The 144179-nt window shown below is 35.5% G+C and overlaps 6 protein-coding genes, 2 non-coding genes and 2 pseudogenes across 9 annotated transcripts; 4 read left to right on the top strand and 6 right to left on the bottom strand.

The window, feature by feature from the left end:
- Nucleotides 1–46480: 46480 nt before the first annotated feature.
- SPC98 (spindle pole body component 98) lies at nt 46481–49782 on the top strand. Its single transcript, XM_078996526.1, has 3 exons — nt 46481–48925; nt 49015–49417; nt 49501–49782. Exons 1-2 carry the CDS (start codon nt 46581–46583, stop codon nt 49286–49288), a joined length of 2619 nt encoding a protein of 872 aa, XP_078852652.1. The 5' UTR covers nt 46481–46580; the 3' UTR covers nt 49289–49417; nt 49501–49782.
- Nucleotides 49783–50928: 1146 nt separating this feature from the next.
- On the bottom strand, nt 50929–52579 carry LOC145048108 (DNA-3-methyladenine glycosylase (MAG)). Its single transcript, XM_078996525.1, has 6 exons — nt 52199–52579; nt 51904–51975; nt 51696–51819; nt 51537–51607; nt 51342–51399; nt 50929–51255 (listed from the first exon to the last, which is right to left on the bottom strand). The coding sequence occupies exons 1-6, from the start codon at nt 52511–52513 to the stop codon at nt 51053–51055; spliced, it is 843 nt and encodes a 280-aa protein (XP_078852651.1). The 5' UTR covers nt 52514–52579; the 3' UTR covers nt 50929–51052.
- Nucleotides 52580–60508: 7929 nt separating this feature from the next.
- LOC144998961 (U6 spliceosomal RNA) lies at nt 60509–60610 on the top strand. The gene has a single exon (XR_013660493.1). It is a non-coding gene; the product is annotated as a U6 spliceosomal RNA (small nuclear RNA).
- Nucleotides 60611–61520: 910 nt separating this feature from the next.
- On the top strand, nt 61521–62774 carry LOC145046830 (cyclin-dependent kinase F-4 pseudogene; annotated as a pseudogene).
- Nucleotides 62775–74265: 11491 nt separating this feature from the next.
- Nucleotides 74266–75492, top strand: LOC145046829 (cyclin-dependent kinase F-4 pseudogene; annotated as a pseudogene).
- A 1849-nt stretch (nt 75493–77341) lies between these two features.
- Nucleotides 77342–89775, bottom strand: LOC145046828 (protein FAR1-RELATED SEQUENCE 5-like). The gene is made up of 4 exons (XM_078995096.1): nt 89606–89775; nt 79769–79778; nt 77451–79664; nt 77342–77374 (listed from the first exon to the last, which is right to left on the bottom strand). Exons 1-4 carry the CDS (start codon nt 89773–89775, stop codon nt 77342–77344), a joined length of 2427 nt encoding a protein of 808 aa, XP_078851222.1.
- A 9924-nt stretch (nt 89776–99699) lies between these two features.
- Nucleotides 99700–100545, bottom strand: LOC145046826 (uncharacterized). The gene has a single exon (XM_078995094.1). The coding sequence runs from the start codon at nt 100543–100545 to the stop codon at nt 99700–99702; it is 846 nt and encodes a 281-aa protein (XP_078851220.1).
- Nucleotides 100546–104391: 3846 nt separating this feature from the next.
- On the bottom strand, nt 104392–106585 carry LOC145048107 (Aha1 domain-containing protein). Its single transcript, XM_078996524.1, has 3 exons — nt 105461–106585; nt 104820–104899; nt 104392–104712 (listed from the first exon to the last, which is right to left on the bottom strand). The coding sequence occupies exons 1-3, from the start codon at nt 106328–106330 to the stop codon at nt 104619–104621; spliced, it is 1044 nt and encodes a 347-aa protein (XP_078852650.1). The 5' UTR covers nt 106331–106585; the 3' UTR covers nt 104392–104618.
- Nucleotides 106586–126333: 19748 nt separating this feature from the next.
- Nucleotides 126334–126415, bottom strand: TRNAS-GCU (transfer RNA serine (anticodon GCU)). The gene has a single exon. It is a non-coding gene; the product is annotated as a tRNA-Ser (tRNA).
- Nucleotides 126416–126627: 212 nt separating this feature from the next.
- On the bottom strand, nt 126628–127805 carry WCRKC1 (WCRKC thioredoxin 1). Of its 2 annotated transcripts, none has more exons than XM_078996522.1 (5): nt 127414–127805; nt 127231–127317; nt 127081–127147; nt 126969–126986; nt 126628–126859 (listed from the first exon to the last, which is right to left on the bottom strand). In XM_078996522.1, the coding sequence occupies exons 1-5, from the start codon at nt 127719–127721 to the stop codon at nt 126761–126763; spliced, it is 579 nt and encodes a 192-aa protein (XP_078852648.1). In that variant the 5' UTR covers nt 127722–127805; the 3' UTR covers nt 126628–126760. The 2 variants fall into 2 exon arrangements, with proteins under 2 accessions (XP_078852648.1, XP_078852649.1); XM_078996523.1 differs by having other exon boundaries at nt 127231–127305; nt 127414–127800.
- Nucleotides 127806–144179: the final 16374 nt, after the last annotated feature.

Below are 144179 nucleotides of genomic sequence, written 5' to 3'. Positions count from 1 at the left end.
TTAGTATAAACTATTGCAAAATGGTCCTTATGATTAAGTTTATTTTCTTACAAAGGTCTTTATGGTTTTTTTTATATTAGTGGTCTCTTTTGATAAAAGTTAAAACCATACAAATCCTTATGACTAATACCATTAAATACCATTAATTACCAACATAAATATATGAAATGTCTAAGATACCATTCTCTCCCCATACCACTACCCTTCTCAATCTCTTAACATTCAATAACACGACCATCTAATGCCAACAATCAACCACCACCCCATCCCCCTCCACCAACACCAACTCTAACCACCGTCTGTCGCCACCAACACTAATCACAAGCTCCACCACCAACTGCTACAATTACAGGCTTAGTAAATTAGATTGACTTTTGGTGACTGATAATTATCTGGCCGGTTTGGGCACTACGTATGGTTTAGCTCTGTTGGGCTACATTCAGATCACACTCTAGTAATTTTTGTTACCATACCTCCTAATTTTGGGCCGGGCAATTTGATGGGTTTTGAGCATAACTACAAATCGTATGTGTTCATGCAACCCTATTGCTGTGGATCTAGGTTTTTCACTAGTTGGACATGGAAACTTGAATACCAAAGCAAAACCCTAGAAACTAGTATATAATTCGAAATTTACACAAAAATAGGGTTTAGATGTTTACCTTACTTGTTATGTAGTAATAACAATAACGCCTTGAAGATCTTTGACTCTTGAAAGCAAGTGCCTGAAGTGTGACACCTCTAGTGGCTTACAAACACCTCTAGTGGCTTACACCATAAATTCATCTCTTCTAAGGCTCTTAGAAGGTAGTGGCCGAAAATCACAAGGGTTAAGCTCCTTATATACTTAATGTTGCTTAGTCCCAAAGCTAGGGTTTGCAAGTAGAAACCCTAATTCCCTACTTAAAGCCAAAGCAGCCCATGGACCCTCATTAAGGAGCCTTGGACGAAAAATTATATGGCGACCCTATAATTTTCGTCCACTCCTATCTAAGGAGTTCTGGAGCCCAGTTTCACCACTATCAATGATTTGCAAAACGGTCCTTGCATTATTAATCAGTTCCTTTAATCCCAAAATTAATTCCAAATTAAGTTTTGATTAAATACCAATTAATAATATGATTTCTAATTAACATATTATTCTTATAATATATTAATAAATCATTTTAAGTGACAATTTTTTATTCCAAATAATAAATTCACCTCTCTCTCCAATAGACATCTTGTCAAGTTGCATGAGTGAAGGCAACCCAAAAGGACTTGTGATACTATCAATTCAAGTATATACCAATTATAGTTATGAGCTTAGACACCTGATCCAACAGTCTCTCACTTGGATAAGTCTAATAACTATGACTGCAAGTATAACTTCAAAAATTGATCAGTACATTGTAACTTTCAAAAGTTGTTGACGAACTCTGACCTAGTCAGTTGTGTATCCTAAGATAAGGGGTCATATAATCCTCTGTTCTGCAAGATATCATGTGGACAATGACATGGAATAGAATCATTCTCATTGTCCAATAGTTTGTTTTCCCGATTTTTTATTTGTATGACAAGGATCTTAATTGAACACATAAATTCAGTCCTGACCGGGCCCAACACATAAGTCAACACCAAACCATCGAGGGGCCCAAGATATCACTTTTCCCCTTAAGGGCAAAAGGAACAAATAAATTTTCGCTTATATGCTTGTACAATTTACTCATCAAATCGTACATAACAATACATTTTATAACATCAAGTTAGTGATGCGTTTACGCATTATCAATGCACAACCAACTCGTAAAAAACTATCGTATATCTCGCTTTAAAGATTATATGATATTATCATCTGATAATTACTCGTGCTAAATTCCATGAAGTAATTCAATGAGCATGGGTTTAATCCAATACTCAAATCCCCATTTCAGGAGTACTCATGAACGTTACAGCAAACCATTGCTATGTCTAAACACTTAGACAATCTACAAGTTAATTCATGATAGTCTTAATTCACTACTTACTTCCAAAGTATGATCGACTATGGATATTTGAATAATCCAATTATTCCGAAAGTAAGACATGCAAAGGTGAAACACAATGATAAAAAATTGATATTGTTACAAGTTTCTAAATATCTATCTAATCACTAAAACTAATATAATCTTTTAGACCAATGCTCCTCGCATGATGAACGTGCTTGATCCTATTCAGACCCGTTGTGAGGGGATCTGTAGGATTATCTTCTGATGATACCCTCTTAACGACGAGGAGTCCTTCTTCTACCCGATGTCTGATGAAATGGTATTTTTTGTCGATATGTCTAGATCTGCCATGATCACTTGGTTCCTTGGTTAAGGCAACCGCTCCTTCATTATCCCAAAAAAATCTCCATAGGTTCCTTTAAGGATGGCACTACTCCAAGATCTCTGATGAAGTTTTTCAACCATAAATCCTCCTTTGACGCTTTGCTTACGACTATATACTCTGATTCACAGGTTGAATCATCCACCATTTCCTGGTTGGAACTTTTCCAAGTCACAGCTCCTCCATTAAGGGTAAATACCCATCCTGACTGCGAATGGAAGTTATCTCTGTCACTTTGAAAGTTGGCGTCACTGTACCCTGTAATTCTTAAGTTATCACTGCCTCCGAGTACAAGAACCCAATCCTTTGTCCTTCGTAGATATGTAAGAATGTTCTTAACCGCTATCCAGTGAGTCTTACCCAAGTTTCCCTGGTATCGACTAACCATGCTAAAAGAAAAATCCACATTAGTGCGAGTACATGGCATAACATACATGATTGATCCAATGATGGAAGCATATGGAACTCGACTCATTTCTGCTATCTCGGCATCGGTACTCATATTTTGAGTATTACTTAGTTTGGTGTTGCTCTGGATAGGTAACTCTCATTTCATGGAATTCTCCATGCTAAAACGCTTTGGCACTTTATCCAAGTAAGTACTTTGACTTAGTCCAATTAGTCTTCTACTCATATTTCTCAAAATCCTTATTCCTAGAATATAAGCAACCTCTCCTAGATTCTTCATAGTGAAACACTTTCCAAGCCAGGACTTAACTTCTTGCAAGGTTGGAACGTCGTTTCCTATGAGTAGTATATCATCAACATAAAATACTAGATAGCTAACTATACTCCCACTAGCTTTGATATATACACATGACTCATTCTCACTCCTAGAGAAGCCAAACTCTTTGACATTCTCATCAAAGCAAAGATTCCATTTGCAAGAAACTTGCTTTAATCCATAGATTGATTTCTCAAGCTTATACACTCTATTGGGGGTACTTAGCATCTACAAAACCTTCTAGCTGATTCCTGTAAATATCCTTAGCCAACTTTCCATTAAGGAAATCGGTTTTAACATCCATCTGCCATATTTCATAATCATGAAATGCAACTATGGCTAGCATAGCCATAATAGATTTGATCTTAGCCACCGGTGAGAAGGTCTCATCATAGTCAACCCCTGGGGTTTGAGTAAAGCCCTTCGCAACCAGTCGTGCCTTGAATGTGTGTACCTTTCCATCCATGTCTGTCTTTTTTTTGAAGATCCATTTTCACCCAACTGTCTTACGACCTGGTACATTATCAACCAAGTTCCAAACATGATTTTTATACATGGACTGGATGTTGTTGTCCATTGCCTCTTTCTATTTAGCAGACTCAGGGCCTGCCATAGTTTCCTCGTAGTTAGAAGGCTCATCCGAATTTATCAGTGTACTCTTATTGATAAACGTATCACCATCTGAAGTAATATGGAAACCATAAAAATCTGGTGTCATTCTAACTCAATTTGAACTCCTAAGAGGTAACGATTCGTCAATTGGTTCAACGGGAATTTCTTCATCGGGTTGAGCGCTAGTGTTAGAGGTTCATTCATCGCTTGACTCTTAAATTTCTTCAAGATCAATTATACTCCCACTGTCCTATTTTCATATGTTCTCCCTCTCTCACGAAAGACTCCCCTTTATGCTACGAAGACCATGTTCTCACTAGGTCTGTAGAACAAGTATCCAAAGAACTTTGGTGGGTAACTAATGAAAATACAACGCTCACTTATAATGCATGGCACTTTGGTGGCATCTTTGCATCGGGCCCTATACTTAGTTATTTCATCAAGAGTAGCTTGTGATTCATCTATCGTGTTCACCTATTTATCGAGGACCTATTCCTTGTCCTTAAATCGCAAGGCCATTCTTATGTTACGATCCATTCATTGAAATTGGAACCATCGAATGTCACCTTGGCACAAATGCTCAAGAGTGAGAAGGTGTTCGAGGAGGAACCGGAAGCATTGTTGGAAGTTGACATCTACAAAAGAAGAAACGCAAGTTTTGATTAGATAAGGAATCCTTAATATAACACCCAAAATGAAATATTAAGGCTAGGACCCAACACAATAATTCACAATTCAGAAAATGGATGTCGTAATCCAATTGTAAGTTATTTGAAGGTAGGTAAATGATGATTTACCAATTCCACCATGAAAACAAAATTTAAAATGAATTAGGTTTTAAATGAAATTCCTAGATCTTTTGAGATTCATTGAACTATTTGATGGAATGTTTAATCTCGATTATGCCATTTCCATTTGTGACTGGGATACCGAGGATTACAAACAAGATATGAATAACCATGCAAATTAACTTGGTACTCTCGATGTCATTTACCACCTAATCAATGTTTCGTTTAACCACACATAATCCATTGATCTATGATAATTTATGAGCTACCCATTGCCACCCTTTATAAGTCCATATTAGCGTGCCAGTTAACCACACACTCTCCACTAACGACTTTTATAAAATGCAATGTGCAATTTCATAGATTAACATCAAATTCACATTTTCCTAAAGTAACTAATATTGTGATTTTTTTATAAAAACATTTAGTTACTTTATATTTTCATTATAATTATTAATGAAAATTTAATGTCATATCCTACCTGTTCGGCTAACAACCCTCCACTAGTTAAGAGTGCGGTAGGTAAGAATGGATGCCCAATGACAGTCATTTTATAGACCGCTTCCCTAAACACCCTTTATAAACCAACTTCGTGAATGAGACCTACTATATATATATATATATATATATATATATATATATATATATATATATATATATATATATATATATATATATAAGACTTTTAATTTTATATATAATATAAGGGTGTATTTTAAACTTTTAAAATACTAGAGTTCTAAAATTTAAAATTTCAAAATTAAACTATTTAACTAAATTTTAAATTATAAAACCAAATGGCGTATTTTTAAAACTTTTCAAAAATACTAGGTTAAATCCTGTTTAATAATTAAATTAATAAATTAATTTTGTCTTTATCAAAAAATTTAACCTAATCATGGATTCATGATAATGATATAAGATTACTGATTTAATTTACCAATTTTAAACCATTAAAATGAAATCAAGGTAATTATCCTAATCAAATCCATAAAAGATATGTCAAAGCCGAAAATTTGGGATATGATTGGCCAACTCGTCGAGTATGGGCAATGCACTCGTCGAGTTCCAAACATGAACTCGTCGAGTTCTATGAATAGAATGAAGATTATGTTCCCTTCTCATTGGGACAATTCACAATTTCATCAAGTTCAACTGAAAAACATCCTAGGCTCTGATACCACTGATGGGTTTTGAGCATAACTATAAATCGTATGTGTTGATGCAACCCTATTGCTTTGGATATAGGGTTTTCACTAGTTGAATATGCAAACTTGAATACCAAAGAAAAACCCTAGAAACTAGTATATAATTTGAAGTTTACATAAAAATAGGGATTAGATGTTTACCTTACTTGTTATGTAGTAATAACAAGAACGCCTTGAAGATCTTTGACTCATGAAAGCAAGTGCCTCAAGTGTTACACCTCTAATGGCTTACATACACCTTGTGTAAGCAGATGAGTGGAGAGAGGAGGAGTTGCACCAAAAATTCGGCTCTTTAAATCTCTTAGAAGGTGGTGGCCGAAAAGCACAAGGATTAGACTCCTTATATACTTAAGGTTGCTTAGTCCCAAAGCTAGGGTTTGCAGGTGGAAACCCTAATTCCTTACTTAAGGCCAAAGTAGCCCATGGACCCTCATTAAGGAGCCTTTAACGAAAACTTATCTGGCCACCCTATAATTTTTGTCCACTCCTATCTAAAGAGTCATGAAGCCAAGTTTCACAACTATCAATGATTTGCAAAACAACCCCTACATTATTAATCAGCTCCTTTAATCCCAAAATTAGTTCCAAATTAATTTCTGATTAAATACCAATTAATAATATGATTTCTAATTAACATATTATTCTTTTAATATATTCATAAATCATTTTAAGCATCAATTTATTATTCCAAATAATCAATTCAACTCTCTCTCTCCGATAGACATTCTATCAAGTTGTATGAGTGAAGGTAACCCAAAGGGACTTGTGTTACTATCAATTCAAGTATATACCAATTATAGTTATGAGCTTAGACACCTAATCCAACACAATTCCATTTAAAATTTTTAATTACCAGGTGTTATGTCATGTTTTAGCTATACAACTCACATTTTATAGGCTTTCTTACTCGGGTCACGCCAGTTAAATTCTAGCATAGAAATTGAGGGAGGTTAACCGTGCCCTATGGTTTTTGGAGGAACAATTCTCAGAATGTGGAGCGGCTTGAATTTACTAATCTCCCCAACAAAATAAATGATTTCAAAGTTAAATGTTGCGTCTAGACTGTTATCGTCATCAAAACGTCTTCAAAGAAGAAATTGCAAAAACAATTATTTTGAGATAGATTGGATAAAGAGACTACACCTAAAACAAAATGCAAGAAAAAAGTGGGATGTCGAAGGTGATGAAAACATGAAGTTCTTTCGTTAAATTATATATAGTAATAAAAAAAATAGAAAGACAAATCAAGTGCATGTGTAGGAATGGGTCGAAACCCTAAATTTGTTTTGATTTGTTGACTTACTTCATGGCGTTCATTCCTTGGCTTTTGAAAAATAGATAAAATTAGAACTTGGGTGGTTTAGACTCTTTTATCGTAGAGGAAGTTAGAAGACTTATTAATGAGACAAATCTTTGGGAGGGTAATATTTCCACTAGATGGATTAAGTATCTCCATCGTAAATTTAATGTTTTTTATTGGCATGATCGATTAAATGAGATTTCTACTTGAGTTAATTTGGCCGTGAAAGACTTTGATATTCCTTCCATTATTTGTGGTATTTGCGACTCTGACATGCAAGACTTAGAGAATATTTTCATCTCTTGTCGAGCAGGCTTGACCTATGGAGTTTCATGGGAAGATAGTGTGATTCGATCAATTTGACTTTTATCACTATTGCAGATGTGGTGCATCGGATTGAGGCGTCTTGACTTTCTAATGTCAAACGAATGGTGTTAGAGGCTAATAATTATCATTATGTAGTGGCTACTTTGGAATTTCCGCAATGATATTCTTTTCGTTGGTCACAATTTTAGAATAAATTTGTTGATCGGTAGAATGATTGATTATTCATATAGTTGGATCGTGCATAGGAATATGAAAATTAATATTTGCGACGACCTCTTTATAAAATCTTCCAATAGTTCAAAAAGAAAAAAAAAACAAAGTCTATGATTTCAATAATTATTTTGATGATTAGACTGTTTTTTATTATTTTATTAAAAACAATAAATACGATTAGCATGATTTAATCTATTATTTGTATATTAAGTAAAAACATAATTATTATATATAACTAGAAAGGTTACCCCGCTACGCGGGGGCCAGAAGCTTTCAATGTTGTTTCCGAATTGATAAATATGACAGACGTAGAAAATACAAGAATGAAAAGCTCGGGCTTTGCCCCCCGACCGTTTTTTTTATGTTTTTATGAAAAAATGTAAAAGTTTTGACTGCAAGGACCAGAAGGGTCAAAATAGCTAAGGAATTAAAGGGGTATGAATTAACAACTTTTTCGAAAAGGGATCAAAGTTGTTAAACCATTAAAGTTTTGTGATCAAACTTTAAATATTAAAAGGTTCTTAAAAAGTATAAAATTATTGATTGTAATGACCAAAAGTATCAAAATGACCAAAGAATGAGAAACAAAATTGCAAAAAATAATAAGTTTACTTTTCCTAACATTTTATTTCTTTAATATATATATATATATATATATATATATATATATATATATATATATATATATATATATATATATATATATATATATATATATATATATATATATATATTAATAAAAACAAAGTGTCTTGAATAGTATGTTTTGTGGGTTTAAAATTTGGCCACAATAATTTAACATGTTGACATGTTTGGTCCTTATGTATATAAAATGTCCAATTATAATTTTCTTTTGAGTAAATTACTGAAATCGTCCCTATGGTTTGGTTAAAATTGCACGTTTGGTCCCTAATTTTTTTTTTTTGCACTCGGATCGTCCCTGTGGTTTGATTTTGTTGCATTTTTCGTCCCTATGATTTGATTTTGTTGAGTTTTTCGTCCCTTACATACATAAAGTTAGGAACCAAACATGCAATTTTGACCAAACCATAGGGATGAAAAATACAACAAAATCAAACCACAGGGACGATCTGAGTGCAAAATAAAAATTAGGGATCAAATATGCAATTTTAATCAAACCACATGGATGATTTCAGTAATTTACTGTTTTCTCTTAAAAAAAAATGGTCCATATTATTTAAATAGTGTATTATTTTGGTTTGACTTTCTGGTCTATTTATAGAAAATAAATTTAAAAAATATCCTTATAATTTACAGAAAATGTTCATGTACCGAATATTTTTCGCAACAACTAGTCCATACATTTAAAAAAATTAAAAAATTACCATTATCTAATAGATAATTTACAAATTACGCCTCCCATAAGTAGACATTTGAGTTTATGAATTTGACAAAGACAATTGAAAATTATCATACGCCCCCCTCCTTGTGAGATGGGGAAAAGACAATTTCTGATTTAGATAAAAACAAATACTTTTAGGCCCTGGTTTTTTACCTTAATTTCTTATGAATATTTGTAAGGTAAAAATATGTAGTTATATAAACCTTTTTCCCGTTTATTTTTGAAATCGGTTATATCGGTGGTCCCTTCCTCTGAATCGGATGTCCCCCTTTACAACAATGGGACCATGAGTACCTGATTCTATTCGTATTTAATTCAAAGAGTGCTGTAATTGTCAACTTCAAAATAATGTATCATTATTAGGGCATGATGAATAACTATTATCCTGTGATCATCATAAATATGATCATCTCACCCTTGTAGAGAATTTACCTAGATTTTGACTTTGTCGTTATTTAGTATGATAAGGTTATCATAAATAGACATAATTTATTTGGTAGGGTAATAAATTATTTTTTTTTATATATATTTGGTAGTTTATTATACTCTTTTAGATAATTTACTAACAGGTTATGTTTTTACATGAGTTACTAATAAACTATGTTTGTTCATCTTCTTCGACCAACATCGTCCACGTTGGCAAATACTGTCCACCTCTAAGAACAAGCACTGTTGGTGATTTTAGTATCTCCATTTCATTTTGAGTAACTGAAATTAATATGAGGCTTCATAATTTGCACTCTAACATATGTACGGGGTTTGTGCGGAATAAACTATGTTTGTTCATCTTCTTCGACCAACATCATCCACGTCAGCAAATATTGTCCACATCTAAGAACAAGCATTGTTGGTGCTTTTAGTATCACCATGTCATTTTAAGTAACTGAAACTAACATGTGGCTTCATAATTTGCACTCTAATATATGTACGGGGTTTGTACGAAGTGCATACATGTATAAGATCGAATTAGAAGTCGGTTCGACGGCTAGTCGGGGGTCCGGAGTTTCTAAAGGGGTAGCGCTCCTTTGGCGGGGTCTAGGGGCAACACCCCTAGCGGGGTCCAAGGGGCAAAACCCTTGGCTGGGGTCCCTAAATCCTCATTAAATCCTCATCGGATTTTACATATGGGAACATAGTAGAAAATTCAATTTCTTGAGGGTGATTATGGTAAAACTAATGAAACTCGTTAGTTTTGGTAACCCTAAACCATCATTAAATCAGGATTATCATGACTTGCTTCCAAAGCAACTAATGATGGTCCAAACCTAATGAAACCCTAATCTCGTTTAATATATAAACAAGTTCTTCATCTTCAGAAGAGGGTTACGATCTTAAGCTCTCGTTTTTCATCATACTTTCACAGAATCCTCTAGCATATTGGCTTACGATTTATGTGCCTAGAATCGTAAGTGTCCACTTGGATTATCTTAGGCTGAATTTCTTGTAACCCAGACATAAGGTAGAAATATCAGTTCGGAAAGTGATATCATGATCCAAGTTGGTATCTAGATCTCCACCATAAACCCTAATCTTCCCTACAAACACTACCTTCTATCATTGTCATTCACCACAATAACCACCTCTTTCCACCACCACCACCACCAAGAAACTATTCTAAAATCATCTTCAAACTACAACAATATCAATACAAATCTCATGAAGAAAATGGAGGGAGATGGATGTGGGGAGGTAGGGTGGTTTAAACAAATAGCAGGAGAGGTAGATGAGTAGGGAAATATGTGAGTGAAGACATGAGGAATGTTTATAGTAGTAAAAGGAGGGATGGGCCATTTTCACCGAAGATGAAGAATAAGGAGACTATATGTTTTGCAATATTTTTAAAAATCGAACATCTAAAATGGTATTTTCCTTCTTCTTTGGAATTGTGTTAACCGGAGAAGAGGGTCGAAAAATTAACGATGATCATAAAACATGAAAGTGACTAAACATGTGCAAAAGTGAATTTAATTGTAAATCATGTATAAAATATGAATTTAATGATAGTAAACAACAAATGTGAGTGTAATGAAGTTTCTTGGACACACATTTGCAATACCAATCAATGTGGTATTTATTGAACAAAAAGTATAACTTTAATGGTAAATCATATACAACATATATAAAAGTGACTTGATATGTACAAACATGAGTTCATTCCATATAAAGTTATTGTCCCTTTCATGAATGGTATTACTCGTTTATTCATTTTTAAAATATATCAATTTCAAGGTAACGTTATGAAACATCAAACAATTGGTTTTTATTGTTTCAAAATTTTGTATGGTTGATCCTTTTAGATAAACCCATTAAAAATAAGAGTTAATGTGACATCCCCATTTTCACGGTTAGAAAAGACCGATTTTGTTTATGCTTTATAAAAATCAGAGTACTTTTTTCAATAAAAATGTTGCGGAATTTGCTCTCAGTAAAATATGATAAATACGTTATCAAAGCATTTCTAAAGAAATGTATTTTTATTCACTTTTAAAACATTTGAGATGTCATCATCAATACAGAAACATAAGCATAAACAGAACTTACATTCATTTACACTAGTGGTCTACATCTCTTTTAAATCTCTCAATGTAATGTACCTTCATATCGACACATGTGATACAAATAAACTGAGTGGGTCAGGTTGGGAAACCTGGTGAGTACATATGGTTTTCAACCCACAATAATATAATTATTATGTTTAACCATCAAACAGTTAACCCAATTACCCATCCCCATTATCTTATTTACTCTTAAGGATCTACCCTAAGAATCAGTTGTTTTTTGTTCATTCATTCCTGAGGATCATCCTAAGGAATAGGCACGAAATCCATCGTTGCCAGGGTTTACTCAACGGGCACTAAATCCATAGTTTCCAGGGTTCGCTCAACGGGCACTAGATCCATAGTTGCCAGGGCTATTTCGTTTATCAACAGTATCATCTCCGAGAATCTAGTCACAATACATGTTAGTGGGTTTTTAGACTACACCGGTGAACATATCGTTCACAACACCTACAGGTTGCGAGCCTGCTAATGTTCCATTGGACTGTCTAGAATGGTCCGTGGTTGCCATCTATACTCTGCTAGATGACGAGGCCAACATTTGGGTACAAGGCTTCTCACATCGTCCACCTCTCACCCTCACCTCATGGTCTATTTCACCTTTCACCTCATCATCCGACTCATATTTCATCTACCCATGTTTTACCCAACATATTTTGTAGATATAAAATATATATACAGTTTAAATCATTTAAAACATGTATAAAAATCTTTTACCCAACATAGAAAGCAAGTATACAGATAATATGCACACATAGCACGAAGTTTATAAAATACTTCATATCTATGTGTAAGATGAAAGTAACTATGCACTCACCTGAGAAGGTGGTGACTCGGTACTTGGACAACACTTCGTTACTCTTGACACAATTTTCCTTGGACAAAACCTAGTATCATTACCACTAGAGTTTAGTCTAATATTCACCGAGACTAATTAAATTAATAGTCTAGCTATTATTACTATTATATAAGCGTTAAAAAATACTTATACAACCCATAATAATAACCCAAATACTCCTTATAAGGTCCTAATAATATTATTATATTGAAACATAAGCTATACTAAAGATATGGTAGGTGTAGCTCACTTACATCGGGTTTTCTCGAAAACTGGGCTTCGCTGGAGCAGCGTTCCCGAACTAAAAGGTTCTTTTCTTGGGGCTTCGGGAGCCTTGGGGCTTCCTTCGGGTGCTTGGGGGTTTACCTAGACTTTAGGGGGCTTAAGGGAGGCTAGAGAGAGAAAGTGAAGTTGGGAGGTGTGAGAAATGAGGGTGCCATGACACTCTATTTATAGGCTGGAAACCACCAAAACTCGTCGAGTTCCAAGCCATGTGTCACCATCTGGTGGCTAGCCTTGGGGAGGAAGCAACGGCTACGATCGCGCCACGTCACTCAAATTCGCACAGCACCCTCCCGACTTAGAAAAATCATAACCCTCGCATACGAGCTCCATTTTTGACGTTCTTTATATCCACGCGTAGGTAAAAACAAGATCTCCAACTTTCATTTAGACTCCATCGGCTAATTCTCGACCGGCCTTAAATTTAACATTAAAAGGAGATTATACTGTTAAATGTCCGCGTAAAATTCATAACTTCTACATACGAACTTCGTTTTCGTCTATCTTTTTATCGTTGAGTTCCTAGTAATGAGGTCTTCAACTCTCATTTAGGTCGCGTAGGCCAAAAACCGCTCAAACTAAAATTCGAGTTTTCGGGTCGTGCACTGCTAAGCTGAATCTTAGAAAAATCATAACTTCCTCATACGAAGTCAGATTTAGGCGTTTTTTTATTGATGTTCTCGGTTTAACATATTATACGACTTTCGTTCAGATCATTAATTCTAAAAATCACTCTATCGTGAATTCATTATTTACGTCTCCCGGTGCTGTGCCAGTTTTGCTGTAAAACTTCGACGGGTCATAACTTCTTCGTTATAACTCGGATTTCGACGTTAATTATATGTACGGAACCCTTGATACATATTATACAACTTGGTTAAGATTATTTATTCTAAATAATATTTTGTTGAAAAGTCGTTTTCGACCCATATTATCTCTAAATTGACTAACCCGGATATGTGGGCGTTACAGTTAACTACTATGAAATGGCCAATTTACCCCTTTTATTTCATTCATCAATTTTTCTTATTTCCTTTATTATTTATGTTGATGATTTTAGTATCACCAGACATTATGTGTAATTAGAACTAATATGTGAGCTAATGGGTTTGTAAATTTTACTTTATATTATATGTTTGATGTGTGTGGAGTGTACATGTATAACATCAAATTATAAGTTTGTACGATAAAATGGAAGGGTCAAGGGGGTCCCTCCCTTTTGTTGGGTCCTAGGGGTAGCACCCCTAGCGGGGTCCAAGGGGCGGAGACCTCAGTTTTAAGTTAGGATCATAGTGGAAAATCTGAATACAAGTGGTGATTATGGTAAAAGTGGCAAATGTCGCCGGTTTTGGAAACCATCGATCATGGCAGTAATTTTGAGATTACTTGACTAATTCAGAAGATAAGAACCCAAGTTTCAACTCTAATTGTCATGTATAAATACAACTCTTTTCTTTGAGTCAGGGACATCCTTTTCTCATCTCTTATTCTTCTTTGATGAACTCAAAATTCTTCTAGCAATTTGACTTATGTTTATATTCTTAGATTTGTAAGTGCCCCTTTAGATTATCCTAGATTTGATTTCTTGTAACTTGGGCATATTGTAGAAATATCAGTTCAGAAAGCAAACCTATGCGATCTATATGGAATCTAAAATTCCACCCTAACCCTTTTATACACATACAATTTATTCATTATATTATATAAAGTAAATTATAAAATATTTTCCCTTCGTATCTTCTTCAAAAATTATATTGATAAGAAGATCAAGAAGGTTATTTATTCGAAGGGTTTGTTGTGATGATGGCGTCGGGGACCAACATACCCACCTCCTATCTTCCACATACTACCAGAGTCAACAATTGAGACGATGATATATGCATCATAATGTTATATTCCACAACTTCACCATTTTCATCTCACCCAAAATAAAAACACTACAAACATAACTCTTTCGGCAATCATAATGGTCCCGAATATAGTAATAATGGTACTAACAACGACTCTGTCACTTGTTATCTAACTTCTTTGGTTTCTCATGTTGTGATGACTGAGTTGGTCCGATTTTTGAGCAACCTCCCATCATGTTCTATGCAAACCCCAATTCATCTTTAGTACAATATGTCATATCCACATCCCTTAATCCCATTTATATTGAAGCTCTAGATAGGTCATTATGCAAATTGATCAAGCCTTAGACCTAGTTTTAATGGTTCATTTCAAATCAAATATCAAAAGTATATATACTAGATCTTGTTTATAGAGCGGTGAAATACCCCTCGTTAGGGAAGTTTTAAAAGAGTTATAAATCATTTGATTTTACTTTAAAACTACTTTAAATTCAACATGTGTGGAACGTACCTAATATGTTTTAAAAATACATTTTTTTGCATAATTAGGTCCATAAATACCAAAATATTGATTTTGGTTTAAAAAAGCAAGGTAGTAGTCAATTTAATAACATCGCAAAGTACCCAACTCATAAGTATTCAATCTAAGCACATATCAAAATAAGTTAGGTAATCGAATTATATGGTGAGAATATATGAGGTTGGCTCATTTAGTGTAATGATAATGGCAATCATCATACTTGATACCAATCCATAAAAATCAATATAAAACCAACAATTAGTATAATCATTATTAATCCAAAGAATGTAGTAGTAGATACTTGAATCATAAGAGAAAAAGGTATATTAACCCATAGTAATTAACAAGGATATATAATTCATGAGCCAAAACCCAAAGGGTTTAATCATTTATAAAGTATATCCAAGGATTGTGATAACCAAATGTAATATTGATGGCTTAATAACCTATAATCTATAACAAGGGCATTAATATTCCATAATCCAAAGAAAAAAATTAATTAACCAATAATCGCAAATAAAAGGTTTAATAAAAGACCAAAATACCCATGTATAGGCCAATTATACTTCCTAACCCTACAATGCTCATTAATTAACTTTATAGGGACTATGGAAGCCATTGATGGCCAATGGTATAAGCCAAAACCCATGTTCCAGATTGGTTAAGCCTTTTGTCTTCAAGGACTAAAGATGGAATTTTGAAGAAAAATATGTGCCACGACGTGGTGTATGATGCCCACAATGTGGCCATGTTGAAAAATATCACACATTTTATGCAGCCACCACGACGTGACATAAGGTCGCCATGACATGACAACTGTTCAAGTCCAAGCCCACATATTTTAGGGTTTCTCCCATATTTAAGCATCTTAAACCCTATTTTGGGTCATCTTCTTCAGCCTCCATCCCTTCATTTCAAAACCCTAGCCTCTCTTCCATGGAAGTGAGCTTGGTGGCTTGCTTTTGAGGTTAATGTGTTCTTTTGGTGAAACTTGAAGAAGAAAAAAGTTCATCTTGGTGTAAGGAAGCAAGGAACAAGCTTGGATCCAACATCTTCTCCATATTTCTGAGTTATTGGAGGTATAAAGTTCATATCTTGACCTTTGTGTTTCTTACTTGATGTTTTAGCCTACTGTTGGATGTTTTAGTCACATTCTTGGATGCTCTTGGCGCTTGAGGAACTCCAAAGCTTGATATGGTCTTCTTATGGTCATGAACTTCTGATTTAGTAAGAAAAATGTCTTAGTGTAACGTCTGGTTCCTGGTATGTATTTAACTTATAATTTATTCTATTTTATAGAGCAACTCGACAAGTTGGGAGCCCAAACTCGTCGAGTAAAGATCATAACGTGTATTTTAAGTGACCTACTTGACGAGTTGGGAGGCCTCAACTCGACGAGTAGGCTGGCAGATATGAAACCCTAATTTCTGGGGTTTGCAACCTATTTAAACACCTTAACCCCAATGTGTTGGCCTCATTTCCAACCTCTAAGTCCCAAACCCTAAATCTCTAAACCCTAAAGTTATTGTGAGTGATTGTAAGCCATTCTAAGTGTTTTTAGTGTGTACTTGAAGCCATTGGAAGAAGGAAAAGCTTGAGGACACAAGAATGAGCTTATAGATCCAGAATCCTTGCTTGTTTTTGGTCCAAATGATATGATTCTTTGGATTCAGACGTCCCAAGTGGAGAACACTTCAGATCTAGGGTCTTGAGGGGTTTTCATGGCAGAAAGATGCCAACTTTATGGCCATGGAAGTCCCATGCAACCTTTAGACCATCATTTTGGTATTTTGAAGCATCTAATGGCTATGCATGAGGATAAATTTTAAGACTTTACGTGATTATTTAGTCTTTAGAGTCCAGATCTATGACCACGTGGTCAATCTTGTATTTTTGGTTGTTTTTGGATCAAAACCTTAGCCTTTTTGGGTTAGGGTTAGAGCTTATTTATTCTAGAGTGGGTTTTAATGGGACTTGAATATGAAGAATAATGGTTTAATACATTAAGAAGGGTTAACAGACTGAAGAACTCGACGAGTTCATAGAGGAACTCGACGAGTTGAGTTGGAGTGTCCCGATAATGTTAAAAAGGAAGAACTCGACGAGTTAAGGGAGGACTCGACGAGTTGATTCGAAAAGGCACGATTATGAGATTTATGGGAACTCGTCGAGTTAAAGGATAACTCGACGAGTTAAGTCAACTTGGAGCGTTGAATTTGACTTTGACCATAGTTGACCCTAAAGGGTTATGAGTATGAAATGGTATCTAAGGGGTTGTTTTGGTTCAGGGAGTGAGTAGAGCCGATTCTGGGGCAGAGACATTTCAGCTATCATCCGACATTGGAGGTCGGTTTTCCTCCTGTTTTAACGGGTCGAAGGCACCAATGTCGACTCGTATTTATGACTATATGTATTCTGGACTAAATTCCGATGTCAGGAAGTGCCCAATGTATGTTTATATGTTTTCCAGATTACGATCCGATGTCGGGCAGTGCCCAAGGAATGTTTTTATGCTTGATGTCTTCGTGATTCTTGCATGTGTCTGTATTTGTATGTTTTCGGATTACGGTCCGATGTTGGGAAATGCCCGATGAATGTTTATATGATTTTTGGATTACGATCTGATGTCGGGCGGGCCCAAGGAGTGTTTATATGCTTATGTTAGGTGATTATTCTCTGTGTATTTTTTGATATGTTTATATGTATACCGAGCTTTGCTCGATGCCGGGCGGGGCCCAATGCCAGACGGGGCCCACGATATGTTTATATGTGATTATGTGATTATGTGTATGATATGTGATAGTTTGAGGGAACTCACTAAGCTTCGTGCTTATAGTTTTCAGTTTTGGTTTCAGGTACTTCTGGCAGCAAAGGGAAGAGCTCGGGACAACTGCATTGCACACACCATGATGTTTTAGCCTAGGATGTTTACTATGATGTTTTGTTATGGATATTCTATTTTATAAACATGATTGTGATGTTTTGGATACTTGACTTATGTTATGACGAGAGGTTTAGATAACCATGGTTTTATTTAATAATTAAAAATGAAATTTTTGGGACCATATTTTATGTATGTTACAAGTTGTTATCAGAGCCTTGGTTTGAGGGATTCGGGCACACTCTTAGGTGTGTCTGAACTCAAACTGAGGACTTGGTATGAAAGTTTTCAAAAGAAAATCATTTTTATAAAAAGGAATATTAAAAGAGAAAAGGGTGTGGTGCATGCAATCAGCCGAGCACAAGTAATTTCTTCCAAATTACCCATACACGTTTATGTTATGATATGAATTGTGAATATGTGAATGGCATGCTAGATTAGGGCTAAATATTTAGGAAGGATGCCTTGTATGCCTAATGTATGAGCTTATTGAACTGCATGCTAGTATTGATTAGTCGGTGATATGATGACCTGATTAGCATATGCTTGATTTTTCTTACTTGATGCCCGAATGTTGCTTTCTTTGTGCTTTTATGAGTCCTAGTTACCTTTAACTAACTAGTAAACGAATACGCTAAGTTACATATTACGAGGACTAACTAATTTAAGAAGGTTAGGTTTAGCCCTATTTTCGTTTGAGTCTAATCGTTGTAAGGAGAGACCTCTCATTTGAAGAATTATCTAGTCTTAATAGTATGTAATGATATATGCGAGCTAGTTAGGGAAAGGTAACAGAGTCTTCTTATGCAGCTGATGGCGAAGATTGGGCTAGAGATTACCATAGGGTAAGCCTAGGATGAGATTAGTGAGGAAAGCAGTAGTAGTGAAAGGGTCTTGGTGGAGTCAAGGCAATTCTTGAGGAAAGTACGGATAGATGTGGAAGGTAGTACGGGACCATACTACTAAAAGCTGAGGATCCGTACCCGAGTCAAAGAGGGCTGAGATGAAGCCATAGAACTTGTAGTGTGTGAGATCCCTCAAGCTATGAAGAGTATTCTGATGATTTTTATGCTGTACTTTTAGTATGGTGATGCTACGCACTAGACCAGTTGACAGTTCTGGCACCAGCGAGGGATCAGGCTCGGACTCTGGATCCAGGCAACTCGATGATCAAATAAGGGAGTTTATTTCGTCTGAGATCACGCGCAGTATCATTGACTAGACTCCTGTGATCTTCGATACGTAAAGAGGGAATTTTGGAGATTCTTGATGAGAGGCAGAGTACATTCCACACCGAGATGGTAGCCATGATAAGGACGTGTACGTTGACGTTTAGGGAGTTTCGAGCTTGTAGAGCTCAAGACTACCACGGGGCTAGGGACCTCATTGCTAGCAACAGGTGGTTGGCAGATGTCGCAAACGCCTTTCGCACCGGTAGATGTCCTGAGGGGGACAAGGTCCGAATTGCTTCCAGCCTCCTGAAAGACAGGGTGCGGGATTGGTAGGAGGAGGTTGGACGAGTTATTGGAGATGATGTCACTATCGATGCGATGACCTGGAGTGATTTCTCGACCAGGTTTAAAGCAGAGTTTCCACTAGTGATTGAGGTGCAGTAGCTGGTGCGGGAGTTCCAATCCATTGATAAAGCGACGAAAGAAGAGTGAGAGTCTTTGGCATGTGGACTTCTTTTTATTAGAGCAACTTATTTATTTATTAATATTTTGAGAGTGTCGATTAAGAGTGATTGGCTTTTGTTATCAATCACATAATTTAAAATAAAAAATTCTCCTTAATAACTTATATTTTTCTCTTTTTAAAATAGTTTTTTAAGAAACTTTTTTAAAATACAAACCCAAAATAGGTCTTCTATTTTTTATAAGGTAATTCATAGTTTTTCTACTATATACATTATAAATGAAATTGAGAACTTAAGTATGAACCACCTAAGCCCTTAGTGAGTCCTATTTTATGTATCCCCATCTTTTAATTTTTTTTTCTCATGTATCCCCCTTTTTTGTCCTCTAGTTGTTTTAATTTTTTGTTTTCTATGTTTTCTTTAATCTTTTTTCGATTTTTTGTATTCTTGTTTTTGTTTTTTTTTATTTTTTGTATTTAATAATTAAAAAAAATTCAGCATGAGTAATGCAAATATATAAATACATTTACACCTCAATAGCTTCTTTTATGACTTTACCGTAAAGACAAAATTGATTGTTCTATCCATAGTTTTTTCTAATATTTAGGAAAAAACGTGAAATGAAGACATCACTTATATGTTTATTATTTGTATTTATATTTATCTAAACTAACTAATTATAAATAATTAATACACTACAAAACACTATCAAGAGGGTCATCCAATAGTATTCTATGGAACACTCGCGATTGCAAAATATTGGATGATTATGTCTGACAGTTGTATTTTAATTGCTAAAAAGTATGGTGTTATTGTTTGTTTTTTAAGCAGGCTCGAATCTTCAACATTTGGAGTGGTCTACAAGATTTTCCAAATCATCCAATTGTAAATATTTCCCTCCGTGTTCATTATGTTAAGGTTGATTTACAAGATCTAATGGTTAATGTTTATTGGATATGGAAAATCAATATTTTTATTTGTTTAAATTCACAAAAAAAAAAATCAAATATTTTCACTTTCGATTTGTTTCAGTCATTTAGTTTAGATTTCCAATCAGTCTGAACGGAAAAATAACATAAATATAATCTTAATAAAAATAGTTAAAAAAAGCAATATATATATATATATATATATATATATATATATATATATATATAGTTCAAAAAAGAAAACATAATAAGACGAAAAAAGGGTACATGGGGAATTAGTGGAGTGCATAGAAAAGTCCCCTTTCATAATATATAGAGATCTAAATCACATAGAAGTCTAAATCACCTTCTAATTCAGTTGCTATTTTTTTTTCTTTTTTATTTTTGCTAAAATTAGTTATGTAATTAAGGTTTTGGGTAATGATCTAGTAAATATATTTCAAAACTGCAACACCTTTGCACAAAACTCGTCTAACAACTGAAGTATCATTCTACTCTAGAGCAGTTTCGGCCATTAAATATTTGAATAACACTTGACAATATTTATCTCCACCGGTAACAACAATTTTATGCAACCCTCTTGTACAAAAACAATGCCCTAAAATTGGTTTTAAAGCATCGTTAAAATCTCATATCTAAAAATAATCTCATCGACTTTCAGCTATTATGTTGTGTTTCCTAAGTCTTTTTCGAAAAGAGAAGTAAAAGGAAGTGGGAAAAATGAAAAATAATTAACGTTTCTGTGTTATTTAATTGAAGAAATGAAAAATAATCTCATCGAATTTCAGCTATTATGTTGTGTTGTACGTCTTTTTCAACAAGAGAAGTGAAAGGAAGTGGAAAAAATGGGGGAAAAGTAGTGTTTCCGAATTTTTTAATGGAAGAAAGTGGGAAAAAAAACAAATAAAGATTATTTGACAATCTTACTTCTTGATTTTCCTCTCAAAATGGACGGATTTAAAGAAAAAGATAATCAAATACAGATATAAGGTTATTCACTTTACTGATTTTACTCTTCACATACTATTAAAAAAAGTTAGTCTCACATGCGTTGTGTTCTCCATCATCAAACTCCGTTCTCCCTGTTTCTTTTATCTCCTAACTAGGTGATAACCTATGTACTACATGATTGGTTGATATTAATTAAACAACATATACACCATAAGAATAAAAATCATTAATCATTTAAAGCATCTAACTTAATTAAGTTTTCGATAGTTGTTTAGTTATAGCATTTTGAAAATGGAATGCCGATTTTATGAGATTATATCATGATTTCTTGAGCCACATTTATTGCTGATTTATTGGACAATTTTAAAATTAAGTAAAAGTATTCTTTTATTAGTATAGAGAGATAGGGAGATTTTCTTTTCCTTTATTAAAATCGAAAACATCCTCCTTAATAAATGAAGGTTTTTTTTGCCACATGTCAATCTCTCATGAGTTTTGACACTTGTCATTTTGTGGTATTTTTGAAATAAATATTGTCCACTTATCATTTTTTGATTATTTTCAATTTTTAAAATTAAAGTCATATACTTATATATGTAAAGTATTAAATATTATATATATGATATTAAATTGCAATAAATATATTTCTTCCTTTTTTATTTTAAAAGTTGTACATTAAAAAATATTTTATATTTATACTTTAGTTTAATGATTAATCTTTTTTTAAATCAACCTGTGTAATACACGGGTCTCACACCTAGTAATGTTATAATCGAATTAACCATGAGATCAAATCCTAATAACCAATATAAATAATGCAGACACGATACAACTGATAATCAAGCAAAGGGATAGAGTCGTTATCTCAACACAGGTAGAACTCGCATATTTTATATTTGACGACGTGTTGATCTAAGCAAAAGGACTTGCTTCATTTCTTACTATATAGCCATGATATATTGATGTCTTCGTTTCATGTTGAAATTAATATTTAATGTGTTTTGAGGGGTATTAGTGGGAATGGTTGATATGGGTTCTTGATAACATGGCATGAGAAGATGATAACTAGAAGGCAAGATCAACATGTTTTGGCTTGTGGATTTTGTATCTGAACTTGAAGAGAGAGAGAGACTATTAAATTCTAAAAAGTTCAATACATATTACTCTCACAGAAACATTTCACTTTTTATTCGATCTTGGAGAGAGAGAGAGAGAGAGAGACTATTAAATTCTAAAAAGTTCAATACATATTACTCTCACAGAAACATTTCACTTTTTATTCGATCTTGGAGAGAGAGAGAGAGAGAGAGAGAGAGAGACTATTAAACTTTAAAAAGTTCAATACATATTACTCTCACACAAATATTTCATATTTTAAGATCCAAACTCCATTAAACCCTACAAAGTTTAATGAATTTTCACATCATCATCATTATATTTTTAAACATAATTACAAATTTAAAAATAAAATATATAATAGTTAAAGAAATCTACTACTTAAAAATACATTAACTACACCGATTTTATTGCATAAAATGGAAACAAACATTTGTTTTGTTTTTGTATACAAGATACAGTTAGTTTTAAACTTTATTATGATTTTTGTAAAAAGTTATCAATTTTTTTTAAAAAAAATATCCAATGGGTTTTCTTTCACAAATTAAACTTTTTATTTCTTTTAAACTTTTTCTAAAAAAATCATAACTTTTGAATAACTTTTTAAAAAAAATTTACAAAATTTTTACACTTTTTACAACTTTTTTTTTGCAACATTTTGAACTTTTCTTACAATGTTTTGACAAACATTTTTACAACTTTTAAGTACAATTCATCACAAAATTGGTTTTCTCTTTCTATATTCAATCTGAAACGAATCGAATAACAAAGTTCTGGAGTGACGGAGCAATTTTATTTTCCTATTAAGGCCGAACCTGTGCTCGAGAGATAGCTATCCACTGATAAGGGATGTATGGATTCTCGAGAAGAGAGGAGCAAAGTTCTAAACAATGTTTTAAAAAAAGTTAAATATATTGCAAAAAAAAAAAGTTAAAAGAAGTGTTAAAAAAATCCCAAAGGTTTTACGAAAAGTTGTAAATTTTCTTTTGTAAAATGTTTAAAAAAAAGTTGTGAAAAAGTCTTAAAATTTTGATTTGTAAATAATAATAATAATAATAATAATAATAATAATAATAATAATAATAACTATTTTTGGAGAGATTTCTAAAGAAAAAACAATTATAAAATCTTTTACCTTGTCTAAAAGGTAAAAACCATCAAAAATAAAGTTTTATTAAAATTGTTTCCTGGCAACTAAAAGAAACTAAAAATAATTTGTTCCAAACACTATGTTAACCCAAAAAAAAATGGTATTTTAGAAATTTATTTGTGTTTTTTTGAACAAAATGAAACTTAGTTACCATCATAAGTCATCATCCATGTTGTTGTGTGATATCCATAATTTTCACGGCCAAATAACATTTTTTCTCCATGTATATTTAAAATAGAGTATACTTTTGTAAAATATAATAATGCAGAATTTGTGAAAACATTTTTAAGAAACATTTTAATATTAAAACACTATATATATATATATATATATATATATATATATATATATATATATATATATATATATATATATATATATATATATATATATATATATATAGAGAGAGAGAGAGAGAGAGAAAGAGTTAGGTTCAAATGTTTCTAACAATTATTGTGTGGATGTATGCACCAATGAGAACTGAGGAAATAATAAATCATTAAATAAATTAAAAAGGGGTATAATGGTAATTAGTATATATAATTATGGTAAAAAAATCATTCAATTAATCTCTCATTAATTTGTTAAACCCTACAAAACCAACATCCCTAACCCTAAAGAATACGAACGACTTCCTCCTATGATGCCTCTGTTACTCTTTTCCACCAAAAGGCTTCCAATTTCTTCAATCGCTAACCAAAAAAATCAAAGACTCTCTGTTTTTACTTTGGGGATTATGAAAAGGACAACCCGTCTTCATTCGTCTTATCCCCATGATTATCAAGACTTCATCAGTTTATATTCAGTTTGCGACGATCTCAATTCGTATAGGTATATTTGAATCTTGAATCTGTTTTCTTTAAGCGTGATTGGGTTCATTCATCATTTTGGAGATTGAGATGACTTGGAATTGTGTTTTAGGTCTTCAACAACAGCCCAGATGAGACCGCATACTTCAGAATGGTTATGAATCGAGAAGATGTTGCGAATTCGGTTGTGATGATTCAACCTTTGTTAATCACTTATGCTTTCAATTGTGGAGCAGAACCAACTCTCTTAGACATCGCTTCTATCGCTCCAGACACAATCCTTCTTTTAGATTCCTATTTTACAGTCGTTGTATTTCATGGATCTACGATTGCTCAATGGCGCAAAGTTGGGTATCACAACGAGCCAGAACACAAGGTACATGCAGTTTCTTTTCCTTGGATTTCCCCAAATTTGGACCCTATTTTGAGAGATCAATCATAGAACATGTTAACTGGTTTGCAAGCATTTGCCCAGTTGTTAAGAGCTCCTATTAGTGATGTTGAGGTTTTTGTAAAGGAGCGTTTTCGGTACCTCGTTTAGTCATTTGTGATCAGCATGGATCCCAGGTTAAATTCAGTTCTCTAACTACTTTGGCAATTTAGTTCCTAATTCCCATGGACAACCGGAGTAGCTGTTTTATTTGTTTTTATCAGTTTCACCCTTTCCATTTTCCTCTTACTCCAGCACCTATCTACTTACAAGAATCCCGAGGTCTCTCTCTTTCTCTCTGTAATAATCTTTCTTTATCACACATAAACACACACATTAAAATGTAGAGAGTAAAAGTATGGCACCGAAAGACAAATGATTTATTCCTTGAGAATATTATGCAACAAGTATATTATTCTGTTAGAATATTCAATTTGTTATATTGAATTCCAATTTCTATTGTCTCTCGTTATTGTGTATTTGGATTCTAAAATTATATCAGCGGTAAATACGATACTTTTGAATGTATTCTGTCGGAATATATTCAATGTATTCTCTCATATTCTATGTATTCTAACAGAATATATAAAGTGATTGTTAATTGCAAGTAACATGTTTTTAACCATTATTAGTTTTTTGTGTATTTATTATAGGAATGGTTGGAAGAATGAGTTGAAGACCTAATAGGAATAACTTAAATAATGAATAAAGTTTTATCATACTCACATTTTAATAACGTGGTTATTTTTAAACAATTTTATTCATTTTTGTTGATAATCTTTTAGAATATGTATAATTATATTGAAATGTATAACACTTTTAGTCTGTAAGAATATGTATGAATTTGTATTTAAGTTCATTTGTATTATGATATATTAGAATATTGTTATTTCAACTTCGGATTCAAGAATTTTGTTATTCTTCAATAATATTATAATAGAATAAAATATGAAAAAACATAATTCTAACAAAAAAAAGTTCTGACAGAATAAAATTGAATTAATTAAAAAAATTCAAAATTTTAAAATAGGAGATTTAATTATCCCTAAAAATCCAAAATTTTCCTTTTATAATTGTAGTTAATTGTCCAAAATACCCTTTTACTAAAATTTATGTGATTATATGGTATATGTTATCTCATTGTAATATCATGCACTCTCAAATCATATCCATTGATAAATTTCATCCGTTGGTCTAGATCTATTCAATCTAGCACACAATAGTTAGTGAAAACAAAATAACACATGTACAATATTTTTTGAAAACATAAATATTTTGCGAAAACGCGAAAACATGTACAATAAAAATCAAATTTATTAACATTAAATTAAAGATAATAAGCTTACATCGGATGATGTTATGGTAATATAGATTTAAAGGTGGTTTTAACAACTGTTTTTTTTTACGTCCTTAGCCATTTTTAAATTCAAGTTTTCATAATAAAAATGTCAAAAATCATGTTTTGCTAATATGAAACAATTTTTCATGTATCATCGATTATCATAATGTAATTCAAAGTTTGGGTGAATTTTTGTCCAAAATATAAGGTTGAGGTGACACAATCTCCTAGTTTGTTTTTTTGGTCTTCACAGTATCCGTAGGTCAAAGACACTAATGTCGGTCCACTAGTTTATGATGTAGTTTGATGATTGTCTTTATGACAATTGTCAATTATGTCTGTATTTGCTTGATGACTCTGTGATTTTTGTTATGATATTATGTGGTAGTAGTATGGATAAAATAAACTTGTTATCCGGTTGAAATAGACAGAAGGGATAGACAAGCACCTATATATGTTGATAGTATCCGATTGAAATAGACCGAAAAGGAAGACAAACACCCATAAATGCTTGGCAGTACGTTTGTTTAGTATGTGGTATTTTAGGGAACCCGCTAAGCTTTGTGCTTACAATTGTCAGTTTATGTTTCAGGTATTTCCAGTTCGAAGGGGAAAGATCCGGCCTGATCGCATTGCATCGCCCTATGTTTTCCAGTTTTAGTGATTTTGGAAATTTGTACTTTGATAACATATTACTATGATACTCTTTAGCCCATTTTGATATCAGTATCGTGTGATTTGAATGGAACTAAAAACAAGATTTTATCCGTATTTTTAGGATGTTACATCTAACTCCAAGAATAACATCCTTTTCAGCCTTCAACCTTCCAAAATGAAACCCTAGCCCCTTTTGATGATTCTTGTTGTATTCTTGGTGTTCTTGAGGTTTGAACCTTGGTTTGCACTTTGGGAAGAATAAGAAGGTGTGTTTTCTATTTGGAAAAATGTATCTACTTGGAGGATTTGGGGAGCTTAGGAAGGTATAAAGCTTCCACATTTATCATCCTCTTCCTTCATGACATGAAGTCCCTTGAATAAGTGTTCTTGGAGTTTTGGACAACTCCAAAACCTTAGGCTCGGTTAGTGAGCATCTTTTGGCACTAAATGATGGAAAAAGTGTTAAGTTTTTGTTCCCTTTGCTCCATACACAAGTTGAGGTCATATTAGCCAAATTACAACATCTTAAAAGTTAAAACCCTAGAGAAAAAAATGGAAAACAATAAGAATGAAAACTTACAGCGATCTTCACAGTTTTCTTTGATAAGTGAGAGCATTTTGGGAATCCGAGGGGTTTGAGTCTGTTGAGAGCAGAATGACTGAATAAGTATGCATAATGCAAAACAACGGACCAGACCTTTCGAGTTCCAACAAGTATTTTTATCTCCGGTGAAGATGGTGGCGTTTGCGTGTCGGAAGCTGGTATTAGATGGATCGATATATACAGGTGGGTACCTGTATAAATGCGTTTGTTGAAAGCGGAATAAACGATTGAACAAGGTATGTATAAATGTACGAATACAGACGGGCTCTTTTTGATTTCCAACGGTTATCTATAAAAACTTACCAAAATTAAGACTTTCTAAATTACTAATTATTAAAAAAGATGTTGGTGGTAAAAGTTCTGATTTTTTTTGTTAACTTTTTTAATTTTTATGCTTCAAAGAGGTAAAGAATCTAAAGTTTGTAATTAGAATTTTATATGAATTTCTTAAATGGAAGGGTAAAATAGTAATGTTCTCATTCATCAACGTTACAAACAACATGTTGGTGAATTGTGTCACCAATATTATTTAAGTGTAATGAGATGAACTTGTTGATAAATGTAATCTTGATAGATATTAAACAAGTAATGGTGGTGTAGAGTGCACACTTGTTTGAGTTTATATCGATTTAAAGTACATTGTTATTTAGGGGCTAAGCCCCTCCACACGGGTCCGAGGGCAGCACCCAGGGTCAGTCCAAAGGTTTTTCATGCTTGGGACAAAACGGTTACAATAATACCCCATTTTTATGTCCGTTGAAATACAACAAACGAATACAAAATCAACACTGTAACAACTAATTTACTTAAAAAACTCATACAAACTAAACGTTTTAAAATCCCTATGTAAACATATCTTCATTCATTTCGTAAAGCCAAAAATATTAGCTATGCTCTCATAGTGGAGACTAGCTAGCTTAAAATTAAAAATCAATATTTCAAATGTGTGAGCCATTAAATATTCACGACTCTTGTTAAATGGTAAATATGACTTTATTTGAAATGGAACTAAAGGGACTAAAAAAAACCCCAAATTTTCAACTAGGCCTAAGAAAAGAAACACAACATGCAACGATAGAAGAACCACAACAAAATCGTCACAAATCGAAACACTAAAAAAAATATGAAATAGAACGCAAGCCAACATCTTGAGAGACTACCAAAAATCTAATCCTAGATAATTAAACCTGAAGCAAATTTCTAAAATATCATCAAACTTTGGGAAGGAGTACCCACACCAAATGCAATCCAAACCCAATAAAAACTTAAAATCAAGAGAATCCGGTCTAACCAACCCAAAATTGTAATAAACTTTTTATCACAATCCAAAACAACAATTAACAAATGATTAAATAGTAAATATGGTCATGTACACAGTAAAGTTATGTACATAAGCCCAAGGATTTCACAAAACTAGGACCATATATATATATATATATATATATATATATATATATATATATATATATATATATATATATATATATATATATATATATATATATATATATATATATATATATATATATATATATATATATATATATATATATATATATATATATATATATATAAGACCAAAAACCCCACTTAGTATCTAATTTTCATTGATTACTAAACAATAATTACTCAGAAAAAAGCTAAAACAAGATATAAACTAACAAGACAAATATTACATACCCTTTCTTCTTTAAACTCCCTTCAATTATTAATCCTAAAACGTGATAAAAACAGTTAAAAAAAACGATTGTGGCCGAATACCACTAAACATACTACCAAAAAAACACACATTTATAAGACTAGAAAACATTAAACAATAATTTTATAAACTAAAACCAAACAAAAGTTAAAACGGTAACAAATAAACAATGAAAGTTGAAATCTTTAAACAATAAAAACAGCACACAATATGTATTTGAAAACAACGAAGGATAATTATCACAAATTTCGACGTTTTATGTAATTGAAAAGCTAGATTTATTATCCTTTATAGGTTTTCTTCTAATTTTAACCAAAAAGTCAAAAAGCTTTTCGGTTCATTTGTTGGTTGTTTTGATGAATATGCACTACTGAGAAGTGAGAAGTAAATAAAACCAATGAACGATAAAAAAATAAACATGAAGGAAGTTACGTTGGGGTGACTAAGAACAAGTGAAAACCATCTAGGTGCCGATTTCGAAGAAGAAAATGAGCTAGAGTGAGCGAGATCTGAAGATATATCGACTTTGAGAATATACAAACCATAGTTTTTTTTAAGAATTGAGATCACCAACAACACGTTTGAATCAATGTTACTGTTACCCCGTCTCCTTGTCTTCCCATATACCCCATCTTCTTCAACGCCTCGACTTCTTTAGTGGCGTGCTAACTTTGGGAGAAACGTGCCAAATTGTGATTTGAGCCTTCAGGCGTCGAACTCAATGCCCTCCCTTTTAGTTGGACTCATGGATGGAACCAGTTTATGGATAAAAGGTTTGGCCTAAATGACAAACTACCCATAACAACCTTCATACAATCTTATGCCCCTATTAGATTGTTGCCTTGGGCCATGTTGGGCTTGGGCCGACCCTGGCAGCGCCCTTGGTGGTAGCGAGGTCCAAAGGATGGCAACCTCTAACAGGGTTCAAGGGGAAAAGCCCTTAGTTATGATCGATATTGCTTTGTGGAAATGCATTAAAATTCAAAATTGTGTCTCAAACCCAGTTTTTTGACTTTTATCTTTATCCTGATTTAGTGATAATTTTATGACAGTTAATTGATGGTTATGAAACTATTTTATGATAGTTTTCATATATTGGTGTTTATACATATTTTTGGTACTTTTTTTTTGGTACATAATCATAACATTCACATTCTACAAGTTGATGATCACTGAGTTTTATCCGGTCAAGATTTCGATTGTACCATCAAGGTACTTCAATTTGAAAGTGTATCACGACTCTTAGTGAATCTAAGCAATCAGAACATCCTGATTTTCTAATGCAACATAGTCTCATTTAGAGTGATTCATTCGGAGCCTCTAAATTCTTCAAACCTCTTAATCATTCATAGTTTACCAAATAACCATTGAATACTTTTAAAGATAATTAGATAATCCATTGTTAAAACCAATAAAAGTATTTTTTTTAGAAATAAAATAATATGTGGGTAATCCTTGGTAATTATCGACTAATTGGCAATTGATTTCCTTTTGTAAAAACATCATAAATGATCCATGTGGTTACCCAAAATTTGAAGTTTAGTCCCCGTGGTTTAAAAACTTCATAGATGGTCCTTATATTTTCAAAACTTTTGATGATTAATTGAGGGCCATTTCGTCATTTCACACCACAGGGACCATTTATAATCTTTTCAGTTATTTAAAAAAAAGCTAAATATAATTATTTAATATATAAAATATCTCTCTCTCTCTCTTTCTTTCTCTCTCTCTCTCTCTCTCTCAAGTGGCGACTTGGTCTCTTCTCCAATCATCGCCTTTTTTCCCCTCCCGTTAATATCTAAATGTTACAACCATCAATGATAGCCCTTGATTCCTCTAAATCAAAGCTAAAATCTCATATTCAGGCGCCATCTACACCCAATTTCGATTTTCAACCTTCGTTGCTTCACAGATACTTCAAAGAAAATTTAGGTTCAAATGCACATAAGACGAAAAAGGTATTCATGTTTCGTTATTTCAGTTGATGGGTTTTAGTTATTGAGGCTCTGAGTGTATTTGCATCATGTGGGTGTCTTGAAATCAACTTTCCATTTCCAATAAGAAATCGCCTATGCTTTCAGATTTTCTTCATACCCTTTTACTTAATCTTATTTGTGTGTTTCTGGTATATGTCAAAACGACCTGCAATCGATTTTGATTCGGTTGAAGAATAATTTAGACTTTAGTTCTTCATTATCTTCAAAACTTGTGTCATGGGAACCAAATGTAGTAGATTGCTGCCCCTGGATAGGTGTTAATTACAGCATCAGGGAAATGTTATCGACACTTGACCAGAGTTATCCATAGATGAGTTGATTTGTTATTGAACTGCAGCAGGCCAATGAACCAACAATATTTATTGTTTTGATTAAGACCACGACTATATCATTATATGCACTTGACCTAGGCATAAATATCAATAAAGTTTAAGCAGTTTCCCAGTAAAAAAAATCAGCTTAAATTGAGAAAAAATAGCTTAAAGTTAGCTTTTGAAAAATGCAGGTGTGTTATGGAGACTTGCACAATTATGTGATAATGCGGATTTGGCTTTGCTAACGGAACAAAATATAGAAAAGTTGATGTTGATTTCAGATACGTTTAAATATCAGAAGGAAATGGTATCTGACTGAAAGTCTCACGAAGATCTTTTAACTTCTCTGAAGAGCTATTAAGCTCAATTATATTACTTCAGAACATAAAACTACTAGCTCTTAGTGTTTATTTCTAAACAAAATATATGCTTCTCCACATAACCAAAGAGATTCAAGTTTTCCTGAAAATTATATATATATATATATATATATATATATATATATATATATATATAGAGAGAGAGAGAGAGAGAGAGAGAAAAAGAGAAAGAGAACGAGAGAGAGGGGGAAAGAGGTTTTATATATTAAATAACTTTATTTAGTTTTTACTTTTTTTTTTAAAATAACTGAAAAGATCATAAATTGTCCCTGTGGTGTGAAACGTCGAAAATGTTCATCAATTAACGGACAAAAGTTAACGGAGTTAACAATAAGGACCAATCGTCAAAAGTTTCCTTTTTTATACTAATTTATTTCAATATATTAAAAATCACTAAATCGTCATTGAAACTCTTGTCCTTAATTTGTCGGAGAAACTTCTGTCCATAATTTGTCAGAAATTCTTGAGTGTTCTATTTATAAGTATTCTTATTATTAACCTTTATAATTAATATTTAATCATTGTTATTATAATTATAATTACAACTATCATTATAAATATAATAATTATTATAACTATTATATTGTTATTACCATCATTATTAGATTATTGATAGAGCATCATTAATGATTACTTTTTACAATACTTATCTACCTGGTACATGTCTTTTTCTCATTATATTTGACAAATGTCATTTTTCTAATAAAAAAAATTTTCACTTGTCATTTTCTTATGTTTTTCATTTTTTTAAAATTTAAAATCCACTTCTAAGAAAGAGCTTGTATATGGTAGATATATGCATTCTATTAATCTTGAGAATAAATGTTCTAGTTGTTTCTTTCATTAGCAAAGGTTTATATATGGTAAGTACTAAATATACATTTCAAGGGATTAGCATTAAGCATTTTTGAAGTCATGTATTTAAGTAAATATATATTTTTTTATTTCATATATGTAACATCCATAAATATCATGAACATTTTGAATTTTTTAAACCGACCCAAAGTTATAAATTGTTTACATCATAGCTTTCAAAACATGTTCAATATAAGGGTTTTCCCAAAATCATAAGTCCAAAACATGAGGATATGTACGGTGACAATTTTGTCTTCCTACGATCCTCCTGAAGTACCTGAAACATAAATCAAAATTGTAAGCCAGCACTTAGTGAGTTTCCCCCAAAGTACCAACACAACACACAATCATACTAACAACAACAAACAACATGCACACAGAGCCTCCAATCTGAATGGAACTCCCCAGCGGTCTACAGTATATTTGGTATGCTCACATAACCTTCAGCATGACTGGTACACCTCACCGGGCCTTCAGCCTATATGGAACGTTCTTCGGGCCTTCGGTCTGACTAATACGCCCCTCTGGCCTACAGTCTATCTGGGACGCCCTGGGTTTCTTGGCCTTCAGCACACAACAAGACCGCCTCAACCTAACACACCACCACGTATCAACATACACCATATCAAACCCTAACTAGCATGTACAAACAGTCACATAGATCTAACAAACCACTAACACATAACAACATACTCAATACAAGAACACATATCTAACAGATCACCATAGCATAAAAATCTAACAAATCACTACATCACAGCAGCATACTCGATACCAGAACACAAATCTAACATATCACTATCGCATAACAGCCCTCTTAATACTAGAAAATAGATCTAACAGATCACTGTGTCATACAATCATGCGATAAACCAGGATAATCATCCAAAAGGTCGGCTGTGGTGCCTTTGACCCAAAAGTATAGTGAGGAAAACTCACCTTGAGCTGCTGAATCTCACAGAAAGAATCTCTGGTTGTTGCCCCGCTAAAATCCCACCGCTACAAATCACCAAAATAATCATCCATCAATAACTGGATCTGGTCCACACTAAGTGCCCAAATAAGATCATTTTACCCTTTACTCAACATGACCCAAACCTAGGCCTACACCAACAATCCAAAGGCCCAAAATCCAATTAAACACTCAAGGCCCACACATGGCCCAATTTTGCAAATTGGGCCCAAACCCTTACATGGACCTTGCCCCAAGTCCCAACAACATTCCTAGTCCACAATAATTGCATTCAGATGGCCTACAAAGCCCTAAGCATCGAATCCCAAAAGAGTGGCCCAAACTGAAGCCCACCGATTGAGTGCGAAGGGTGTACTCAGTTGTACGCTAATCATACATGTTTTAGGGCTTGTACGTTGCACATATTGGCTTCTACGCATAGCGTACCCCCCCCCCCCCCCATTCAGCCATCTTCCACATTTAGCCCTTAATCCCTTAAGACATTTCTTTAAAATGTAGATTTGACATCCTTGAGCTGGATTATCGCATAAAGTTGCTAACTTTACATTCATTCATGGCTAAATGAAGCTCTTAAGCTCAAAAGGACTTAGTAGGTGACTTAATGCATGTATATGACAAAAAAATCCCATAAAGCTTGCACCTGTATGCTTAAGGAATCCATAATAAGCTCAAATATAAAAGAATAAGTCCTTAAAACTGATGGGTTTTATACATAGCAAACAATCCTATGTGTGCATGCAACCCTAATTTGAGGATCTATGTTTTTCACTATTAGACATATAAGCATTGAACACAAAAACTAGAAAATCCTAGGAGGCACATGTAATTTTCAAAATTAACATATAATTAGGGTTAGGATAGATACCTTGATTGTTATATTGTAATAACAATCAAATCCTTGAAGATCTTGAACTTTGGTAGCAAGCGCCACAAGTGTCGTGCCTCTAATGGCTCACAAACAAACCTAGCAACCAATGATTACTATGGAGAGAGAAGGGAAGTGGAAAATTCGGCTCCAAGCCTCTCTTGGAGTGCCTTAGACGAAATCCAACCATATAGGGGTTTATATAGGTGATAAGGAAGGTTTAGGATAAGGAAGGTGTATCTTAGATAACCATAATCCCTTAACTTCCTCCCTAAGGCTTCCAAAGCACCCTTAGGGCCCAAGGAAACCCTAGGAAACTCTAGATTTTGTTCCCCACCTCTAAGGGAGGTTCTAGAATGCTTCAATGCTCAACTTTTGAACATTATCACCTTTAGTCCCTGCAATTTCAACTAATTCCTTTAATCTTAAAATTAATTCCAAATTAATTTCTGATTAAATATTAATTAAACAATATGATTTCTAATCAATATATTATATTCATAATACATTAATAAATCATTTATCTTGATTTCAAATTAATTTATTAACCAAGTAATAAATTAAAAAAATCATTCTTCTCTCCAACAATTATCCTATTCCATTGCTAGGTTTGAAGGCAACCCAAAAGGACATTGCTACTGTCAATTCAAGTACATACCAATTATAGATATGGGCTTAGACACCTAATCCAAGAAAAACGTCCCAACTCCTCAAACTAACTCAAAAGGGAACAAAATCATAAAAATCAAGATATGAAGAGATCTAAGCATGGAGAAGACAAGGTTTAAACTTGATGCCTCAATAAGCTTGCAACAAGGGTGATGATTATGGATCTATAACCTTCTCACCAAGAAAAGCACCTTCAATCTTCTTTACTTCCTTCAAAAGGGCAAAATAACCACCAAAGTCTTCTCAAGAGCTCAAGAATACCACAAAAAATGATTAAGGGTCGATTTAGGGTTTTAAGAGGTTTGGAGGATGGTAAAGAGGCCAACCCTAAAGACTTAAGGTGCTTAAATAGGGTGCAACACATTTAAATTAGGGTTCCTTGCACTCCTCGTATGCCCAACGTACGAGGTCGAGGCTTCGCGATCAATCTACTGACTACGCTCAACGTACACCAGTGTCTGCCTCGCGTAATGGTCCTTATACGAGTACGCTCTACGTACTCCTCATGTACGCCCCACATACTAGGGTTTCCCTAAACCGTAAATTCTTCCGAAAGACATTGCTTCTTCATTATAAATATGATTTTGATGATCCTTATATCCATGAAAATGTAACGAGAAGCTCTACGCTTTTGTCAACTCATAATCGCCTTAAGATCTCCCGAACAAAAATCTAATTTCCATAAAAGTCTGAGATGAAACTTTACCAAAATACCCATTGGCTCCAAAACACAAATTGAAACCCCAGATCATCTAAATTTACATCACCTACATCCAAATAGGTCCATATCTCATTTCCTCAAATGTCCTAAGCCTGATAATACCCGATCTTTGGTCACCACCCCGAAATAAGAAACGATTCGGAATAGGGTGTTACAACTCCCCCCACATAAATTAGATTTTGTCCTCGAAATCATTCCTTATCATCCCCGACACGCTAGACAACCTGAGCAACACGACCACAACCCCGAGCATACCACAACCTTCATAAGGAAACCGAAACCAACCCTAATAAGGCCTCCAACCCGAAGATGGATGAATCCATCTCAGCCTCAAAAAATCCCATGCAAAATACGCTTAGCATACACAACGTACTAACTTCCTTGTCAAAATTACCAAAATGTCACTATGGGCCATTCTTGAAACCTTCCTCAAACCCAAGGGTCAAAATGCAATATTATTTCATACTTAGGGCTGAAAATGAAAATACCTCATCATCGGGATGTTACACCACTTCTCCGCTGACCACCTTCACAGTCTTTCCTACATCCTAACCCTCAGAAATGAAAACCCTATCCGCCAATAAACCTTAACTTCATCCGTAACAAAAGCTCCACCACGCATCGTTTGTAAGTACCGCCTCCAACCACTAGTCTTTCGTTATTCTGAGCTATTACGATTCTTTGTAAGTTGTTCTTACAGATAGATGGTTCAAGGGGCTTCACATATTAGGGTTTCGCCGACACCTTTATAGTTTCTTGGGTTTTAGACGAAAATCTCACAACGAACAATTCTGGGCAACACCTTGCATCAATGCCAAAACTCGATTTATATCACTGCTTCTTTTTTCTCTTTTCCCTAATATGTTAATACCCTATGTTTTTCTCTTCTTCGATCTTCATCTCCATTCTCAATGCTCAATTTTTATGGCGACACTGTGTAGATTACCATCGATGGTGGTCGACGTACTGGCGAGGGAGTGATGTAGTGCAAAGAGTCACCGATATTTGTGATTGATGGATGAGGAACGATGATAGGCCACATATCAGAGATGACGACGTGTATGCATGTGTGTGTGAGAGAGAGAGAGAGAGAGTGAGTGAGTGAGTGAGAGAGAGAGAAAGAGTTTTTTTTTCTATAATAAAAAAAATTGAAAAAAGAAAATACAAATGGTAAAATCGTTATTTTATATAAAATCAAACAAAAATGGACCAAACTCGAAATAAAATGAAATTTTTTAGACCATGAGTGCTAGTCCAAACCTTTTTGGCTTAAAACGACAATTTCCATCTAACCACATGACCATTCTTACAATTTTGTCACACACACACACACACATAATAATAATAATAAGAGTAAATTACACGAATGGTCCCTATGGTTTGGGGTAATTTGCGTGTTTGATCCCTAACTTATTTTTTTAACTCGGAAGGTCCTTATGGTTTGTTTTTGTTACTCGTTTGGTCCATACTGTTTATTTTTGTTACGTGTTTGGTCCCTATCTTATCTAAAAAAACTATTATTTAGAGAGGAAAAAATGATGGGGTAGGTGACGTATGGTGAGGGGGTGGGATTAGAGGTGTGTTTATTTAGATAAATTAAAAAAATCAATGGCATAATAGTCTTTTTAGGTACGATAGGGACCAACCGCATAACAAAAACAAACAGTAGGGACCTTCCGAGTTAAAAAAATAAGTTAGGGACCAAACGCACAAGTTACCCTAAACCATAGGGACCATTCGTGTAATTTACTCTAATAATAATAATAATAATAATAATTAGAAAGGTTACTCCCGTTACACGGGGCCAGAAGTTTTCAATATTGTTTCCGAATCGATAAATATGACAGACGTAGAAAGTGCAAGGATGAAAAGCCCAAAGTTTGCCCCGGACCGTTTTTTCATGTTTTTATGAAAAAATGTAAAAGTTTTGACTGCAAGGATCAGAAGTTTCAAAACGGTTAAATAATTAAAGGGCTAGGAATTAACAATTTTTTAGAAAATGGATCAAAGTTGTCAAACCGTTAAAGTTGTGTGACCAAACTTTAAATATTAAAAGGTTCCTAAAAAGTGTAAAAATATTGATTGCAAGGACCAAAAATATCAAAATAGGTAAAGAATGAGGAGCAAAGTGCAGGAACCATTTACGCTAAAAAATACACAGTTTACTATTCCTAAGCTTAATAATAATAATAATAATAATAACAATAATATTAATAATAATAAGTTACTGGGATAATATCATATGTCCTACAAAAAAATATAACGAAATACAATAAACTAAGAATTAAAATACTAAAATATAATTATAAAATTATCATTTTCGAAAAATATAATAATATAATAAATTAAGAATTAAAATACTAAAATATAATTATAAAATTATCATTTTTGAAAATCTTAGAATTTTGATTATATTTTTCAAAGACCATTATATAAATAAAACTGCAACCTTTTTTTATCATTTTTTTTATTCAAATTATAATTTTGTTTTAAAACGAGCTCAATATAAGGACACTTATAATGAGGATTTTGTTATGAATTATTATTTAGTGAATGACTATTGGATTCTCCATATTCCTCCATTACTCTCCATAATTAGTGAACATTATAGCAAACATTATTATGAGTTTTATGAGTGTAGTTATGCACCACTATAATGAGCATTCATATCATACATCACCTTTCATCTTCTTTGTCTAGTATAAATAGTGAATATTATGTATTGTAAAGTTTGATGATTTCATCACAAATATTGGAATAAAAGTTCTCTCTACTCTCATATCTTTACTTACTCTATAATTTATCTTGTTATTTGATCATATTTTATAACACGTTATCAGCATGACTCTACCATATAGCTCTAACTCCTTATTGGTCTTGTCATTTTCAGGTATGTATTTTTTTATAATTTTACATGTACAATGCTTACAACTTATTTTATGGAATTTCTTAACTAACAATTCCTTACATTACAAGTCTTTATTTTGATTTCTATTTTCATTATGAAAAACAACGCTAGAAAAAATTTTCTCTAGTTTTCATACTACTAACATGCTCCTGCAGTAGCAATATCATGAGAAATGTTTAAAATAAATATGAATTAATCTCATGTCTTCTTGTGGCTAAACAAAACAATGAGTTATTTGTGAAAAATTATCAATCAATCCCGACCGATTCTAGTACATTCCCTGAAGTGAATGCAACATCATATAATCATAATAGTCATGGGTCTAACCGAGGTCGTGGAGGTTATCATAATTATTATAAAAATAACAATATTACAAGTAACCACCAGAAGGTTGAAAACATCCTAATGATAAAAGTGGTCAAGGCAAAAACAAAAGGTTGAAAATGTTTATCACTAATGTGGAATGACCAATCATTGGTCTTGTACGTGTTACTTACCAGAGCATTTGGTTGATCTTTATCAAGATTTTCTAAAATATAAAGAAAAATATCGAAACAAAATTTATTCAAAGTGATATTCATGAAGATCAACCAGAAATGACACATTTAGATGTTGTTGATTTTCTTGTCTACCCGAAAGGGACAAGTGGTGATATGGATGGTGATTGATCAGAATAAATGTGTAGTTTTGTTTTTATTATGTTTTCATGTCATATTCATTTAATGAGAAATGATGTCGTCACAATTTTTATGTCATATTCGTTTCATGAGAAATGATGTCGTCACAATCTTCCCAAATTAATAAAATATGAATTTATTTCTCTAAGTCGACTGTTTCTTATGTTTTATTTATTTATTGAAAAGAAACATGGACATTCGCAAAAGAAATAATAAAGATATATTTCTTGCAGACAATACAATAACACATAACATTTTTAATAATGAAAAGTATTTTGCTTACTTATCAATTAGAGAAGCAAATGTTAATATAATAACAGGTAATGCAAAAATGATTGAAGGTTCCGGAAGAGCGAATATTATATTACAACAAGGGACACTAATTACAAATTAGTGATGCATTATTTTCGTCTAAATCACCAAGATTGAAGGCTCCGGAAGAGCGAATATAGTATTACCACAAGTGGCAATAATTACAATTGGTGATGCATTATTTTTATTAAAATCACCAAGAAATTTATTAAGTTTTAAGGATATTCGGTCTAACGCATATCCTATTGAAACAACTAATGATGGTAATAAAAATTATCTCAACATTACAAAAATGTTATCGGATAAGAAAAGTTTTTTGGAAAAATTACCCGTATTGTCCTCCGGATTGTATTATACAAATATTAGAATGATTGAATCTCATGCTATTGAAAATAAAATGTATGATAACATTTACAAAGTTTGGCATGACCGGTTGGGACATCCCGGATCAGTTATGATGCGCAAAATAATTGAAAGTTCAAGTGGACATTCCTTAAAAAACTAGAAGATTTTTTAAGCTAATGAATTGTCTTGTGTTGCATGTTCTCAAGGAAAATTAATTTCCCATCCATCATTGAATAAAGTTGGGTATGAAAATCCTAGTTTTTTAGAAAGAATTCAAGGGGATATATGTGGATCAATTCATCCACCATGTGGACCATTTAGATATTTTATGATCTTAAGTGACGCGTCAACTAGATGGTCACGCGTGTGCTTGTTATCTAGCCGTAATCTTGCTTTCGCAAGATTACTAGCACAAATAATCCGCCTAAGGGCACATTTTCCCGATTACCCAATTAAGAAAATTCGACTTGACAATGCTGGAGAATTTACATCACAAGCTTTTAATGACTATTGCATGTCGATTGGGATAACTATTGAACATCCTGTTGCATATGTTCATACACAAAATGGTTTAGCTGAGTCGTTAATCAAACGCCTTCAATTAATTGCAAGACCATTACTAATGCATTCTAAACTTCCTACATCGATATGGGGACATGCAATTTTACATGCAATATCACTTATATGCATAATGACAACTAGTTATCATGAGTTCTCCCCTATTCAACTGGTTTGCAGTGAGTAACCAATTATATACCATCCAAGGATGTTTGGATGTATAATTTATGTACCCATTTCTCCACCTCACATCATAAAAATGGGTCCTCAAGAAGAATGAGAATTTATGTTGGATATGAATCTCCATCTATAGTAAAATATTTAAAATCAGCAATTGGAGATTTATTTACAGCTATATTTGATGATTACTATTTTGATGAATCATATTTTCCAACATTAAGGGGAGAAATAAAGAAGCTGGAAAATAAAATCTCTTGAAAGGAATTTTCACTTTCAGTTTTAGATCCTCGTTAAAGTCAATGTGAACTTGAAATAAAAAATATAATTCATTTACAAAATGTAGCAAATCACTTGTCAGAAGCATTTACTGATCCTAAGTGGGTAACAAAGTCTCATGTACCAGCTATACTTACTCAAGTTAGAATTGATATCCCAGAAGGAAGAAAAAAAATAATACAAGTGCAAATGAATCTTAGGCACGCCTGAAGCGTGGAAGATCAGCCGGTTCCAAAGATAAAAATCCTCGAAAATGAAATGAAGCAAATACAATTGATGGTCCAAAAGAGAAAACAAAATCTCTTGAAAAGATTAATGAAGCTCTAGAAGAGCCTAATGACATGACAAAAGAAAATAAGGTAACTGAAAAAAATGAAAATGATGAGATCTCAATAAATTATGTCATGACAAGAATAAGATGGAACCGAAATAAGATAAATGTCGACGATAATTTTTCATATCATGTTCCGTGCGCGATTATAAAGAAAATGAGGATCTTGAACATAAATATATTGAGTAATGTATGAAGAGAAATATTGGCCAAAATGGAAAGATGAAATAAATAAAGAGCTTAATTCTATTACTCAACGAAAAGTTTTTGGACCAGTAGTCCGTACACCAAACTTAGTAAGAACAGTGGGACACGAATGGGTATTTGTGCGCAAACGAAACGAGAAGAATGAAGTTGTGAGATATAAAGCAATATTTGTTGCACAAGGTTTTACCCAAAAGCCCAAAATTGATTATGAAGAAACAGATTCTCCGATAGTTGATGCAATTACATTCAACTATTTTATAAGTTTAACAACATATGCAAAACTGGAGATGTGTCTAATGGATGTATTTACCGCTTATTTATATGGTTCACTTGAAAATGATATTTATATGAAAATCCCAGAAGGGTTTAAGGTGCCAGAAGCACAAACTCCTAATTCTCGTGAAATATATTTGATAAGATTAAATAAATCTTTGTATGGATTAAAACAATCTGGCCGAATGTGGTTCAATTGTTTAAGTACATTTCTTTTAATAGAGGGCTATAAAAATGATCCATTAAGCCCATGTGTATTCATAAAAAGATCCGGATCAGAATTTTTGATAATTGCTGTTTACGTAGATGATTTGAACATAATTGGAACTCCTGGAGAATTGGAAAATGCCACTTCTTGTTTGAAAGAAAATTTTGAAATGAAAGATCTTGGTAAAACGAAATTTTGTTTTGGTCTTCAAATTGAGCACACCAAAAATGGAGTTTTTATACATCAATATAGTTATCTAGAAAAGGTGCTTAAAATGTTTTATATGGATAACTCTCATCCATTGAGTACCCCGATGGTAGTAACGCACTTAGATGCCGAAAAGGACCAATTTCAACATCATAAAAAACATGAAAATCTTCTTGTTCCTGAAGAACTATATCTTAGTGTTATTGGTGCACTAATATATATTACTATTAATACAAAACCTGATAAATCTTTTGTCGTAAACTATTAGAAAGATATAGTTCCTATCCAACAAGAAGATACTGGAATACAGTCAAACACATTCTTTGATATCTTCGAGGTACATTGGATATGAATTTATACTAATCAAATTTGTAAAATGCGAAGTTAATTAGTTATGCAGATGATGGATTTTTATCTGATCCACACAAAGCTCGATCCCAAACAGGTTATTTATTCACTTGTGGAGGTAACATAATTTCTTGTCATTTTGTTAGACAAACTTTAGTTACTACGTATTCTAACCATGCAGAATTTATAGCAATTTATAAGGCAAGTCATGAATGTATTTGGTTAAGAAATTTAACTCAATACATTTACAAGATTTGTGGTCTAACTTCTAACAGAGATGTTCCAACCATACAATATGAAGATAATACAACTTGTATAGCTTCATTCAAGGAAGGATTTATCGAAGGAGACAGAACCAAACATATATCACCAAAGTTTTTTTTTTTTTTTTTTTTTTTTTTCACTTATTATCTTCAAAAAGAGTGTGGCATCAACATCTAGAAAATTTAATCCAATAACAACTTTCCTGATTAGTTTACTAAAGCACTTCCTACATCGAAATTTGAAAAGATGGTATGAAACATTGTTATGTGGTGCTTCAAGAAAATCAAGTGATGTGCTAATCAGGGGAAGTTGGAAACATATTGTACTCTTTTCCTTAGCTATGTTTTTCCCACTGGGTTTTCTTAGCAAAGTTTTTAACGAGACAATTGTTTCCAATATCTATTATTAATCATATACTCTTTTTCCTTAATAAAGGGTTTTTCCCATGAGGTTTTACCGATTAAGGTTTTAACGAGGCATGATACAATCGTCATTCAAGGGGGAGTGTTATGAATTATTATTTAGTGAATGACTATTGGATTCTCCATATTCCCCCATTATTCTCCATAATTAGTGAACATTATAGCAAACATTATTATGAGTTTTATGAGTGTAGTTATGCACCACTATAATGAGCATTCATATCATACATCACCTTTCATCTTCTTTGTCTAGTATAAATAGTGAATATTATATATTGTAAAGTTTGATGATTTCATCACAAATATTGGAATAAAAGTTCTCTCTACTCTCATATCTTTACTTACTCTATAATTTATCTTGTTATTTGATCATATTTTATAACAGATTTCCTAATTTTGTTTAACTTTTTTCTCATTTTTTATTCAAATTATAATTTTGTTTTAGAACAAACCCAAATATTAGGATAGTTGATCATATAATGAAGATTTCCTAAATGCTTTTTAATTAATTTATTTATATAACGTATTGAAACCACGGTCGGTATATTTAAAATTTTTATATAGATAAAAAAAATAATAAATGTAAAAAAACTAAGATATTGTCGATTATAAGTAATTATGAATTAATTTGTTAAGTAAAATAAACATAATAATCTTATTAGAACATGATTTTATATTTTCAAAATTTGAATTATATTTGATTTGTTACAATAAAAAAAAATAATAAAAATCATAGAAAAATACAACGTCAAATAGATATTCTAAAAAACTGATCATTTATTAAAACAGGTATATATATATATATATATATATATATATATATATATATATATATATATATATATATATATATATATATATATATATATCCGGTAAGAATTTTTTTTTGGTAGGAAGGTAAGCAGTTTTTTTTCAACTTATTTTTTTGGCGAAAAAAAAACAAATGAATCATTAAATGAATCAATAATAACATGATTCAGCAAAAAAAATCGCGAAAAAACATTTGGATGATTCATTTTTATGATGATTTTGTTGATATTCACTAAAATTGTCATAAAATTGAATTTTTTTTCTTGATTTACCTAAAAATAAATCATGAAGATGTTTTTTTTAGAATTTTTTATTGTGAATTATCTTAGTTTTGAATCATCTAATGATCCATTTCATTTTTTGCTAAGAAAATATGCATATAAAAAAATTTCTTACCTTCCTACTAAAAATTTCCTTCTTATTTGATTTTGACTCTCTCTTTCTCTCTCTCTCTCTCTCTCTCTCTATATATATATATATATATATATATATATATATATATATATATATATATATATATATATATTATTTATTTATTTCGTGAGAAATGAGTTTTTGAAAAAAAAGTGATTGGTAGAATTAGAGTTATATTGTGGCATATTTTGGGCGGAGTCTAGACTGACAGTTCGGGTGCGAGATTTATTGCTTTGCTACGTGAGACGAGTCTTCTCACTATACTTACCATTTGGTAATTTGTGTGACCGGAGGGTCTTATTTGTGATGTTGACCTGATGGTCTTAATTCTATATATATGTGCATTCTGTCTTTGTGACTTATGCTGTTATATCATTATGTGTATGTATATTGAGTTATGACCGGAGGGTCCATACCGAGATGTGAGACCGTTGAGACACACAACGGGAGGGTCCTTATTGAGATATAACCATGAAATGCTAATTTATTTGTGTATGTGATACTTCGGGAAACTCACTAAACTTTATGCTTACAATATTGATGTAAATGTGTTTCAGGTATATCTCAGGACTGTAGGAAGGCGCCGACATGATTGTACACACTCGACTGCTAATGGGGATATTTGTGGATTCTGAGATATTCTGACTTTGTTTTATGATGTCATGTATTTGACAATTATATTTGACATGAGAGGGTGTTAAAAGCTATGTTTTTAAGAATCTTAAAAATGAAAGATTTGTTTAAAAATTTGAGCGTTACACAACATAATGAAAAACTTTAGATCATGAGTGCTAGTCCAAACATTTTTGGCTTAAAACGATAATTTCCATTAAAATAGCAATTTCGACTAACCACATGACCATTCTTGCAATTTTCACACAAACACACACATATAATAATAATAATAATAATAATAATAATTTACGGGGATAATATCATATGTCATACAAAAAAATAGAATGAAATTATACTTTCTGTCACATTAAAAAAAATACAATAATATAATAAACTAAGAATTAAAATATTAAAATATAATTATAAAGTAATCATTTTCGAAAATCTTTAAATTTTGATCGTATTTTTCAAAGACCATTATATTTGATTTTATGTGTCGATCATTAACTTACTAAAATCCAAATTATATAAATAAAACTACAACCTTTTTTATCATTATTTATTCAAATTATAATTTTGTTTTAAAACGACCCCAAATGTAAAGACATTTAGGGGTGTTTGGAAGTGCTTTTTGAACTCAAAAAATTCTTTTAGACAGAAATGTTTATTTGTTTATAGTGGTGGTAAAAAAAACTTTTTTAAAAAGTGTTTGGATAAGCTTTTATAGTGAGAAGCCAATAAGTTAAAAATTTCTTTCGGTTGAAAAGTCATAAACAGTTTCAAAAAACCACGTTTTATATTTTAATTAAAAAGTGTTTTTTTGAAACTTATGGAAAAGTTATTGTGAAAGTGCTTTTTGTATTTGCAAAATATTTTTTTGACTTATTAGCTTTTCAAAAAGCTAATAATTCAATAAAGACTCTTCAATCGCAATCCTAAACACCCCGTTAATGAAGATTTCCTAAATGCTATTTAATCTATCTTTTTTTTTGTTTACCTTTTTTCTCATTTCTTATTCAAATTATAATTTTGTTTTAAAACAAACCCAAATATAGGGATAGTTAATGAAGATTTTCTAAATGCTTTTTAATTTATTTATTGATTTATATTTTATTTATTTATTTATTTATTTTTGTGAGAAAGGAGTTTTTGAAAAAGAAAAGTGATGGTAGAATTATGATTAAAAAAACTCTGGTGACTGAAAACGAAATTATTTCCGCGCCCACATTGAAAAAAACTAAAAAACAAAAGCCCCTCGATTTCTCTCAAACCTTACAAACACCTCCCTCCCCCTCTCGCTCGCCGTTAATCGCTTTCCATGGAAGACGACCGCCGTGTCGGAGATCTTGTCCGGGAATTAGTCCACCGTCTGCATAACAATTCTTCTTCTTCACTTTCAAACTCAAAACCTAACCCTAGCAATGTCAAGTACGCCACTCGCATTTTATCCAGCCGAATGACGCCATCGATCGCCGCCGACGAAGCCGCTATGGCGTATTCTATCAAAAGCCAACTCGTTAAACAAGGTAAACTGTCTGATGCCTTATCGTTTGCAGATCTCTATTCTAAATTCGCTTCTAAAAATGGCCCTGGTAGTGTTAACAATAAGTGGGCCGTCCTTTATTTGCTCAAAGTCATTTCCGAAGATCGTAAAAGTAACCTTAAACTTCAAAGCGATTCGAGCTTTTCTGGTGGACTCCCAACGTTATTTGAGCCTGAAACTAATGGACATCTTGCTAGGGTTACAAAGGATAGTTCTGGTTTTTCACGTTTAGGGAAAAATCTAGATGATGATGGGAACGATGATGCGGTTTCTAATGATAATGTAAACGGTTTGCGTCATAGTAATTCAACAAAGTTCAACAATGGTGGCGTTCTATTGGTTTCAAAAGATCCCGAGAATCTGCGAGATATAGCGTATAGGGAGTTTGCTGTGATAGTGAAGGAAGAGAATGATGTTTCAGAGGAGGTTTTGGTGAGAGATGTGTTGTATGCTTGTCAAGGAATCGATGGGAAGTATGTGAAATTCAATGAAACCATTGATGGATATGCATTACTGGATTCAATTAGGGTTCCAAAGCCTACCAAAATCATGATCCGTAAGCTCTGTGAGCTTGGCTGGTTGTTCAAAAAGGTAAAAGGCTACATCTCAGAGAGTATGTACAAGTTCCAAGATGAAGATGTTGGAACAGTAGCTCAAGCATTCTGTGCAGCATTACAAGATGAGCTTTCTGAGTACTATAAACTACTAGCTGTACTCCAATCACAATCAATGAATCCAATCCCTTTAGTTTCAGACAACGCAACCTCAGGCAACTATCTTTCTCTCAGAAGACTTTCAGTCTGGTTTGCAGAGCCAATGGTGAAGATGCGCCTAATGGCTGTTCTTGTAGACAGCTGTAAAGCTCTCAAGGGTGGAGCCATGGCTGGAGCAATCCACATGCACGCCCAACATGGTGACCCTCTTCTCCATGGTTTCATGAAACGATTACTTCGCAGAGTATGTTCTCCTCTTTTCGAAATGGTAAGAAGTTGGGTCTTAGAAGGTGAGCTTGAAGACATCTTTTCTGAGTTCTTTGTTCTTGGACAATCTGTAAAAGCAGAATCTTTATGGAGAGAAGGTTATAAACTCCATCCTGCAATGCTTCCTTCTTTCATCTCTCAATCTCTCGCACGCCGCATACTAAGAACAGGTAAATCCATCAACTTTCTTAGGGTTTGCTGTGAGGATAGAACCTGGGCAGATGCAGCAACACAAGCTGCAGCTGCTACAGGGACTACAACAAGAAGAGGAGGTCTAGGATATGGCGAAACAGATGCACTAGAATCTTTAGTCACAGAAGCAGCAAAAAGAATCGATAAACACTTAATGGATGTTGTTTACAACCGTTATAGATTCAAAGAACATTGTCTTGCTATCAAACGATATCTCTTATTAGGTCAAGGTGATTTTGTTCAGTACTTAATGGACATAGTGGGGCCCGAGCTTTCCGAGCCTGCTAACACTATAAGCTCTTTCAAACTCTCCGGGCTTTTAGAAAGTGCAATTAGGTCATCAAACGCGCAATATGATGACCCTGATGTTTTAGATAGATTACGTGTGAAAATGATGCCACATAGTAGTGGAGATAGAGGGTGGGATGTGTTTTCTTTGGATTATGATGCGAGAATTCCTTTAAATACAGTATTTACAGGCTCTATAATGGCAAAATACCTTAGAATTTTTAATTTTTTATGGAAGCTTAGAAGGGTGGAACACGCGCTTATTGGTGCATGGAAGACAATGAAACCGAATTTGATTACTTCTCATTTCTTCACGAAGCTACCGAAGGCTGTTAAGTTTCGGTTGATTTTGACTTCAAGAAGGTGTCAAGTTTTGTGGAATGAAATGAATCATTTTCTTACTAATTTGCAGTATTATATAATGTTTGAGGTGTTGGAGGTTTCATGGGCTAATTTTTCTGATGAAATGGAAGCAGCTAAAGATCTTGATGACCTTCTTGCAGCTCATGATAAGTATCTTCATTCGATTGTTGAGAAGTCTCTTCTTGGTGAACGCTCTAAAGATTTATACAAAACACTCTTCATGTTGTTTGATCTTATAATACGCTTCCGTAGTCATGCAGATCGACTTTATGAAGGAATTTATGAATTTCAAGCAAGGTAATGAAATAACTAACAAGTGCTTAACTCATTAAGCCCTTTAAGTGAAAAAGTTATATATTGTGTGTGTGATTTGTTAATGTTTGTAGGACAATGGAGGATAAGAAGATGGAGGGTGTGAAACATTCTAGAAGCAAGAAGAACATGGATTCTGATTCATGGGAAAGTGAAGGGAGGAAAGCGATAACACAACGTGCGGGTGATTTTCTGAAAAACACAGGACAAGATATTGATGGGGTTTCAAAGGAATATTCTTTGCTTTTCAAAGGGTTTCTTTCTCAATTGCCTGTGCAACAACATATTGATTTGAAGTTTCTCATGTTTCGCCTTGACTTTACTGAGTTTTATGGGTCTGCATCTTAAATCAACAATTAAAACACATTTGGTTTGAAGTTTGAAGTTTGAAGTTCCTCATAAAACAAGGTTCCACGTGGCATATGATATTATGGGGGGCAGACATGATGTAACCTTTTTGTATATCATTTCTTTTAGGTATATTATTAAATTATTTTCATTTCAAGATAAGATGATGATGCTAATAAGTGAATCTTGTTTTGACATTTTTGTGTTTTTAGATTGGATTAGTTTGTGGGGACCACAGAAGGAGAATGTGGGTGGATTCAAGGTATGTTGCTGATGATCTTTTAACTGTTGTGTAATATGGTTTTTTGTCATTTGTGTTGGGTTGACTAAGAGTGATGGGTGTTTTTTTTTTTTGGCCAATTTTTGTCTTCAAATGTTCTGTCAATAGTTTGGTAATTGAAATGTAGTTGTCTCATTGTCATAATTTCACTTGGTTGTTTGGTTTGGCATTTTAGGGTTCAAGTGATAATCCAGAATTTCATTTAATTTTATTATGTTTTATGGTTTTGTTTTGGTTCCATTTGATTCAAGTTTGTAAATAGTGATTCGTTTTGAATGTAATTTATATATGGTAAGGTTTCTAGTGCAATTTGTTTCTTCTTTTTCCATAGTTCAATTTCGTATTGCTTTTAAATTCTAAAAGGCAATATGGTATATATATGGTTTGATTTGATTTCTGTTTCTTTGTGTTTAGAACACGTTAATTGGTTTGATGTTGTTGTGTGCCTTTGTCATGTTTTGATTTGGTGTGGATTTCTTAAATTCTTGATGGTTTGTTGGTTTCAGATTCAAGGGCATTTGTATCGACTTTTATAATAAACATCAATTTATAAGTTTCTTTCCCAAAAAAATTCGTGTAATTTAAAATGATTAATATTTCAGAACCAAAAATAAGGGTAAAATAGCAATTTACCTGGAGGGTGTTTAGAAGTGTTTATTTAAAATGGTTTGACATTTTTTTACTTATTAGCTTATAAACTTATAATGGCATCACAACGGAGCTTTTAAAAAAAAATGTTTGAGAGCTTTTGATAAGTAAATGAAGAGTAACTTATAAAAAATGATTTATTTTCGGTGTGGAATTGCTTTAAGCTATTTTTTAAAAGTCTTATCTAAACACTAGTTTTAACTTATAGGGTTTGGAATCGGTAATAAGTTAAAAAACTCCTTGAATAAGCTTTAACCAAACACTTACTCAATTGGTTTAGACTTTAAATAGTTATTTTGGTTGTATTTGGCAAAACTAACCGATAATCGGAAACTATTTTTTATTTGTATATTAGTGTTTGGTTTAAGTAGTCAAAAGCTTTTAAAACATTGTATAAAAAGACTTATCTAATTCACAATGTTGATGTTGATTAAAAAAAATAAGGTAATTAATCAATTTGAAAAATTATAAAAAGACTTAAAGTAGTTTTTGAACTTGAAGACAAAAAAGAGTTCGAAAGTTGTTGGTTTTGGGAAAAGAAACATCTGCCATAAACAAAAACCAAGACAAATGTTACATTATTCGATTCTAAATTTTTATTTAAACTTCAAAGTCTCTTTAATATTAATTATATTATGCGAACTCTCAGTTTGATTATGACCATAAATCTTGTTTTTTATCTATTTTAATTTCAACTTTGGAGACTCTTAAGTTGGAACAAATATAAAACTTAAGTGATAAATCTTTTCAAAACAATTTGTTTACTATACATAATAACATCAACATTTAACCCAAGAAAAAACACTTTCTTTTCCCCCCAAAAAAAAGAGATAACTTTAAATTGTGATATCCAAGAGTTTTGTAGAAGATGAAGGTGGTCTAAGGGTGTTCTTAGGAGCACTTATCCAAGGGCTACCTGCAACTGCAAACCTCCATAATGCCTCAACATCTTCAGGCAAAGCATAATCTATCCCCACACGTGGGCCCACTACCATCTCCTCCACTTTCACTTCCGGCCCATCCAACAGCTCCAGATCACCTAAAACACCAACCAACCAACTTCTTTCACATTCCATTCCATTCAATCCACAAAAAAAAAATAAAAAAATTGGGTTCATTTGTTACCAGAAGCAAAGAGAGCATGCCCACTCCATTCTTTTGAAATCCCAAGCGCTTGTCCCACCTTAATCAAGTCATTGTGTTCAAACAAAGTAAAACAAAACAGCAAAATGTATAGCTGTACTGATTAAGTGCTTAACACATTAAGCTCATTTATCTGCACTTAATGAGAACAGAAAAAGGCCATAATTTGAGTCTGACCTTGCCGGGACCCGTAAGAAGAATTGGCTTCTCAGTATCCAAACCCCGACGTTGTTTGATAGTCTCCAATCCTGTTAATTCATATCATCAATTTATTAGTTTTTTTAAAAAAAAATCAAAAATTGATACAAGTTATTATATTATACATGAATAGATTACCAGTGACAGGAGCACAAGAACGAATCAAGACAGCTGATCCGATTCCTTCTTGGTCAGCCACAACATTGAGCATGGTATGCAGACCATAGCAGAGATAAACATACGCATGCCCTCCTGCTCCAAACTATGCAATTTTATAAAAGAAAAGATAAGCATAGAGTGAAAGAGATCAAGAGTGGAGAGCAAAAGAATGGTTTTATGATCTTACAATAGGAGCAGTTCTTGGTGTAATGCCAACGCGACCATGACAAGCTGAATCGTTAGATCTATATGCCTCTACCTGTCAGTGCCAAGTTCATAATTATTTGATTTTACCAATTATTACTTTCATAAACACATGCAAATACATCGAGTATTGATTAATCATCAATCAATATGGATGCATCAAACGCTGATTAATCTAAACCCTAATTGATGTTACCAATCAGGGGACTTTGATTAATCTAAGCTCTTCTGTATATTCACAATTGATTACGAAGAATATGTAAATTTCAAGTTTCTACCTCTGTAATCTGGAGAACAACGTCATCTCTCCTCAGATACTTGCCAAGCAATCGAGGTGCAAGATCAAGGGCGTCGATTTGGTAAAATTCAGGACCCAGTATTGGGGGTTTTTCCAACAAAACTGTGGGTTTTGACTCTTTTGAATGAAGACCGGGTTGGGTTAGGGCTTTTTGCTTGATCGTTCTAGGTTTTGTCTTTGATTTTGGCTTCAAATTTGGTTTGATCTTAAGAATTGAAGGTTTGGGATCTTTCGTGGAGCAATCTACATGTTTTAAGGGTTTAACAACTCGATCGAACCGTTGGGTGATTTTCATTTTGGAATCAATTTAGGGCTTTTGATTGATTTTGCAGCGGGGTAGAGGACCACACCCGGAGTATTTATTTGATATGGTACACGTGGAGAGAATAAATGTATAAAAAGCTCCAAAATATCAATTTATTTTAAACTTTTTTCTTTATTATGATTAGTAATTAGTAATTAGTAATTTTAATTTTATCTAAAATACAAAAGTTAGATTTTCGACAACGTCAAGCCACCCATGCCAATCGAAAATATTTAAGGGTGCGTTTGGTTGGCAGAAAAGGAATAAAATTCGAGGGAAAATGATTATAATTCCATCGAATTCATGCGTTTGGTTGGACTTAGAGGAGAAAAAATGATTCCTAAATGAAATAAACTTTCCACCATATGAGGGAAAGTGAATTCCTTCCAAAGTTGGATGAAAAACATTCATTTTTATCAATGAAATGACAGATTACAAAAATACCCCTTGTACTTATCAGAAAACCCACCATCACTACCACCACTGCCACCATCACCACCACCGTTGCCGCCCCACCGACCATCACTACCACCTCTGCCGCCACAACCACTACCACCGCCACTGCGGCCACCCACCGCCACTGCCTGCGACACCACCACCAACTACCATCATCGTAATTAGCACCGTTTCCGCCGCCACCGACCACCATCACCACCATTACCATCACCACCACCATGACCATTACCCACCACCACTACCAATGCCATCACCCACTACCACCACTGCCGCCACTACCACCACCACTAATAACACTACCACTACCAACACTACCATCATCGCCACTACCACCACCAGCACCACCAACCGTCGCTGCTACTACCAACACCATCACCGTCGTCACTATCACCACCAATTGACACCGCCACTACTTCCGCCACCACAATCAATGCCACCGCCACCATCACTACCAACGTCGCAACCACCATCACCGTCACCCACCACGGTCGTCGCCACCACCGCCACTACCCCCACCACCGCTGCCACCACCGCCGAAATTCTACTATTTTTATAATTTTTATAATGTATTTTTACATATAAGTTAGAAAATAATGTAAAATTAAGCAAAATTGACAAAAAGGGTAATTATGTCATTTTACATAAATTCCAATTATATTTCCTGTGAATCAAACAGATTCTGGAATTAATTCCAATTCCATTTCCTATCAACCAAACAACATATGAAATTGGATTCAATCTAATTCCAATTCAAATTCCTTTAGCAATATTTTGCAAACCAAACATCACCTACGACTTAAAACGTTGTGGAGAAGGCTTAAAACGTTGTGGAGAAGGCTGAACTAATCTCCTTTCATGTCATTGAGGCAAGCTACACACATCGTGGTTGTATGTTGAGCCTTCAACATTGCTCCACACATGAAAAAAGGAAGTTATTGAGGCAAGCTACACACATCGTGGTTGTATGTTGAGCCTTCAACATTGCTCCACACATGAAAAAAAGAAATGGTCAAACGGTTTGATTTAAAAAAATAATTAGTTTTTTCTAACCTATAAAAACATATCATTTCTTGTTTTTTTTTTTAATACTATTTTTTTGTATCTCTATTTTATCTAGTTTCACAACTTCAAAATTCATAAAATTTAGCAACACCAAAGCACCTTCCACCAAAACCAAACCTATACCCGCGCACTAACCCTATCGAACATACCCGTTACCCGAATTACATGTCCGATTTTTTTGGGTATCGGGTTAATTTTTTCGGGTATTCGGGTAGTCAGATTTTTTTTTCGGGTCGGGCATATGACACGTTTGTTGGGTTTCAGTTATACCTAATTTATCTTTAAAAATTAAAGGCCCAATAGGTAAAAACCATTTATCCCTTTATGGTATGTCCGTCCCAATTCCTTCGTTCTATTTTCTCTACGCCTTGATTATTTGCGTAAAAAAAACCCTCGTCGCTCGTCAGATCGTCGTCATCACCGACCATCAATTGCGTCGCCGATAATCAGCTCTGACTCATCGTCGCCGATCATTATCTCATCGTCGCAGGTTAGTTCTCGTTCTCGTACCGGTCATCAATTCTCTCCATTTTCTTGTTTCTTCTTCACTATGTAGTTTTATTGATACCCTTTTTGAATTTTGATATAGAAATAACCACAAAACATATAAATAAGCTAAAACAAAGGCGAAGTTCGACATTGGGTTTCAAGAAGTCTAGCTCTATGCCTTTTCTTAAAAGCAAAAGAAAATAAATAGTAACTTACGCAAATGATTTAACAGCATCAATAATTTCACCAATATAGACATCATTTGGGAAAATATGAAGAAAAGATGAAATAAAACATAAGTTAAAATCATCAAATGGTATATATATATATATATATATATATATATATATATATATATATATATATATATATATATATATATATATATATATATATAAATTACTAGTGTTAAAATAATACCTCAACATTCTTGAGATCCAATGTGGCATCCAAAAATTCTACAGATAACTAATGATTATGTTCAACCATTTCTATTTCTATTTCAAGTATATATGTTCTTAAAGACAAATTAATGTGATTCCCTTCATATTCAATGACTTTAAGTCCAGTCAATAAGTCTTCAATCTTTAAAACACCTTCACACCTTTTAGAATTCATAAGTTTACCGAGTTTGCTAAGGTTGCTAATCCCGATATAACAAAACACTTGAAGAGAGATGTGCCAACAAGATGAAATTCTACTTACCATATGTTGGAAATTACCCAAGCTTACGAATTTTTTTTGAGAGATTTGATCTTGAGGAATTTGATTTTTGGTATGAAATTGAAAAGGCGGGTTTGTCGATACCTTCATCAAGAGATTGGGGAAGGGTTAGGAATGTATGTCATTTTTTAAAACCTTTTCATGATGTTACTTTGAGCATTTACGGGACACTTTATATGACATCAAACACATGCATTGAAGATATATATTCCATTTGTACGCTCTTGGATGATGCTATTTCCGATTCTAGTCTTTGTGATATTGCATTAGACATGAAAATAAAGCTTGATAAGCATTTTGGCGACATAGAAAAAATAATTTTATTGCTCTACTTTGCTTTGATTCTTGATCCGAGGAACAAAGTAAAGTATATGGTTATACTACTTGATGATCGTTATGGAGAAAAGGGGGTGGACGCCAAAAAGAAATATATCATGAATTCTATGTATGAATTATATAATGATTATATTAGAATTCATTCTCCAAGTTCTACTTCAAGTATTGCCGAGTCTACCACTTCATCATCAATATTAGGGAAACACCAAAACCCGGATTTTATGGCACCTAACCCCCCATTGAGAAATAAACTAAGAGAAAAGATGGAGACGAAGATACTTGAATCAATTGGGGAGTTAGAAAAGTATTTGCAAGAAAGTGTTGAAGACGACTAAAAAATGTTTAATATTCTAGATTGATTGCAAGAAATGTGTTCGCCATTCCCGTCTCAACGGTGGCTTCAGAATCCGTTTTTAGCATTAGTCGGAGGGGTTTGGATCCGTTTAGGAGTTTTTGACTCATAAGATTGTTGAAAGTTTAATTTGTACACAAGATTGGATTCGGGGTAGCATAAGTGACACAATCGCTTATGAAAAAGATTGAGAAGAAAATCAACAAATTGACAAAGGTATATCATTTATTATTCAATGATTGTAAATTTAATATATTTTCCTTTTAATACTAACATTATATGAAATTGAGCAAGATGAAGTAGTGAAAATGCAAGAAGAATGAATATATTTATGAATGTCTTTTGGAACTTGACATGTTATTATTTTCATATATAATATGTAACCAAGTGTAAATTACAATCTAAACAACAAATACATATGGAATCTAGAATTAGAAATGATAAATAAAGTTAGGCAACTTAGAACACAAATTCAACAAGTTTTAATATTAAAAAAAAACTTACAAAATCAAAATTTAAGTGTTTTCAAAGTGCTAAGTGATGATATAATCTCCGAAAAATCGCCCTTCAAAGAGTGTATAACCAAAAGCCCTCTTTTAATCGAACGTTACAAATTCAAATTGAACTGTCAGGCCATGTTACACGACCTGTGTATTGCAAAGGTTTGCAAAGGTATCATTACACGGCTATTTAACAACTATATATCCACTGAAATACTCCAAAGCACGATCGCGTAATGCAAAGGCATCGTTACACGACCCACGAAATGACCTGAGAAAATTTGATTTTTCCAATTTTGCAACTTCTTCAATCCGGATCCAAAAATTCCAAAATTTACCAAGAGCTTCCCTCGACCATCCTAAGCATGCTCGAATCTTCATATCACCCTGAAACATCCACAAAAACCATGAAAAGTAGATAAATACTCGATTTGTCCCGAAAATGGAAAATGCATGTAAAATTACACTAAAATGCAATGCAATTCTATAATTAAATAGGAGATCAACATGTGAAAAGATGCAATTTATACAGCTAACACGTGGTAAGCATGTGACCACGAATTGGTGGTTGTGTAGCCTAAGCCTATGAAATTTAGGGTTTTCACCATATTTAAAGGAATGGTTTCGTGTTTTAGGGCATTTTCTTAGACTCCATCACACGTAGAGCTCATCGGGAGAAACCATAGCCTCACTATTCATATTTTGAGCATCTCCTCTCTCCTCTTATAATTCTTTGTTGGTTTTTGTTTGTGCTTTCTTGCAAGTTTGGTCTTTGGAGCTTTGTATTTGAAGATCTCAAACCTCATTTACCTATTGGACATTTGTAAGTCACACAGTTCAATGCCTTTTGGTATCTTGTATTTGGATCTTGAAGTATTATGAGTTTTAGTCCATTTTAATGAGTTTTATGTGAGAAATGGGAATAAAGTTTACAATTTAGTAGTCTCGGAGGTCCCAAAAACTGTAACGTCTGTGTTTCTGGGCTTGCCATTTTTAGCAATGTGATAGTCTAGGTTAACCTTTGTAGCCCGTTTTGAAATAATATAAGTGTATTATTTGAGTATTATGTGTTTTGTGCTTAATTGCTTAATTATATGGTTTGATTAATTAAGAATAAAAATAAGCGTCAAAATTTAAGTGTAAAATAAACTTGATATCTTTAGATAATGTTGTAGTAGTCGAAACAAGGTTTCCGAAGATATAAAGAATGCCGAAATCCGAGTTATAACGAGGAAGTTATGACCTGTCGAAATTTCGCGACAAAACCGACACCGCTGAATGACGTAAAAAGTGAAATTTACGTTAGAGCGATATTTATCCTTAGTGATCTAAACGAGAATCGAAGATCTCGTTGTTAGTATCAAAGCGATAAAAAGTTAGGCGAGAACAGACGTCAAACGAAGAAGTTATGAATTTATAACGAAATTTTCTGTCCCGGCCTATTAAAAATAAATAATAAAAATAAAGTCAAAATTAGCCGACGGAGTCTAAACGAAAGTTGTAGAGCGTAGTCTCACCTTCACGTGGATATAAAAAACGTTGAAAACGGAGTTCGTATGAAGGAGATATGAATTTTCGAAGTTTATTAAATAATTAATAATTAAATTTAATTATTAAATCCGGCCTTATCCGAAGACGAGTCACCGGACTCATCCGGAGTACGCCCCGCGTACTCGAGTACGCCTTGCGTACAGCCAGAAATGTCGAAACTTCGGATGACGCATGCAGTGACGACTTCGGAGCCCTGTACGCCCCGCGTACGAGGAGGTTCCAGCCTCCTATAAATAGGATGCGAGGGGTTCGGGCATAGTTGCTCATTTCTCTTCCGTTTCGTGCCGAAGCTCTGCGTTTTTACCCCCGAAGCCACCCCGAAGCCCCGAAAAATTTTTTCCAAGTCCCGAAGCAAGTCCCGAGATCCCGAAGATCCCGAGAAGTGCGGTTTTCGAGCCGAAGCTCTGCCCGCGAGAAGTTCGATTTTTGTAGAGATCTTCCAGATCCGCTGAGGATTACTACTTTTGCAAGTCGTAGTGCTGTCCGATCATCTTCTGATCAAGTGAGTGTATACTACCTTTCATAAACACGATAATAATACAAGTATGATTTAAATGTATTAAGTATATTGTTGTTTATACGTGTGAGTGCGTTGTTACTTTCTCCTAACGTATAATTATGAAGTATTCTATACGAGACACATGTTATGTGTATATTTTGTTGTTATGTGTGTGAATGTATATTCACTTTCTTCTATCTTACAAATCTGATTATTTCTATATGAAATACGTGTTATGTGTGTGTGCCTCATCTGTTATATGGAAAATGTATTGATCAAGCATGCTATACAGGTTTTGAAAATATGTATAAAAATGTATGTTTTTATCTACTAATATGTTGGGTAGAACATGGGTAGATAGTTGGTGTGTAATAAACAGATGAGAGGCCTCGTTGTTGTTTTGATCCAGTCATCTAGCGGAATTTAGATGACGACCACAGACTTTTCTAGACAGTCCAGTGGAACGCTAGCAGGCTCATAACCTGTAGGTGTTAATGAACTTGGGTGTTCATTCGCTGTATTCCATCCCCCTCATGGTTGCCTTATTTGACTTATATTGCTAAGGAACCCCCGCAGCATGTGTTGTCACCCCGATGAAAATATTCTTAGATTAGGTCCCTTGTGTTAGTTATTTTAGGGACATAAAGTGAGAATAACGGGAATGGGTAACTGAGTTATTGTTGGTTGATAATAATTAATTTAATTATTTATTGTGGGTTGAAAACCCTATATGCTCACCAGGCTCCCAAGCCTGACCCACTCAGTTTTATTTGTATTACAAGAAGTGGCGCAAGGGCGTAAGATGGATGAACCATCAAGTTGTTTTGTTTATAAGTCTGTATATGTAAATATTTGTTGAATGACTTGTAATGTTATCGTTTATGCTTATTGGTCTATATCGGAACATGACATCCCGAGTTTTGATTATATAATGAAAAATACATTTCTTTTATGAAATGCTTTGATAAACATTGTTTTATCACATTTTATTTTTGGGAACAAATTCCGCAACTCTTTCAAATCAAAAGGATTTACTCTGAATTTATTTTAAAAACATAAATGAAAATCGGTCTTTTCTGGCCGAGATTTTGGGGATGTCACAAAAACATTGTATTCAGATCTAGACTCATAGTTGTTTTGATGCCACACATGAGGATTTGACCCAATTTCTCAACACTTTGACCTAGTTTTGGGAAGGAAATATATTGGACATGCATGTCCCTAAAGTTAAAATTTTTTAGGGACCATCAGGTGCTATGAAGCTTTCTGGAAAGTATTAGCAGATGACTTAACAGATTAAGAGCTGAATAAGGATTTGAATCTATTAGCATACTATGTTGTGGTCAAGGACTAAGCATGACTTGGTGGACAGATTTGCGTGATCTTTTGATTTTAGCCGAACCAAGGCGTGGCTAAACATTGGTAGAATTGATTGTTTAGCTAAGGATTAGTTATGGGTTAGCTTTAGGTAGCTTGTGTTAGTTGTTTTTGTTGCTGAGGTTGCGGTTAAGCTCTTGCTCTTTAATTAAGGTGAGTTTTCTCATTGTGTTATGCATGTCATAGTTATTTTGCTATAATGGTATGATAGACTAGCCGAGTCTTAGCTGATACTTGTATGTATGCATGTTATGCTAAGTCAATACAGACCCAAAGTCGAGTGTTGTTATGTATGTTTATCTCTGATGTATGTGATGTTGTGGGGAACTCATTAAACTTTTGTGTTTACAGTTGTGAATTAAATGTTTTTCATATACTATATTAGTTAATGAGGATGTGAAGACGTGACTATACACACACATGAACAGTTTTATGATTGAAGATTCCACGATACTTTCGTTATAACTCTGATTTATGGATTTCCATTTATGAACAAATGGTTTGATTTATGGATTTCCATTTATGAACAAATGGTTTTCCTTTGATCGTACCTTTATTAAAATGAGTGTTTATGTCAGCTTAAAAATGAACATTTTATTTTGAAAATTGGGACGTTACATAATATATAAGCTTGTTTTTATGTCCTTTCGGGGACATCTGATAAAACTGGAACATTACAATGACGATTAACATGATCTTTCGCAAAAATGAAATGCACAAATCGAAAAATGATCGAAAAATATATGCTATATAGGTGATGTTGTACCTTTAGACAATAACACAGGTTCCTAATGTGGTCTACTTAATACTATAGAGATGGAGGTGAATATATAAATCAATGAGAACTACTTCAAATTTATTTAGATTGATATTTTACATATTTTATTTGTGGTTTGGATTTTAATTAATATAGTGTGGTACTACTATAAAATATATATAGATGTTTCTAAAATAATTAATATGTAAAAAAGATCATATATAAAAAAATAAAGATGATCATTATGTTTAAATTAATTTTGGAGATATAAGAGAAATGTAGATGTTATAAGAAAAAGTTGGATATAAATTTAACTGTTAATTAAACTTTAATCGATTGGAGACAGGACAAGGTTAGTAATACTTTAATTATAGTTTAGTAAATAAAATATATAATTATAATTATACAAAGCTCTTAATTTTAAGTTGGTTGGAGCCATTTTTTAAGTTGTTTGGAGCCAAAGCAACCGTGCATGCATTTCATTGTATGAAGTCGGGTATAACCGTAAGATAATTTAGGAAACTTAAAACCCTAAATCTTGCATATCTGAAAATCTCCGGATTTAGTAGCATAAATAGTAACCTTCTTTCATTCACATTCACAATGCACTGCCGGCCCAATTACCCCCTTCACAATCTTCGTTCCCTATTTCTTTTAATTCTTTAACCCCTTCGATCCATCGTTTGTGTTTTATAATAAAATTTGTGAAGCATGCATGCCTGTTCATCAGAAACATGATGTTCTTTCGTGTCATTCATCAAGAAAGTTGAAAACATAATTAAGGTGATGTGTTCTTTATAGTTGTGTACGTAGCGTAAGTTTCTTTTCTGTGAGTTTCTCTGCGTACCTCGTTTGTGTGTTTTCTTGAGAAAGCTAGAAAGTCTTACATATATATAATGGAGCAGTATCAAATAATGAAAGAAATTGGGAGTGGATCATATGGGGTTGTCTGGGGAGCATTGAATGAACATACTGAAGAAGTGGTTGCGATCAAACAACTGAAGATGAAGTATAACTCGGTGGAAGAATGCATGAACCTGACAGAAGTCAAGGCACTGCGCCAGATGGATCATCCCAATATCGTAAAGCTCAAGGATATCATCAAAGAACACGACAGTTTGTACTTGGTGTTTGAATACATGGAATGCAGTCTCTACGAGCGTATGAAATACAGGAAGAAGCCTTTTTCAGAGGATGAGATTAGAAACTTGTGCTTCCAAATCTTTCAAGGTTTGGGGTACATGCACAACAACGGCTACTTTCATCGTGACCTCAAACCAGAGAACCTTCTTGTTTCCAAGGAAGTGATAAAGATTGCCGATCTTGGTCTAGCTGGCGAGACGAACCAACAGCCATACACTGTTAATGTTGGGTCACGCTGGTATAAAGCCCCTGAAGTTCTTCTTGGGCAACGATATGATTCTTCAGTTGATATGTGGGCAATGGGTGTAATCATGGCTGAACTATTTACAGGTGGCCGACTGTTTCCTGGTAAAAATGATGGAGATCAAATGTATAAAATCTGCAGTGTGATCGGCAGTCCAACAGAAACCACATTGAGCATGGTAAATAGCAACTATCAGTTCCCACAGCTTCCTGGTGTCCAACTTTCTTCACTGTTACCATGTGCAAGCCTGGAAGCACTCGATCTGATTGCCACCCTTCTTTCATGGAGTCCATCCGCAAGGCCGACAGCGATGAAGGCACTTGATCATCCTTTCTTCAATACATGGTACCATGTTCTACCATCCTTTCAAGGAAATCCATTTTATGGTTTTGAAACTGAAGATTCCTTGGAAAATTTGACTGGTCTGCTCCCAGAAAATATATTTTGTGGTTCTGAAACAGAAGATTCCTCGGAGGACCTAGAAAACCCATTTTGTGTTTCCAAAACAGAAGATCGCTCAGAAAACTTGATATGTTTGCTCCCAGAAAATTTATTTTATGGTTCCAAATCAGAAGATTCCTTGGAAAACTTGACTCGTCTACTCCCAGAAAATCCATTTTGTGGTTATGAAACAGAAGATTCCTTGAAAAACTTGATTCGTCAGCTCCCAGAAAATCCTTTTTATGGTTCGGAAACAGGAGGTTCCTCAGAAAACTTGTCCCCTATGTTTCTAGAAATCCATTTTATGGTTCCCAAACTATAGATTCTTCAGAAAACTTGATCCGCCTACTCCCACAAAATCTATTTTATGGTTCCGAAACAGAAGATCCCTCAAAAAACTTTGTATGTATGCTACCAGAAAATCCATTACTTGGTTCAAAGAATTGCGGATTTTTATTCAAAATAGAGAGGAAGCAGGATCCGATGAAGCAAAAGAACAAAAAGTTTCACAATTGGTTTGGAAAGCGATGCGGAGCACATTGACGAGCTAGCGATGGCATATATGGATAAGTTGGAGAAGAACAAGGGGTACCGGAAAGAGACAACTTCAAAGGATCAAAGGAATTAAAATTGTTATCCTATGTTGAAAGGGGTATTTGACTTGTATCAAAGGAAATTTTTAGTTGGTATGAATAGTAGCATGTCATCAGTTTGTATGTATTGGATTTGGTTTTTGATTGTTATTCAATATTAAAAGATGCATCATTGATATCGAATGTTTTGAATGAATTGACAAGCCATTTCTCTGATTTAGAAATTGATAAATCATTTTTCATTGTTTGATTAATTATTTCTTCCATTTTGTATTTGTCGAATTAATTTTTTTACATGTGAATATGTAATATATTAGTTTATAATCCGTGGAACCATAATTATAAAATTAATTAAATTTCATATAAAACTCAAAATTATTAATCAATTATTTTAAATAAATTATAAATTAATAAATATTTTTATTAGTTATGTAAAATTATAATCTTTGATTCAAATATGTGAAATTAATTTTCAATATATATTAGACATTTTATATTTGTGGATTAATGAAAACAATAATATAAAATTTAAATTTTAAAATGAAGAATAAATATATTGACAAGTAGCATCACATTAATTAGGAGGTCTAATAAATTTAAAATAGACAATTAATAGATTGAAAAGTGACATCATATTAATTAAGATGTCTAATTAATATGATGATATATAACAAAAGAACTACTCTTTTATTAATATAGAAAGATGTGTGTATACATATATTATTTAGAATTTTATGGAGGAAATATATATTCATAGATTCCATCATCGATGTGTAACCGGGGAGCATAGGCCACTATCCGGTCATATTTATAGAACCAAACCGATTAAATCAATTCTTAAGATTTTGGAACAACTCCTGTAACCATCGGCACAATACCTCAAGATTCCCACTCATGTATGTTCAATACCTCAAGATACCTGGGGTCTAATTTTAAAAATAATATTAATAACAAAAAAAAATACATTTACAATACAAGTAAATCACATACTTCAAATTAGCTATATTATCACTTATATTGAAATGGACGTTGGACTACTCATGTATGTGCAATAGAATAATTATTGGCAGCGCTCCATTATCATAGATTTGAAAAGTTTGATCTCCCATATGAATATGCACAAATTGATAATAGTTATTCCATACAAAAGTAGAAGGCACACCTTCTCTTTTGTATGAAACCAAGGCAAATATGATAAAAGGAATATGTACAAGCACCGTCAATATCGTCATATTATGCTATGTATAAATCGATCTAGATAGAATTCCAAAACTCTAATTAGAAGTCTACAAATACGTACAAGTCACTTATTAATGATGGTGGAATATAATAACCCTTGAAACTCCATAATTACAAGTTTGTTTTATAGTTTCTCACTTCTTCCTTCTTCACACATTAATTTGTGCAACAGCCACGACTCGACTTTCTATAATCAGTTTCTTCAAGAACTGCAAATCGATTTTACTCAAGAACTACACTACACAATTCCATGATTGCAACTAGAAATCAAGCCGTTTTCATTAATTGTCCGGCCTATATAAGAGTTGGATTTTCAATCATAGTTGTTGTTCGATAGTTGGTGGTAGCGAAAAGGGGTGTCGATTAAAATTGGTGGAACTCTTTCTAGGAAAACATTCCCCCTGTCCGTGGTATAGGTTAGGGCTCTTACATTGCTTCCTCTCCTACCCTCCGTTCCCTAAGATATACAATTTAATTGCAAAACCCTTTCATCACTTTGATGATTTTTGTTGATTATAGTTGTTTCTCAATTTGAAGGCAAGGAAGGATATGGATAAATGGCTCTCCTAATGAAATGCTAATGGGGAAGAGTATTGTATCACTACTAGAAAAATGAGAATTACCAACGACATTATCCGTCGCTATTCCGTCGTATAAGAGGATACCGACCGACTGCCGATGAAAAATTGGTTGTAATGTAATAGTTCGTGGGCAAATACTGCCGACAGAATAGCTACGAATTACTTACGACATACCGACAACATTTTTCCATCGGTAAATTACCGACGTAACACCTACGGAGAGAAATAGCAATGGATTTCCTATGGATTATTGAGGGGACCCAATTTGATTGACATTGAGTTTTTTTACCGATGAAACCGACAACCTATATCTTTTCAGTATTCCATCGAAAATATTGTTTTATTCATAAAAGAATATAAAATATAATATATTTTCATTTTTTTTTCAAATATGCAAAGCAAAACCAAATTCAATAGTTGCCCATAATCATATTCAAACACAAACCTAAGGAGAACAATACAATTAGAGTTTCAAATACACAAAAAGTCTACCAAATACCAAGTTTGACAAATTCCATCCCTCCATTGTCCCAAAATTCACACCAACTAAAAATTAACAAAAAAGTAAAAATAAACAATACCAAATGTTCACAAATTCCATTGTTCCATAATACTTACTCTTTATCCTCGGGTGGACTGCCGGGGGGATCACGAGCTTGATTTGCGAGCATATTCATCATCATCGCCATCATTGTGATTTGTTCTAGTATTTATTCTTATATTTTTCGCATTGTAGAAAATTCCTCACGGATCATATCAATCTCAAAACGCATAACACAATTTAATACTTAAACCATAATAACAATGTACTTGAGCTTATTATAACAATCTATTATAGTTTATAAGTATAACAATATACTTAACTTTTAAACTATAATAGCAATGTACTTTTGTTTATTATCAGTTTAATTCATATTAACAACAAGCTACCAAACTTTAATACCTTAGTAGTAATGTACGTTTGTATATTATCAATTTAATCCATAATAACAACATACTACTTAACTTTTAAACCATAATAACATTGCACTTTTGTTTATTATCAATTTAATCCATAATCACAACAAATTGCCTAACTTTTAAACCATAATAGCAATGTGATTTTGTTTATTATCAATTTAATCAATATTAATAACAAACTAACTAACATTTAGATCATAATAGCAATGTACTTTTGTATAATATTTATTTAATCCATAATAACATACTAATTAACTTCTAAACCATAATAACAATGTACTTCTGTTTATTATCAATTGAATCAATATTAACAACAAGCTATCTAACTTTCAAACCATAATAGCAATGTACTTTTGTTTTTAATCAATTTTAACCATAATAACAACATACTACTTAACTCTACACTATAAAAACATACCTCTGGTGGTGTGTTTTATGGTTGGGTGGACTGGGTAGATTGGGAAGATGGTATCCCAGAAACCAAAAAATTAATATATGATTCTCTTATACCTTATGTATGACCGTTCTTCTTTCCTCCTTTTCTCAGAAGTTGGCTTTCAGCCCATACCCCAACATCGTCCTCATGGTTTGTTAGATCTTCTCCATATTTGTTCACCAAACCTTGTAGATAGTCTTTTAGCAATATTCCATATTTTCACAGGCTCCGTCGAAATATATTTTCTTGGACTCACTAGTGCCATGGGTCTTCATAAAAAGATATTAAAATATTAGTTCTTTACCTAACTGTGCTTTCTAAATAAAAGACAAAGTACAATTGATGTAACTAGTGTTAAAAAAACAAGAATAACAAATTTTATAATTATGATACTTACCAACTTAAGATGATGCTCGTCATATCCTATGCTACCAGTCGTATGCCTTGATGTCTTTCCATTAGAATCAGGGGTGTTAGGTTCTTCTTAGCAGCTTGTGAATGCTTTTTCTATTTCTGTACCCTTGTTCCGAATTGATTTAGCTTACTATTTATCAGGGACCAAAGATGGAGTTTTGGGTAAAAATCTATGCCACGACGTGGTGTAAGGATGCCCACAACGTGGCATGGAGCAAATGGAACACATGTTTTTAATGGGCCATGATGTGGCAGTGGGTTGGCCATGACATGGCCGCTGTAGTATTTCACCTTTGTAGTATTTCAAACTTATGCATGCATGTATGTATATACATACATACATACATACATACATATATATATATATATATATAGGGTTAAGTTCAAATGAGAACACTATTTAATGTGAGAACGTGAGAACATTACTTTATGTTATTATTCTACTATGAATTTTGTGTATACAACGATATGACATTAAATAAAAGGATACATCTGGGATAGTTATATCAAATATCATCTGGATAGAAAAAATTTTTTACAAAAAAATTATAATAATGGCATTGTTAACGGTTTTAGAGTGTGATTTGGTGTGATGATGTGGTAGGTGGATGGTGTGCTTGTTCGGGGGGGGGGGGGGGGGTTGGTGATAGAGGTGTAGAAGGGAAAATCATTGCAGTGAAATATGCACGTGAGAACAATATCCCATACCTTAGCATTTGTTTAGGAATGCAAATTGCTGCATAGAGTATGCCAGATCTGTTCTTGGTCTTGAAAATGCAAATAGCACCGAATTCGATCCAAATACTAAAAATCCTTGTGTCATATTTATCCCCAAGGTTTGTCACCTAATTCTTTTTGAATATAATATAACAACGTATTCAGTCATCATTTAAAATAACAATATGAATGATAATAGGGTTCAAAAACTCATATGGGTGGTACCATGCGCCTTGGATCGAGGAGGACATATTTTCAAGTAATGGACTCTAAAGCTTCACAGCTGTAAGTAATACTATTATCAAATATCCATCCTTCCATGCTCTTCCTTTAATAACAAAAAAGTCCCTGTGCTTTTCTGATTTTTACTTAATTTAGTCCAAAGTTGAATGTTTTGTATGAGTGTTTTTTAGGTCTTGGTTATAAAATTGATGAAATAGTTCAAGCATGGAATGAGATGTATGAGGTTAAAAGATGGCAGACTGGTGTTCCCTCTTTTCGCCTTGAACCACTCTTTAGGCGTCGCGTCTCAAAATTGCATTATCTCATGGAAGTGGAACATCGTTAGGATTTCCATTTTTACCTTTGGTGTGATTTAGTCATGTATGGTTAGCTTTATTTTTCATGTGCCAAAAATACCCTTGTCTTATGTGCAATGTTTATACTTGTTGAGCAGGTGATTAGAATGGTTGGGGAGAGTGCATAAGTTGTGGGTAGGAGCTTTGGAAACAAGATGCCAACTCTAGAGGAATATGCAAGTGATTTAACTATTCATTAAGGTTTTCTTTTATTAATTATTTCTTCCATTTTGTAGGGTAATTTTGACCCCAGAATTAGATGATGATTATTAGTATTTGAAAAAAAAAAAATGATAACTAGTTAAAACTTGATGAACATTACAAGTAGGAAAAATAACTAGATTGAATTCTTGTTTTAATTGGCTTACTTAAATCTAGTTGATAGTTATCAATTTTCCTAATTTGTGATCACCATCCAATTTATTGTATTACAGGGAATCACTACTGTTGGAAGCTCTTTCTTCTTTTAAGGGAGTCAAACTCCGATTTTGCTGCTCAACTTGTTGGATTCATGGCAACTTTGTTAGTTGGTGCTCCTAATCAAGCCCATTAGATATTGGAATTAGCTAAGTTTGATTTCAGCATTGTTGCCGGACATTTGGTTGCATCTGTACCTGGGATTTATTCCGCCAAGCATCCATACATATCTGATCCCCTTCATTATTTAACTGTAAGTAGTTTGTATATATTTATTTCAGGGTGATTATTGAAGCTTCTGTTGTTGGTATTAGCCACCTTTATCAGATCATTTTTGAGTAGGGCTGTTGGAGTGCTAGCCAAAAGTTGAACTCTAATGGTTGCATTATTCAAATTTGTAGGTCTTGTTGATGTGCATAGTGTCAAGCAAAGTAGCTTGGGGTGTTGTGCAGGTGGGCAACAAGTTCTTGTAGCTCAACTATTATTTGTTGATGATTTTCATCTCTTTCACATTTGATGTATTACATTTGTCTATTATTGGAATGATTATTTGTATGAAATTAACTTTTGAGCAATGGATTGTATTTTTTTTGTATATGGTATTTTATTTTTTATTATGACGCATGAAATGCAAATTTAATTTGAAAATTAGTAAATCTGTAAATAATTTCTTTTTTTAAAAAAAAAAAAAACTAAAATTACGATACGCAAAAATGTGTGTCATCTTCATTTATGACTTGGCCTTTCTTGACAGCAGTGTTAATAATACGCATTGCGTGTCATAAAAGCGCGTCGTCTCTCTTTATGACAGGGTCATCCTTGACGTGCATTTGCGCATCGTCTGAGCCTTTTACGACGCGCAATGAGCGTCGTAAAAGGCTGTTTTTCTAGTAGTGGTTCCTCCACATATTCTTGCAACATAGGACACATAGCAGTGGGGTATCCTACTTGGGTAAAAAAAACCATGAGGTCTAACTACCGGTTGCACACCCTTGTTCTTAGCAAGCATCATCACAACTTTCGTCAACTCGAAAATCACGCATTGTTACTCCCTGGCCTATATAAGGAGTGATTTGAATGATAAGAAAATCACGCATTGTTACTCCAAAGATAGAAAAAAATCTCTTTGATCTACTTTCACTTTGCTCTCAAGTTAATATCTTTCATAATTATTCTTCTTGTTCATTTATTGTGTTCACATTGATTATGCTCCTAGTCTCTTCATTTAATATTGTGTACTTTGTTGAATATTTCATTCAAGTCCTAACTGGTATTACCAGATTCGACTGGAACATCTAATTAAGAACAAAATTTGATCTAAAAGATTAACTCAAGGTCTGAGTTTTCAAACCTTGTCCTTGCGTAATAGTTTCTTGTACACACAATTGATATCGGAGCTTGAGTGGTTGTCATTTAAATCCATAAGAACATATTATAGTTGATTCGAAATTACCTTGGTATTTCGATAATTTATGTGTTCAGGATAAAATTTATTCTATATATTACTTCTGTTCTAATATCTTAACTTCAATGGTTGCTCCTAATTCTTAACAAATGTTTTTAATGAAAATAGAAAATAACGTGGGTTGCCCTTCTCGTGCCTTATTGCTAGTTGTTGACGAGTATGATCATTGGAAAGTCAGAATGAAAACGTTTTTACTTGGTAAAGAAAAAGGTGAAGCTATCTGGAAATCTGTAAAAGAAGGTCCACATGTTCTTGTTAGACAAGCTGTAACACTCGGTTTCAGATTTGCCTTATTAATTGGGGCTGCGGCTCAATCATTAGTTTTCATGGGATTAGAGCTTTGGGAAAGGAAGGATTTATCCCATCTCGAATGTAGTTGCTATGATTCAGGTTACCATGTTTTCAATTGTGGCTTCAGGAGCCAAGGGTACGATTGTGAATTGATTTCTCGACCTGTTATGCATTTTAAGCTTTATTCGAAAGGTTTTAAGGCCCGGGTGTGATGCTAGGAGCGTAGGGCTTCTCGCTACCTTTCCATGGATATCAAGTTCGTCGGAAACGGACTTAAAACGAAGAAGTTATAATACTTTGAAGTTGTTGGCAGAACTGGTCCTTAATGGAGTTTTGTGACAAAGGAAACCCATGCATGCATGGAATGCATGCGTGTGTTTAGCTGGGTACACCCAGCGTAAGCTGGGTTAAGCCCAATGTATTTAGTCACATAGTCGTGGGTGTGGAGAGGCGTACACCCAACGTACAAGAAGTACGCCCAACGTATGTTCAGAGTGCCCAAAACCCTAATTCCTTTACTTGTGCCCTATATAAGCCTCATGATATCCTTCCCTAGGTTATTTTAGATCAGCCTCCACCCCTTTTCACGAAGATGAAACCCTAAATGACCTTGGATAAATCTTGGAGCTTGAAAGAAGACTTTTAGTGCGTGTGTGTGAAAGAAGAGAAGGTGGTGTTCAAGTGTTGATCTTGGAAGGGAGCTTGTAGATCCAGAAAGTTCTCCTACTTGTCAACCCATTGGTGGTAAAAATCTCTGATCTTGACCTTCCATTTCATAAATCCTCTTTTGAGTGGTTTTTGCAATTCTTAGCCTTCTTCTTGGTCTTTGTAAGCTAGGATCATTTTGGGGACTCAACCTTGTAGATATGGACATTCTAAGGTCCTCTCTCTCATAAAGGTGCAAGCTTTGTGAAGTGTTTGAGTCCAAGCATGAGTTAAGACCATCCATTAAGCTCTTTTAAGCTCTAGAGTCCCATTAAGCTATGCATGTTAGTAAAGTTGCCAGCTTTACTTGAAAAGTCACCCCTAGAAGTCAGACTGGGGAGTTGGGGCAAGGGAAAGGGGCTTAACAGGGAGTACGTTGAGCGTACAAGCTGGTACACGCAACTTACAAGTCACAAGCTGAGTACGCCCCACGTACTCAGACAGAGTGGGTTCCGCACTAATGGGCCTCGGTTTGGGCCATTCTTTGGACTTGACTACTTTGGGCCTTAGTGGGACATCTGGAATTGAACATTTGTGCTAAAGAACCATTATTGGGCCTTTTGGCTAAAGCCCATGAGAAAGGATTGGGTCTAATTGGAAGTTAGAGCCATTAGTGGGCTATTGGTGGACCTTTATGGATTTTGGAAGTTTGGGCTTGATTGGTTTTAGACATGGGTCATTAGTGGGCCTTCAAAGATATTATAGTATGGACCTCGATGGGTCAAGGGTGAAATGGTCGTTTCACCCCAAGTATGGATTATGGATCATGGTTTGGACCTAATTGCTAATCAGGTGACACTGTGATATTAGGCCATTAGAATGTTGAATGTTGGACTGGACTAAATAGTTGGGCCTTATGGTAAGACCTTATAAAGGATTGGGCCTAATTTGGAAAATTGGGCCATGTGTTGGGCTTTGACCCATAGTTGACTTTTGGGGTAAAATAGTCTTTTACCCCAAGCATGGACTTATGGTTATGTATTGGAATCCAATTATTAATTGGGTGTTATTTTGAAGTTGACAGTTTAGGAACCCGTCATCCAACAGTTGGGGTTGGGTCCGCGGGACTTCAGTAGTGTGAGGTGAGTTACCTTCCAGTAGAAGTGAGTCTAAGGCACCAAGGCCGACCCACTAGTAGTTGACTATAGTTGAGATGATTGTCTTTGTGATAATTGTCTGGTTTGTTACTACCTGATATGTTTATGTGTTAGCATGATATGTTATATATGATAATGGTAGTAGGAGGAGAATAGTCCCCAAGTTTGGTTTTTAGAACCGAAGGGTATGTTGGGCACCCCAAATATATCTGACAATATTATTACATTATGATATGTGTGGTAGTAGTAGTAGTAGGGGTTAAATAGTCCTTGGAGTTCAGTTGTTAGGACCAAAGGGTAGGTCAGCACCCCAGAATGGCTTGACACGGGTAGGTCGGCACCCCAGAATGGCCGGACCGGGTAGGTCGGGCACCCTGGAATTGCCTAGCAGTATGTATGCTATGCGATTGTATAGTATGTGGTATGATGGGGGAACTCACTAAGCTTCGTGCTTACGGTTTTCAGTTTTGGTTTCAGGTACTTCGTTTTCAAAGGAAAGGAGTCGGCTCGATCGCATCACATCACATCACATTATTGTTTTCGGCACATGAGATCTTTGGGATTACACTCTGATGTTGTTTTATGATAACATGTTTGATTATTTCTACTTTGATTTTGACATGACATGATATTATGGAATAACGTATTCAAAAACAAAATTTTTGGCATGTATATTTGGGATGTTACACAAATTGTAAGTGATGTTGCTGCAACTCTCAGGGGACAAGAAGAACAGCATTAGGCATCTGTCACTGCTGATGATAACGAGAAATTGCATGCAGATATAGTTGCTTTTTCCGAAATATTGTATGGTGTTCCTCCTTCTCTCTTTGAGAACATTACGTTGTGTAAATCTGCTAAAGAGATTTTGGACACACTCCAAGATCTGTTCGAAGGATCAGAACGCATGATGGATAAGCGTCTGACTTCCGTTGTAAACGAGTTTGATGGAGACCTTGACCCTCAAACGATGGACTCCGAACTACGCTTTCACCAAAAAATTTCTTTTCTTTCCATGAGATATAAGCATGCGTTCAATCCCACTCACCAAACCATATCACAACCGTTTCCAGGCTCCTCATCTAAGTATTCCCCAACCATTTCCTAAACCATCAGAAAATCCACCTGCTAATAAACCCAAACTCTCTACACCAAATCATACCTCGGAATCTCACGAGACTCCGAATTCAGAAAAAACAAAGATTGTTTGTCACAAATGTGGTCATGCAAATCACTATGCCAAAGGTTGTTTGGCTGAAGTATCACAAAAACCCAATATATCCTTTTTAACACAAATCCCTAAAAATAAAAACCAAGTATTACGTGTCTTTTCTTATTGTTGTATATATATAATGTAATGTCCGTGTGTGAGGCTATATCTTTTAGTCATTTGATGATGATGATGGAATACTATCAAATCATATTTGGAGTGTTCTGTTCGATAAAATGAGAAAACAAAAGAATATCTAAGGGTTTTCATTTGGAAAATATTAAGGGATATATAAATCTAAAGTATGTTGTTATTTTGATGTTGGATGTGAAAAATGGAATATGGTGAGTGCACCTCTGGGGTGATAACGACAATTTAAAGAAATTAAACAAGTTCGTGAACCACCGAAACAAAGTTATACTAATAAACACAATGCTTTGATTTATATATTATAATATACAAACTAATTCAAGAATATATTATTTTATGTATTATTTTTATGGTACATTTTAAATCAACAACTACTAAAAGTTTATTAAAATTGATCTTTTAGTTATTTTAGTTCATTTGTATTTTAATTAGAATAATATGTTACTTTTATAAGATATTTAGATGTTTATAAAACATTTATGTGTAAAACAGATGATATATTTAAAAGATTATGACTATGGTTATGATTAAATTTGGAAAGTTGGAAATGTAGATATTATAAGTTAGACAAAAGTTGATTGTTAATAAAACTTGAAATAAAATTTATAATTATAATTATACAAAGCTCTAAGTTGATTGGAGCCATTTTTTAAGTTGTGTGGAGCCTAAGCAACCGTGCCTGCATGTCATATAATATGAAGTCTGGTATAACCGTAAGATAATTATATATGGAAACTTAAAACCCTATATCTTGCATATCTGATCATCTCAGTACTTAGTACTATAAATAATAACCTACTTACATTCATATTCACAATAGACTGCCGACCCAATTACCCCAATTACCCCATTCACCTATCTTCGTTCCAATTAAGGTGATGTGTTCTTGATATACGTAGCGATTGTTTATGTGAGTTCCTCTTCCTCGTTTGTGTGTTTACTTGAGAAAGCTAGAAAACAATGGAGCAGTATCAAATACTGAAGGAAATTGGGAGTGGATCTTATGGGGTTGTCTGGGGAGCATGGGATGAACACACTGATGAAGTGTTTGCCATCAAGAAACTGAAAATGAGGTGCAACTCGGCCAAAGAATACATCAACCTGACAGAAGTCAAGGCTCTGCGCAAGATGAATCATCCAAACATCATAAAGCTCAAGGAAATCATCAAAGAAGACGACAGTTTGTACTTGGTGTTGGAATACATGGAATGCAATCTCTGCGAGCGTATGACATGCAGGAAGAAGCCTTTTTCAGAGGACGAGATTAGAGACTTGTGCTTCCAAATCTTTCAAGGTCTGGCATACATGCACGACAACGGCTACTTTCATCGTGACCTCAAACCGGAGAACCTTCTTGTTTCCAAGGATGTAATAAAGATTGCTGATCTTGGTCTAGCTCGTGAGATGAATGGCAAACCGGCCACTGATAATATTGGGTCCCGCTGGTATAGTGCCCCTGAAGTTCTTCTTGGGAAAGAATATGATTCTTCAGTTGATATGTGGGCAATGGGTGCAATCATGGCAGAACTATTTACACGCCACCCACTGTTTCCTGGTAAACATGACCGAGATCAAATGTATAAAATATGCAGGGTGATCGGCAGTCCAACAGAAACCACATTGAGCATGGTAAATAGCAACTATCAGTTCCCACAGCTTCCTGGTGTCCAACTTTCTTCACTGTTACCATGTGCAAGCCTGGAAGCACTCGATCTGATTGCGATGCTTATTTCATGGAATCCATCCGCGAGGCCGACAGCTATGGAGGCACTTGAGCATCCTTTCTTCTATACCTGTTACCATGTTCCACCACCCCGACCCATACCTCTTGTATTCAAAAGTTCCAAAAGTTGTGCATTTTCTTATGAAAGGGAGGATCAATCGAAAGAACTGATTCGTCTGCTCCCAGAAAACCCATTTTATGAAACAGTAGTTCCTTCAGAAAACATGACTCGTTTGCTCCCAGAAAATCCACTTTATGATTCCGAAGTGGTAGATCACTCTGAAAACTTTAGGCGTCTGCTCCCAGAAAATATGTTTGATGGTTCCGAAAAAGAGGACCCCTCAGAAAAACATGGTCTCGAGATGAAGCGGGATTCGTTGAAGCTAAAAACAAGAACAAAGAATTGCACAATTGGTTTGGAAAGTGATGCAAGGCACATCGACAGCGATAGCATATATGGATAAGTTGGAGAAGAAGAAGCGGGGTACCGGGAAGAGACTCAACTTCAAGCGGATCAAAGGAAAGAGGCTCAACAAACTGCGACAGACTGATATACCTTAAAACCGCCTCCACTGCCTAAATTCTGTTGTTTTGGACTCCATTATTGCCTTTTCCTCAAAATTTAGTTTGTTTCGGGTTTTAGAGCTATTCTGTTTTTATTGTAAATCAACTGGTTTACATCAATCATGTTAATGGTTAGCAAATTCATAATTAGTGTGTCAATTTTAGTTTTTAGATAATTGGCAGTATATAGCTTTAGAATTGAGCATAAGTTTAGTAATGGTTTTTCGATATTAAAGATGCATGGTTGAATGCTTTATTGCATTTATATAAAAATTCTATATCGAACAACAAAATACCGTATTTGCCCAACTTAAAATTTTAAAAATACTTATTGACCTTTAAAATATCGTATTTGCCCATATTTTTGTTATAAACTATTTTTTACAATTTGTAATCAATTTATATAATTTGTAATTATTATAACTAAAAGAAAAGTAATAAACTATATTGCCCTTGACTAACAAATCGATTTTCACATAATAAGATCGTCCAAATTAACCTAGCTCTGGAATGTGATCACACCTGAGTATAAACGAGCTCTAAAACCTCCATTGTTGATTGCAAGAACCATAAAGATCACCACAGATAAAGAAATCCAGAGGAGAGACTTGTTTACAAATTCTCGCCGGATCATCCTTAATGTCGCGCTACTACTTTTGATTCAAGGCTTTATCTTCAAAAATTGCGATTTAATGGGGATTCCAAACCCAAATCAAAGCCTTTCTCCTGTTGTATATACACCAAAAACAAAGAAGGAATTTAAGGGACAACATTTTATGTTGTGATCAGATTTCAACGGGATTTCAATTTTTAACTCTAAAAGTGTTCCATTCATACATTTCAATAACACTAGTCAGTTTTCTAGGTTCAACGATCACTTTCCACATGTTGATTCTTCATTTTGCAATGATTATATTTCTCTTTAATAGTCCATGATTGCATCACCATACTTCTCAAATCTCTTGCCATCTAGACAATTGGTTTTAATATAATCATCATGACAAATGACTAGGTTTTGAAACAAGGATGGATATACGGAGCATCGCATTCCCATCATCATACTTGAATCCCCATCTTCGTTCCCATAACCATCGGGTATTAAATATCCCTCTCATCCCCATCTTCGACAAGGAATGGGGATCCACTATGGGTATTTTGGAATTTGTCCTGTTATAAGTCAAAGAAACCTCAAACAAGCCAAAGCACGCTCCATCTCAACTAACAAAAATGTTAAAAAGCTCAAGCGCGTTGTTTTATATGAACTATTTAATGAATATTTTTCAAAGCAGAAAACCAGTAAAAATTGAACAAATGTATTAATTCAATTTATTAGTTCTTTCACAGAGTCAATTGCTTACGAAACTATCCTAATTTTGAATTTAAGATTAAAACATAAACTAATCAACTCTAAGATTCAGCCAAGTTGGGCACTTTTTAAAAAACAAAAACGGTTTCTTTGAATTATTGTCATTGATAAGAACTAAAGGTGTCCACTATAGGAGAGTATTTTTCATAAATCTTTTTAATGTTATGTCATTAACAATTTAACATATCACCAACCAAAAAAACTTATTTATGCTCATAATATTAGAGCTTTTTCATATGTACACACTTTGTGTTCAAAAAGATAAACTATCTAGATTTTGCATATATTTTTTGTCTCCAAAACAAGAAAAGATAATGCAATTAACAAAAACAAAATGTCAAGAAAAGTCTAGATTTGCCAGTTTGTCAAAGTAACTACATATCTCATCCTTCTTTCTCTTGCATTGATTCATCTTCCTGATACATGAAAAAAATTGTTAATATGATTATCAAACTTGTAAAATCATTAAAAAAAAGTTATTTTCAAACGTACTTTTCTTTTTGAACAACTAGTAGCGTAATGACCCAATCTTTGGCAGTAAGAACACGTTCGTTTTTTTGGGGCTTCTAAAGAAGACTTAATTCTACTTGCAACTCTTGGACGCCCTTTCGTGTTAATTGGACCAAGAGGATCCCGGACAGATAATTGATGCACCATATCTACTTGTAAAATTCTCGCACAAGAATCTTGAGATTCATTTGCTATAGGTTTCTTCCGATTTGCTTGATCATCTAAAAGACTTATCAATAAGTTATTGAGTTTTTGTATCTCCAAAGGGGAGTCTCTTGCTTGTTCAATTAGTTTAGCAAAATTTGAACGGACACACCATAATGTGTAGGCACTAACTTCATTTTCATTGTTTATTTCTTCGAGTCCGATTCTACTATTACCCACCGTGTACCTTGCATTAAGTGTCCACCGATGTAAAATATAGTGACTAGGTAGTGTTTCAACATGTCTCTTCTTCATCACATATAGACAATGCTTGCATAAAATCCCACATGTCTCATACTTAGAACACGAACATGTGACACTGACCTCATTAGAAAAACGAAACGTAACAGTTCGCCAATATGTTTTTTCAACTTTTAGTTGCCCTACTCGATATTTGATTTCTTCAGTACCCTTAATTATAGTCTCGTGAGTTAAATTGCTAGTAGCTTCTGTCCATTCTTTTTTGAACATATCAAAAATCTTTCTAGTATAACACTCACCTGCTTTTTCTTCGATTGGATGAAGAGAAGAAAGAATCGGCCTTGAGTTCATAGTCTTGAAGTCTTCATCTTCTTCAGCGGCCCTTCGAGACTCAACTGCTTTGTCATATTGCATTACAAATTCATTCAACATAGTTTTCGAGTTAACAAATCCATCAAAAAATGAATTAATACTCTCACTTCGTCCGCTTGTGGTCATACCTGCCAAGAAAACATCCTTTAAGAAGGCTTTAGCCCAATGTATTCGTTGGTTATACATGTCACTTATCCAACAATTGTTTTGTAATCTATACTTATCACACATAACCTCCCACCTAGTTTCAAATTCTTCAATGGTATCACTATTTACCCATTTTGTATAAGATTCTTTAAAATCACTATAACTTGAAACATACGTTTTAATGTGTTCATTTTCATGCTTCTTAATATGCCATGCACAAAAACGATGTTGAGTGTTTGGAAATACTTTTTTTATTGCATTACCCATAGCTTTGTCTTGATCAGTAATAATAGCCTTCGGATATTTGCCAAACATACATTTGAGGAAATTCTCAAATAACCATTCAAAAGTTTCTTCTTTTTCGTTTTCTAGCAATGCTCCACCAAAAAGTATAGATTGTCCATGATGATTAACACCAACAAAGGGAGCAAAAGGCATCTTGAATTTGTTTGTCATATAAGTGACATCAAACACAACAACATCGCTAAATTTAGTATATGCATCTCTTGATCTTCCATTAGCCCAAAAAATATTTTTAGGACTCCCATCATTACACAAATCCACAGTAAAGTATTGGTCATTATCCACTAAGGCTTTATCTTGGAAATGTTTTATAAGTCCATAGAACTCCTTTCCTTTATATTGTTTTCGTTGCTCAGATAAGACATCAACACACTGCTTTGAAGTAACATCAGCTACGGTTGACGTTTTCATTGCATTAATAGCCTTTCTAACTTGACAAGGTTTCAATCCTGCTTGACCTAGATCCACCATAAGAGATTTGCATTCCGTTAAACGATGGAACTTTGCATGAGATCTATGCTCCATCACCTTCGTTGGTGTCATGCTTAATTCATGATTGTGTGTGTCATTAAACGAGTCTACAAACCATTTACCATCTTTATTTTTTGAAATTCGAAGTTCTGCTTTACATCCAATTCTAACTTCTCTGCGACGTTTTTTCTCGATTCCACTTGAAGCATTATCGTCTAACCGTTTAAAACCTTCTTTGTCGCATACATATATCTTGCGATAAGGTTCCTTTGTCGTCTTATGTTTAAATGTGGTATCAATACGTATACCAAATCCATGTAAAAATGCATAATCATTATAAAATGTATATGCATCATCAGGTGTATCGAAAACCTTTCCCAATATACTTTCATCCTTACCTTTACCTTCATTACATTTTTCCATTGCATTTGCTTCATTTTCATAAATAACCTGTGTTTCAATAGGTTGATCAACTTCTTCAATGACAGCCATCATGTCCTGAATAATTAAAGTAAATACAAAGGAATTATAAATTTACACCAATTAAGCTTATTGACATACATAAAATTAGTGAACCTATGCATAGAAGTTGATTAATTAACCTGAGCAAAACTGAAATATATGAAATCAGTAAAACTAATACATAAAAGTTGATTAATAGGGAATTGATTAACACAATTAAGCCAGAAAAAATGCATAAAATAGAACCTAAAAGCAATAATAAATATTAAAATGCATAAAACAACAACAATGTAGTCGAAAGTCAAGCAGAAAAAAAAAGCAACAAAAATTGATATCCAATTCTGTGACAAAACTTACAAAAATTGAAACTATCTAGAAAAATAAAGAAACAATTCTTAGTTGTTAAATTCAAAATTAATTAAAGAATTAGTGAACCTATGCATACAAGATGATGTCGTTGATTGTCTCAATTGTTAAATTCAAAATTAATTAAAAAACATAGACTTTGGCACATTACGTAACATAAAAGGATATCAACAAGAGTCATTAATGCAATTAATTGTGCAACAAATGTCGATACCAATTAAAACTATGTCAATTATGTTTTCAATCAAACTTTGTGATGGTCTGATGATCAATTCTCTCATTATCAAGTTTTATGATTGTTTGTGGATGAAGCAATCCTGAAATTCTGATATATAGGAAAAAGTAAAAAGATTACCAGCGATTTATCTCACAGGCTTGTAGAGACTTGGATGCGTCTTGAGGAAGAAGAAGGGATCAGAAACGAGAAACGTGAACTCAAGGCATAAAACAAAAAAGAAAAGGAAACCTGGGTTTTTTTTGGGTCAAAAACGACGTAGTATTAAAATTAGGTATATAAGCTTATATGGGGTTGTTAGGTATATTCACTTTTCTCATATATATATATATATATATATATATATATATATATATATATATATATATATATATATATATATATATATATATAATAAGCACTCACTATAGGCGAGTTTTCGAAACACCCCTATTTTAATTTATATTTTAATAACCATTTAAAATACTTTTAAAGTAAAAGTCATCATTTGTAGAAATTGGTTTTAAAGTCTGAAAAATCTTCACAAAACAATTAAGTTTTCAAAAAAGCTATAGAAGAGGGCTACGATTCAAATATCATGCATAAGCTAAGTAACCATTACTTTGTAGTGGCTTTCAAAATATCTTGCATCCTCTAATCCTTATTAGCTACTAGAACATGATGGTTTATGGTTTGATATGATATTGACAATGTTTTCTGGCATCGGACCGAAGTCCGAAAACATATATTCTACATCAGGCTACCCCCTACATCAGACCTAAGTTCGGCATACACGAACATACATAAACGAGTCGGTATGGGTGCCTTAGATGCGTTCCTACTGGAGGAAAACTCACCTCTGAAGTTGACTGCTGAAATCTCGTGTGAGGAATCTCTAATGGCTGCTCCAATCAACTCCCCACTATCATCATCAAAATAAACACTTAGTTAAAAACTGATAATTCTTCTAAGGGTAGAATGACCATTTTACCCCTGGTCAAAGTCAACGTTCTGGTTAAATTCAACATTCTGGGTTGACCAACTCGCCGAGTCGACCTATAAACTCATCGAGTTCTTTAACTCAACAGTCCTGAAATCGCGACCCAAATCGCTGAGTTGTCCCCCCGACCCGTCGAGTTCTATCAGGTTGCTCATAGTCGCAACTCGTTGAGTTCCCTTATGGACTCGATGAGTTCCTCTGTCTGTTTGGCCATCTTAACAAATTAAGACTCTACTCTCAGATCCAAAGTCCAAACATCGTCTATACACTGGAAATGCCCCTTTTAGAGGTAAAGTTTCCAACTTTACCTGCTAATAGTCCATCTTAATGGGTTTAGCTAAAACCCTAGTTCCTTAGGACATAGATCTTTGTCCAAAAGCCTTATTACTCCAACTTAAAGCATGAAAACCAAGATCTAAGTCCTAGATACCAAATGAACACGTAAAGTCTCATACTTTACTTCCATGCATGAACTTTTAGGCTAAAAATGACCAAAACGACACTCTATGGCTTGCATGGGGACTCCTATGGCATAAAGTTTGCACCTTTGTGCCATAATAGTCCTTCAAGGTCCTAGATCTGGAAAAATACCCATTTGGGTCGTCCATTCTTCACATGCTAACATACTTCGACCAAAACCCTCATAAGGATGAAAAGAAGAGATCAAAGAAACCATTGAGCAAGGTTGGGACTTGTTTACCCGAAAATGTAGCAAATGATGTGTAGTTTATGGATCTACTCTCTCCCTCTTGAACCTTGTAGCTTTCTCTTCTTCCACAAGCTTCAAAAACACACAAAGATCACTCACAATGGCTCACAATCTCAAGCAAGTCACTAGGCTTTCGTGGTTTAGGGTTTGGGACTTGGAGGTTGTAAATGAAGCTGAGGGGTGGGGATTAAGATACTTAAATAGGGTGCAAAATCCTGAAATTAGGGTTTCATCCTGGCAGCCCTACTCGTCGAGTCAAGGCCCTCAACTCGTTGAGTAGGTAACTTAAGATCCCGCGTCAAATCTGATTTCTACTTGACGAGTTTGGGTCTTCCAACTCGTCGAGTAGCTCTACAAAAGCGAATAAAGTGTAATTAAATGTGTACCAGAAATCAGGCGTTAAGATTCTCCCCCACTTGACTCAGACTTCATCCTCGAAGTCTGTTGCATATGGAAACAACTCTGGATAATGCTCCCTCATCTCCTCCTTGGGCTCCCAAGTCCACTCTGAACCCCTGTGGTGCTGCCACCACACCTTCACCAGGTCCACCCTCCTGTTCCTCAGCTCCTTCGTCTTCTTATCGAGAATAGCTATTGGTTTCTCGATGTAATGCAGGTTATCATCAACCTGAATGTCCTCTAGAGGCACAACTGCTGAGTCATCCACTAAGCACTTTTGTAGCTGGGAAACATGGAAAGTGTTGTGGATTTGGCTGAGCTCCGCTGGGAGATCCAATCTGTACGCCACCTTGCCCACCCGGGCTAAAACCCTGAAAGGGCCGATATACTTGGGGCCCAGCTTGCCCCGCTTCTGAAACTGGATGACACCTTTCTAAGGTGACACCTTCAGGAGGACCATATCGCCCACCTGAAACTCCAAGTCTGAATGTCGCTTGTCGGCATAGCTCTTCTGCTGACTCTGAGCAGTCTGGAGCCTACTCCGGACCTACTGGATCCGCTCTGTAGTCTTGATTACTACCTCAGTACTCCCCATGACTCTCTAACTGACCTCGCCCCAACAGATTGGGGTCCTACACTTCCTCCTGTAGAGCATCTCGAATGGAGGTCGGTCTATGCTGGCGCAGTAACTGTTGTTATACGAAAATTCGGCTAACAAAAGATACGTATCCCAACTACCACCGAAATCCAAGACACATGCATGTAGAATGTCCTTGAGAATCTGAGTCATCCTCTTGCTCTGTCCGTCCATCTCGGGTTAGAAAGCAGTGTTGAAGTGAAGACGAGTACCCATTTCGTTGTGAAACCGCTTCCAAAATCTGTAAGTGAAATGAACATCTCGGTCTGACACCACCGAGACAGGCACTCCATCTCGTGCCACTATCTCCCAAACGTAAATCTCGGCCAGCTTCTCAGCCGATATGCTCTCCTGGATCGGGATAAAATGAGCACTATTGATCAATCGATCCACAATGACCAGAGATGGCAAAAAAACCCGTACCCGATGGATACCCAAAACCTAAAACCGAGTTGACCGGGTAAATCCCCGAGTTGACCGGGGATGGGGACGGGGATGGGGACTACCCGAATACAAAAGGCGGGGATGGGGATGGGGATGGTTCTACATGTCGGGTACCCATACCCGTACCCGAAACCAGCTCCGATGGGTACCCGATATATATATATATATATATATATATATATATATATATATATATATATATATATATATATATATATATATATATATATATATATATATATATATATATATATATATATATATACATTGTTACTTATGTTTTTATTTTTAATAATGCATAAGCAAATGTTCAGTAGACAAAGTAAGGTTTTTTAATAATCAAACGTATAGTTTTGGGAAGACTTCTAATGTTTTTTTTTTTTTGTAAAAAATGATTTAATTTATAACCTTGAATGTTATTATTGGTGTTTCAAGACATTCAGTGATTATAGTGTTTTATATTAGGTTTGTTAGTTTTTGTTTTGTTGGTTAATATATAACTATGAGTTTTTTTTCATAAAAGTTCAAAATTTTGAAATGGGGAAAAATCCCCGATTACCCATTGGGGATCCCCGATACCCATTGGGGATGGGGATAGATTTCTAATCCCCGATGGGGGTGGGGTCGGGGATGGGGATGGGGATCGGAATTCGGGTATGGGGATGGGGAACACGAAACCCGGTATACCCGTACCCATTGCCATCCCTAACAATGACCCATACCGAATCTACTTTGCATACTGTCCTTGGAAGCTTCGTGATGAAGTCCATAGTGATATCTTCCCACTTCCAGACAGGGATGTCTAACAGGTTCATCTTGTCGTGGGGCCTCTGGTGCTCTGTATTGACCTTGCTGCAGGTCAAGCATCTCTCAACGTACCAGGCTACATCCCGCTTCATGCAGGGCCACCAGTAATCAGGATGAAGATCTTTGTACATCTTCGTCGCCCCAGGATGGACGGAGAACCTGGACTTGTGGGCCTCATCCATCAGAATATGTCGTACTCCGCCCTAGTACGGTACCCAGAACATCCCATGCAGGGTCAATAGCCCACGACTATCGTAATCAAAGGAGGACACCTGGCCTATGATCCGCTCGCACGTCCGGCGCTCCTCCTTCAGGCTTTCAACATGCACCTCTTTGATCTGCTCCATCAATGGAGTAATCACTATCATCCTTAGATAGATGTCTTGAATCGGGGTCGCTACCGCCTTTCGGCTCAAGGTGTTGACTACCACATTAGCCTTGCCTAGGTGGTAGAGAATCTCACAGTCGTAATCCTTCACAACATCTAACCACCAATACTGCCTCATGTTTAGGTTCAGCTGATCCATGAGGTACCTCAAACACGTGTGGTCCGTGTAAATGGTACAACGGACCCCATAGAGCTAATTCCACCAAATCTCGAGGGAAAAAACCATGGCCCCCGGCTCTAAATCATGCATCGGATAGTTAGCCTGGTGAGGCTTCAACTGCCTCGAAGCATAAGCTATCGCGTGACCCCACTGCATCAATACCACTCCCATGCCTTTGATCAAAGTATCACAGTACACCATGATCGTTGTTTAAGAGTCTCGAAGGCTGCCTGCTGCTCAGGCCCCCAGCGGAAGCTCACCGACTTCTTGGTCAGTCGGGTTAAGGGAAAAGCGATTTTGGAGAAGTACTAAATAAATCTCTAGTAATAACCCGTTAGACCCAGGAAACTCTGAATCTCAGTTGGAGACCTCGGAATGTCCCACTGCATCACGACCTCTATCTTGACCAGATCAACCAGACTTCTAGTTGACAAGGTTCCAAATAAATTGCACCTTGTGCAACCAGAACTCGCACTTAGAGAACTTTATGAAAAGTCTCTCCCTCCTCAGTATCTACAACACCTCCCTCAGGTGCTCCTCATGCTGCTCCCGAGTCTTGGAATACACCAAGATATCATCGATGAAGACTATCACAGACCGATCCGGCATCGGTCTGCACACACGGTTCATGAGGTCCATGAACATTGATGGAGCATTAGTGAGCCCAAATGGCATCACCACAAACTCATAGTGACCATAGCGAGTCCTAAAAGCTATCCTTTGCACATCCTCATCCCTGACTCGCATCTGGTGATAGCCCGATCACAGATCAATGTTGGAGAACCAAGATGTGCAATATAGTTGGTCAAACTAATCATCAATCCGCGGGAGGGGGTAACGGTTCTTCACTGTTACATTATTCAACTCCCGGTATTCTATACACATGCGATGTGACCCGTCCTTCTTCTTCACAAACGGGATTAGGGCTCCCCATGTCGAACTGCTCGGTCTGATAAATCCCTTGTCTAGCAGGTCCTGCAGCTATGTAGACAACTCCTGCATCTCGGGAGGAACCAATCGATATGGTGCCTTGGCTATCGGAGCCGCACCATGGACTGGGTCAATCCTAAACTCGACCTGTCTCTCCTGAGGTATCCCAGGAAAATCCTCTGGAAACACATCCGGGTACTCTCGCATTACCGGTACATCATCCACTATCGTCTTACGCTTTTCCAGGGTATCCATAACATACGTGACATAACCCGCGCAACCCTACTGAAGGTAGCGCCTCGCTCTCGCTGCTGAACACAGAGTCGGTCCACCCTGCGGCCTCTCGCTCCAAATCACTAACCCTCCCCCATTATGAGTATGAACCATCACTAGCTACCGCTCGCAGTCGATCACTGCCCCAATTGGGCTCAACTAGTCCATACCAACTATCACCTTGTTCCCTTAAAGGGAAATAGGGACCAAATCCACATAAAACTTCTCATCAAACAACTGTAGTGTACAACCTCGATGAACCCTCGCAACACTAACGGTCCACTCATCTGCTATCTCCACATCAAGAAGGCAATCTAGCTCCCCCAAAGCGCTACGAATCGCTTGTTAAGCGTGAGCGATACAAAATATCGGGTATCCCCCGAATCAAATAATACCAGAGCAGATATACCATTCACAAGGAACAATCCTATAATGAAACACATAAACATAAGCAATAATCAATATAAATAAAGAGATAAGCAGAACATGCATACCCGTCATCATGTCGGGAGCTGCTCATGCCTCCTATGTTGTCAACTGAAAGGCCATGCTCCTAGCCACGGGCGCCTCTGCCCAGCCCTAACGTTCATTCGTTATCTTCAAAGTAATAGGAGCGGGTACTGCCACCTACCCTGTCGCTGCTAAACTTAGGCATTGGGACCGCTTGTTTCCCTTCTGATTGCACTGTAAAGCAAATCAGGTTTGCTACTGTCGTAGTGGTGGTAGTAGTTGTACAATCCCTGCTCATATGCCCAGTTCGGCCGCACTTAAAGCAGCCTGAACTCCCTAACTTACACGTCCCATTGTGCATCTTATCGTAATTGTCACAATGGTTGCAGCCCTGCTGACTCCTAGGTCTATGATCTGACACCTTGGGCTTCTTACTCGCACTCCCTGTCTGAACCCCCTTGGGTTTCCTCTTCCTCTCCATCTCTAAATCCAACTCCCTCTCCCAAGCCCTAGCAATCATGTCCTCCAACATCTTGCAGCTGGAGCGGATCTCAAACTAGCGGGTATCACTTCGCAACAACTCATGATATCGGGCCTTTTTCATCTCCTCGTCCGCAACATATTGCGGAACGAGAAAGGCCCTCTCCCTAAATATGGCGATGATCTCTGTCACCGTCTCATTCATCTGCTGGAGATCCTGGAACTCCCTAGCAAGTTGCTGCACCTCTATCACAGGTGCAAACTCATCCCTGAACCTGGCCGAAAAGTCACTCAAGGTCATAGCATCAAGAGTCGCATCATCACCAAGGGTATATCCAACCTCCTCCCACCAATCACATCCCCTATCCTTCAGAAGACATGAGGTAAGTCAAACCTTGTCCCCCTCAAAACATTTGCTGGTGTGGAATGCATTGGTGACATTCGCCAACCATCTGGTACTCGCAATGGGGTCCCGAGCCACATCGTAATTGTAACGCCCGCAGATTCGGACTAGTTAATTTAGAGCCAATAAGTGTCGAAAACGAATTTTCAACAAAAGATTATTTAGAATAAATAATCTTAACCAAGTTGTAGAATATTTCTCAAGGGTTCCATACATATAAAGAACACCGAAATCCGAGTTATAACGAAGAGGTTATAATCCGTCCAAGTTTTACGGCAAAACCGGTATGACACCGGAAATCGTAAAAAGTGAATTTACGATAAAATACTTTCTAACCTTAGAGATCTAAAAAAAATTTAGTATATGTTAAATTGAGAGCGTGTATAAAAAGAACATCCAAATCTGACTTCATATGAGGAAGTTACGATTTTTCTAAGATTTAGCATAATAGTGTTAGCCCGGAAATTCGAATTTTAGATCGGTCGATTTTTAGCCAAAATAATCTAAGCGAGAAATGAAGATATGGTTAATAGGATTTAAACGATAAAAAGGCATTCGAAAACAGAGCTCGTATGTGAAAGATATGCATGAAGCTTAGTCTTTACTCTTCAAGTGCGGCGAATTCGATACAATTTTGTAAATCTGAGATAGAATGAGAATTAGTCGATGGGATCTAAATGAAATTTGTAGTACTCATAAATACCAATACGTGGATATAAATAACGTCAAGAATAGAGCTCGTATGTTAAAGATATGGACGAAACTTAGTCTCTACTCTTCAAGCGCGGCGAATTGCGATACAGTTTTGTAAATCTGAGATAGAATGAGAATTAGCCGACGGAATCTAAATGAAAGTTGTAGTACTCATAAATACCAATGTGTGGATATAAATAACATCAAGAATAGATCTCGTATGTTAAAGATATGGATGAAACTTAGTCTCTACTCTTCAAGCACGACGAATTCGATACAGTTTTGTAAATCTGAGATAGAATGAGAATTAGCAGATGGGGTCTAAATGAAAGTTGTAGTACTCGTAAATACCACCACGTGGATATAAAAAAAACATAGGAAACAGAGCTCATTCGCGGAAGATACAGACGAAACTTAGGGGCAACTCTACGATAAAATCCCTATAAATAAAGGATGAATCCTTCATATTTTCTTCACACCATAAGTCTTTCTTTCTCTCACTAACTCCCCCAACCCCCCCCCCCCCCCCCCCCCAATCCTAGGGTACCTCCCTAAAACGAGAAGGAAGCCCCGGAGCTCCCGATGGCTCCGGGAAAAAGAGCTTTTCGGCTCGGAAACGCTGCTCCAGCGAAGCCCAGTTTTGAATAAAACCCGCTGTAAGTGAGCTACGCCTACCCTATTTTAAATATAACTTATATTTAAATATAATATCATTATTATGGACCTATAAATATTATTTATCAATGATTCAAATTCGTTATACTGATTGATTTATTTATGGGAATGATGTTTAGGCTATGATTTAGTGAGGCGTTTAAAGTGGGATTTCCAAACAGTATACTTCGTATACCAAACAGACCCTACCTCCGATATGATCCTACATGGTTGTTCCTTACTTGATAGATCATGAAAGTATACTTTGCTTTAATGATGAATCTAGACTAATAATTAGTCGCATTAAAGATTAGACTAAAACTTAGCGATAATAATGCTAGGTTTCGTCGAAGGAAAAATAGAATCGTTAGAAGCGAAGCGCTGCCCGAGTTTGGAATCATCATTTTAACAAGTGAGTGCATGGTCCCTTTCATCTTACACATAGATATGAAGTATTTAATATAAATTATGTGTTGTGATTGGATAGTTACTTTCATCTTACACATAGATATGAAGTATTTAATATAAATTATGTGTTGTGAGTGCATGGTCCCTTTTCCAAATTGACATTTGTTGACCAATATTCCCTCACTGACTTTGGATTTTTCCCTACCCTTGGAACCACATCTCTCTCTCCCTCCCTCCCTCCCTCTCTCTCTCACACACACACACACATCACCATCTAGATCACCACTTCCCTTCTACATCTTGATTTTAAGAATCAAATGTGGCTATTAGTTTTGATCCACAAACATGTAAAAAAAGTGAATGAATATGTGGTGTTGCAAGGAGGATATCGCAACTACCCACCATCAGGCCAACTATTCTCTGGTTGAGCTTCACCGTTGATAACCAACCAGACACCGTCAAAGTGCTGGTTTGTGGTGGTAATAAAGCAAATGTTTTCCAAAATGTGAACTGTCCATTTACTAGTTCCTTCCATCCTTGTTTTTTCTGGAATCATATCTACCAATCACCTTCACCATGTTCATCTTTCACCTTGAAAATATCATTTGTGATTTCAATCAAGAAGCTTTCTAATTTGCCTTTGTTCCATTCATCAAAGGTTTCAACTAATTTTGTGTTGCTTAACCCACCAACATTTTTCAAAACATCATAAGATTCGGAAACCGATTGCATATCATTTCATAAGAGAACACAAGATTAATTACACATCATTTCATATGAGAACACAATATCCAGTTGCAAAAATGGAAGCAATTAAGGGATCATCAACATTCACCGGTGCAATCGAATCATGATGATTACACACACCATTTTTGTTAAAGGAATAGTATTAGAAGATTGGTAGGGAATAGAGACTCACCAAGTTGGGTGTCAAAGTCCCCAAACTGCGATGCAACCATGTCGTAGATGGTCCAAGCCAATGGCTTCCCCCAGTAGTACCATCTCCACCACACTGGAAGCATTTGTAAAAAGGGCACCCAAGTTGTATCATAAGGTGCAATTGAACAATAAAGAATGTAAATAACAATAGGTTTTTTAGAATCTTACAGGTCGTGGGATAATGAACCTTGAAAAGAGATTGAAGATTCCGAAAAATGAGCCAGCAATGTTAGCGTTGGGTGTAATGGCGACTGTCATCATACCGTAGTATGCCATGTAGAGTAAAGAGCAGAACTAGAAGAAAAAGTACCAGAAGATCTTGGCTATTGTCCAATCGAACCCGATAGGACCGATAACTGTTGTCCAATTGATGATCTTTGCGATAGAGAGACAATGATGGGGGTGGGAGTCTGCGATTGATTTTTTTCAAACAACGACAAGTCATTGTCCGACTCACAGGCTCATAGTCACACGAAAATCATACCTGGTTCGTGAAAAGGGGATAAATCGCTTGATATAATGATGTTACACGGAAATCGCAATCGACAACAGAACGGAGATATGATGATGGTGGTGATCGGCTCACAAAAATTTTGGGGAAAATATTGGTGGTCGAGGTGAGGAACATAAATAATCATTGAAGATAAGATCGGCAGAGGCTGTGATTGATTTTTTAAGGGTTTGTAACATATTAAAAGAAAGTTGGATTTTTTTTAATTTGAATTTAATTGTTTCCATAAAAAACATGATTATAGTTAAGGATATTATTTAAGGAATATACAATATTACTAATCTATCCTTATCTATTAATTAAAATTTTAAATTAATTAAATTTGAAATGATTGGTCCATAATGATTCCTACATCCACACAATAATTAGTTAGAATACTTAAACCTAGCTTTTATTTGATAAATATTATTAGTAATTATAATAGCTATACCAATTATTAGTGTTGCATTTAGATTCCAAGTATACTTTCTTATTATAAAAAACCCTATCATGCAATTAAGCACCTTTAATAACATATCCAGTATTCAATTCTAATGGTATCAGAGCTACAACTCTCCTAAACCTCTTATCTTTCTCCTCTTATCTTCTGTTCCAATCGTTCATAATACCTTGATCATCAAGGAATCTCAACATCTTGCCATGACCGATTGCTTCCTCTCAAGTAACTCCTCAAAACATCGGCCATCTCCTTCTCTTTTTGATCTCCATATTTTCTCTTCTCCATGGATATAACTCTATAAATGGACAACAACCAATACTCGACTTGATCCATAATCTTCCAAATAAATTGCCGGGCCTATCGGGTGCTAGATCGTATATATATAGGGTTAGGTTTATGTGAGACGGCCTAATTTTGTGAGACCGTGAGACGCATTTTTTTATTTATTTTTTATTTTTTTTAGTTAATTCAAGTTCCGAAAATAATATTTAAAAAAAGAATTTTTTTATTTTTCCATTTATTTTGCATTTTAAAATTATTTTTAGAATATGTACAGTGTAATATTCTATTTAGAATATTTCACGTATTTTTAAAAAAAAAAAATAGGATTTTTTTTTTTTTTTTTTAGTTAATTCAAGTTCCGAAAATAATATTTAAAAAAAGAATTTTTAGATTTTTCCATTTATTTTGCATTTTAAAATTATTTTTTAGAATATGTCATTATAATATTCTATTTAGAAAAACAGGATTTTTTTATTTATTTTTTTTAGTTAATTCAAGTTCCGAAAATAATATTTAAAAAAATAATTTTTGGATTTTTCCATTTATTTTTCATTTTAAAATTATTTTTAGATTTGGTCTCACGGTCTCCCAAAATTAGAATGGTTTCAAATGAACCTGAAAATATATATATATATATATATATATATATATATATATATATATATATATATATATATATATATATATATATATATATATATATATATATATATATATATATATAGGGTTAGGTTCATGTGAGACGGCTTAATTTTGTGAGACCGTGAGACGCATTTTTTTTATTTTTTTATTTATTTTTTATTTTTTAAATTTTTTTTAGCTAATTCAAGTTCCGAAAATAATATTTAAAAAAAGAATTTTTGATTTTTCCATTTATTTTGCATTTTAAAATTATTTTTAGAATATGTACATTGTAATATTTTATTTAAAATATTTCACGTATTTTTTAAAAAAAATAGGATTTTTTAAAATTTTTTTTAGTTAATTCAAGTTCCGAAAATAATATTTAAAAAAAAGAAGACAAAATTACAAAAATGGTCCCTGTGGTTTGCCAAAAGTCATAAAGGCAGTCCCTGCTAATTTTTTTTGATGCAAATGGTCCTTGTGGTTTGTAAAATTTGCAAAGTTGGCCCTTTTTACTAACACCGTTAGTAAAACGCCGTTAGGGACTGAATCTGTAAAGGCATTTTCGTCTTTTCAAGTATAAAGGAATTGAATTCGTGACATTTAATAAACCACAGGGACCATTTTTGAAAATTCTTTGAAAAAATGAATTAATTTGCTAAAAGAAAGAGGAAAGGTACGAACTCACGACCTCCAACTCCCTTTATCACCAAAGCCTTAACCAGTTGAGCTAAATGTTCAGCTGGTTATTTGTTCCTAAAACTAATATATATATAATAATGAAACCGTTAATATTTAAATAATAAATAAATTAAAAAAACATTTTTTTACCTAATTTTTTTTTAATAAAACAAAATGTATTTTAGTCGTATTATAAAAAAATATATTTTTACAAACAATTTTTATGCATTTATTTTATATAAATATATTTTTTATGTCTTTAAAATATACATTTTCGTATAAAAAATATGTTTTCGTAAAATATATTCTTTTATGACTTTGAAATAATAATAATTAATACTACTCATTACATAAAAAATATATATAAGTTCTTTTGGGTCGCTAGTTCTCAAATACGTATTTCATCTTATTTAACATACATATTTCATTTTATTTAAAATACATATATCATCTTTATTAAATACATATAACCGAAAAATGGTTTTAAAAAAACCGATTGAACCAATCGTTTTGTAAAAACCGTTTTTTTTTTTTTTAGATACATAACAAAATCGTTGTTAAGTTGTTTTTAATACACATAACCGAAAAAAATATGTTTTTGTAAAATATATTCTTTTATGACTTTGAAATAATAATACTTAACACTACTCATGACATAAAAAAATATTTAAATTCTTTTTGTTTGCAAGCTCTAAAACCGGTTTTTCGGTTATGTGTATTAAAAACAACTTAACAACGATTTTGTTATGTATCTAAACAACAACAACAAAAAATAAATAAATAAATAAAACGGTTTTTACAAAACGATTGGTTCAATCGGTTTTTTTAAAACCATTTTTCGGTTATATATATTTAATAAAGATGATATACGTATTTTAAATAAAATGAAATATGTATGTTAAATAAGATGAAATACGTATTTGAGAACTAGCGACCCAAAAAAACTTATATATATTTTTTATGTAATGAGTACTATTAATTATTATTATTTCAAAGTCATAAAAGAATATATTTTACGAAAACATATTTTTTATACGAAAATGTATATTTTAAAGACATAAAAAATATATTTTACATAAAATAAATACATAAAAATTGTTTGTAAAAATATATTTTTTTATAATACGACTAAAATACATTTTGTTTTATTAAAAAAAAATTAGGTAAAAAATGTTTTTTTAATTTATTTATTATTTAAATATTAACGGTTTCATTATTATATATATTAGTTTTAGGAACAAATAACCAGCTGAGCATTTAGCTCAACTGGTTAAGGCTTTGGTGATAAAGGGAGTTGGAGGTCGTGAGTTCGAACCTTCCCTCTTTCTTTCAGTAAATTAAATCATTTTTTCAAAGAATTTTCAAAAATGGTCCCTGTGGTTTATTAAATGTCACGAATTCAATCCCTTTATATTTGAAAAGACGAAAATGCCCTTACAGATTCAGTCCCTAACGGTGTTTTATTAACGGTGTTAGTAAAAAGGGCCAACTTTGCAAATTTTACAAACCACAAGGACCATTCGCATAAAAAAAATTAGCAGGGACTGCCTTTGTGACTTTTAGCAAACCACAGGGACCATTTTTGTAATTTTGTCAAAAAATAATTTTTAGATTTTTCCATTTATTTTGCATTTTAAAATTATTTTTTAGAATATGTCAGTATAATATTCTATTTAGAATATTTCATGTATTTTTCAAAAAAAAAAAAAAAACGGGATTTTTTTTTATTTTTTAATTTATTTTTTTTTAATTTTTTTTAGTTAATTCAAGTTCCGAAAATAATATTTAAAAAAAGAATTTTTGGATTTTTCTATTTATTTTGCATTTTAAAATTATTTTTAGATTTGGTCACACGGTCTCACAAAATTAGCATCGTATCAAATGAACCTGAACCTCTCTCTCTTTCTCTCTCTCTCTCTCTCTCTCTCTATATATATATATATATATATATATATATATATATATATATATATATATATATATATATATATATATATATATCACCAGCCACCCGACCCACTCCCATCGCAACTCCTACCCATTTTGTGGTCGCGGCTGGTCAAGACACCTGGAAGCGCCTCAACACTATTTTAATCTAATGGATATACGCTACAATCTCAAACGATCTCATATACACAGTTCTTGCTCCCGAATCCATCGCTCAAGATGCATGGAAACGGCGGAAAAATACTTTCCACGACGACTAGAATTCTCGAGTAATTTATCTGGAGCATCAGTTTTCTTACACTCATTGAGAAAGCTTCCTTGACATTTTGTTGTACCAACTCGTATTTCAGTATTTGAGTATCGTCTCGTACTTCTACTTATCGTTGGCTTAACCAAACCTACAATGGTATTACTACCCTTATTCAACAATCAATACATTGCCACATTTATATCAAGCTAGGTCAAAACTATTCTTGAAGAAACTCAATGTGCTAAACAAAACAACCACACCTCTTCGGACACCCTACTACCTCCTACCACCAACACTGACTCCAACCCTCTGTTGCCCAGCACTTGTCGTAACATATTTCATGTAATGGAAATAGCTCATATTTATTAGCTCAATGTGGTCATGGATGCAGACACGACAAAGATCGCGATCATAATATTTTTGACACCCAACAACCCCACCAGCAAAATTAGGGATCGGTTTCTCCATAGGGTTGGGACCCCACTTCTTTTAGTAGCCTTATACTTAGGGCCGGCCCGTTGATTTTGAAGGCCCTGTGCGACGAGAAAAAATGGATCATATATATATATATATATATATATATATATATATATATATATATATATATATATATATATATATATATATATATATATATATATATATATATATATATATATTACAAAAATAAATTTAAAAAGTGAATTGTCATAATGGAAAATTAAAAATAATTTAATCAATAGAAAAAAGATATTTACAAATTTATAAACTGATTTAATAAACAAAATTGCAAGAGAGGGTAAATTGTAAAGCATGAAGCATAAATGAAGGGGTAAAAGTTTAACTTGGAGTATAATCCGTTTATTTAATTATAAAAGTTGAGGGTGGATTGTAAAACATTGATTATAAATGAGCGGAGGGAATTGTAGATTTATAAGAGGTATAAAAAATTGACGTGCACCGGAATCGAACTACAGTTAACTTTAAATCATTGCGGCGCTTTAGCCAGCTAACCAAATCGTTCATACAATTATAATTTTATAACACTATATATATATATACAATTCCTTAAATAGATAATCCGGCTAAAAATCGGGCCCTATTTTTTTCGGGGCCCTATGCAACCGCACACCTTGCACTCCCTTAGGACCAGCCCTGCCTATACTATGGCTATATCTGATAAATTAATGACCACAAGCCACAAAATTGGCTCCAACCAGCAACTTAGTGTTCTCTGTGAACATCCAAAACAAGATTATTCAGTTTATATGTATTTAATGCATACCTACACTCCTAGTAATCTTGCACAAGCCATGCACACCATGTCGGTGTAATACCAAATACAAATTGATACATAGATACTAGAGTCTCCTTCCTCATGAGTGGTTCCCAAGGTAAAGTTTATTCGTATGTCAATTCAAGCGATCAAATAAATTGTTATTTTCCATAATAGCCACACGTTTCCAATCCTCGTATACATGCATACTCATCTTCCACCTCTTTATCCTCCGAAAGTTGAAATGTTCTTTGGTGAGGCATGAAAATATAAACAACACGTCAAGAGCCATACATGGGTTTACTGAAATGTTCTTTGGCGAGGCCTGAAAACATAAACAGTGTGTCAAGAGTCATAGTGGGGTTTCCCCGGTATTGCTCTTTGATATTTAAGTTAGGGTGAGATTGCATGTTTTGACAAGTTAACGATGCGAGAGAAGATATATCACCTCTCAATTGATATGCCTTCTTATTTATATGGTTTTTTGGGAGGATGGGTGCTTTCTTTTACCCGGTCTTTTGCGAGTTTTATTAATTAAATATAAGTTGTAGTTGGAGCTTTTATATTTAATTTATGTAGCATATTTGAACTTTTCTTTTTACAGAGTGCACAGTTTCAATGATATGTTGGCGGAAGTCCTTGAAGGTTGTGCATTTTGTTGGTCTTGTTACTTGGCTATTCAGGTTTCCCAAGTGGATGATGTTCCCGGCTAAGCAAAAGATATGTATAATTGTTTGTACGTCGGGTCGGGTACACCATTACTAATGTTTAAAAATATTTATATTTGACATCTTACTATTCACAATAATACCAACGGAGACCCAACTAATGACATGTAATAGTAATGGCGACTTATATCCTCTTTGAACTTTAAAGCTTCAACAATCCTCTCCTTTTGCGGGTGTTTCACAGAAGCTTTGTCAATATCATCTCGGCCATCCTGGGACAAATCTTTTAAATTATTTACGCACAAATTGTTATATTTCTTGTAATAGTACTCAAGTTTTTTCTCCTTGTCAATCTTTCATTTTTTGGCGAACAAATTGAACATCTTTTTCTATAGTTCGAGTCTTTACTTATTCTTTTTTTAATCATACATATCGTGATAGACCTCCCCAGTTTTGAGTTCAGGGGGCATCGTTATTTTGTATTTGTTTCTAGATGATTTTACCAACTTTCTTTGGACTTTTCCAATCGATCAAAAATCTAAAATCTTTCCAACATCCCACCACTCGCACCTTTATCCAAACTCACTTTTCTAAAAGAACTTGTCAATGTGATAAATCACATAATACAATAATTCACTCTTTCATGCCTTTTGCCAAAACAGTGGCATGAAGTTTTGTTTTCTTGTCCACACACTCCCCTCAAAATGGTAAAGTTTGAGAGAAAAATACAAGTTATAAATAATATCATTTGTAACCTTCTTTCCCGTTCTCATGTACCTGTAAACTTTTGGCATCACGTTTGTTTTACAAATGGCCACCTACTTATTAAATATACTTCCCTTTAAACTACTAAATCATAACTCCACAACCCAACTCTTATACTGTCAATCACATTCCTACTCACATCTTTACATGTTTGGACGTCTATGTTACCCATTAATTCCGACCACCACTATCTATAAGATTCAACCCTGCTCTACACCGCATGTGTTTATTGTTTATCCCACCAACCTTCATGGTCTCAAATGATATGATATGAAAACCCAAAAAATAATTATATCACATCATTTTATTTTTAATGAAACTTATTCCTTTGCTCCCCAAAACAAACACCTCAAACGGACTCGTACACCTTTTTACACAATAATAACTATACATACCACCTACACCAATCCTTCTACTTTGCACACTAAGCCCTTTACTAACTCCTAGGCACATTGAAGCCATGTTGTCCTCCCATCGCACACCCTCATTGTCCCGTCATCAACCTCAATACCCATAAACCCTTCCAACACCATCCCTCCACACACCAACTTACAAACACACTCATACAACCTGTCTCAACCATCCACATGCTAAGCATGTTAGGAATTACCAATCCTAAAATTTAAATTAATCTCTCCTAAGGAAGCCCTATCTGATCCAAAATTGGAAAATTTTCATAATCGATGAACTTAGCGCTCCAACTAATTACAAGACTTCGATCCCCCTCCCATGACATATGGATATGTCTGATATGCACTTTATGTGGATTTTTAAATATAGAATGAACTCGAATGGGACTTTTAAGAGTTACGAAGCACGCCTTGTTGATGGTCGCTCCTAATAATTTAGTATTGATTGTTTGGTAACATTGTCATGATGTTATTCTCACCACAATATGAGTCCTTCTAAGTATAGCCCTTGGATCTCCATGTCATGGCTCATTCACCAACTGGACATCAAGATTGTCATTTTCACATGAGAATTTATAAGAAATGGTTTCATACACCAACATATGGGTTTTGTGGCCACACATGTCTAGGCCATGGGCGCCTACTTCCAAAATCTCTTTTAAGTCTTAATCTTAGTCTTCCTTAAATTTAGTATAGTTTGTGCAGTCAACACTCATACTGTAGGTGCCCCAACTTATAACTCTTGATGATTGCTTTATTGAAAGGTCCTCTTCCCCTTCCTTGACCATGCCCACCTCTAACTAAGCCTCGACTCCTTATCTAACACTTTCTAGTTGCCTTGCACCCTGAACAAATTATATTTAATTAAATCTAGTTTTAGGACCTAAGTACTTTGCTAACAACCATATGTTACTCCATGATCTTGCCATTAGAGTTCATTTTTTGTTTACAACCATTAAGGTTCTTCCCAAGAAACTGTCTGTCTTATCTCCTTCCTTCATTGCTAGCAACTCAAACTCCCTTTTCAATGCTAAGTATGGTTTTCAGAAATTCCCTACCGGCTGGAACAAGTACTTATTAACCTTCTTCCACCATTCTCCACATTTTCGGTTTCTTAAAAAGTTTTCCATTGTCATTGATCAAACTTCAAAATGGCGGGTAACACAAACATTTGTTAAAAGTTGACATTTTGATCATGCATGTGAGATTCACTCGCCCACAATCAAATGACATTAATATAAAATGTGATATATATATATATATATATATATATATATATATATATATATATATATATATATATATATAAGTTAGCGCTCTCCTCTTCTGGCTAGTTAGTTTTAAAGCAACAGTCCTTTACTTAGGCTTGAAAGAGAACCTAACCTAAAGAGTTATTGGTTTTCCAGGTCGGAAAATGAAGTAAACAACTGAGGTGGACTAGAACAACTAAGGTGGACTAGGGAAGCGAGAACATTCAAGCGGAGAGAGATTGTTCCCAGCAGGTTTGGAACCCTATGTTTTTTCCCCTTTCAAATAAATAGAAATTGTTGAAGTTTTTCTATTTTGGATCGCACTGGCCAACACATAGGCCTATTTCGTGTTTTCCTAGGTGTGTATCTTCATCTATTAAAAGTAAGGGTGGTTGCCATAGATAGATTGGCTCATTCATAACTAGGACGCTTTCAGAGGCGAAAGGCCATAGGGAGATACCGTCTGTAATCCATGGATCTCCGATCCGGAAACCATATCTAAGCTTTGTGGCTAGAGCTTTCTTTTAGGCAAGTTTTTTTTGGAAACGGAAAATTTTATTATAGAAAGGAACCCTCCCCTAGCAAGGAACTAGAAGAGGGACCAAAATAAGAAAAACATACAAGTGAATGCAAAATTACAAGTCATAAAATGGAGATGATAACCATTCCTCCCAACTACATATACCCTTATTTCCCCTATGTTTAATCCAATAAAAGGTCATGGCCTTAATACATTCCGTACCATTATGGACTGAAATACCCTCCAGGTTAAATAATCTTTTGTTTCTGAATCGCCATAAGTTCCACAGCATGCCATAGCAGATCACAACGAGTCGTTTCCGTTTCTTTTTATTCCTCCCCCATGTGCTAGCAAAGTGTATAAGGTCACTGATGGTTTTTATAGACTCGTGCTCACTTGTAATACCACACCATCTCCAAATGCAGCTTCTAATCATGTTAGCAAGCGGACAATTGATCAACACGTAGTCAGCGCATTCAGAACTTCCAATGCATGAGCTGCATAATGTTGAGTTGACCGGAATACCCCTCCTTTCCAAGGCAGTAGCAGTTGGTATACGTTGTTGTACAGCTCTCCATACAAGACAAATCACCTTAATCGGTACGACTTTACTCCATATAATCACAGGGGCAACTGGGTTAATGGTTTTCAGCTTGTCTACAAGCTGCCGAATAATGCCCACCGAGTACCTACCATCCGCCGAAAGTTTACATCTCCAATGGTCTATTCCCAAGTTTAATTGAACGTTAGAGACATCTTTAATTAGGTCGTTAACTTCAGAATCAAGCCCCCGAACAGCAGGCCTAGCTTTCCACATCCAGTTTTGATTCAATCCGCCAATCCTATCCGATACAATGCACCTTTTCTTTGATTCCAATTCAAATAAGTTGGGGTATTTTGATTTGAGGCTGCTGGAACCAAGCCAATGGTCATACCAAAACAGAGTATTGTTCCCTGACATGATCTTAATATTAAAAAGATCATGGATCTCAATTCCAAGCTCACATAGAGACTTTTTGGAGCTGGCAATATTATTCCATACTACAACGTACCTTTGTGAGGATAAATAATCAATCGGTTTATTAGCCAAATTATGTATACCGGATATTACCCTAGCCCACAAAGAATGTGCTTCATTGTTCAGCCTCCACCACCATTTCACGAGCAATCCAATGTTTAAAGCCTATATGGATCCCACTCCAAGTCCCCCATCTTCTTTGGCTGCAAGGACCTTGTCCCAGGAAACCCAGTGAATTTTCTTTTTATCATCACAACCTCCCCACAGGAAGGTACGTCTTATCTTTTCCATTTCTTCAATTACACCCACAGGAGCTCGGAATAAGGATAAAAAGTAGGTAGGCAGGTTACCTATAACCGATTTGATTAATGTGAGCCTTCCACCAAACGATAACGATTTAGCCTTCCATAAGGAAAGCTTAGACCGAAACTTCTTAATTATGGGTTTCCAATGTTTTATTAAATTCATATTGGCACCAACCGCCACTCCGAGGTAGTCAAATGGAAGGTTTCCTGAAACGCACCCGAGAAGATTAGCCCAGTTCGATGTTTCAGTTAGGTCAACTCCAATTCCGAATACTTTCGATTTATGAAAGTTAACTTTGAGTCTCGAAGAAATGTGGAAACATCTAAGAATGCGTGCTAGGTTCTTTAGGTTTGATCTAGACCATTCCCCGATAAACAGAGCGTCATCCGCATAGAAGAGGTGAGACAGAATTGGACCATTACTCGGGATTTGAACACCCTTGAAGATTCCTTTGTCACAAGCCGACCTAAGGGCCACACTCAAACCTTCCATAGCGATGATGAACAGGTAAGGAGAAAGAGGATCACCTTGACGAACGCCTTTAGAAATAGGGAATTCTTTTGTTGGCGACCCGTTGATGATTACCGACGCCCAGGACGAATTCAAGCATCCACGGATCCACGACCTCCATTTGCTTCCAAAACCCATTTGTTCCATTGTTGAGTCCAGGTATTGCCAGTTCACCGAGTCGAATGCTTTATCGAAATCTACTTTAAAAAGAAGAATCTTTTTGTGTGCTCTCTTAGCCCATGAGCACACCTCGTTAACCATAAGAGGACCCTCGAGTATGCATCTTCCATCAACGTAAGCAGACTGCACATCGCCTATCAGGTCACCAATAACCCGCTTCAACCTGTTGGAAAGTAATTTGCTTATTATCTTGCTTAAGCAGCCGATCAGACTAATCGGGCGGTAGTCATTTAGAGAAAGAGGGTCCTTGATCTTAGGGGCAAGAGTGATGAATGAAGAATTGCAACCCCGGGCAAGTGAGTCAGATTCCTCAAAATGCATCACAAACTTCATCACGTCATCTTTAATCATGTCCCATAACTTTTTCATGAATTTGAAGGTGAATCCATCAGGTCCCGGGGCCTTTTCACTACCACAGTCCCAAACCGCAGCCTTTACTTCTTCAGGGGTAAAAGGGGACTCAATTCTAATAGCATCCATCATGGAAATTGATTTAAAGTTTGGGTTACTAAACTTGGGACGAACCAAGTGTGCATCTGTGAATTTGTCGTGGAAAAACCTGTATACTTCCTCCTTGATCTCATTAACCCCCGTCGTCCACCGCCCATTAATCATAAGACCATGAAGAAGACTCCTTCGATTCTTGCTGTTGATATACCCATGGAAGAACTTACTGTTCTCGTCTCCATCAATGGTCCATTTGATACGCGCTTTCTGTTTGAGATCGAGTGCCTTCAGGCGTTCCCACTCTGTTATCTTTCTTATTCCATCAGCCCATATTCTTTGTTCATCTGAAGAGAGTGGTCTAGATTCTGCAACCTTTTCAAGGTCTTTAACCACGTCCCATATACCGCTTACTTCCTGCCTTTCTTTTTTATCGCCATCTTTTCTCCACTTCTTAATTCTGTCTTTCAAGAACCTGAATTTAGCAGCCAGGTATGCATTAGGGGTTCCAAACCCTCTAAAACAATTCCAAGCATCACTCACCACTTGATCAATTCCCTCTTTAAGGAGCCACGAATTAAAGAACTTGAAAGGGATAGGCCCAAAATCAGCTTCGCTAGACAAGAGGGTAATGGGACTATGATCAGAGAGCTCCCGAGGATGAGTTGTTACGTAGCTAAGAGGGAACAGTTGCAAATAATTAGGGCAAGTCAAGAATCTGTCCAATTTACTTAATTTGGTATCGACTCTACTCATGTACGTGAATCTTTCCCCACCCATGTTGTAATCTTTTAGATTAGCATCATGGATAAATCTGCTGAAATCAGAGGCACTATAGGGACAAAATTGAGAATTACATCTTTCCCCCGGATCCCTTACCACGTTAAAATCTCCAAACACCACCCACGTTTCAGGTCTTCCATTTATTATGTTAAGCAGTTCAAGCCAAACCTTTTTTTTCTCTGATGTTGACTGAGGACCATATACGTTAACAATATTCAAAATGACACTCTCAGAAGAGTCCTTGTATTTTCCGCCAACAACCAAGTAATGACGATTCTTAATAACATCAAATCTTTGAAACACAGAAGTATCCCAAATTGGGATAAGCCCACTCTCAGAAGAGTCCTTGTATTTTAGGCAAGTGATAACCTGATTCAAAGATTGGTTCATAATCTTTCTCTTGTTATGTAGCTAATTAGGAGTTACCGAAGGTTGTTAAATTAACTCATTAGCTAGTCCAAGGAATAGAATCAGGCATCTACCCAGGAGGTATTGGATATTTTTTTAGATCTCCCAAAAAAGCTAGTCCTTTGAGACAAAGAAGAGAGCTACCAAAGAAGTAATAACCCCTAAGGAAGTTATGGTAAGGCCTAATTGAAAATAAAGTGAATTATTAATTGTATCATAAAGTCCCTTATGCCCACGTCTCAATCGCCCTCCCACAGGTATACGTGCATCTAAAAGATTTTTCATATTGTGCTCATATCCCAATCCCAAAATTAGTTCTATACATATGCCCAACAATAAGAAAAAGAAATGTGCTCGGTTCTTGTTTGAGATTATAGTAGCAACTGTTGTACTTTCCATTCCATATTTCCTCCTTTCTATTGATGGAATATATATCAATACTCGAGCTCCTGCATTCCTTATGTTCTTCATCAACGCTCACCAGATGTATCACACTCCTAAGGTGGGGAGTCTTTTGTGTGTTAAAGTTTCCCAACATGTGGCTCGTCCGTGAAAACTTCTTTGGATTTGCGTGAACTAACAGACCGATATGGACTTCTTGGGATCGCAGACTCTTCATTAGATAGTTTATCAAGTCCTGAGTTAAGGCGCAAAGCGCAAATGGATCAAATGGGCTCCTCTCCTTATGTTGAATAAAGATTGTTCTTCAAGGAACGACATGGGTGGTGGCAGCTTCATCAGACTTGATCACCATCCAACATTCGCTCCCTTGGATTTCTAAGATGAAAAGTGTTATGGCTAATTTATTATGTGATTCCAATGATGAGCACAAGCACCACTCGATTGTTTGGGACAGCATTTGTAAATCCATGAAGAAGGGTGGCTTAGTAACTAGACAAGAAATTGCATGCCAAACTTGCAGGGGTTTATGTAACCTTTATAAAACTTAAACAAATAAAGATCCCTAAACTTAGTGTGATTTGCCTGAAGAATAGCCTCTCCTAGAAACTAAAGACTTATTCAACTAAAACAAAACCAAATCAGATATAGTTAAAACACATTATACCTAACATAAACACTATCTAGATAAATATTGTAAATACATTTTTGAACATAAAAAAGAAAACATTTTCAAAAGAGCTGATCTAAACGCACAACTGAAGACAAAGACAACCAACCCACAAAATCAACTGTGTTGTAATGTTCAAACACGAAAGCATTAAGAGTTTTGACAGAAAGACAAATTCAATTCGACGCATTGATGATTGACACAATAATATTCAGTGTCTTTCAACCAATCCACAATAATCAAATTTATTACTCCAACTCTCAAACTTGATAATTCTACATTTCACCAAATACATTAATTAAGTCGTGTTCACCTTTCAAACACCAAACCCAAAAACTGCTCTTATCTTGTGGAAAATTAGATCCCGCCATCCTCTCTCTGTGTTCTCCACCACAGTTGAATTACCATACCTGCATCATAGCTTCCAAATGTTGTTATGCTATATATGAAAAGACATAAATGCCCCTTGCTATTTCATCCTAAAAATTAAAAGGTTTCTGATGACTAAGAAACAAACCTGTCTTCGTCTGGAACATCAGTCTGTGTCAACTTCACAACCGTGACTCCAGGTTCAGGCTCCTCTAAAACCAACCTAACCTGCAGAATAACAACTCATTTCAGTCGTTTGACATTTTTATGGTCAATAACATGTTACAAGATTCAAGATTTGATCTGAGTGGTGAGATAGTAGGAACCCCACATGAATAAAGAAGCTTTGGTTTAATCAAATCATCAAATGTTGAGAATAATACAACATCTACAAAAGAATTCCCATATATGATGCAAACATGGAGCTAACCATTAACCATTAATGTTGAAATCCCTTTCTACCTAAAAATCAGATTCCTTGGGTTTTTCTGTTAAATCACATGACACATGTTCATGGGTGTATTCTTTTCTTGATTTTCATGGTGAAAAGAAAGAAGCTTTACGTTAGTCTAGGCACATGTGCACACTAATATTCTGTTTTTTTTTTTTAATTCTTATAGACCTGCAAACTACTTTGTCATGTGAAGAAGAGTATAGCAGTATAGATCAATACACAAAACCATACAAATATTGCCACTTACATGAATATCGCCTTAAGAAGACAATTGTCGAATAATATCTTTAGGTGGCATGAAAAAGAACGAAGATACTGAATTAAAACAAACATACCGTAGAGTGGATGCCATCAGGCCAGCTTCCAAACCTCCATTTCTGAACGATCAATTTGCCCTCCTGCAACTCCAAATTTGTTCCAGTAACCGATCCATCGAAGATACTAATCTCCCCACCAACCTCTTTGCTGATTCTAGCATTACTTTGCGTGAAACCCTTCCATCTGTTGTCATCCATCAGGATCTCAAACATATCTTTCGCCCTACAGCTAAACTTTTCTGTCAGCTTAATCGTTTTAAACCCTTCTTTCTTCTTCTCCTTCTTCTCCTCCACCTTCTTGACAGGTGCAGCAACCGGTGGAGCCGACACAGGAGCTGCCGCTTGCTTGGAAGTCACCTTCTTCACCTCCAATTCATCTTTTGCAGGTCCACCTTTTGCCATGGCATCGACGTAAACCCTAATCTGTTTCAAAACAAAATCTTTCCCCTTCGCCAGAAAGGCGTCCTTCAATCTCCTCCCGATCGGACCTTCATCCTTCACAATAACCCTAAGATCAGGATCCTCGTCGGCGTTTTCATCCGCAATATAAGGAATTTCAACAACTCCATCGGCTATCAAGAGAGATTTCCCCTCAGCATCTCGCGCCTCGCCTTGCCAATTGATAGAAACGCTTAACTCGTAACCTGGAATAATTTTCCCCTTTCGAACATTAACGTAAGCCTCTCCTTCCACTTTTTCAATCTTTTTTGTTTTGATGAAGAGGTTCCCTTCGCCGTCGAGTATTGTTTGGTCCGCGAGGAGCTTCGACAGTAAGTTTCTGGACCATTCGAGGCAATTGGTCTCGGCCCAGTGCCAGTTGTGAACATTCGCTCCGTCTGGTCTGTCTTCAACGATCCAACGCTTATCCCCTTCTCCATATTTCGCCATTACTGTTGCTGAAGAACAGAGAACTTGAAGTGTAAGACAGGGTAGGTACTCGTTATAGAAATCAGAAGCGGCGGCTATGGGATGTTGATGGAGGAGATAAAGGGCAAGAAAAGGAGTGTCTAGAGGGTTCAAGGAGTGGAAGATTCTAGAGTTTTGAAACCCTAGATCTGTGAATGAACTCAAATAGATATAGTGGTGAGCAGGCCAAAGAAGAATCTAGAAGACTAACAGAATCCGTTTACTGGGTTTCTAAACAATCTTAATTGATTGGTTACCATGATTTGAGTTTTGCTGGGTCAACCCGCCTTTAGTGATTAGAGTCTAGACTACGATATGTATATATGTTTTCGGATCGGTTTAAAAATGATATGGATGTGGTTTTTTTAATTGGTTCTTCTTTCTTCGGTCTTAGAGATCGAGATCGGTCTATTTCGGTTCGATTTTGGTGTTTTTTGGTTTTTTGGTTCGATTTCGAAAATATAGTTAACAAGTGTATGATTAACACATTGGCTAAAATTTATTAAAATAAATAATGTAAGAAGTTGGGTAATGTGTGAATAAAAATATATAATTAACACAAAATTTATATGTATATAAATTTTCACTTCCGGTCGTTTTGAGACCGATCTCGAGTCGGTCTTAGAGCGGTCTTGCGTCGGTATCGAAACGGGTCTGATCTTTTTTGGAATCGGTTTCAGAACAGCTTTTTTTTAACCTGTCCAAGATTTTTTTGGTCTAGTCTTGTATTAGATCGATTCAGTATATATCTTTTTTCTTAACCGGTCTGAGACTAGTCTTTTTTTCATGTCTAATTATAATACCCTGTAAGATTACTTTTGGGTATATTAACCAATGTTTTAAAACCAGATCGATCCGGCCGGTTCAACAGGTTGGAATGTGGCCCAGGGTAGAAGGCGAGTCAATTGAGAACGGTTTTTTGTAAAAATATAGATCGGATCGAACCGGATGAGTTTCCCCTAAACCACGGTCGAACCATTTATGTTGAACCGGTTAAAACCGGATTTACCCGTTTTGATAGGGGTTGGATACAAGTACGAACGCCAAAACAACGAGTCGTTTGCGGCTTCTTCGATTCTTCCTACTCCAAATCAGCGATAGATGCAAAACAATGAAGGTGAGTTTTTCTTCTCCCATTCTCCGATCGATTAATGTGATGCTTTCTTCTCCTATCAACTGCGAAGTCTATTTCATCTTTTTCTTTTCTGATTTCATCTTTTGAAACATTTCATGGTTTTGAAACTTGTTTTCTTTTCTTCTCATATCGACTGTGAAGTCTATTTCATCATGGTTTGAAACTTGTTGCAAAACAACCAACAAAACCTGTTTTTGATTTGAAACAGGTGAAATCTGAAATCAATTTTAAAATCTTTTCTTTTGAAACAGGTGATGGTTTTGGTTAGTTTTCTGATTATTTATTGTTAACTAGGTGTGACACCCATGTATTATATAGGTTTAATTAAAAAAACAAATATAAAATTTTAACAATTTGAAAAGTTTGAATTTATAAGAAAAATTAGAAAATTTTGAATTATTAAAATTAATGAGACTTTAATGTATTGAATACATTACATATATAAACTCTTTCTAATAAATACTTTACATATATATTACCTTACATTAAATGTGGAATTTTAATTTAATAAAATGAAAATTACAATAAAATAACAAGTGGAAAATAGAAAATTTAAAAAATCTAGAAAATGCCATGTGTCCAAATGAATGAGAAGATGACATGTGGCAAAAAAAAACTTTCATTTATTATAGTAGATTGATCACTGTTTCAAGGTTTCTGATTATGTAGATTATGTAATTAGGATCCAATTAACATATGTTTATTGATTATAACATTGCTTTTCAATGCAGTTAAATATGGAATCAATGGAAGAAGAACCATTACAAGCACAATTTATAACATGTTTTGATATTTTTTCAATGTTTAAACTTTAAGGACATCAGATTATTAGTTTTATATGCCTATGCATTATGCAGGAAAGTAAAAATATATGAAAGTATAAAAAGACCATAAATCGGGTTGACCCGGCGGTTGACTCATAAACCGGTCATCACACTGAGTCAACTAAAAACTCGGTTTTAAAACATTGGTATTAACTAATAACTCGTACTAACAAGATTATTAACAAAAATAATCTTTTTTTTAGAAACCGAAAATAACTAATATTTTTGGAATGTTGTATTCCAAATAGTAAAGTCTGCTCCAAAGTTCGTTTTGGTTGGCATGATGTGATGTAAATGTAACATCCCTAAAATTATAATAAATTAAAACTTTTAAAAACACATTTGATTAATATAAAATCTCATTCGATATGTTACTCAACCAAAATCCATTAAGTTTTAAATATTAAATAACCATAATAATAAGTAATAACGCCCACTTTGTTCACAAACCAGAAATCAAACAGTGGAACTAAAAACTAGGGGTCCAATGTTTATAAAAATCATAAAGTTATGTCTTCTCCTTACTAGCATCTGCAATTCCTGAAACAGTAATCTTAAGAGGGAAATAAGCACGAAGTTTTGTGAGTTCCAGCACAACATCACATCAAGGTAATATATCTTACTCGTACCATACTGGTACATATATCATGCCATCATGTTATAATCTAACATACATCATAGATAAACAAAAACTTTCATACCATGCATGTTAGTTCAAGAAAACATCAATAAGCGAGCATTCCTCAAGGACTATGTATTTCTACATTCGGTCCTTAGGCTCGGAGACACCACCTTCAGTCCATTGACTTCGTGTCACGACCTTCGGTCAAACAGCTCGGCCTTACAGCCTTTAGCCCAACATACCATATACAATCAATACAAGCCATACAATCTAGTTCTAATCATACATGTTCTAATAACCCACACGAGCTAAAGCAAAGCGTATAAAACACTAATGTCATGTAGTGAGGAACTCACCACGAGTTGCAGAGTAGACTACAATTAGTAACCCAAGAATCCAATTACACCAAGTCACTTTGAAACACTCCTATAATAGTAATCAAGATTAAAAATGGCTATTCTTAACCCTAAACATATAGATAAGCTACTAGACTCATTTTCTAGATTTTGTCCTGAAACAACAGTCTATTCAAGCTTGCCAAAGCTATAATATTTATTCATATTCTAGAAGTTCTATTCTTTAGCTTTCTGATGACTACTTGCACAGGTCCATACGATATTCCTACAATTTACTATGAATTTTATAAAATGGGATATCATTGCAGCTAATTTCTAACTAGTCAGCAAAAAATGACAAGTTTCACCCTACATAGAGCCAACATCAGGTCAAGGAAGATATGAATATTATTGTTATGAAAAACGATTGAGTAAATTAATAAACATTTGAATGAAATAACTAAGACATGAATTTAGACATGCTAAATTAAAAACAACATTGTTCCAAAACAAATATTGTTTTACATTACAAGTACTTTATGTTCTAAACATAAATAATAAACTAAACTTCGAGAGTGTAGTTCCAACTTGGTTGTGCTCAGCTTAGTTACTTTTCAGTAAATATCTGCAAGTCATTTACAAATATTAGATTAACATTCAAGTACCAAGTAACTAAGTGTTATATGAAAAGTATGAGTTCTATCTAGTAGATACTAAAAGTACTAGTCTCTTCCAGAATTTCTTTCCAAATAAGAGGAGTAAATCTTCTTCCAATGTCCAGTTTATTCACAAAAGAAACAAGATCCATCTATGTGGGCTTTAGTAGATTTATTGGGCTTAAAGGTGTTCAATCAATAAAACATAGACCTCTTAGATCACACTAGGTGACTCTTTTAGCCTTGCTGTAACACCGTAAATTTTCAAGCCAAATTTTTCATAAAAAAAACAATAAACAGATATTACATTTTCTAAAAACCATAATCATCTCAAATGTCATCAAAAGTAAAAATCATTATCCCAGAATCCTCAACATGGTCTTAAACGAGTGTGTACAATCATGCTGGTGCCTTCCAGTGATCCTGAGAGGTACCTGAAACACATAACACATAACATGGTAAGCACGAAGCTTAATGAGTTCCCCAAAATACTACACACCTCTCATTATCCTCTCATGGCTATACTCAATAAGATCCTCTGGTCAATGTGTCTTAGTGGGACCCTCCGGTTCCACAACCCGGGTGGACCCTCCGATCCTAGCTTAGTAAGCTCAGAATAATACATATCCTAGATAACTTAATCATAAACATAAAACAAGATAGCACAATACTCAATAAAACACATACGACCCTCCAGTTACACAAAGATTACCACTCTAGGTAAAGTATAGTGAGAAGACTTGCCTCGTAAGCAAGCAAGCAAATAACCTCGTATCCGAATCTCGAACTAGCCTCCACCTAACACATAGGATAAATATCTCTAATTAATACTTTATTCACTACTCTAATAACCTAAGGTTATTCTTTCTCTCTCTAACTCTTGAAGTGGGTAAAAGACCATTTTACCCCTCCGTTGTCTCCATTTCTCATGTTTGACCAAACCTTAAAGTCAATAGAAGTCAAACTCGAGTCAACAGTCAATGTTGACCCAACTCGTCGAGTGCACTTATGCAACTCGTCGAGTCCCCCCGTTTCCTTGGAAGTCTCATGAAGTCCAGCTCACTCGTCGAGTTGACCCTCAAACTCACCGAGTTATTGCATGATCAAGCTCATCGGGACAAACCCTAACCAACTCGTCGAGTCAGCTTATTGACTCGGCGAGTCCCATTAGTTTGAATTCTCTTTCAAACGTTTTAAGGTAGATCTACCATTACAAACACTAGATCTAGGATCCCAAGGCTCGAATGTCACGTAAAGCTTCGATCATTACGTTCATGCATGGCATATTTTGCTCCAAAATGCCAATACAACTCTAACAAGGGTGTTTAAGCACAATAACTCTTATATGGTTGAATAAAGCTGGGACATTTGAACTCTATGGACCTCACAAGCTCCAAATCTTAAGTCTAGACATCTTGATCACTCAATACACACAAAGTCTCAATAAAAAAGTGTAACACCCAAAAACCTGGTACATCTTGAAACCCTCAAGATTTTACTTTTGAGCATAATTGGTCCCTCAAGTACGCTAGGTGTACCTATGAGTACACTTAGCGTACTTTGCATGATTGATCGCGGAGGAGCCTCATGTACGTTGGGTGTATGCTTCAGAGAGTCAAAACCCTAATTGTCGGACATGAGACTTTTTAAGCAGCCTTAAGTTCCTTGGACTTAGCCCTAGAGAGCTTCCACTGCCTTATAACACCCTTATACTCTAGAGAACTTGTGTGAGACCATTTTGAGCTTATAGAAGTGCTTTGTGACTCTTTTAGTGTCCATTCCAAGAAGAAGAGGCGGTTTTACAAGCTTGGAATGAGTTAGTGCTTCAAGATCCTTCATCTTAGTCATCTTACAAAGCTTCTTGAGGTATAAAGCTTGCACCTTTCCATCTTAATCTCTAGATCTAGCTAGGGTTTCTTGTTTGGTCCCTTTTTGGATGATTTTGTACCTACTTTGAGAGTTAAGCAACTCCAGGATAAGGGATAGATAGATCTGAGGTCCTTTAGTACCATAAAAATGGAAGCTTGTTGAGAGCTTTGGCCTCATGCATGGGTTAAAGACCTTGGAAAGGTCTTAATGGAGAAGTTGGGTGTGTTGGAGTCATGCAAAGGCATAAAGTTGCCAACTTTATACCTTAGGACATCATTACATACTTAGATCTGGCTTTTGGACGTAAAGAACTCAAGTATTAAGCACTTAATGGGGAAAGTGCTTAAACTGAGGGTACGTGGGTCTAAGGCACCAAGGCCGACCCATTATGTGTTTTTGGTATATGTGTTAGTTATTCTGTGAGTTTATATGATATGTGATTATGTGTTTTGCATGAAGACCCCGGGGAAGCCTGTGGCATTGGATGTGAGACCATGTGGGGTAGCCCATGGCAGTCCTAGGTAAAGACCATGCGAGGTATCCCATGACATTGGATGTAAGACCATGTGGGGTAGCCCATGGCAGTCCTAGGTAAAGACCATGTGGGTTAGCCCATGACATTGGATGTAAGACCATGTTGGGCAGCCCATGTCAGTCCTAGGTAAAGGCCGTGCGGGGTAGCCCATAGCACTGTTACAGGTTTTATGTATGCATGGTTTATGTGATATGTGTGTAACATTAATTAGCTAACAGGATATGTGCATGTGTGGTGTGTGGTATGCTCCGGGGAACTCACTAAGCATTTCGCTTAGAGGTTGTTGATTTGTTTCAGGTACATCTGAGCCCAAGGACAAGGGCAAGGCATGATGGCGCGGCGTGTACTCTATCTTTCTCTTTCACGGTTAGGAATTAGGGACACTGATGATTTAAATAAGTTGTAATGAATCGTTGATTTGAAAACAATTATGTGGGAGTTTCATGGTTTATGCATATATGTTTTATTAATTAAAAGTGAAAATTTTCTTTAAAATTTAGGTTGTTACAAGTTGGTATCAGAGCCTTGGTTTGAGGGATTCGGGCACGCTCTCGGGTGTGTCAGAACTCAAACCGAGGAAATGGTAAAAAAATTCAAAAGTAACTTAAAAGAGTTTTCAAAAGGAAATTAAAGATGAGAGTTCAACGCGCGTGATCAGCCGAGCCAAGTAAGTAGTTCCCCAATGTGTTATCCATGTTATACTGATGTTCGAGCCTCATTGATTATATGGAAACTTGCTATGTGTATGTTTTTAAAACTGTATACTCTTAGGAGCTTATAGCCTCATAATGATTGATTTTGACTTACTTCCTGTTCCTTGTATGGTTGGGGTCTTAGGGTAGAGTCTTTTATTTGAAAGTCTATTTGATCCTTTCAATGTACAATTTTCATGAATTAAGGCAACCTGCTATGATTAGTGTAACGCCCGCAGATCCGGGCTAGTCAATTTAGAGGCAATAGGGGTCAAAAAATGACTTTTCGACAAAAGATTATTTATAATGAATAGTCTTAACCAAGTTTTAGAATATGTCACAAGGTTTCCGTACATATAAAGAACACCGAAATCCGAGTTATAATGAAGAAGTTATGGCCCGCCGAAGTTTTACGGCAAAACCGGCACGGCACCGGAAGACGTAAATAGTGAATTTACGATAGAAGACTTTTTAGCCTTAGCAATCTAAACAAAAGTCGTAGAATATGTTAAACTAAGAGCGTCGATAAAAAGAACGCCCAAATCTGACTTCGTATGAGGAAATTATGATTTTTCTAAGATTCGGCTTAGCAGTGTACAGCCCGAAACTCGAATTTTAGTTCGAGCAGTTTTTGGCTTACGTGAAATAAATGAGAGTTGAAGATCTCGTTAATAGGAACTCAACGGTAAAAAGACAGACGAAAACGGAGTCCGTATGAAGAAGTTACGAATTCTTCGCGGTCATTTAACAGTCTAAACACCTCGTACTGTTAAATTTAAGATCGGTCGAGAATTAGCCGACGGAGTCAAAATGAAAGTTGTAGATATTATTTTTACCTACGCGTGGATATAAATAACGTCAAAAACGGAGGTCGTATGTGAAAGTTACGGATTTTAGAAGTCGGAAGTGTGTTGTGCGAAAATGGGTGATGTGGCACAATCTTGGCCATTGCTTTCTCCCCAAGTCTTGCCACTAGATGGTGACATGTGGCACCAAGTTCAGCCATTTTCACCCTATAAATACCACCTCTCCCACCCTCATTTTCTTCACACCTTTCCCATTCTTTCTTCTCTTTACTCTCTCTCTAGAACCTCTCTCTAGCCCCGAAATCCCCCGAAAAGCCTAGGGAACCTCCCTAGCACGAGGCGGAAGCCCCGGAGTGCTCGACGGCTCCGAGAAGAAGAGCTTTTCGGCTCGGAAACGCTGCTCCAAGCAAAGCCTGGTTTTCTATAAAACCCGCTGTAAGTGAGCTACGTCTACGCTATTTTTAATATAGTTTTTATTTAATTATATTAACGTTATTAAGAACATATAATAAATACTTGGGCTATTATTATGGGTTATATAAGTATTTTTTTTAACGCTTATATAATAGTAATAATATCTAGACTATTAATTAGTCTCGGCGAATAATAGACTAAAATCTATTGTTGATAATACTAGGTTTCGTCGAAGGAAATTATTTTAAAGTAAACGAAGCGCTGTCCGATAACCGAGTCACCACCTTCTCAGGTGAGTGCATAGTCCCTTTCATGAACATGATTTTAATACAAGTATTGATTGAAGTATTAATTATATGTTTATGTGCGAGTTAATTGATGTTGCTTGAAATTCCTGTTAAAGAACATACCTGATTATATTTGATAATTTAGGATAAAGAGTAGACCTAAATTAAATATGAGGAATATTGGGTAGTATATTCTTACGAGTACAAGTGAGTTAAACTCAGAGAATAGAAGTTAGTATATGTCACTTATCCGGGAGTATGGATTAGACATAGTCATTGTCCCTAGTCCGAGAATATGGATTAGGCATAATCATTCGTCGTTAATCCGAGAGTATGGATTAGCTATTGTCCCTAGTCCGAGAGTATGGATTAGGCATAATCATTCATCTTTAATCCGAGAGTATGGATTAGTCATTCGTCCCTAGTCCGAGAGTATGGATTTGGTAAATTCGTTCATTTCTGATCCGAGAGTATGGAGTAGGTAAAACGACTAATCTTAGGTCCGAGAGTATGGATAGCCTCGTTGCGAGGATCGACGGGGTGGGATAAGAGTTGTTTATATATATGTATGGTGAAACTGTATATTTTGTGAATTTTAAACTATATATATGGTATAACATTGTGGGATTGAAATCCCTATGTGCTCACCAGGTTTCCCAACCTGACCCACTCAGTTTATTTATACCACAGGTGTTGATATGAAGTGACATTACACTGAGAGATTTAAAGAGATGTAGACCACTAGTGCGAATAATTGTAAGTTCTGTTTATGCTTATGTTCATGTATTAACGATGACATCCCAAATGTTTTAAAATGAAATAAATACGTTTCTTCGAAAATGTTTTAATAACGTATTTACCATGTTTTTCTGGGAACAAATTCCGCAACCTTTTTATAAAATGAAGTACTCTGATTTTTATAAAGCATAAACAAAATCGGTCTTTTTTGGCCGTGATTTTGGGGATGTCACAATTAGTCTAACTGATATGAACAGGGAAAATCTTAGGTCAGCCTGAAATTAGTATGCGGGGTAGTTAGGGAATATTGTTTGGTTGAGGGTCGAATTAGAGTTATCAGGTAGAGTAGTGGGGAAAGGTACGGGTAGGTGTGGAAGGTAGTATTGGGCCCGTACTACTGGAAGCACAGGACCTGTGCCCGAACCAAAGTTGGATCTGACGACTTCAAGGATGACCGATGTAGGAAGATCCCTTATATAATAATCCTGATCACTGCAATTTATTATATTTCAGTTCAACATGGTGGTGACACGATTTGGAGCTGGGGGATCAGGATCGGGATTTGGATCCGAGGCGGGATCAGGAGACACTACCGATGTCATTGATGAGAGGCTGCATGAGCTCATTGCAGCCGAGGTTACCAGGGGCATCCTTGATGCGACCCCAGTAATCTTTGGGACAGCCAAGGAGGGTATTATGGATCTCATGGAGGAGAGATTCAGATCATTCAGGGATGAGATTGATGTGGGCCAGGATGGGGCCCGAACTCCCTTGTTTTGGGAGTTCAATGCGTGCGGGGTGCCAGGGTTTTTCAGGGACAGGGACCTAATAGTCAGTCGACGCTGGATAGCGGATATCAAGAATGCCCAGCACACGATGTGACAACCCGAAATTTCCTTTTGGTCAAACCCCAAAAGTCAACCACTTCGTATCATAAATTAATATCATTATTTCTTATTTTTAAGAAATATAAAGTTTGTTTGATTATTTTAATATTATTTTTAAACGAACGGGTGAAAAAAAGTGTCGTCTCGGCTTTTGATTTTTGAAAACCACAAACATTTCACGTATTAGAAACAACCGACCAAACTTTTAGGTTTTGGGTTTAGAATTCACCCAAAAACCGTGAACTCATACATATGTATGAGTTTACTCCCAAAAAACTAGTCATTTGTGTTTACTCCCCAATAGTTAAAAGAGTAAACTCCAAAAACTCTCTCAAGTATCATCCAAGATTTAATTCCAAATCTTCAACCTTGTAAGTGTTCTAACCATTTCAAGTTAGTAAAACACTTAATCTAGTGTTCGTGCATTTATTCATCCATTCATTTCCGATTTTTGTTTAGATTTTCCAAAACACCAAGAACACACACTAATTGTTCTTGGCCTTTTAGCTCAAATCAAGCCTTCTACTAGTAAGTGCTTCCATCCTTGAGTGATTTTAAGCTAGTATTACATTTAAACATCAAAAATTTATGCCAAGAACACATGTTTAAAGGTGTTCACGGTCCAAGGAGATGCTTGGGCCGTAAACACCCTAAAATGCACCAAAGTGTGCCTAAGTCCTTATCTAAGACCTAGTTTGATGTATAAACCATCCTTGACATGTTTAAACCTTCCTTTGCTGTGTTTAAGCCTTGAAAACATCAAATGCCCACAAAAATTAGGTGTTTACGGTTTGGGGATCTCCCAAAACCGTGAACACCCAAAAGTATGTCAAAATGGGTTATTTTCCTTCCTTAGGCTTATAAACTAGCTTATACACTTACCAAATTGAGTTAGGGACTTGAAAACATGGCTATACACTCTTCCATATGGGTTTACGGTTTCTAAACCCAAAGGAAAAATCCATGAGGCCGTAAACTCATCAAATTAGGTGTTTTCTTGCCCTAGTCCATTCCAAAGGCCAAACCACTTAGTAGAAATGCTTCAATGGCTTGCTAAACCACAAAACAACACTTGGACTTTAAGACTAGAGCTTATGACCGTAAACTCTAGAGTTTACTGCCGTAAACTCTCTAAGTCTTGACCACAAAACCGTAAACTCCAAGGGAGTTTACCTTTGGACTCCAAACACACTAGTTTTGCCCTACCAACACTTTGATGCAATCCTTGTGATCTTTAACACTTGAAACAAAGTGTTTTCATGTTCTAGGGTGTCCTAACTTAATTTATTAGTTATAATTTGGCTAATTAGTTATATATATGTTCATTATATGATAACTAGGCTCGTGCGTGTGTACAAGTCTTCATTTGTCACCTAGCACCGTACCCGACATTTCAATCCAATCCACTCACCACAAGTGAGTTCATACCCCTTTAATTAACCTTTGAAATACTTTTAAATGTTTTAAATGCTTTTATGGGGGGGGGAATACAAGTTGAATACTTATAGTTATTACATCAATCACATGTGATTAATAACTACAAAACCAATGATTTTACTACTATTCAAACTGTTTATCAAAGTTGTTTTACTTCCAACTGTTTTTACAAACTCTTTTACTTATCAAATGCTTTTACTTAAACTTTGTTACACTTATTATAAATTGCATGCCTGTATATGTATAGTTATATAAGAAATGTTAAAAAGGCTTAGGAAGGCCGTACGCCCTATTTCCTTTTCCTCGATTTGGATGTGGTCTGGTGGGATATCGGATAGCCGTCCGAAGGTCATTTCAATATAAATTATATATCATGTGTACATATATGGTCATAAAAGTTCTTCCATGTTAATACATACTAGTTACATCATTTGTAAGTTACCATCGGGGTAACACAGGATCATACATATACTATTGTTAGATCAATGAGTCAATACTTATTACTATGAGAACATATACAACTATACTAGAAAGAGAACATATACAACTATACTATGAGAACATATACAACTATACTAGAAGGAGAACATATACAACTATACTATGAGAACATATACAACTATACTAGAAGGAGAACATATACAACTATACTATGAGAACATATACAACTATACTAGAAGGAGAACATATACAACTATACTATGAGAACATATACAACGATACTAGAACGAGTAACAATACATTACATATACATATATACATTGACAGAATTGTGATCCACTGTATCGAAGCATGCCTTAACTGTCATGGCTCGAGTTGTAGCCAGAGTCTCTTGGAGGGAGAGCGTGAGTTTGCGTATAGATCTATACTGGATTGACTATCTTACACCTTGCTGCTAGCTACAGCCGGACCTGCAGGTCTGCGGGTGCCAAACGTCATTTCTTTTTACGACCTACATTTGTCGTTGTTTATCCAGTCGATAGTATGGTACACTTAATCACATGATACCTTAATATAAATCCGGTTTAAGGTAGTTAGTACAGCAGTAGTTCCTATAATACAACACTACAATACTACATAAATTTACCCTTTACATATTTAGTGATCTTTTCACTTAAACATTAATGTACAAACTATATATTGAAAATGATAGTTACACTTGGGAAAATTACACACATTTACAGAAAACGAACATACAAAACAGCTACGCCTTGGTAGAAGGCTACTTTAATAGAAAATATAGGTTTTTCTAAGAGATTCAAACTTTTACAAACACTTACAAACATTCATGTACTTATATTTCCAATGTTTACAAACTCGTGCTTATAACTACGTTCAAACATTTTGATACAACCACCGACACTAAAATACTTATGAACTCACCAGCTTAATGCTGATAAACTCTTTCAAAATAACTTGTATTCTCAGGTCATCAGTAGATAGGTACCGAGGCCAACTTTTGAGAAGATGGAGTGCATTCAAGACTCATCTTATTATTTTGATTTACATTTTTGGTGTCTATAACTGTACGGAACACGCTTGTATAAAAATTATATATTTAATGCAATGGATGATGTTGTTTGCTTGTTTATTGTTATACTATGTTGTGATACTATACATGACGTCCTCCGCCCCAAAACGTTTCCGCCGTTCTTGGTTTTGGGGTGTGACACACGAGTTCCTGCCCGGATGCGGCAAAGGTTGGGTTTGCTTCTTGTATGCTGAGGGATGGGGCCCGAGATTGGTGGGGCGAGGTTACTAGACAGGAGGGGCCAGTCGGAGTGGTCGAAATGTCATGGGCCGAGTTTGTACGGCGATTTGATTTGGAGTTTTCACCACCCATTGAGGTGCAACGACTGGTGCGGTAGTTTCATAGGTTGCAGCAGAGGACCAAGACCGTGGCGGAGATCACCGACAAGTTTCGGAGCGAGTTTTATTGATTCCACAGTATGCTACCGATGAGGAGATGAGGCGGACCCGGTATCATTCCATGCTGAGGGATGATATTCGGGATTTTGTGAGCTTTACGGGGTGCAAAACCCTAAATGATATGGTGGAGAAGGCCCGTGAGAGGGAATGGAGTTGGAGTCCCGCACGAAGCGGAAGACTGAGCAGGTACAAGCAGCAGGGGCTCAGGCTAAGAAGCCTAAGACTTCTGATTCTTCAGGTAGGGGCCAGCAGGGTTGGGTCCGGTGTGCCAAATGTGGGAGATCGCATGGAGGAGCATGTAGGGGTCAGGGCACGGTATGTTACACCTGTGGTCAGTCGGACCACGTGAGCAGGGACTGCCCCAAGAAGGGCTTGATATGTTCCAGACCGGCCACAAGCGGTCCGATTGTCCTAGGTTGCAGGGAGGGGGAAGATTTGTGGTGGTGCCCGCGCCCGCCACTATGAGGATTACTGATGGCCACCCTGTCAAGGCAGAAGCTCCGGTAGTGAAGAGCCGTGTATTTCAGCTGACTACCGAGGAGGCTCGGGCAGCACCAGACGTTGTGGCTGGTACGTATGCATTCTTCTCAGCTTTATATTTATTCATTTGCAGTGCTTATATATATATATATATATATATATATATATATATATATATATATATGTATATATTATGTTGTTTAGGGACCTTTTTGTTCAATGGTATGACTGCTCACGTCTTGTTTGATTCGGGTGCTACCCGGTCATTTATGTCTCTTACGCTTATCAAGAAGTATGGGTATGCGTCGGGAACCTTGGATTCCCTGCTCGAGGTGGAAATTGTTGATGACCACACCGTTAGTGCGACGAGGGTATATTAGGGTTGTGTTCTGAATGTGCTAGGCGAGAGGTTCCGTGTGGATCTAGTTCCGATACCGTTACGAGGATTGAAAGTGATTGTCGGAATGGACTGGTTGGGGGCCAATGGGGCCATGATTGATTGTGAGCACCAATTGGTCAGGGTTCGAACCCCAAGTGGGGAGAGCTGGTTATTCATGGTAAAAGGGCATCGCAGGGACCGACCCTCTGTTCGGCTACGAGGGCAAGGAGGTTTCAACAGCAAGGTTTCTCAGGATTTATGGCTTATGTTTCGGATACGAGAACGGAGACCATGTTGAATGTGGGTAGTGTACCAGTTGTACGAGATTTTCGAGACATTTTCCCGAAGAGTTACCAGGACTGCCTCCGGAGAGGCAGGTGGGGTTTTGTGTTGATTTAGTGCCAGGTGCGGCTCCGATAGCCAAGGCACCGTATCGATTGGCACCACCTGAGATGTATGAGTTATCCACATAGCTTCATGAACTACTAGGCCAAGGGTTTATACGTCCGATCAGTTCTCCATGGGGAGCACCGATCCTCTTTGTGAAAAAGAATGATGGATCGCACAGGATGTGTATTGATTATAGGGAGTTGAACAAATAGACGGTGAAGAACCATTATCCCTTGTCAAGGATCGATGAATTATTTCATCAACTTCAGGATGTGTCTTGGTTCTCCAAGATTGATCTTCGGTTCGGGTACCATCATATGAGGATTCGGGAGGACGATATACCGAAGACGGCTTTCAGAACTAGATATGAGCATTATGAGTTTGTAGTGATGCCGTTTGGGCTTACAATTGCCCCGAAAACGTTCATGGATCTCATGAATCGGGTATGTAGGTCAATGCTGGATCAATCAGTGATCATTTTTATTGATGATATTCTTGTCTACTCTAAGACCAGGGAGCAACATGAGCAGCATTTGAGGGACGTATTGGAGACCCTGAGAGCGGAGAAACTTTATGCGAAGTTCTCCAAATGTGATTTTTGGCTGAAGGAAGAATAATTTTTGGGGCATGTCATCAACCAGGAGGGAATTTCGGTCGACCCAGCCAAGGTGGAGGCGGTGATGCGATGGGAGGTACCGAGGAATGCCTCAGAGATTCATAGTTTCTTGGGTTTAGCGGGCTACTATCAGAGGTTTATCTAGGAATTTTCCAAGATCATTGTGCCATTGACCCACTTGACCAAGAAGAATGTGACCTTTTAGTGGGGTGAGGATCAACAGATGGCGTTTGAGACCTTGAGACGGAGGTTATGCGAGGCTTCAATGCTAGTACTACCTGAGGGGTCGGATGATTTAGTGGTGTACTGTGATGCATTGATTTCAGGTTGGGTGCGGTATTGATGCAGAGGGGGCATGTGATTGCTTACGCCTCTAGGAAATTGAAGCCTCACGAGGCGAATTATCCCACACATGACTCGGAACTAGGGGCGTATCCCACACATGACTCGGAACTAGGGGCGGTGGTGTTTGCCCTGAAGATCTGGAGGCACTATTTGTATGGTGTGCGGTTCACAATTTATATTGACCACAAGAGCGTAAAGTATTTGATGGATCAGCAGAACCTCAATATGCGGCAGAGGAGATGGTTGGATGTTCTGAAGGATTATGATTACGGGATCTTATACCATCCAGGAAAGGACAACGTGGTGGCCGATGCATTGAGCCGCAAGACGACGGGGTCTCTGATTATGGACATTTATATGAGGATGACTATGATTTATCCTTTGTTGGATATGATCAAGGGGGCTCAGGTTGAGGGGTGAAGAAGGAGAACTAGAAAATAGAGAAAATTCGGGGTCAATATACTCTATTTGTCAAGGATAGCCGTAGCCTTTTGACTCAGTGTGGCCGAGTGTGGGTACCAATGAGAGGGGGAGTGAGGTAGAAGATACTAGAGGGGGCACACAAATCCAAGTTCTCTATACACCCAGGAGCTACAAAAATGTATATGGATTTGAGACTCAGTTATTGGTGGACCTGCATGAAGCGGGAGATTTCCTGGTTTGTGGAGCGGTGCTTGGCCTGCAGGAAGGTCAAGGTCGAGCGCCAGCAACCTCAAGGTTTAGCCACTACCCATCCCCATCTAGAAGTGGGAGGAAATCACTGTGGACTTCATTACAAAACTTCCGAGGACGGAAAGGGGCGTGGATGCCATATGGGTCATCGTGGATAGATTGTCAAAGAGTGGCCACTTCATTCCAATTTTCTGAGAGTATATATGCGGAGAAGTTGGCAGACATTTATGTTTGTGAGGTGGTGGCTAGACACAGGATGCTTGTGTCCGTAGTCTCCGACACGGATGTCCGGTTTACATCTAGATTTTGGAAAAAGTTCCATGAGGAATTAGGCACCCATCTACATTCTAGTACGATGTATCATCCTCAGACTGACGGTCAGAGTGAGAGGACGATCCAGACGTTGGAAGACATGATCCATGCATGTGTGTTGAATTTTAGAGGAAGTTGGGATACATACCTCCCACTGGTAGAGTTTTCGTACAATAAAAGTTATCACGCAAATATCGACCGAGCTCCATTCGAAATGTTATATGGTCGGAGGTGCAGGACCCCAGTGTGTTGGGAGGAGGTTGGGCATCAGATCATGGGGAGCACTGAGGTAGTGCTCAAGACTACTGGGTTGATTCAGCAGGTGCGTGATCGGTTGTGAGTTGCGCAGAGCCGTCAGAAGAGTTATGCTGGTCGACAACGATCAGCTCTCGAGTTTCAGGTGAGGGATCTTGTTTTGCTGAAGGTGTTGCCCTGGAAATGAATTATCAGGTTTTGCAAGAGGGGCAAGTTGGGGCCTCGGTTCATGGCCTGTTCAGGATCATGATCCGGGTGGGCATGGTAGCCTATCATCTAGAGCTGCCAAAGGAGGTTAGTCAAATTCAGAACACCTTCCACGTGTCTCAGCTTCGGAAGTGTGTTGCTAACGAGTTCGCAGTTATCTACTTGGATGACATTTAGGTGGATGGGAGCCTAAATTATGTTGAGAGGCCGTTCGCCATCTTGGACAGGAAGACAAAGAGGCTTCAGAACAAGGAAGTGAGATTGGTTAAGGTGCAATGGCAGCACCGAAAGGGCTCCGAATGGACTTGGGAGCCGGAGGAGGAGATGCGAGAGCATTACCCTGAACTGTTTGCATCTGCGGACTTCGGGGATAAAGTCTAATCCAAGTGGGGGGGATTTGTAACACCCTGAATATGGTATGTCTTGAAACCCTCAAGATCTTACTTATGAGTACGTTGGGCGTACCTATGAGTATGCTTAGCGTACTCTGCATGATTGATCACGGAGGAGCCTCACGTACATTGGGCGTACATGAGGGTACGTCGGGCGTACACATCAGAGAGTCAAAACCCTAATTGACGGACATGAGACCTATTTAAGCAACCTTAAGTCCCTTGGTATTAGCCCTAGAGAGCATCCACTGCCTTAGAACGCCCTTATACTCCAGAGAACTTGTGTGAGACCATTTTGAGCTTAGAGAAGTGCTTTGTGACTCTTTTAGTGTCCATTCCAAGAAGAAGAGGTGGTTTTACAAGCTTAGAACAAGTTGGTGCTTCAAGACACTGCATCTTAGTCATCTTGCAAAGCTTCTGGAGGTATAAAGCTTGCACCTTTCCATCTTAATCTCTAGATCTAGCTAAGGTTTCTTATTTGGTCCCTTTTTGGATGATTTGGTACCTCCTTTGTGAGTTGAGCAACTCCAGGAGAAGGGATAGATATATCTGAGGTCCTTTGTCCCTTTAGGACCATAAACTTGCCAACTTTATGCCTTAGGACATCATTACAGACTTAGATCTGGCTTTTGGACGTAAAGGACTCGAGTATTAAGCACTTAATGGGGAAAGTGCTTAAACTGAGGGTACGATGGGCGTAACTCAGTGTACGTGGGGCATAGTCCCATGTTGTAGTACGTGGCACGTACCAAGATGATACGCCGAGCGTACGCAATGCAGAAGGGCCGAACCTGTTTTGGGCCCTTTAGGTTATTTGGGCCTCATTTGATTAATTAGCCTGGTATAATCTAGAAAGTTATCAGTCATATAATTATTGTGGGCCATAGAATTAGTGTTGGATCTTTATTGGGCCAAGAAGCCCTTTAAGAATTTTGGGCTTTGGGCCCATTAGCAAAGGATGGACATTAGGCCTTTATGGAAGGGTTGGGGAGCTAGATTCCCTTGGTTAACCAAAGTTCTAACATTGAATAATATTATCATTCAGCTTGGGAGCTTTCGGATGATTAAAAGAGCAACTATTGTATTCAGCAGACAAATGTGAGTCTCCTCACCATACCAATGGGTCTAAGGCACCAAGGCCGACCCATTATGTGATTATAATACATGTGTGAGACATCCAGTGATTTGATATGTTATGTGATTGTGTTTGTATGAAAGACCTAAGGGGGTTCCTGAGGCACTTAAGTGTAAGACCTTGGAGGGTTTCCTTGGCATCCTAGGTCAAAGACCTCGGGGGGTTCCCGAGGCATTGGGTTAAGACCATGTGGGGGTTCCCATGGCACCCGGAGTAAGACATTGGAGGGCTTCCATGGCTTCCTTATGTGATTTGGCATGCATGGTTTATGTGTTTTGGTTAATCGTTTAGCTAGTATGTTATGCTATAAGTGTTTGTGTGAGTGTGCTCTGGGGAACTCACTAAGCTTTCAAGCTTACCGTTTGTGGATTTGTTTCAGGTACATCTGAGCGCAAGGGCAAGGGCAAGGCGTGATGGCGCAGTGTGCACTCTATCTATCTTTTACTAATGTGTTTCGGGACACTCTGATGTTTTTAAAAGAAGATAATGATGTGATGAATGTGATTATGAAAACAGATGTTTTGGGATTTTATGGTTTATGCAAATGGTTTGATTATTGAGAAATGAAAATTTTCTTTGTAAAAATTGGATCGTTACAAGGCCAAAGGAGGCTTATAATCCCTTAAATAGGGTGCAAAACCCCGAAAATTAGGGCTTCATCCACTAGCTCCTACTCGTCGAGTTCCTTCTTGGACTCGACGAATAGGTCACTTAAACACGCGGACCAACCCGCTGCTACTCGACGAGTAGACCTCGAAATCAAGAAAATTATAACCATAATTCGATACCTAAGAATCAGGACGTTACATCTCTTCTCCTTCATTTTGACGACATTTTCTAAAATTTCTAAATTTTCTAATTTTCATTTGTCATTTTATTAAATTAAAATTTCACATTTAATATTTAAGTAATATATATATATATATATATATATATATATATATATATATATATATATATATATATATATATATATATATATATAAGGTATTTATTAGAAATGGTTTATATATGTAATGTATTCAATACATTAAAGACTCATTAATTTTAATAATTTTTTTTTCATTTTTCTTATAAATTTAAACTTTTCAAATTGTTAATTTTTTTTTTTAAATAAACTAATTTAATATATGAGTTTCACACCTAATACGTATAAAATAATTGTCATTTTTAGTACAGAAAATGCAACGTTATTTTATTTGCTCAACCGACTCGTGTTAGTATAATAAGAAAATGTTTTTCCACAAATAATATAAAAAGTTATAACTGCACATGTATTTGATATTTATGATCAACTTTCTAATTGGTGATTATTTGTACTGGTTCAAATTATATTTAAAAACCGACCCGTGTTAGTATAATAAGAAAATGTTTTTCCACAAATAATATAAAAAATTATAACTGCAAATGTATTTGACAGTTATGATCAACTTTCTAATTGGTGATAATTATACTGGTTCAAATTATATTTAAATTTCTCACATGTTATTCGAACACGGATTTTGTTTCTAACAAATTTATTGTTAATGAAAAAGAGTAAATAAATAATTCGTTTTTTAAGTGATGAATTAGAGCTTCCTCAGAAAGTAATATTAAAAGATAAACAAATCATGATCATGTTTAAGTAGGAAAAAATCGTCGCCTGAGAGATTCGAACTCTCGCGGGGAAACCCCATGTACTTAGCAGGCACACGCCTTAACCACTCGGCCAAAGCGACTTCTTGTATATACCACTCACTTAATTTAATATATTTATGATTACTTTATCATGCTAATTAGAAGTTCATGAACATTTATAATTATGCATTTATGATTTAACAATAACTTTTCTTAATAAAGGGTTTGAATGAATCCGACAAAATTGATTGGGCTTTACAACTAAATAATAATTTATTTATCTTCATTATTCATTAAATTTTAATCAATCACAAAAACTGAAAATATGTGTATTGGCTTTTACTTGATATGAAAAAAAATCTATACATCGATGATAGACTTGATATCTGATAATCGAGAATATATATGAACAAAAGTTAGAACAAAAAGAAAGGATGAAAATGAAATCATACGAAATTCTGAATCATTTCTCTAACTTCTTCGATCACAAGCCATGCTTTATGCCCTCCGATCACTTCAGCTTTCATCTCTCCATCTTTCCACAACTGTATAAACTCAACATTCATATAAATTATACATCTACAAAGTAGAATCTCAATTATCAACATAAACTAGTATTTTACAAAAGAATGTATTAGAATGTAGTTAACTCGCCTGAATAGTTGGCATTTTCTGCATAAAAAAAAAGTAAAAAACCACTTGAGTTATTGCAAAGTTTCAAAACCAATCACATTTATCGAATTTGAATTCTGGATATTTTACTTACAGAGATGTTTCCACGTTTCACGAGTGTTTGTGGTACGTTGTTCACATCCACACAATAAAACTTGAGCCTAAAGAGTAAAGTCATAAGAAAGAAGCCATGTTAAACAGTTCGATTAAGTGTGAATAAATCGAATAAAGTTAACGAAAGTACTTGGTGTCGTATTCAGCTGCCAATTTCTCCACTTTAGGCTTCAAGTATATGCATTTTCTGCACCAAGCAGCCATCCTACAGAAAACACTAAGAAAATTTTATAACTTGATAACAGAGCATCGAGAAATACGTGTTTTAGAGCTTAAATTCATAGCGAATGATCGGGTATGGATAATTGGATACCAATCAATGATGATGGGTTGAGAGGCTTGGTTTGCTTTGTCTAAAATGAGATCCAAATGATCAGAATCAGTGATAGGCTCCATTTCCACAAACGAAGGTCTTGATACGTCCCAAAAGGCTTCGACTTTGCAATCCCTTTTTACGATTTTCTTCGATTGTTCGAATTTTCTTCGATCGAAGCCAAACCCACAAGTTTTTATCGGATTTGAACAACACCCGTTGCTCCAATTTGGTTGATGTGGCTGCTGCTGGTCTCTGTGAGGGATTTCTCTGCAGAGAAGATGAGAATTTGGGGCTAAAATTGACATTTTTTTTCCGTGAACAGGAGACTTTTGAATAGATAAGATATTTTAGGCAGAGGGAGATTTATTGAAAATATATTAATTTATTAAATATTTTAATCGAAATTGGGATATTTGGATTGATGGGAAAAAATGTAGAAACTTGAAAGCTAGTAAGCTTATCCAAAAGATGGGTTGGAGATTAGATCCTTGTAAATTCTGGCTCCACACACATATATTAAAAATAACTACAAATAGAATATAATGATTCATAAGTTGATAAAAATGTCAATGTAATATGCACTCTTACGAACAGAATTACTAAGTCGATAAAAATGTCATCGTAATAACATTAATCATATTTAAGTTAAACAAACTTGCTTACTTATGAGAATATGCCAATAATGATCATGAATGTGAATTTGCTTAAGTCTTTTCGAAATCAAAAACAAGGAAGGAACCATTCAGATAAGTTTATGTACTTGCAAAAAACTGTATACACACGTATTCACTCTTCATTAGACTGGTAGGTGTGGGCAATGCCCATACCAACGTTATTAGGAGAAAGACAAAAAAATATGTTATAACGTGTTATGGTGATAATGAAAAGCAACACGCATGTTAATAATGTCTGATAATGGGAAAGAGAGGCGGTGTTCACGTTTTTATAACACCCAATAACACTCCTTGGGGCGTTGCCCATACTCACATCTCTTAGGATGTATTGATTGAGAATTTGCGTCTTCATGGTTTATGCGGGTAACAAATAAAAAGAGATTTTTAGCTAAATAACTTTAAATAGTTTTAACATTTGACTTGTAATGATTTCATAAAATATGTAAAAGCTACCATGAATAATTTAGGGAAAATGATTTAAAAAGATAGCAAAGTTTTCAAAATATTCAAAAAAATATAATTGTTGTTTTTTAGTACAAAAATATCATTAAAGTATATATTTTTTGTACACAGAATACCAATGAAGTATATATGTGTTCAAATAAAACCTTGTAGTAACCGCTTACCTCAGGTAAATTGAAAAATGACCTAAAAGGATAATAAAGTTTTTCAAAATGTTCAAAAAATACTATTGTTTTTTTAATACAAAAAATATCATTGAAACATACCATTTGTACATAGAATACCGACAAAGTACACATTTTAATACAAGAAATACCATTAAAGTTTCCAAAATGTCCAAAAAAATATCATTGTTGTTTTTATAGAGCACATTTTGTTAACTTTGTTGTTTCCGGATTATGTGGAACATGGTAATCGAAGATCATTCACCGTCGTACTAGTTTACATCAATTGTGTACTCTCTTTCATTCTCTCGTTTGATCAGTTTGTATCTATATACAACCACAGAAAAACACATAACTAAGAATCCATCAATTAGGACGCAAGTCGTTCAAGTGCTCCAACACATATTCTTCTCTCTTTATGTTGACTACACATGGTCATAAAATTAGCCACATGATACTGAGTGTACCTAATCATTCATCTCTCACTGGTCATGAAGAATTAAACGCAACTCCTACTCTCTACATCCACATTTAGAAATTCTCATGACATAACGTCACACTTTTTCTCCTTTGTGTCTCTCTTGTGTTGCATCACTGATGAACGGCTAACATTGATGTATAATACGTGTATCTATGTAACGTATATATGTTTTAGGTTTGAGGCATATCATGCGATCTGCAAGCAAGAACGTTTAACTAAGGTTATTACTCACTTACTTCTCATATTACTATAAGAACAATCGAGTGAGGGGATGAAAGAGATTGCACAAGTGTTATGAACTGATATGACGATGCATGATCTCCGGTAACTGTGTTCTACATCATCCGATAACAACGAAGTTAACAATAAGTGCGATATTTTTTGAACATTTTGGAAACTTCATTACACTTTTAAGTCATTTTTCCATTTATCTAAAGTAACCGGTTACCACAAGATTTTATTTGAACATATGAGTACTTTGTTGGTATTTTGTATACAAATAGTGACTTTAATGATATTTTTTGTATTAAAAAAACATCAATGATATGCTTTGAACATTTAATAACCGGGTAACTTGATAGTTATTTACAATAACCGGTTCAATGGTATTTTATGTACCAAAAAAACAACAATGATCATTTTTGTATATTTTGAAAACTTCATTACTTTTTAAAGTTATTTTCCTAATAATTTATTAACTTATTTTAAGATCATGACACCATATAGTTTTTGTGGTCATAGAGGTTACCACAGAATCCAAAAAATAAAACATAGGTTTATGTTGCCCATGAAAGCTTGAAATTCTAAGAGTAAGTTACAATTTTGGTTATGTGGTTTGATCAGACTCATAAAAATTTAACAAGATGCATCCTTATGGTTTAAAAAAAATGCACTACACATCCTTAGTTCATTTAAAAAGACCATATTACCCTTACTTTTATATGTTTATTATATATATATATATATATATATATATATATATATATATATATATATATATATATTATTGTTTAATTTTTTAAACTTTTTTCCTTACATTTTATTTTATTTATTTATAATTTTATTATTTAGATTTTATCTGACATTTTTTCAAATATATTGTTTAATGTTTTTTTTTGTTCGTTTATATTTTTTTGATTATTTTTTTTTAGTTTTTTGGCGTGTTATTTGAATATTGTTTTTGACGTTTAGTTTGTTTATATTTTTTAAAATATTTTTTATAGAAAATGTAAAAAAAGTTGTTAAATGTGAATATTATCAACATAGATTAGGTATAAAATTATTTTTTAATATGATTAATAGATATGTTAACCAAAACTCGAAAACGGGTTTCAAGTTATCAAATGGTTAATTGGAAACCATATAACTCGAAAACGAACAAAATTTCTAAAAATAAAAAAATAAACTCAAAAAATATTTATAAAAAGCTATACAAATATATAAAAAAACAAAATATCAAAAAACATTAAAGAAAATATTCAAAAAAAAAATGTTAAAAAAACTAGAAAAATTATTCAAAAAAAATGTTAAGAAATGTAAACGAACAAAATATAAAAATACATTAAAAAATAAATTTGAATAAAATTTCAAAAATATAGTAAAAGTTATAAATAAATTAAAATAAATGTAAGTAACAAAATAAAATAAAAATTAATATATATATATATATATATATATATATATATATATATATATATATATATATATATATATATATATATATATATATATATATATATATATATAAGAAAAACAAAAACATAAAATTAAAGGTAAAATGGTTTTTTTAAATAGATTGAAGATGTGTATTCTCTAGCACAACGTTGTTTTCACACTATGATATGCTTGAGATTATACGATTTTGAAGCATGGATAAAGACGTGTATTAATGTTTTTATTGTTATCCGATATAGGATAATTTCTATTGATTTGAGTATTTCATGCTAATTATTAATTTTATGTCGTTATAATAGTTTTTTTAAGTTGTACATGATATCTTTCACTGGTTGGTACATTTAGAAATCAAGTCATACTAATAGTAGATTGTAGAGCATTTTGTTTTTGTTGACAACCTATTTAATTAGCGTCATAAGATTGTATGCATGTGAAGGGCCTTTTTATTTCAATATGATTATGCATATATGCATATAATAATAGACCCGTTTATGATTGTCAAAAAACTTGTGGGACCCATATTCCATAGGTGGTACAATTTTTAAAATTTTTGAGCTGGGACAAGGTCGGGGCCGAGAGTGAGCACTTTCGTTGGCCCTCCATTAGTGGATACATAAATAATATATAATTTATGGATATTTTTTTTAATAATATTCCTAAAATAGGGAAATAGGACGGGAGTAAGGACTAAATACAATAGAGTTTGAAATACAACAAAATTTGAGGTCAGGGTCGGGGTAGACGACTTTTGAGCCCTTTTGGTCTTGCTGGTATCCATAGACTTGTATGATGGATTAGGTGATGAGGACAAAAGTGATGGGTCATATGATGAAGATGACTATGAAAATGAGGTTCATGATATATTTGGGGAAGAAGATAGTAACTTTGTAAATGCAAAATAGGATGAAAGATTGGTTGGAAAAACAAACTTTCACACTGTAGTGGGGAATGAAAACGTCAAGAATAATGCCACAAATGAAGAAGTCGTTGATGGAAAGTTTACGGATGTTTAAAGCAATCCCATACCTTTCATTTAGAAAGTGGTCAAGTGGATCTTGCAACACTTGAAGGGAGCACTTTATGTTATTCTGGTGTATGGTGCCAATGCACGACATACGGACTTGGTTGGATTGATTGACTTAGACCACGAAAGTTATATGGAGATAAGAAGACCATTGGCGATTGGTCTTGTTAAGAGTCTTCTTTTGAAGGTGGAGAACCATATCATGTTCTATGACAGGTTATGCATTTAAAAGTCTGGTGCCAAGGAGAATCTGGTAGACATTGTGACAAGGTCGTTGCCCGGAGAGAAGTTCAAGCTTTGTTTGGACTTGGTTGATGTTTGTAGGAGGTAAGCTCCTTCGGGGATTGTTGGTAGGATGAGAGAGGAAATTCTTATTTAAGGTGGAGTTTAGAGGATGCTCAAATCAAGGTGGATATTTTTAAATGTCACTTGAGCATTTACAACATTCTCATGAAGTATTTGAGTTCAATGGAGCACTTAGAACTCAATACAACACTTGAAGTTCATAGAGCATGTGACAAAGGAACAAATCGTTTGAGAAGGGAATGAAACATTAGAAAAAGGAACAAATTAAGTGGCAAAGGAACATATCTTCCAAAAAGGGGGTAAGGAGAAACTTGGAAAACTTGGAGCACATGGAACAACATGTTATGACATGGTAGTAGAAGTTTTGCCATCCATGTTGAAGTTGCGTCAAGATAATAAAAGTTGTGCCATCCATAGGGATGTTATGCCAAATAGAAGCATCTTGCGTCATCATGAAAAAGTTGTTCCATGAAGAAGGGTGTGGCACCATGTCAGTGATGGTGCACCACATTGAAGAGAATTTGTGCCACATTGGAGAAGTTGCTTGTTCTTGAAGAGGAGTTACGCCAAATAGAAGCATGTTACGCCAAATGAGAAGGTTTTGCTGTAACACTCAAAAATCACAATAATTTAAAATTTTCAAAATCAACCATTCATCACCATTGTTTACAAAAATGTCATTGTTTCAATAGTATTATTTCAATTCACAGTTTTCCTAAGACCTAAAGACATAAACAAGAAGTTGTGTACGATCACGCCTTTGCCTTTCCATGATCCTCTAAAGTACTTGAAACGATAAACTAAAAGCTTTAAGCCAAAGCTTAGTGAGTTCCCCGAAAGTACCAACACACACATATAACAACGTATACTCGGTCCATAGCTAGAAAGACTGGATTACCCCCGAGCCCTTAGTATGAGTCTGGAATGCCATTTGGGCCCTCATCTCATATCTAGAATGCTCCCGATCCCACAGTATGAGTCTGGCATGCCATTCAGGCCCTCAACTCATATTTGGAATTCTCACGGGTTTGTTGGCTACAACACAAAGCAATACAACCATAACCCAACCCACTATGTCGACATATGTAATAGATAAATATAAAAACAGAGCCACCAAATACAAATAATCATACATATCTACTAATCAGCCACAAACTAGCATAATACTATCCTAACCCGGATAAATAATCTAGTAGGCCAACGTTGGTGCTTTCGACCCATGCTATAGTGAGGAGAAACTCACTTCATAGTCTGACAATAGTTGAACAATACACTACTCTGAATATCAACTCCACATATCACATATTCAATAGATAAAGACCAAAGCTTAACTATAACAATAAATACAAAAAACACCCTTAAGTCAAACTTGGTCAACCCTGGTCAAAGTCAAAGTCAATGGGTCAACTCGATCCACTCAACTGAGTACGCAGGGTGTACTCAGCTCCTATGGGTACTCTGTCTTTGATCGGAGTCAAGTGTTTGACTTCATACGTGCAACGTACGCACAATATCCCATTTTCCTTAATAAGAACTTAATGCATTAAGCTCTAACGTCCTAATTTCAGATCTAAGGCCAAAATACCACTAAGAGTCATAAGGTTTCCAACTTTATGAGTTTTCATGCACAATAAGTGCTTAATACACAAAATCCCAACTTCTTAACACCTTAAGACCTTCTAGAGCATACATAGGGAAACACTAAGCATCAAGATCACATTTTTATGACTCAAGATCCCTCATTAGGTCTGCAAGGACGCCTTATTCAACTAAGAGCATGCCATGCTTAAGAATCATCATAGTTAGGACCAAAAATTCTCTAAATGAAGAAATGGATAGACCTACAAGATATGATGATCACGAAAGGAGCTTTTTACCTCCTGTAGGTTGCTAGGAAGGAGAGAATACCAGATCTAAGATGCTTCCAAGCTCCATGGTCTTCCCACGACCACCTTCTTCTTCTTCAAGAATATCACAAAAACACAAAGATGAGCTCAACATGCACTCTTCTCACTTAGGGTTAGCTAGAGGGACATTTTTCTCAAGTGGAGGCTAATGAGGGAATGAAAAATGAGGTGATAATGATGCTTATATATGGACCAAACCCTAAAAATAAGGGTTTGAGGATCCTTCACGTACGCCGTACGTACATGGTGTATGTTTAACGTACTAAGTTCCGCCCAAGTACACCTAACATACACAATGTATGCCCAACGTACTAAGGCTTTGGCCAAAAATCACCAAAATGCCATTATGGGCCATTCTTGCAATCTTTCTCAAGCACAAGGGTGGAAATGCAATATTCCTTCATACTTAGGATTAAAATTGAAAATATCTCATCATTGAGATGTTACAGTTCTCTCCTACTTAAACTAGATGTCGTCTTCGAAATTTGATGCTGTAAATAATTCAGGATAATGCTCCTGCATCTCCGTCGCCGGCTCCTAGATCCACTCGGAGCCTCTCCGATGTTGCCATTGAACCTTTACCAAAGGTATCTCCTTGTAGCGTAAGACCTTCATTTTTCTCTCTAGCACCACTATCGACCTCTCAAAATAATTCAAGCGCTCATTGACCTGAATATCATCCAAAGGGACCACTGCCTTGTCGTCCAACATTCACTTCCGTAACTGCAAAACATACAAATTGTTGTGCATCTGACTGAGCTCACTCGACAATTCCAACTGGTAGGCCAGCTTGCCTACCCTATTGATCACACTGAATGGTACAATATATCAGGGACCCAATTTTCCCCTCTTCCTAAAGCATATCACACCCGTCTAGGGTGTGACCTTCAGTAGTACAATATCACCGACATGGAACTCTAGCTCTTATCGACACCGTCGGCATAACTCTTATGCCGACTCTGAGTTGTCTGCAATCTCTGTATGATCTTCTAGATGAGCTATGTAGTCTAGAGGAGCACCTCGGTCCTCCCCAAGACTGTATGACCCCACCCCCCTAACAAACCGGGGTATGACATCTCTGACCATACAGAAGATTGAAGGGCGGTGCACCAATGTTGGATTGATAGTTGTTATTGTAGGAGAACTTCATAAGAGGTAGGTAGGAATCCTAACACCCACCAAAATCTATGACACTAGCCCACAACAAATCCTCAACTTTCTGGATGGTCCGCTCACTCTGGCCATCTATCCGCGGATGATAAGCAGTGCTGAAATATAGTCTCATACCCAGTTCCTTGTGGAACTTATGCCAGAAACGGGAAGTGAATCGAACATCTTGGTCTAATACAATGGCAACCGCAACCCCATGACGAGCAAAAATCTCCAAACACACACATCAACCAATTTCTCGATTGAGGAGCTCTCTCGGATTGCCAAAAGTAGGAACTCTTCATGATGACCCTTATAACATCAAGTCCATTGGAAGTCTTCAGTAGCTTGGTGATAAAACTAATGATGATCTATTCTCAGTTCTACATGGGAACCTCCTTAGGCTGTAGCTTGCCATGTGGCCTCTGATACTTGACCTTGACCAGCCTATTAGTCAAGCACCCCTCAATGTACCAGGCTATCTCCCTCTTCATACACGACCACCAGTAACTTAGTCTCTAATCCCGATACATCTTGTCGGCTCTCGGGTGTATTGAAAAGTGAGACTTATGTGCCTCCTCCAAAACTGTCTGTCGGATCCCACCAAAAAATGGAATCCATTCCCGACCACACCAGTTCAACAATCTCCGATTATCGGTGACAAATCTGTCGATCTCGCCCCCAATCCTCTCTTGTTTCCAGTTCTCCTTTTTGACTCCTTCTGCCTGTGCCCCTCTGAAAAAATCCAAAAATATAGAATCAATGGATATCCTCATACACATATCCCCAACTAAAGATCCAGCTGACTTGCAGCTCAAAGCATCCACAACCATATTCACTTTACTCTAATGGTAAATGATCTCACAGTCATAATCCTTGACCACGTCAAGCCACATGCGTTGCATTATGTTCAAGTTCAGTTGGTCCATAAGATATCACAAACTCTTGTGATCTGTGTAAACGTTACAATGTGTCACACCCCCAAACCAGAATGGCGGAAACATTCGGGGGTGGATGACTTCACGTAGTATCACAACAATTGAATATTGTAAAGAAAGTAACACAACCATCATATATATATATATATATATATATATATATAATGAAAACATATATTGTTGCGTTATACATGTTATCAAAAGAATATTACAATATGACGTTAAATGTTCAATAATAAAAACATCCTTAGTGTTCCTTCTCCCAAAAGCTGGTAGTTACCTGTATCACTAATTCCCTAAGAAATACAAGTGGTTTTGAAAAAGTGTCAACAATTAAGTTGGTGAGTTCATGAGTGTTTCGAGTTGAAAAGTATATCCTTTTTGGTAGTAAATTGGTAAACGAGGTTTTCCGAAAATCCAATATTTTCTTGTAAGTGATTCACAAAGTTTCCAAAGTTGGAATGTATTGGTATCTTTTATACTTGAATGATAAAAACAACTTTGTATGAAAACTAATGTAGAAAGCTGCAATGCACATATGAATCTCGTAAATCAATCTTTTTTATACTTTTTATGTGAGTTTTATAACCATACTATTGACACTGACGGCCTGTAACAACATTCTTCAGGTGTTGCAGTGTTATGACATTTGTCACCCCAGACCTGCCGGTCTAACTATAGCTAGTAGTTTAGGTGCGGGATTGTCAATCCCGTATAGATCTATACGCAAGTATCACACTCTCCCTCCAAGAGATTATGGTATATAATACAGGACTTGAAATGCATACAAAAATGTACGTTGAAGTTTGAATATCTCACATTGCTTAGTATAAATAGATTTACAATGAAATGACCTTACTTCTTTTGAAAGTGTTTCGTTTTTCAATATGTATATGTAAAATGTACGACTGACTCGTTAACTATACCCGTTATAGTTTTTCAGATAGCATGTTCCATTTGGTGAAAATAACTTAGTGATATAATAGCTCTTGTATACATAAGTTGTTTGTATCGATATTCGAAGATAGAAATTTCATTTATGTTTATAAAACGATACTTTAACGTGTAATGTACTTGTATTTCCCCCCTAAAACATGAAAAAGAATTGAAAAGTAGGGGTATGTACTCACTCGTTAAGTTTGAAGAGAGAGGCTAGAGTTAAGTAGAACTTCGATCGCGGATAGTTGTGTCGTCGGGCTCTTCGGGGATCTCTGCAGCGTAAATCTTTCGTCGGGGCTCGAGTGCGGAAACCGAGGTGAGGTGAGGGTCTCTGGAGCTTAGAAGTATGAGAGAATGACTGAGGAATTGTGAATGGTGTGCACAAACTCGAGCTTATGCCATCTATTTATAGGGCTGGAAACCCCCGTACGCGGCGCGTACCAACAAAGTACGCTGGGCGTACGCAGTACGCGGGGCATACATCGGTTATGCAGGGCGTAACAATGCGTCATGGCTTATGACTCCTGGCTAGCTAAGCGTAGAGTGGGCGGGCCGATGGAACTCGACTCTGGGTCTAGTACGCGGGGCATACTCCCAGAGTACGCGGGGCGTAATCTGGCCTGTCCTCTTCTAAATTCCGTAACTTTCGCGTACGAGCTCCGTTTTTCGTGTTCTTTATATCCACGCGTATAACTTTCCTTTAGACTCCGTCAGCTAGTTTTGACTTTATTTTTAATGACATAATTTTAAATAGGCCGGGCCTCCTAAAGTTCGTTAAAGATTTATAGGTTCTTTATTCGGCGTCGGTTTCCGTTTGTCTTTTTATCAATTTGCTCCTATTGTGGAGATCTTCAACTCTCATTTAGATTGCGTTAGATAATTTACACTCGATCTTCAATTCGAGTTTTTTTAGCCCTCTACTACTGTTACGAAACTTTTGAAAATTCGTAACTTCTTCATACGAGGTCCAATTTGGGCGATCTTTTTATGCACGTTCACCTTTCAACGAGATCTACGATTTTTGTTTAGATACTTAAGGCTAAAATGCACATTATTGAGATTTTACTTTTTACGTCAAATAATGTTTTAACGTCGTGTCGTAAATATACGAGTGGTTATAATTTCTTCAATATAACCCGGTTTTGAGCGTTCTTTATGTTTTCGGAAACCTTGACACGTTATCTAATATTTGATGCATCCCAACTTAGATATTTGAACACTTTATTTTCAAGGTTAATTTAGTTGTATTTGACTTGTGAGCGTTACAATGCTTTTGGAAAATATAGGGTTGTCACACAATGGAACTCAAATAGATAATGTCTCCAAATCTTGAACGAAAACACCACTCCCCCAACTCTAGGTCACGAGTAGGATAGCATGGCTCATGCGACTTCAGCTGCCAAGAAGCATACGCTATCACTCGCCCCCTCTGCATAAGAACTGCCCCAAAACAGTGATGGATGCATCACAAATAGCACAAAATCTCGACACCCTCCTGAAGGTTCGACACTGGGGCCTCACATAACCCCTTTCGTAACATCTCAAACACCTTTTGCTACTCTGAGACCCAACGAAAATCTACCCCCTTCCTTGTTAGACGACTAAGGGGTACAACAATATTGGAGAAGTCCTAGATAAATCCTTGATAATATCCTGCTAACCCCAAGAAACTCATAATATCTGAGGGAGACTTTGGAATCTACCACTGCATTACAACCTCAATTTGGCGGGATCGACTAAAATCCCATTCTGGTTAACACGATGCCCCGGGAACTGGACCTGTCGTAACCAAAACTCACACTTCAAGAACTTGGGTTACAACTGTTCTCGCCTCAACACTCCCAAAAGCTCTCGATGGTGCTCCTCGTGTTATTCTATGGTCTTGTAATACACCAAAATGTCATCAATAAAAAAAATAACTGATTGATCGTGCATCGGCCTACATACCCAGTTCATCAAATCCATAAACACTGCATGCACATTGGTGAGCCCAAATGGCATCACCACGAACTGTAATGCCCATAACAAGTCTGAAATGTAGTCTTCTCCACGGCCTCCTCTCTAACCCTTACCTGATGATACCCCGAACTCATATCAATCTTGGAGAACCAAGATGCACCCTACAACTGATCAAAGGGGTCATCAATCTACGAAAGGGGATAACTTCTCTTCACTGTCAACCTGTTTAACTATTGGTAGTCAATGCACATACAATGTGACCGATCCTTCTTCTTGAAAAACATTATCAATGTTTCTCACGATGAAATGCTCGATCTGATGAACTTCTTACCTAACAGCTCCTAAAGCTGAGAGGACAACTCCTGCATCTTGAGCGGTGCTAAACGGTATGGCACCTTGACAATTGGAGCCGCACCTAACACTAGATTAATCCTGAACTCCACTTGCTTCTCAGGAGGCACACCGGGTAACTCCTCCAGAAACACATCAACAAACTCCCTAACAAATGGCACATCTGAAACCGAGAACTGCTCCCCAACCCAAGTATTAACCACATATGCAAGATAACCCACACATCTATGTTAAATGTAAAGCCGAGCCCTGCCGCTGAACAAAATCCTGACATAATCCTGGTACCCTCTCCATAGATGACCAGTTCTCCCCCACTTGGGGTTCAAACTATCACTCACTAACCCTCATAGTCTATCATAAAACTAAACATGCTCAACCAATCCATCCCCACTATCATACATACATCCCCCATGGGAATAGGAATCAAATCAATCAGAAAAGGCACTCTGTAAATCTCCATGACACAATCCTGATACACCCTGGATGCAGAAATCCCATGTTCGTTGGTAATAGAAACCCACAATAGACACTCTAACTCGCTAAGGGTCATATCAAAATGCCTACAAAAGACCGAGACATAAAGGACTTACTCGCTCCCCAGTCGAGAAAGACAAGAGCGGAAAAAGAATTCACTAAGAAGATACGTATTAGAAAGATAAAGATAAGCATACCATAAAGAAATAAACATAATGATCAATAGAAAAATACCTGTAAGGACGTCTGGCGCCACCCTGGCCTCCTCGCCATGAGCTAGAAAGCGCACCCTTGAGCCATCTAGGGCAACACCCTACCCTGTCGCCCATTGATGATCTTCAAAGTAACTGCCCTGGAGTCTGTGCTGGTCCCGCTTTAAGCAAAGGACATTTGGACCTTACATGGCTAACTTGCTCAAAGTGATAACAAATCTTGGTTGTCGGTGTAGGATCCTGTTGGCGAGAATCCTCGGCATAGTTCATATCCTTGCCACATTTGTGGCACCCAAACGAAGATCAACAAGCACCCTCAAGAACCTTAGTACACTTGCCACAAGTGCAGCCCCTATGACTTCCAGATCTTGCAGCAACGGTCTTAAACTGTCACACCCCAAAACCGATAACAGCGGAATACGTTTCGGGGTGGATGACGTAGTGTACAGTATCATCACAATTGTATAATAGTAAAAGCAAGAAACATACAACCATTTCATTTACATAGTAAGTGTATTTACAAGTGTGTTTTGTAATGTTTGACAAACACCAAAAGTAAACAAAAATAAGAGATGGGTCTTGCATACTCCATCTTCTCCAAAAATGTTGCAGCTGTACCTGTCTATCTTTGACCTGAAGATACAAGTTATTTTGAAAAGAATATCAACATAAAGCTGGTGAGTTCATAAGAGTTTAGTGTGAGTACTTGTATGAAAAGCATTAGAATCATTAGTATGAAAACTGAAGTTTGTAATCATAAGTAGTGGTTAAACCTAGAAAATCCTATATTTTCCAGAACTGTGTAGTAAATGAAAATCTTTAAGAAATATATTGTTTCTATCTTTGAAAACCATTTATCGTAGAAGTGTAATAGTGACTCACCATTAAGTAAGACAATATAGTGAGTTATTCTTGGAGTACATAATAGTGGTGCAGCATCCTTTAGTATTAGATACTTATTTACTTCGGGATATTACTTCATCTTTCTTTAGTATTTTAATGCGGTTAGTGTCTTTCTTGTATGTTACCAATAGTGTGAGTAATAGCGGATCCTCATGACCTTCCCAGTCATGCATAGTGTAGTAGAGTAAAGGCATCCCTGGACCTGAGCGGCTCGGACTGAAGTTATCAGTCGGGATGTAATAGCGTCTGCCCCGTATATATCTATGCATATAGTGTCGTCTTCCTATTGGAAAACTTCGGGCGTAGTGTGTAGCGTATAGAGTATCTCGTAGTGGATTAATGAATTATCTCTTGATTAGTACATTCTCTTGTATTATAGTGTAGTAACCTTTTGTATAACTTGTATTGTATTCTCTTATTAGTGTATAGATTCATATTATAGAGAATTATAGTAGTGTAGAGGAGTTGTCAAAACAAGGGATAGAGACCTTAACTATACCTATTATAGTTAAATTAGTGTGCGTGGTTCTAGTCAGGTTAGTGATTTAGGTATCTAAGGAAATAAAAAAAAGTACTCGTAATCCGTACTAATATACGAGATATATAACTAAGAAATCAATGACAGTCGGACGGATAGCCACTACCCTAAGCCCACAATCAAACAAGAAACAGGAAATAAGGCGAGCTATCGGTCCTAAGTCCTTCAAGTCTTACTTATATAAATATATTAGTGTGGTTACATTTTTATAATGAGTTTTATTAAACAAAAGTGTTGTACAAAAGAAACATTTAAAGCTTGTTTGTTTATCCAAGATAGTTTTGAAAACAATTGATTTATTTGTAAAGCATAGTGATAAATCACATGTGATTTGAACTACAGGTTGTGAATCACATGTGATTAATTCTGTAATATGAAAAATTGTCTTGTATAACTTTTCATAAACATGTATATTCAACTTGTATCTCCCCCCTAAAACATATAAAACATTTGAAAGGTTCATTGAAGGGGTATGAACTCACCTGAAATCGCGTAAATCGGGTGAATCGGGTAAATCGGGTAAGAGTGTCGGCTGAGCGTTTTGTTCCAAATAATGACTTGTACACCTTTAGGACCCTAATGTCATATGAAAATACGTGTTTTACAATAAATTAATCATTTGATGCTTTCCGTTTAAGTATTGAGGCATTCCAGCATCAATTCGGGGTTTTAGGGCCTAGAAGGGGTTCCCGGGAGTGGTTTAAGGCTAAAGAGGATTTACGGAAGGATCCATGAGCTCACTCCCTTGGAGTTTACAGCCTAAAGGCCACTCCTTGGGAGTTTACGGCCGTAAGCCCCCTAGGCTTGGCCGTAAGCTCATGTGGTCTTCCAAATTGCATGATTAAGGCCTTATTTCACTTCCTTACTTTAATGGTATGTGTCTTGGACCAAAATGGAGGGATTAAACTCTTATTTTGTGACATTTTGGGGAGTTTACAACCAAGACTTGTTCTTGGGCCGTAAACTCCATTAAATCCTTCAAGATGGATGTTTAAATGGTACAACATGTTCTCATTCACCTTAGGTAAATCCTAGAAGGCCCTATAATGAGTTTTGGGACAATTTGGCATGAAATTTGGGGAGTTTACGGCCCAAGAATATCCTTGGCCGTAAACTCTTCATTTTGCATCAAAATGGGAAGTTTAATGGTACAACACACATCCAAAGGCCTTAGCTAAATTCCTTACATGCATTTGAGTGGTTTAGGGACTTGTTTGACACAAAAACATGGGTGTTTACGGCCCAAGCTTAGCCTTGGCCGTAAACTCCTCTTTTTGCCATCAATTGATGTTGTTTGATGCATTTAAGCCTTCCTTGTTGTCAAGTCTAAATTGTCAAACACCCTAGATGAGTTTTTGGGACTTTAAACAAGGGTTTTTGGGGTGTTTGAGGTGTTTACGGCCTAAGCACAAGCTTGGGCCATAAACTCCTTTTTAGGCTTCAATTCTTTGTGTTTTAGTGTCCAAAGCCTCCTAGGTTTATACCTTAATTTGTCCATAAGCTTAAAGGAAGGAAAAATGAGGTTTTTGGCATGTTTTTAGGGGTTTACGGCCTAAGGGGCTTCTTAGGCCGTAAACTCCTTTTTGGTCCTTGTTTTCCATGATTTTGACCTCTAAATTCAGTAATGTATGTTTAGATTAAGATAGGGAATGAATCCTTACGTTTGGAAGTCAGAAATTCGCGGATTTGGGGCCGATTTCGGGTCTAGAGAGAGAAAGTAGTGAGAGAGAGGTGAAAGTGTGGTAAAAGAGTTTAATTGTAGTGTTCAATCGTTTTTATATGTCTCGGGTATTGCACCCGATACACGGCTACCCGATGCTAAAGTTTAACGGGGTTAAAACTTTTTACCCGGGTGAAGTGGTTGAAAAGTAATATAACTCTATTTAGTTAAACGGGGTTAACATTTACAAGTTATAATTACTTATGATAATACCGGAACATATAATTAACTAGATATTTGTTTATTGACGACCCAAACAATACCGAGAAATAACATATAGTGACGCATTCCGTTAGTTAAAATAGGGTTTGTAACGGCAATATATTTGGGGTTGTCACATAAACCACTTTGCCGCATGCTACGACTACAATGAGGCCTACCTCCGAGCCCCCATCTGGAGCTCCAACTCAATCTCCCGCCTCCTAGCGGCCTCCTGAAACTCCACAAGTGTACCATACCATTGAGTGGAAATAAAATGGCGGATGCCCTTATTGAGCATGCTCATGTACTGGGTCATCTGAGCTTGATCAGAAGCAACAAACTCAGGACAAAACAAGGCTCTCTCAGTGTACATCTTGGTGATCTCCGTCACCAAATCGATCCCCTGCCTCATGTCCAAATACTCTTGGGCTAGTCTATCCCTCTCAACCAATGGAACATATCTCATGCAGAACATCTCATAGAACTACTCCCTAGAAACCACAACCCTCTGCTCCGAAGTGTAAGAGTTGGTGACCAATCTCCACTGATCCTTTGCTCCATATCGACGAAGGTTCAGAGCGCACTTGACCTTCTACTCAGTTAGGCAGGAGCAAGTAAAGAAACATCTCTCAACATATGACAACCACCTCATAGAAATAATCAGATCTTAAACTCCATCAAACACCA

The sequence above is a fragment of the Lactuca saligna genome, chromosome 5 (assembly GCF_052625555.1).
Source record: "Lactuca saligna cultivar CGN05327 chromosome 5, ASM5262555v1, whole genome shotgun sequence".
Lineage (NCBI taxonomy): Eukaryota > Viridiplantae > Streptophyta > Magnoliopsida > Asterales > Asteraceae > Lactuca > Lactuca saligna.
The sequence above is the reverse complement of the archived record's forward strand: the minus strand, read 5'-3'. Positions and strand labels throughout refer to the sequence as shown.

Bases quoted from the DNA above. Each gene is read 5' to 3' on its own strand.
- SPC98 (XM_078996526.1), top strand. From the start codon at position 46,581: ATGGAAGACGACCGCCGTGTCGGAGATCTTGTCCGGGAATTAGTCCAC. The intron at 48,926-49,014 runs GTAATGAAATAA...TAATGTTTGTAG, and splicing joins ATTTATGAATTTCAAGCAAG to GACAATGGAGGATAAGAAGA.
- LOC145048108 (XM_078996525.1), bottom strand. From the start codon at position 52,513: ATGAAAATCACCCAACGGTTCGATCGAGTTGTTAAACCCTTAAAACAT. The intron at 51,820-51,903 runs GTAAGATCATAA...AAAATTGCATAG, and splicing joins CACCAAGAACTGCTCCTATT to TTTGGAGCAGGAGGGCATGC. The intron at 51,400-51,536 runs GTCAGACTCAAA...GACTTGATTAAG, and splicing joins TTCTTACGGGTCCCGGCAAG to GTGGGACAAGCGCTTGGGAT.
- LOC145046828 (XM_078995096.1), bottom strand. From the start codon at position 89,775: ATGCAATCGGTTTCCGAATCTTATGATGTTTTGAAAAATGTTGGTGGG. The intron at 77,375-77,450 runs GTACGTTTGAAA...TTCATGTATCAG, and splicing joins CTAGTTGTTCAAAAAGAAAA to GAAGATGAATCAATGCAAGA.
- LOC145046826 (XM_078995094.1), bottom strand. From the start codon at position 100,545: ATGTCAGGGAACAATACTCTGTTTTGGTATGACCATTGGCTTGGTTCC.
- LOC145048107 (XM_078996524.1), bottom strand. From the start codon at position 106,330: ATGGCGAAATATGGAGAAGGGGATAAGCGTTGGATCGTTGAAGACAGA. The intron at 104,900-105,460 runs GTATGTTTGTTT...GTTATTCTGCAG, and splicing joins CTGATGGCATCCACTCTACG to GTTAGGTTGGTTTTAGAGGA. The intron at 104,713-104,819 runs GTTTGTTTCTTA...GCTATGATGCAG, and splicing joins GATGTTCCAGACGAAGACAG to GTATGGTAATTCAACTGTGG.
- WCRKC1 (XM_078996522.1), bottom strand. From the start codon at position 127,721: ATGTCAATTTTAGCCCCAAATTCTCATCTTCTCTGCAGAGAAATCCCT. The intron at 127,318-127,413 runs GTATCCAATTAT...AAATTTTCTTAG, and splicing joins CAACCCATCATCATTGATTG to TGTTTTCTGTAGGATGGCTG. The intron at 127,148-127,230 runs GTACTTTCGTTA...TTTACTCTTTAG, and splicing joins GCAGCTGAATACGACACCAA to GCTCAAGTTTTATTGTGTGG.